The sequence below is a fragment of the Bombyx mandarina genome, chromosome 25, assembly GCF_030267445.1.
Source record: "Bombyx mandarina strain Sakado chromosome 25, ASM3026744v2".
Lineage (NCBI taxonomy): Eukaryota > Metazoa > Arthropoda > Insecta > Lepidoptera > Bombycidae > Bombyx > Bombyx mandarina.
The window spans coordinates 7,374,686-7,517,496 of record NC_143231.1 but is presented as its reverse complement, the minus strand read 5'-3'; the positions used below and the strand labels follow the sequence as shown (position 1 = coordinate 7,517,496).

At 36.7% G+C, this 142,811-nt stretch overlaps 3 protein-coding genes across 3 annotated transcripts; all 3 read right to left on the bottom strand.

The window, feature by feature from the left end:
* Positions 1-66,539: 66,539 nt before the first annotated feature.
* LOC114249322 (nose resistant to fluoxetine protein 6) lies at positions 66,540-80,713 on the bottom strand. The gene is made up of 13 exons (XM_028182845.2): positions 79,522-80,713; positions 77,921-78,138; positions 76,855-77,069; positions 76,252-76,334; positions 75,986-76,167; positions 73,470-73,621; positions 72,724-72,892; positions 71,675-71,868; positions 70,750-70,897; positions 69,192-69,375; positions 68,609-68,751; positions 67,260-67,369; positions 66,540-66,701 (listed from the first exon to the last, which is right to left on the bottom strand). The coding sequence occupies exons 1-13, from the start codon at positions 79,823-79,825 to the stop codon at positions 66,560-66,562; spliced, it is 2,244 nt and encodes a 747-aa protein (XP_028038646.2). The 5' UTR covers positions 79,826-80,713; the 3' UTR covers positions 66,540-66,559.
* A 2,867-nt stretch (positions 80,714-83,580) lies between these two features.
* On the bottom strand, positions 83,581-101,976 carry LOC114249320 (nose resistant to fluoxetine protein 6). The gene is made up of 13 exons (XM_028182843.2): positions 101,661-101,976; positions 99,730-99,953; positions 96,997-97,208; positions 96,684-96,766; positions 96,019-96,200; positions 95,389-95,540; positions 93,039-93,207; positions 92,086-92,279; positions 89,572-89,719; positions 88,102-88,285; positions 85,988-86,130; positions 84,976-85,085; positions 83,581-83,752 (listed from the first exon to the last, which is right to left on the bottom strand). Exons 1-13 carry the CDS (start codon positions 101,950-101,952, stop codon positions 83,620-83,622), a joined length of 2,226 nt encoding a protein of 741 aa, XP_028038644.2. The 5' UTR covers positions 101,953-101,976; the 3' UTR covers positions 83,581-83,619.
* Positions 101,977-105,577: 3,601 nt separating this feature from the next.
* LOC114249318 (uncharacterized) lies at positions 105,578-122,039 on the bottom strand. The gene is made up of 5 exons (XM_028182840.2): positions 121,804-122,039; positions 115,844-116,572; positions 114,884-115,078; positions 113,272-113,523; positions 105,578-112,358 (listed from the first exon to the last, which is right to left on the bottom strand). Exons 2-5 carry the CDS (start codon positions 116,498-116,500, stop codon positions 112,182-112,184), a joined length of 1,281 nt encoding a protein of 426 aa, XP_028038641.2. The 5' UTR covers positions 116,501-116,572; positions 121,804-122,039; the 3' UTR covers positions 105,578-112,181.
* Between the last annotated feature and the right edge of the window lie 20,772 nt (positions 122,040-142,811).

Sequence of the window (142,811 nt, the reverse complement as noted above, 5' to 3'; positions counted from 1 at the left end):
TGAACAATTCGAAATTCGAATTCAATAAACTTTTTTGTGGCCAGCATTCTAAAAGAAAAGTTTTTACTGTGTGACAATACTTATGACCTGACTAGTTATAATATAAAGATTAAAGATTTATAAAGGAGGGTAATAGACATCTTCCATGACAGTGAAAAAAATCAATACAACACACTTAAATAAGTAAGGCGCGAACACATCTTCCATTCAACGTCCCTAAATAGTGCGTTAAGATTTTAAGGGTGGAATAGACGCTATTTAATACATAATAGAGATTTTGACCACATGTCTCAAGGTAGGTAGAGGCATTCGTATTGTGATTTCTTCGGAATTCGGTAACAAAGAATGGACCGAGATTTCTTTTACCTATCTATGTAAGCAGTAATGCGTTTCGGGTTGAAGAGTGGGGCAGCCGTTGTAGTCATACTGAGACCTTAGAACTTATATCTCAAGGTGGGTGGTGCATTTACGTTGTAGATGTCTATGGGCTCCAGAAACCACTTAGCACCAGGTGGGCTGTGAGCTCGTTCACCCATCTAAGTAATAAAAAAAAGATGACATGAAAATACAGATATTTTCATTCAATCGTGTAACTAATATAGATCTATTATTTGTTGAAATATAAACGAAACTACGTTTAAAATTCATCATTCCTTCATTTCGGTGTAAAATTTAGAAACTACTTAGAGTACGGAGTGTAATTGCCTTCTCGTTTCCACTGAAATTGAGATATAGATCGTAATAAAGCTCTTACAATTACGTAATGGATGGTAAGTACTTTAGGAAACTTTCATCAAAAGCTCATATCAAGTTGACAGCTTACAAGCAGGAGGGCTGCAGGCTTCTACCGTTAACGATATTAGCGTGTAGCTATATAGCGTAGGCATGTTGGCAATCAGTTTTTTTTTCTACCTATTCTAGTGACATCGATGGGTCATGCTAGATTCACAGAACGAATAGGTGAGCTCACGGGGCTCTAACCTGGTGACGTTGCTCACACTAACCCTAGCAAGAGCAGATCATCGCAGAATCTACCACCGGATCGCAACCGCGACCCAGTGAGAAGATCCAGCGAGAAACTCAGTGGGCTGTGTCTGTTGACTAATTTACTCGCCAAACCCTTCATCACAAGCGACTGGTTCGACGACAACGATGACCGGTGTTTGAGGTACCTTAAAGCACCGTTAGTGGATCGGCAGGCGACCCGTTGAGGCATTGCACCGTGTCGACTATAATTGTGTGTTTACTGTCCATTAATGGCTGGCAGTTTCGTTATCTGTGTGATAATATCTCGAGCGTCTTGACCTAAAGAAAAATAAAATACATGCGATGGTCACACGCGGTGGAAGTTGACACCTTCAGTTCTATCTTATGCTCGTAGAACACCACACCCTAAATGTCAGTGCTCAGCTTGAAACGTACGGTTGAAGTTACACCTGCATTGTTTAATAAACCTGAACCCATGACTGCCTCACGGCAGAACTAAGCAGGGTGGTAGTAACCAACCGTGTGGCCTCACAAGATGCTCTGTCACCAGTAAGGAGACTGGGAAATAATTAGCAAAATGCAGTGTGCTTCATTATTTATGAATTAACAAAATCAATTAGCTCGATTGGAACCGCGAAGCACATGTCGCATTAGCTACGTTGCGTGCAAGAACATTACTAAAATTATATTTTGATCAGTTTCTAATGGTGTCATGTTCGGAATTACCGGCTTTATCATGTGTCTTCGTTTTCAGAAATGATCTAACTAAATCTTGTAAACTATTCTGAATTGGGATAAACGCTCCAAAATTTGTGATTTTCTGTATAAAATAAAAGATTTTTTTTGTAAATCGAATTTTATTTTTGATGAAATTGCCTCCTTCTTACAACCATGTAATAATAATGTAATAAAATCTCAACTTAGATGCTAAAGTTATATCATTACGATAGTCGGATCGCTAACCAGGCGTTACAATTTCTTCGATGGGTGTTTTTCGAAGGTAACATTATGAAGTTGCCAATTAAGTATGAAGAGAATTCAATACGATTTTTATTTAAATTTTAAATTACAAGTATAAAAGCCGACAGATGGCGTTAACTACAGGTTCATACGATTTTTAACTGTGCTCCATCCATACGTTTTGCAGTGATACTTAACCTTTCACGAAAACGCCCATGATGTTGGAACATCAATGTGTAATAAAGATCAAACCTGTTAAATCTTTCTTCAATTATCGGTAGTCACACATGTTTGTAGATGTGCAGAGGTTGGTAAACTCCTGTTTTTTGCCACGAAGCATTAAGTATACTTACGTGTACTTTTTTTTTTTCCTACCTATGCCGATAGCCTTGAGAGGCTATTTCAGCTTCGCCCTAACGTTTGTAGGTGAGCACGCGGGGCTCAAGCAGATAGTTGCTAACACTGACCCTAGCAAGGGCAGTCCTTCGCAGAATCTACCACCGGATCGGAAACGCGACCCACTGAGAAGATCCGGCGAGAAACTCAGTGGGCTGTGTCTATGGGTTAGTTCGCTCGTCGAACCCTTCGTCGCAAGCGACGGGTTCGACGAGGACGGTGACCGGTGCTTGTGGTGCCTAAAAGCACCGTTAATGGATCAGGAGGATCCGTAATGACGTGCTTTGGGCGACGTCGACGGTTTACCATTCGGTCTACTGGGTACCATTAAATAAATATTTTTAGTTTTTATTCATTTAAACAATCGGCAGTTCCTTCGCGGCATTGACCACCATGGTGAGGGAAGGGAATACTTTGCCAAGGCATTTGAAGTGATTTTATTTGAGATTTGAAAATCATCCACAAATAATATCACTCTAATAATTTTAAGTTCAGTATGTTATTGATTCGCAAATGGTTTCACAAATACAAACATGATAACGATAAATCTAGAATAACGTTTATTTATTATTACTTCAGGACTCGTCTTGAAATAGGAACAATAAATTACACAATATATAATTGGCCTAGATTCAAGTTGTATCGTTCAATTGATTACAAAGTTCTAAGACATTAATAATTCTAGATTCATAAAGTACACAAATAAACAAGGATATACTTCGTTAATTATAATATTAATATAGTGATGCCACGTGCAAAGATTAAATTGGCATGTGTCCCGCATTCTCTGAGGACCATTAGCATGTCACTCGTTCGTATATATGATCTATAGGTAGAGATACGTATCAAGATTCATTTTAAGTACACAATATAAAGTATTTAAGCATTTTTAAACCAACAAAACAAGCTGAGGTGCTATTCCAATTTCGTCGGATAAAAGTTTTTTGTTATGAAGGTAGGATTACTGGTGGCCCGAAGGTCTTTCCAGTTTCTCCAGGACAGGTGGGCAAGGAAAGGCTCAGCCAGGAGGGGTGGGATTTGCTAACAGCTGCCCGAGCGCCTCCGAAGTAGACCTATCAGCTCAAGGGCAACTGCTTCGCGACTGCATCTGCTACCGGATCGGAATCGCGACTCACAGAGAAGATCCGGCGAGAAACTCAGCGGGCTGTGTCTGTGGGTTAATTTACTAGTCGAGCCCTTCGTCGCAAGCGACGGGTTCGACTAGAACGAGGACCGGAGCCTGTTCCTAGTATTAGAGCTGAAGCCGTCTAATGCAAGAGGCATTGGATCTGATGGATCCATAAGCAAAACTTATTTATCGATAATAGCATGACGTAGTCAACGTTAATGTAATAGATACATCATTTACTAGTTGTGTGTGTTGCATAAGGTCCTCTCGTGGTAAATAATACCAGAAACTTTTTGCTTAAGCAGTGTCAATTAAAATACATTAGGATAAAACACAATTGGATGACACATCTACAGACTAATCTAAATATAAAATTTCATTGCCAAACTCAAGGGCGGATCCAGTTTTGGTGCCAGGAGGGGGTCACATAGTCATGGTCAAGTCAAGAACTATAATTTAATTTTGATAACAATAAGTACAAGTAAAAAGTAGGTATTATATTAATGTACGTAAGTACTGTACTTAAAAATATTTATTCTTTATTGTACACTTGAAAAACTGAACACATAATAACTTGTACATATACACGTACATATTGTCATCTTCTCTTGAAGACATCCAGAGAAGCACTATCACGCCCGGAATGAGGCAGCTTATTTATATTCCATAACCGTGGTCCTAAAATCATTATGTTCAATATGTGGTCCACCTGGAACCAGCTCAGGGGGGGGGTCATGACCCCCATGACCCCCCTCTGGATCCGCGCTTGGCCAAACTGCATTACTCCGTGGTTTATAAAGGTGTGAATTTTGTCTCTATCTATGCGAAATAGTGTAAAGTTTTATTTTACACCAGTCTACAGTGCAGACGTGATAATTAACAACACGTATGTACATTAGCAAAGACGGTCGCATAAAATGTGTCACAATGTATGAAATTCCTGCTTTTTATTAATACATACTTTGCGTATTTGTACTGTTATACATTGGTCTGTCTAAAAGAACATATTTGAGATTAGTTTAATGAAATGGTAGGTGCGAAGCGAATTAATTGTAGCTTTTTTTAATCGACCTATTTTTAAAACCATAAGCGTGACCCATCAATAGTCACATTACAATTAATATGTAACGAGAATAAGAGCGAATTTTTCTTTAAAAATACAATAATTTTACACGAAATTACATTAAGCTCAGTACTAAATACTATTCAAGGTAATTTCAATTTCTTCTTTCACATTATACATATTTTGCATAAACACATCGAAATATCCAAATTAGATGTTCTCTTCGGGAACTGCTGGAACAGATTTCATTTTGAATTAAGCAACTTTTGGCTAACCTTAATTTTTACATTGTTTTACAAAATTACTGTTTAATAATTTCAGCTGATGTTTCAAGTTATGTTAGATGTTGCTCTGACATGTTGATTTAGGGTGCACGCAGGAGCAGTGTCGTTAGTGGCTGTTGTCATTGTCATACACAACCAGCTAACCACACTGCCAACGCGGTCTACCCTGATTCTTCTTTGTTCTTCTATTTTTCCAGGGGTAAAATATTTCAGCCTTATTGAAGCCCTGAGTTTCTTGCCGAATCTTCGAAGTGTTGAAACTGTATTCCGAATCGATGTTAAATCATGACGATCTAAAAGCGCCCACGATGGTCTACTTATATTATAAAAACTTTTAATTTTTGATTGAAGTCTTCCACATTCATAGTTACATATTTTTTTTCAGTAAATCACCGTCTTCTCTTTGAAAAAATTAAGCCTCTTCTCTTTTATCTATCTTCTATCGTTTATTTTTATTGGGAAACTCTTATATGTTAATTAGTTTTTAAAAGACTCATACGAACCAGGCATTCACCAGATCCAGAGTCTCGTGGTGGAAGGTCCAGAGTCGATACACACCTTGTTTCTTAAAATTAAGTATTATCAATTCATGGGAAATTTCATAAAAACTTAGTTCTTAGTCTTTAGTCTTTTGTGGAATCAGAAGTAAAAATGTCCAAATGGAAGAATTAATCAAAGTCGTTGTTATAGCTATATAATAGATATACAGCTACATATATGTATGCGTATAATTATTATTATTATAATTTGCGTAATTACTGGTGTTAGGACCTCTTGTGAATCCACGCGGGTAGGTACCACCAGCCTGTCTATTTCTGCCGTGAAGCAGTAATGCGCTTCGGTTTGAAGGGTGGGGCAGCCGTTGTAACTATACTTGAGACCTTAGAACTTATATCTCAATATCAGATGTGTATGGGCTCCAGTAACTTGTGTTAAGTACACCAGGTGGGCGATGAGCTCGTCCACCCATCTAAGCAATAAGAAAAAATGTGTCTAATACATATACTTACAGCTATTCAGTTATATATATTTTTGTGCAGCAACACCCCGGAATAGCAGGACTTTTTAATTTTGAACAATGTTTGTGGATGTCCGAGTTGTAGGTCGTGTTGTGGCAGATTCACCGATCATCACTGTCGCTGGAGGCAATGAAGCGTTCCAAGTTGTATATAGGATATTATTTGCTCCCGTGCCATTATCACTTCGACCTCATTTAGTGGACGGCGACATTTACACTTTAGTGTCTATAGCCTCTGATTCCGGTAAAGCATTAGTGCTTGGCTATAGGAAATTACCCTTTTTAGCCAATGGATAGGAAGTATTTTGTATTATTTATTTGTTTAGAGGTCGCCAAACTATTTTTTTTTCGAGCGATAGATAGTGTTTTAAAGAGACGCTCCATTGATTGTCATAGCGTACACGCACGGGTAGGTACTACTACTATCTCGCCCATTTCTGCCGTGAAGCAGTAATGCGTTTCGGTTTTAAGTGGGGCAGCCGTTGTACTATAAAATTTAGACTAGAACTCATGTATCAAGATGAGTGGCAGCAAAAAACCCATAGACCCTTTGCAGATTTTGTCGACCCATGGGGCCAATTGGGGAATCTCCGTTGTAGATGCATATACGCACCTATAAGAATAGTACACATGTGACTTTGCAAATAAGTAACAATTGCCAAATACCATGATTGGTTGCTGGCGCTACATCTGAAGCAGTCATTATTTCCAGATTTTGGGTAGGTCGGTTATTATTGTACGTCTGCTCACAGATAAACGCACGTATCAAGATCGTTTAGGGCATTTACTTTGTTTTGTCTATGAGTCACATGACATGTCTAGTCACCAGGTGACCAGGTGGCGGCACTAGATGACCGATTTGTACTTACATGCAATAACTGTAATTGACATTGTGAATACTTGTAATTATTGTTGGTGATCTCCACTGTTTGCAACTACGCGATTTGTGATGTCTAAAGATGAACGATTTTACCACGTTTTTGTTGTATGCCGGTTCGGGTGGAATTTTCCAATTCGATTTTAAATTTCCTATTAAGCTGGATTCAACTTCGAACGTAGCTCTGAATCAAATGATAAAGTAGCAGAGAAAGAAGAGACTTATTATAATTTATTGATTAATTTTAAAAAGGTAAGCTATATTTTTTTAGTTTTTCTATTTTTTTTTTGTTTACCCTCTTATTAATAAATATACTTAAAATCATTATCAGCCAAAAACAGCACCCGCGTATCTGTACCTGAAAAAAATAAGACATTTATTTTTTACTTTTTATAAAAAAAGGGTATTGTAAGATTTTGAAATTTTCAGGCCCTTCCTTGCTGTTGGCTACTATGAGAAAGTTATTGATATCTTGACATCCGTAGGACATTCTAGTTCTCAGATCACCAGCTGATGTTCATTGTCGGTAGTAAAATGTAAATGGCAGTTTCCTGTTTCATGATATTAGGAAAGAAATCTGTGGTATATCTTTGTCATAGAGCCCATTATTTCCCAAGGACTTCAATTCGCCAACAAGAGGCGTGCCGTTATTAAAGGTTTGATTGGAAGTAGCTTGATGTTGTTTATTAATATCCTTAGATCAGAAGATGACAACACATGATTTTTGACTTGACCAAAACTAATTGACACTAAATGTTGTTATTGTCGAAGAAATGTTAAAACCTAGGGGTGTGTCGTATGTAAAAGGATTCTCATAAGTGCATTTTTTTACTCAGGTAAGCTCACGGTACACCACGTCCATAGAGACTACAAAGTTTAATACATAAATCAGAAGTCACAATTGCATTATATCAAGAGCTCCAGAGACACCGAATGCTTCAAATCGGGAACCGGTGTCGCCATTGTCAAACCACCAGTGTACAACTACATATATGTTTGAACAACCGATATGTCATTTGACGTCACGTGCCCATTTACCACTTTTATTATAAGTCTGTTCGAGTAGAATTTTCGGATCGAATTTGTACTGATAAAAGTCATGACAAATGTCATGTCATGGATCGGAAACGCGACCCACTGAGAAGATCCGGCGTGAAACCCAGTGGGTTTTGTCTGTGGGTTAATGCGCTCGTCGAGCCCTTCGTCGCAAGCGACGGGTTCGACGAGGACGGTGACCAGTGCTTGAGGTACCTAAAAGCACTGTTAATGGATCGGGAGGATCCGTAATGACGTGTTTTGGGCGACGTCGACCGTTTACCATTCGGTCTACAGGATCGGGTATGTATCTACAGAATCGGATATGTAATATGCGACCACTACGCAGCTATTGCCACTATTTCCCCTGCAACTGTCCGTAGAAGTAATTACCTTTAACCTTTACCTATAGTGGAAGCTATTCTTTGTTTTGAATACCATAATTTCCTACTCGTATTTCTTCAATTATTCTCTGTAGCATTGCCTAGCATCTCCAAAACAGGTAAACGTCTGGCAGGCGGCCGATCGTGACATGGTACGAAGTCAATCATGCTGTGTTACGATTTTCAAATTTTATAAATAATATATAGTGTAAGATCTAAGAAGCTTGGGTTGCTAATGAAACTAGAAATAATTGAAATTGCACGAAAAAAAATGCTGTATAGCGTTGACAAATACAACCATTAACCTTAACATTTTGGATAATGTCAATTCATTGCATCGTTTCAGTAAATCGCAAAATATGGATAGACAAAATATAATCTAGAGATCTAACGCAAGTACGAATGAAGAATCTCAAAAGTTTAATTTATAATTATGCAATAATGAATATAATTGTATAGTATAAATTATTTCAAACCTATTCCTCGAATTCCGTGTACATACTAGGCATGTACTTTTCTATCTGTGATTAGCTTATCAAATGGCCCAACCTTTTGCTCTTAATAAAATGATTTAATGTAATTTGTATCGTTCATAGGCAACTAATGTCTCCGTGCTATGTTACTGGAGAGTTATAGATAAGTTAAGATAAGAAATAAGTACCATTTGGCTAGATCAGTGAAAATGCGTGTTTTATTCAGAGGCATTTTCTATCTTTAGTATCAAGCAAATGCTTTAAGGTAATTAATTAATACTGTCGGTCATTTCTACGTTTGCAAAGCAATAACTCTGATAATTCATATAAGGTCTTCAATTCATTTAAATCACTGCAATAACGTGTGTCCTATGAGGATCAATTTATATGTGTAATCATATATCTTAATAGTATAGGTACATACATATAACTCTACTACAAAATAGTTTTTTGAATTCAAGAACTTTCTTAATTCCTAAAACAACACACGGATTTCTCGTTCTGGCTTTTTGTGGCCATTGGATAAAATCATATGTTTTTCCCATCATGTATTTATTTCGAAAGAAATAAAAAGAAACGGGTGTTGATGCAAATCAGAACATTCCCGTCATTCCTCAAAACACTTTGAGCATTTTATTTTGAATGTCATCAGAGATTTTCGAGATTTAAATCTAGTTCGTGAGGATAAGGTAGGTGTGCAGTGTTAAAATAAAACAAAAGAAAAATAAAATATATTTTATTAACTTCAATAAAATTACGAATACATTTATTGGGCGCGTGAGCTCACGGCTCACCTGGTGTTAGGTCAGCGGAGCTCATAAATACCGCCACGTATATGTAGCTTAATAACTCTCGTGACTATTCACGTACTCACGCTCGTTATGAGAAATCAAGTGAGCCGAAATCCGATGAGATGACCAGCCACTAATGACTTCTATTAACCACATACCGGGTTTTGCATCTGGCCGAATTAGTGCTCTCTTATATTGTTCTGGTGGTAGGACCTCTTGTGAGTCCGCGCGAGTAGGTACCACTACCCTGCCTATTTCTGCCGTGAAGCAGTAATGCGTTTCGGTTTGAAGGGTGGGGCAGCCGTTGTAACTATATTTGAGACCTTACAACTTATATCTCAAGATGGGTGGCGCATTTACGTCCTAGATGTCTATGGGCTCCAGTAACCACTTAACACCAGGTGGGCTGTGAGTTCGTCCACTCATTTAAGTAAGCAATAAAAAAAAGTTCTATTGTACTTGCGGCTAACGAAACTGGTTACTCATTAATTGAATTTTATTTAGGGCTGTCTGTTTTCAGAAATACACATGCAAAGTCTTACTACTACACGATTGAAACCTTTGGTAGACATTTAAATAAGCTAATACAAAGCGCTTAATAATTTGAGATACATTTGCGATATCAATTCAGAAGCCCAGGGCTTCTAGACCTGAAGCCGAGAACCTAATTAGTATCAGACTAGGCCATGAGCTTGCTCTGTTACTTAGGAAGCCACACTCGCAATGCTACATGTTATAATCTTATATTGCAATAGCTTGTCACCTGGTTTACGTATGTATGTATAATATTTCTATAGACTATTATTCAATGTTCAGTATGATCATAAAAAGTCTCATTTTATGTGTGCTTCGAACTGCTACTGAGCCTTATGGCAACAGGTTTGAATTCAATTTTAAAGTATTTGCATCAATTTTGTAGGCACACTAATAAAAGTTAGTCAACTTATTATTATGTTATTGGCCGATATGACATTTCTTTATAGCACATTTAAAAAAAATCGGACAATTAGACGAGCTATGTATTCTTGTTCAAAATTTAGTGACCGAATTACAGACTCTACTAAAATGGAAAACAAATGTTAATTAAGTAATATTTTTCCCATATTTTTATAATGCCTCATTAATTCATTCATTCGTTCTTCGTTTAATCTGTTTAAATACAAAACTGCAAATCCATGTGAAAGGGGATTTTTGTTTTAAATTTATCTGTATCTGAAATGACAGCCTTAAAGCATAAAAACTGGTCTATACTATCGTTAATTTCTTACACTAATAAAAATAAAAATCGTGCGATTACATTAGGCACCGGCTTCATAAGCGGTAACTCAGTAAAATGTCCAAGGTCGAACGAGAATAGTTCGTACTATGCTTAATATGTATTAGCTGCAACATTGTTTGTTGCTATTTCAATTATATCGAGCTAAATATTTAGCTGTAACCAGCCTGTGGTTCAACAGCTGACAGCTTTCGAATCCGGAACACATGATATTTTCGGTCGGTACGGTGTTAAGACGACCTTCAATAGTTCACAGCTAATACAATGGTAATCGTATGCAGCGACTCACGACGTACCACCTATTCGACGATCACAGGAGCCCTTCGACATCTACATGAAAGCGACCTTTGAGACATGAGGTCGGAACCTTAATTGTGTACAGTCGTTGACGCGCCTATCAAACTAGAGCAGACGATTACTTCGCAACAGATATAAAATACGAACTTTAGTACATTATACTACGTTAAACATATCATAGAAATACAAAACAATACTTCGATTTCACATAACACGAACTATATTTGTCTGACCTGGTTCGCGTTAATAGTCGTTTTTAAAAATAAATACAGATATAATTACCTAAAAGCGCCTACTGCATTTTTATGTACACACTATATTTTTATCATCCAAAAGTCGTAACCCTTGAAGCGCCACGCGGATTGTTGACGTAGTACTTTTGATAATCTAATTTTATGATATTATGCTACTCGTATAGATCGTAATAATAAAAACTAGTAAATCCACAGAGCGTACGGCGTCGGATTCGAGAGAGCTGCCAGTAATTACGTTCGAAGGTTGAACGAGGGAACTGCGGCCGCAATGGCTTCCTATCATTACGCTTTGTGCAATAAACACTAGGCTACTTTATGAATTGTTTCGGAAACGAACCTATTTTTTTATAGCACACATCGAACTGCTCTCATTTTGACTGTATGCTGTGTAATTCAGAAGCACCATGGGATTAAATAAAACAAAAAAACAGTCACGTAGATAGAGCTATAATAAAACGAATCAAAATAAATCACAAAAGAAAACACAAAAAAGGTACAGAATACATCAAGTGATATAAAATAAAATAAGTTAACATAATTCGTAAGAAACATTACGAAACGTAACAACTGAGAGATTCAATAAAAAAAACAAATAGAAAGTCACATTTTCAAACACAGTGCGTGATAAAATAACAGTTAAACTTGAAAGTATTTAATCCGATTAATTGAATGAAAAATCATTTGGTTCTGCTGCAGTTGAATTCTCAATGTAACGTTTTTCAACAGTAGCAGTAACACAATATCACACACAGATCGTTGGTGCAGCTTTAATTGCCGCCAATGTCGTGTGACACGAAACGAAAACGTGAATTGACTATGAACATGATCACAAACATTATCCGCGTTTCAATACTTTCAAATTTACATTCAAAAATACATAAAATACACAATAAATAACTGCAAACGTATCGCACATACGGTGCTATAAAGTCACTTATGCAATTTTTGTAACACTGAACTGAGTTTGAGAAAATACATTTTTTAATTTAGTTATTAGTAGGACTAGAGATGTTTGCTTTTACTGATGATAAAGTTGTTTTAGTTTAAATATTATCAGTTTATTTTCTATAGCCTACCAGAACTATATGAGAATTATATAATAATATGTTGAATTTTTCAACGCTTCGTCTGAAAAATTATATAATTTGCATAAGTGCCGTTATCGCACCATATATGCGATATGTAGTACAAAAACAAAAATAAGTAAAAATCTAAGCACGATTTAAAAAAAAATAAGCACTAAAAATAAGCTTTTTTACGTTATGAATAACACTTAAAAGAATTTAAAGTTCATAATATATTGGCGGTTTATAATTCCGTGTGGCAGGTTAGAAGTGTTGCTACACGCCCCGGGATGTCGTACCAGATAGTGCATTTACAGTGTTAACATTGCAATAACGCAAACATGTCGGCCTCTTTGCAAACGCACTCCTGGCACGAACCCCGAGGCGTAATCAAAACGACGATATCGGTATTCAGCTGATCATCACAGACACTAAACTGTCTATGCACTTTCATTGTCGTTTCTGTCACTTATTATAGTCCCTATTATAAAATCGGCACGTGTCGATACAGCTGTCAGTTAAGTATTGTTAGTGCAAGCGATGAATAGTTAATTAGTTATGGTGTGTTATTCATTATTACGCGCGATTGGCTCGAGGGACAATTACGGAAACTAATTGTTATTCCGAGAAACTATGATCGTTGTGTCATGGAATCACCAGAGCTGTCTGAAGCATGTTGGCGTGACAAGGCCGCCGTGGGACTTGAAAAGCATAGATTAATATTAATAATGGGTTGGGTTATATATGACATGTTTGTACCCGAAAAGGTTTCATATAGTTGCTATCTCTGTTTTTAGAGTCTACTCTGATTATTATTTTTATTTAAATATTATTACAACCTACGATAAAAGAAACGTGCATGCCTAATAAAAAAAATTGAGTCAAAAAAAATTAATTTACAAAAAAAAATTTCGTTTTCAATTGTAATTAAAACGACCTGTAATTATACTTGGAAATAAATAGATAAACGAATGCACCTAGTTACTAATTTTATTTATTTTAACACCCTCGCTAAAAAATAATTCGTGACGTCACTAGCGTTACATTTATGAGTAGAAAGAATGAAGTTTATTTTTCCTACTGACAAATTCCCTACTAAAAAAGCTAGGCTGCGCTAAGTTAGGCAATGTAGAAGAAATCTGACCGTGGCCATGAAGTGGCTACTACATCAAATTTGGTTTTGAAAGGTCTAGTGCATGAAGTTGCAGATGATTTCCCGACAGAAACAGAATGCGGAATTATTTTTGAGGAGAGAGGAGGAGATTTTTGAGGCACTACTCGATCATTTAAGAAATTGAAATTTTTTTTTCTATAGGTGCAGCTTCAGAATAGACAAAGATATTTTATATATTTATAATAAATAATAAAATAGTGCTATATTCTTTTTCGAGTATATTCCAGAAAATCATCTACAATACCAGCCTCTATTCACAGTTTTATACTGACTCTCTATTTTTTATATAAGCATTACTTGATACAAACACAAAAAAATATATTAAAAGGATCTCTAATTCCAGTCGAACATCCATAACACGCTTTTCTCTATCTCTCTCTCTCTTTTTTTTTTTTTCGAAAACTTTTCCTCCATCAGCAGAGCAGTGAAGTGCCAACAAGATCTCGCGTTTCGAAAGCTATGTGTGTGTTTTTTTAATATTCAAAAACGAAAGTGTAGTGAAAGCGTCGCATTTAAATAATGGGAAGTGATAAAAGACAGCGGCTGAATTCGTATGGGAACGATATAGAAAGTAAACTCATTAAACGTGCTAAGCGTTATTGGATTGAGCCGCGAAAATGTATAATCTACCACCACCCTACCTATTTCTACCGTGAAGCAGTAATGCGTTTCGGTTTGAAGGGTGGGGCAGCCGTTGTAACTATACTGAGACCTTAGAACTTATATCTCAAGGTGGGTGGCGCATTTACGTTGTAGATGTCTATGGGCTCCAGTAACCACTTAACACCAGGTGGGCTGTGAGCTCGTCCACCCAACCAAGCAATAACAAAAAAAAAATTAAGTTAGAAGATCGATTGTTAGTTAAGAACTATCTCAGAATCTAACTGCATAATTACTTATTTGAAGTTATAATATTAATCAGAATTTAAATTTTTGATTACAAACAAACATCAGGCAATGTAAAAAGAATTTACCTGAAGCAACCGCTCATTTAAGTTTATTATTACAACAAATAATTTATTTTACTGTTCATGAATAATTTATATCCTACGTAATCTGGTTGTCAGAAAGATTTCGTAGCTCAAAATAATTAACAGAAACAATAAATTCATTTTAATTGTATATTAATAATTATTCATTTCGTCATATGATCATAATATAAATTCTTGAAAATTACGTTATATAAAATCGATATTTATGTACCTATTTTTTTTTTGTATTGAAATAAAATTTTTTAGAGCTAACTAAAATAGTTTATGGCGCGGTCATACAAGGTCGTTTGTGCACAAAATACCGCGGTATGTGTGTGCAACGCGGCAAAGATCAAGGCTAATTAGTTATTGTAACCGCAAAATGAATAATTGTAAATTAACACCGGGCACTTATGACTTTAAAGTAGTTTAAAACTATTGTTCTGTCGTTACATTTAAAAAATCGTTTACTAAAACTAACTAAACTTACTAAACTATCGTTGTGATTGTAATACACGATTTATACAAATCCCACCATCCCTAGTTCCATTTTAGTGTCTCCGCATAATATAAAAAATTGTTCTAAAAAAAAACTTCTGACACTTTGACCAATATCTGCCTGATAATCCTATTCTATACCGAATTACCAATAGCTAATACTGTTAGTTGTGATCGCAGTAGTGATCTATTGTATTATGCCTAAGACGCATTTTACTGTCGAAATAGAGTCTCTGAATACGGGTTTTGTTTTATTGCCGTAACACATATGACGATGGTAAATGATTAATGTCGTCATTAGCTAGCTACGAACAATCAAATAGATCAACTAGAGCCCTAGCCCACTGAGTTTCTCGCCGGATCTTCTCAGTGGGTCGCGTTATCGATCCGGTGGTAGATTCTGCGAAGCACTGCTCTTGCTAGGGCCAATGTTAGCAACACTCCCGGTTTGAGCCCTGTAAGCTCACCTACACGTCAAGGAGAAGCTGAAATAGCCTCTCAAGGCTATCAGCATAGGTAGAGCCCTAGCAATCTTAAAATCCGTGCGAACTAACTAACGCAATTGTCTATACTTGTTTCAATGAAGTTAATGACAGGAAATCTTATCGATCTCACTTCCCTTCGAGCGAACGGATGTGGAAACAGAATAGCGGGTAGTATCTATTTAATCCTTTACTTACTGCCTTCGAAAAAGCAGGAGACTCGCATTTTCAACTGCTTGTTATTTTTTTGTATATGTTAACAGACTTTTCCATTATTTGTGGACCGCATTTGAAAATTATTTTTTTGTTTCATAATCTCAAGGTGGTCATTTTATTTGTTATGTTGAATTGATGTAATTCACCCCTGGTGTCGGTTTTCAATATTGTTTTGAAATTGTCATAATTGAACATTTTTTAACTTCTTTAATTAATTGTTTGCCTGAAATTTTTATTATTATTTTAACGTCACTATTATTTTGTTTCATGCTTTTTTTTTTAATAAATACCATAGATTGATCAATCAATTAGGGATCGTTTAATATAATTAATATAAAATACTTAAGGTAAAACTTTTTAATATTGTAATTAAAGAACTGCTTTGACAGATTGGGTTTGTTTGTGAAATCATGACATAAAATAATAATGATATTGGGTTTTTACGCTTTGGACTGCGAATACACAATTCAATCCAAAATATTTTTTCATTAATATACCTATATGTGTTTTTTTATAATTATTTTCTTTGTTTTATCACACGATCTTTTGGATATAGTGTCCGAGGACCGTATGTAGCCGTACTAATGTTTATAATTCATATGATATTACTTATACGACAAACAAATACGGAGCTTAATTTTTTTTAAATATACCTATTTACCTACTTATCTATCATCATTTATAACTCTGAGCTTGACTTATTTTATGTGTTTTGAAAGATGATCCAACAATCATTAAAACTCCGGACGTTTTAATAAATGTTAAAACTCGTCTTTACGGCTCTAAGTAAAGTGGTATAGTACAGTTATTAAATGCAAGAACTATGATCAGTGACTGGTATGCTGACATTTGAACATCAACAAGGGGCAGTATTCCTATGCCTTTAGAGTCTAGTGTTGCTCAGCAGGTACATAAAGACAAAGGTGAGCCCTCGCAACTGGGTCATTCTTGCGGCCTTGCGCCGGCTTCGCGCAGTGAACGACACGTTTGCTCTCTCATCTACAGAGTACGTATATCATGAATGTTTTATTAAGTCCAGAAACAAAAGATTAATTCAGTTATATATATTTAATTGTATTAAATGTGGACTCTGTTTATTTACCAGTAAAGTTTTAAGCTGGACGCAAATTGCTGACAGAATGATAAATCCGAAATGATTGGTGACGAAGTGGGCGGCTAAAGTACTTGTGTAGCGACGCCTACGTGCATTTGTGTTGTCTCACCTCCCTGCATACACACGCTGACGTAACCTGAATGCACATTAAATATACACGTACGATTATACAGTCATCCCTTTATCACTTAAAATTTCAATGTAAAAGAAAGAGACAAATATATTTCGGTTCGCGATTCGGACGTTACGGTACGGATGCAATTTCGACACCCCTCTACAAAATGTCACGACGACGGACCTCAAAAGCGTACGTCAGAGTCGCTTGTAACACGAAAGTGGGGCATTAATTGTTGGCTCCCATGCGCTAGATAAGGTGCATTGTGCAATTACCGAGCACGGGAGTACCGCGAACACGATAATCACGTCCAGTCGCTATGAATGCGTCCTTGAATACATAGCCGACGTATAGGAGTCGCAGAGAATACTAACAGCTGCTTATGTTCGATTGGCTGGTGGCGTGCAGGAATGCGTAGCTAGCAGCGCACTTTTACCGGGCACCGACGGATACGTATGAGCAATCGATGGCCAGCGACTCGAGGAAGCCACCACGCTCCACCGAACGCTTTCTCTCTCGAAACGTTGGAATGTACGAAGGTGATTACAATTACCAACGATTTATAATTGATGCGAATTTCGCAACGCGAGGCCTACCCGAGTCGTGACGTGGCAGATCCCGGATTTGGCTTCTAAAATGAAAGCACCTGTCGCGCTGCCATGTTCTCAGTGGAAAATTGTTGTTTCTCAATAATGAGACTTGTCTGTGACACGGCGATACAGTTAATTCATTTGTTAACGACACATTAACGTGGCTATTTTCATTCATGTTTCACCTCAAGTTCGTTTCTTGAAATCTGATAAAATACTCAAAAATTTACACTTTTTATAATGCACGTACTGTTATCTATTATTCATTATATGGTTTTTCATGGTAGGTTAACGGGAATATAAAGTATTTACAACGAGTAAGCGAGGTCAATTAGTATACATAGCGATGTGAGTTATTAGATTATGTAGGTATATGTAGTACACGTGATATGCATCGTGATGCCGCACGTGCCGATCTCCACAGATGCGTATAGAATCAGGGTTGGGAGTCCGGCTTTCGAGCCGTAGACTTGACCCGAGTAATTATCTAGTTTAAAATAATCCCGATGTAGGCGTTGGACTTGCGCAACACAATTCTAGAAGCGACACTGACACGACACTGGCAAGCACTGCACTGGAGTTCACGGGGCGTGTAGAGACGGCGCGCGCGGCCACACCACTGCGGCGCGTTCCACTTTTCCTTCCGGCGGTGCGAGAGTTAGCGAGTTGGCAGCGGCACGCCTTGCATAACCGACTGTTTCGCAAAGCGGTCGGTGCAGTCCGCGAGCCGGCTTGAAATACGCGCCAACGGGGCCAGCGGAGCTCCTTGACGCAACGTCGTCGACAACGTACGTGACCATCCCAAACTCTGGTATTCTACAGATCGTCCAGCGCCCCTCCAAGCGACTCCATATATCGCGCTTATTACTTTCCCCAGCACCATTCGCTTTCATGCTTGACGTGCACGCAAATTTCCATTTTATGATCGATGGAATTCCTTTCATTCATTACGGACGAATTCATTATTACCCGTAGATAGGCGAGACCTCGGAGCGGGGACCGCGGGGAGCGCGTTTCAGATAAGAGCACGCGCCAGATGCATCGGTAACTAGGCCAATACGCACTCTGCCATCTGTTTGCACGATTGCACTTGGTTTCGATTTAAGTATCAGTATCGACGAAATTTTTCATTTATTTTTCGCACGTATTTTATAAATAGCTTGTCGGTTTTAAAATAAACGCGTGTCCTAACAGTGTAACGGTTAACTGTCTCATGTTAGGTTCGTGTGTCGGCAGCGATGTTGTCGCGGACGGGCCTCGGCTCCGCAAATAGACGTTCCATTTCGACGGCCAACTCACGGCGACACGCGAAAACACTGCAGACTTGTTCGTGTTTTATACACAGGTTGATGAAGCGAAAAACAGAATTTTTTTTCAACTAAAACGAGCCTGTTTACGCCTCAATTTGTTTAAGCAATCGCTAATCGGTAAAATCGCGTGGGGATTACTTTAAATATATTTTTTTGTTCCCTGCGACACCGGCCTGTTTCCATTACGTATCTCTTAAGCATGCTTCATCAACCGGCCATCGTAATTGTAAATTACGGCAATTTTCTCGTTAAAGAAAACGTTGCAACAACAACCTATGTTCATGCGACGGTAGCAGTTTTTATTTTAAAACCTTTCAGTGATACGAAAAAAGATCATTTCGATTTTGGCCTCGGGTTGCTGTCGCCTCGGCGGTGGACCAATAAATAATATTTGAACGTTTGGCGGTTTTATCTTTATACTATGCTATGCTAGCTCAAGGTCGACTGAGTCACGGGCTCGAACAATGAGCTACGAATCCGATAGAGACGACACGTGTGTTTAATGCACCACTAAACGCGTGCATAACAGAAAAAAACAACTCGTCACAAAGATTACATACTTGAAGCATTTATGCACAAATAAATATTTGTTACTGGTGGTAGGACCTCTTGTGAGTCCGCACGGGTAGGTACCACCGCCCTGCCTATTACTGCCGCGAAGCAGTAAAGCGTTTCGGTTTGAAGGGTGGGGTAGCCCTTGTAACTATACTGAGACCTTAGAACTTATATCTCAAGGTGGGTGGCGCATTTACGTTGTAGATGTCTATGGGCTTCAGTAACCACTTAACACCAGGAGGGCTGTGAGCTCATCCACCCATCTAAGCAATAAAAAAAAATTATATTTTTTGTCGTGATATCGAAGTAAACGATTCTTTGAAGCTCAATTTGTTAATCAGTAACGTATTTTTTTCCTACGAAATATTTTGAATGACGTTCTAAAAACTTTAGAAACGAGATTGATCATATGAAAAATATTAGGACTTGTACATGGTATGGTGGTATATGGTGGTATGGTATGGTGGTATATCGTAAGCTCTAAAATTATTATCTGTCTACCATTCTTAACCTCTTCAGAGACGATTTTTTTTAAAGTACAAAAAGCAAGAAAATATTTTTTTCTTTATTGCGATTTGTTCATTTTATATTGAATGTAATTCTATAATTAAAAAAAAAACAAATATAGTGTCTATTCGTAAAACAAGTGTCTACATATGTAGGCATTTAGCGTAGAATTAAATATATAATTAATTAAAAACCATATAAATATGTGCCAGTCCGTGAAGAAGTTAATAATGAATGCAAATAAAATACTCCGGTACCTACAGCACTCGATATTGCGAGAAAATTTTAATGCACAAGACTTTTTATATCACATTAATATTGTTGTTTTCCTTTGTTTTATTGTTACCACACACACACACACACACACACACACATTAAAATAGATGTCACAGAATAACACCTACTATTTTTATTAAATTTTATTCTATACACTTATTACATCAGACATTCTTGTATTTTGAGTTCCAATAATAGAAATAATAGAAAAAAAATCTTTCTATAATATATTTTCGTAAACGTACTGAGGTTGTTTTCATTTAATTTAAAATAACCTAGCCCGTTTCTTGTGTCAGCTTCTATTCATGGAATGTTTCGAACATGAATAGAAGATTTTATGTGAATGGGTTTTCCCCATGGCTGTCATTATTTATAAGTGAGCAGTATGAGGTAATAGCAAATACACAAAAACCGGTCAAGTGAGAGTTGGACCTCGCGCGGTGAAGGGTTCCGAGATTAGAATGAATGTTCATGATTAAAATTCAAAGCTAATAAGTTTAATTAATGTATCTGATTTTATATTTAACTAATTAATTGAAGTCATTTTAATTGAAAGTTTTTAAATTATACTTTTGATTGTGCAGATGGGCTCATGGTTCATTCGATAGTAAGTGAATTAAGGTCTTAATTTTATTGTACAAAGGCAGCTACAAATTTCAAGCCGGAACGCTACACTACCTTGGGGTTGAAAGAGAATGTTTGAGTTTACTCTTTAACACAAGGTAAAAATTATCAAAATCATATCATCCTTGAAGGCTTTCACTACACACATACATACACACACACATTTATGTCCATTCGTTTTTATTTACCGCCCAATTACGAGGAGTCCCGTTCTTAATTTTGTTTTGATAATTTCATAACCAGACTGTTTTGGGATCGACAGAAAAACGAAATTTTAAGGAACAAAAGTCCCTATTTCTCATTTGATAATGTGTACACTTTCAAATTAAATATTCTCATTAACCGTAAGAACCGTGCTATTAGAAATAATAAATATTTTCCAATTCAAAAAACATTATCTTATCTTATACCTTTAAACGAGCAATTCTTGTATATAAATATATATGTGAATAATAATAATAATATATAATCTGAATCTCGGAAACGGCTCCAACGATTTTCATAAAATTTAGTATACAGGGAATTTCGGGGGCGATAAATCGATCTAGCTACGATTTATTTTCAGAAAATGTTGTTTTATTCGTGTCTTCAATAATCAACTCTTCCCGACATCTATTGGCGAATAATAATACTATTTTTCTTAATTGAGGGCAACTAACCGCTTTAAAGACACAACAAGATGGCGTTATAAAAAAAAAAAACGAGCAACGCTTTAAAACAAATTTCATTTTGTTACGAAGCTATTATTGTTTGTTGATCGAACGTTAAGAATTAAACAAAATCAGTAGGTACCTATCGAGACATCGTTTAATACGACTTCCGAGAATAAGAAGAAGAAAGTTAAAAGCGTAAATTGTTGTAGATTTCGATACGACGGAGAACGGTGTAGTTCGCATAAATGGATGTGAAAGCAAGACGCTTCGTGTGAACACACGTCCAAGACAACGAGTTGAAATACTTTTGAATACATGAGATTACCCGTCTTATTTTCCCTTCTATAACTGTGAGGTATAGGAAGTAGATCGCACGTAAATCATTAATAACGTAAAGGCAGTAAGAAAACTAGAGAATAGTGAAGAAGTTGTAGAGCGAATTTTTTTTTTTTTTTTTAATACCTATGCTGATATCCTTGAGAGGCTATTTCAGCGTACCCTAGCTTGTGTAGGTGAGCTCGCGGGGCTCAAACCGGAGAATTGCTAACACCGCCCTAGCAAGAGCAGTGCTTCGCAGAATCTACCACCGGATCGGAAGCGCGACCCATGTAGAGCGAAGCGCCATCCTGTTTTTTTTATACCGTGAAGAAATCATACGTGGTTCTGAAGGGCGGCATAATTCAATTGAGACTTCGATCTCGTGGCAGGTGGTGGAATTCACGTTTTGATGTCCATGGACTCTCGTACTCCCTTCACCAGATGAGCCAATTACATATTTGAACAAAAAAAAGTAAAAACTAACATTAGTTATTATGTAGTTGTATGATTAAAATTGCAACATTTAATTAGATGCAAAAATATTTTGCTTTGAATTTAAATAAAAAGAATGAAAAGTGTATTTCCCGATCGTAAATTGTTTAAAAAGTACAGATTTACGTGATATCTAGTTTTAAAATGAAACAAATTATCCGAGTTTAGTACTTAAAATGATCCGGACGAATCTCGATAATGGGTTTTGTAGCCGTTTAAAATGATCGATTGATTTCAGTTTTGTTTTTATGAGAGTTAACATACTTTACGAACATCCGGCTTAGTCAGTCTCCGTGCGACCACGCCAATAGGGGGGAACAGAGCGCGCCAAACCCGACATTTAATTAATCAAGATACGTTAGAACACTAGTGTTCGTTCTAGAACACAACCAGATTTTGAATTTTCAAATTGTTCTAGAACAAAATGAAAAATGCTTACGAATCAAGCGACTACCTGAGGATCGTATATTGGATCCGCGGATCAGCGTTAGAAGCCTTGGCCGATATTATAAATTAGGTCAAAGACGGTGTATATCACCGCACTCCAAGGTTCTGCCTCAAGGCTCTTGGATAGACCTCGTTTATAGGTCAGGTCTAGGCCGAGTGCGGCGTGTCCTTGAAATGATCCGATCCCCGGCCTGTGCAGAGGAATCAGGTCAAAGACGCAGCTTCCATTCCATAAATGACATAAAACCGAGTGCCGTCTAGAGCTATAAAACTATTCCATCATAAATGCGATTGGTTTCGGATAGCAGTGATATGCTACTTACTACTAGCCAGACAGATAAAGATACTGACCGTATTTTGTTAATATTATTTTCTCTGAGGACATGGAGAATTTATACGTATTTTATAAAAACGTATTTTAATTGATTTAAATAATTAAAAATTAATAATAGTTTAAAAAAACTAACAAAATGCGCTTTTATATAATATAAAATCCAACAATTTAAATTTTTTCATTATTTTCTTTCAATTTTGTGTTTCAATTTTTTTAAAATATTCAATTGTCATCTGTCCTTAATAAGTATACCAAATTTCGAGTTAATCCGACGTCTTGAAGGAGGTCAAAATTATGTTCAAAAATTCCGTTACAAACAAACATACATACGTCTGAAGCTAATAAAAGCGTATTAAAAATATTATGCCGTTCATTCGACATAGAAGAGTGCGGGAACGGACATAATTTCCCAGGGCCATTTTCTAGTATCCCTGGAAGTCGGGGCCAGGGTTAAGTCGTTTGTTGTCCTTGAAACTATATGCCAGTTAACGGCGGGAAATCAGGTCAAAGTCACAGTTACCTTGAGCAGCAGGGTTGTTACGTAACGATATAATTTTCAATGAACAACAAAGGAAATTGAGTTGCCGTTCCACAGTGTTTACTTTGTTTTTCGCGTCTCTGACTATTATTAGTTGATCTTTTGAAATTAATGTTATTAACCTTAACATAGAACCCCTTTTTTCATATTTGGTCACTTTACGTTTGAACTTATTCTATAAAAAAAAGTATAAATACGCTTTGGTGACAATTTCGTCTATTTTTTCATTACATTTAATGTTTTTTTTATTCATTTGTGATTAAACGACAATTACGGGTAAATTGTTTTACAAGGTGTTAAAAATAATTACCCATTTGACTAACAATGACGAACGTAATCGAATGATCAATTAAAATGATGAATTAATGTTAACATAGCGTGATGATTTGATGTTACCCGATAAATTTTATAACCACGAAGACAAAGCGATTATTAATGAAGAATATTAATGCCACGATACGTTGGCGATCCTTTACTTTTATGGACATAATATGCAAAATTAAACCGTAGTGCATAAGACCGAGTGCAGTTAAATAAACAATGAATTACGTAATGTTGACTAACAAGTGACGTACCTACACTTATAATATGTTGAGCTAGTATGACTTCATGCTTTCGTTAAACTCATACGAAAATATATCATAAATAAAAATTCCTATACGTTTTAAAGAGTCATAGGTTTTTTTTACGATCGTTGTGCAACATCAAAATAATAAGAAATGTATTCTTTTTTGTTTTTTTTTTTTTTTAAGTCTATATATAAAAATTAATTGCTGTTCGTTAAGTCTCGCTAAAACTAGAGAGCGGCTGAACCGATTTGGCTAATTTTGGTCTTGAATTATTCGTGGAAGTTCCGAGAAGGTTTGAAAGGTAGATAAATATGAAAATGCTCGGAATTAAATAAAAATAACGATTTTGTTTTCCTTTTGATGTGACCCCTTTCGGACGGATTCCTTTTGTTTGTTTTAAGTTTATTTTATTAAACAAAAGTTTAGGTCTTTTATTTATCGATTGAGGCACTACGAAGTCTGCCGGGTCAGCTAGTTAGTTATATACATATAATTTTGAATAATTAACGTTTCTAGGACTAAACTACGTGAATGTTGTGGTTACATAACGACATATGTACATATATACTTGACGAGTAATTGTTGGTAATGCCCTTCTTGTTTTGGCAGGACGCCCGTGTCTACGCGATTCGCCTACGCCGTAGCACACCTCACTAGTTGACCTACTTAATATCCCATCTTTCTATCAAGGGCAACTTATCAAGAATACTTCATAGCTGAGGCCGTCAGCGTAAAAGTGACCTAAGCTTACTATAGTTAGATGGAGATAATGAGGTATGAATTTACTTTTACATGGCTTCGTAGCAAAAAATAATGTTTACAAAGCCATCTGTTATCTATGTGTGAAACTGAACCGTTTTTGCATCAAAATTTATTATGTTTTAAATAAATTGCAATATATAGGCACGAATATGAAGAATTGTGGGTTAGGTCACTTGTACGCTGATAGCCTCAACTGTAGATGCAGTTTAAGCAGCGGTTTGATTGTGTGTTGTTTGTCTGAGCACGGACTATTGCAATCGCATTCGACGGATTTGCGAAAACTACACGAAAAGGCTGTAACGATATCGCGTGTCGCATCGAGGCGTATCGTGAATTACAATGGTCCGGCGGCTCGGGGCGATCGCGTACATTACGACGTGGATTAGAAAGTCTGGCCACGGTCATCGGTCCCGCGAGCGAAAGTTTCCAGTGCGCGTGTGTGACGGGCCTTACGTGCGTATCGCGTTGATTTCGCAACGTTGCATGAACACATCCAAACCGTCGCGAGATGAAAGTGATAGTTACGTCTTTCTTTTTTTTTTTGAAACAGCTGCATTTCTTTTTTATGTAGTCGGATTATGTAATAGCGAGCAATCAACCGCCGAAAATCGTTTGAAAAAAATTGATCAATAAATTACTCTTAGCGGACATTACATGTTTGTTGAGTTTTATGAATATATAATCCAAAATTACACAATCAAGCAATGATTTAATTAATTAGGCTGCTCTGTGTATTAATTAGAAATTGATATAAGACTTCTGTTTGTTGTTTGAAATGGAACGCGTTATCTAGGCACGCGCAATATGGCCAACCCGTACATAGGTACAATAATTATTTGTAATAATTTATTGGTTGTGATTAGAATTGATATGTTGAAGTTAGGCGTATGAAGAGAAGACTTATTTAGAGATTTCGCGGAGTATTTATTGTATTATTTCAAAGTTAAGTTATTATTTATATTATACTTTTACACTTTGAAGCCTTAGTTCGTATTCACTTTTATAATTACTCATCATTAACGATACGATTGTTTCGATTTCGGATATTTGCGGGTTTTTTTTTATGATTTAAGCATTACTGGTGGCCCGGAGGCCTTTCCAGTTTCACCAGGACATGTGGGCGAGCAAAGGCTTAGCCAGGAGGGAGTTGCGGGTCTATTTCTTTTGGAGTATATGTAGCTCACTCCCCTCCACGGGATATGACATTAGATCCCACATTAGATCCCTCCCTGCCTTGTATGTAAATTATTACAATAACTCTCCCCATCAACCTCGCCACGCTTACTTCGCGTATGACCTTCACAAGTGCATCCCTGGCTAGATGCCAATGCATATATAAAATGATTCTGACATCGTTGTTTAAATATATTTATTATTATTATTATTATTAGTATTGCACTTTAATTGCCAAGGAATTGTGCATTGTAAAAGTTAATTAGATATTTTTTTCTTATATAGCTTTGATGCCTATACGATGATCATACGGATGCTTATTTTGTCATCTTTTACATTCCGTTTCAGAAGTTTTAAAACGACATATGAACATCATAGTTTTCCTTATGAAAATTTACCATTTTAAAATGAACACGAACATGAGACAGTATTAACATGTGGTTAAATTAAATAGCTATACATATTATAATGACATGCTTAAGAAATCATAAGGAATTTAATGAAATAATTAAAGTTTCTTACGCGGCCTATGTACCTACGCATATATCAGTATTTAAATATAAAATGTTAAATATTACTACATCTTACGAACCTTATCGAACGTGTACAAACGCGTTAATCAAACCTAATTTGACGCGTAACAAATAACAGAAATTACTGCTCCCCGACTGGTCGAATGCAAGTAAGGCGAAATGAGAATGGTGAAAGTTACGCGTTCGCGATCGAGAAAAAGAGTTTTCCACGCGTTTCACTAAGCGAGAGCGCAATCTCGTACAACAGGTGCTATGGCAGAGCGGCACTGGTTCCTTAGAGAGAACGCGACGCGGTATAGAAAAACTAATGTTGTTGGAAAACGCCCACACGGGGGCGCTGTTTGTTGCAAGTGCGGGCGACGTGCGAGTGCGCTGTCGGAGGCGCGTAGTGCGACTGAGAATGAGAAACTGCACCGAAATAACTGCTCGATGCAGCCCGGCCGCTAGATGCAGCGAAAACCACCTACCCCCACCGCCCGCCCTCCAGGTCACGGCTGCAGGTCGTCATGGCAGCGCGCGGGCCGAGCAACACCCCTCTATCGATCCAGCTGTTGCAATTGGGCTCCGTAGCCCTGAACTTGAGATATTTGAGATCAAAATTATTATAATACTAGCCGTACTCGCCCGCTTCGCTGGGCATTTAAAATTAGAATTATTATTAGGGAGTCCAACACTCATATAAATATTAGCCTATCCATTAAGTACATGTATATTCTAAATGGATACTAAGTTTCAAGTCAATCGGATGCATGGTTCAGTAGTCATAACGGAACATCCGTAAAAACCACTGTAGATTTATATATTAGTATAGATTAATCGTTCAATTCTTTTAATTAAATATGATGATGTATGTAGTAGTAAAATAACAGATTACAATGATATTACATAGTTTCTAAAAGTTTGTGATTTTTACTTTTTTGTTCCGTATGTTTTTTTTTTATTGTTGTCGAAAGGTGACATGGTTATTACTTACGTTGTCGTGAGCATAACCATATCGCTGATGGACAAGGGTAGTAAGGGTCAGTCAAGTCGCTGGCTACCTCATTCGTCATTCTTCAACTTTTCTCTCAAACGAAACTGGTACACGATATTCGTCATAACTCACGTGAAACCTTAAATTTTATTCTAATTGAGTATAGATACTGCAGTATTTATGTCAAATACAGAAAACTACCAGTCCGTGCGTGCGGATAAGCCTCTTAGCGAAAAAGTAGGGAAAAAAGTAAAAAATAGACTAAAATATATTCTCGAATTGACTGAAGCTCTTTTCTCACTAATGGAAAATTTTAAAATTTACTATCTTCAATATTTCTGTATGTGATTATTATTTTGTTTACATATATAGCATTTTTTTTATTGCCCTTGTAGGCAGACGAGCATACGACCCACCTGATGGTGAGTGGTTACCGTCGCCCAAAGATTTCAGCAATGCCAGGGGCAGAGCCAAGCCGCTGCCTACCGCTTAATACTCTCCACTACAGCATGTGACTTGACACTAGAAATAGTTAGATATTTAACTTAATTCGCGCTCTTGACGTCTGATCCTTTCATTATAGCATGTTCGAATTACCTATCATGAGTCGCAGACGTTGTCATAAGATCATGCGCGAACCCGAAATTACAAATGCCTGTCTATTCCTCAAGATTTTTTACTCAGTTACTTACATTCAAGCTGATTCAAATACCGTAATTCATTACCTTTGTCTATGAGACATCAAACGTTATCAAACGATTGATTCCTTAATTATACGCAATTATTGTTTGATATTATGTTATGAGTATTATAACTTTTTTGTGTATTGCGAGAAGATACATTTTCGTAAACCATTCCTTTTTACAATAAGTTAGTTACAAGTTACTTCTTTTTTATATTTCGTTCGTATATTAGTGATAGTTTTTTTTGATAACGCACGTTCTAATATATTTTTGCAATAATTTATTTTAATGTATATTATATTCTACGTCACTATATACATTAATCAGTCATATAATATTTTCCGATGGTAAGTATTGTAATAAATGTCAAGGCTGTCGTGTCTAGGTTTGATACGTTGGCATAAAGCCAAGGTCAGGTTTAGGATTAGGAGCATTTTCCGATGGTCAATAGATTTTAATTAGGTCTCATGAAGTGTGCGATAGTTAAAAGTTCTTATTTAAAGTTTATATTTTACTGGTGGTAGGACCTCTTGTGGGTCCGCACGGGTAGGTACCACGACTCTGCCTATTGCTGCGGTGAAGCAGTAATGCGTTTCGGTTTGAAGGGTGGAGCAGCCGTTGTAACTATACTTGAGATAACCACGTAACCACTTAACACCAGGTGGGCTGTGGGCTCGTCCACCCATCTAAGCAATAAAAAAAAATATATATATATATATAAAAAGAACCTTTTACTATAAGGGAAATGACGCAAAAAAAAACCAAAAAAAAACCAGAATACGTGACCTTTTAGTTTGATTCAGACGAAATAATGATTCCTTGCCCATAAATGGACGTTACATAACAAATCAGGCATAAAGGAATTCTATTGTGAATGCCAAATTTTAAACTATCAATTTGTTCTTCTAAGTCTTTTATTCTATTTCGTGTAAATCACAGTTAAATTTAAGGCAAATAATTACTTAGGGTAAGTAATTAATGACTGTTCACAATAAAATTAATCTATATTGTATGCATTGATTAGGCTCCGAAACTACTGAATCGATTTGAAAAATTCTTTCATTGTTTGGAAGCTACACTATTTCCGAGTGACATAGGCTACAATTTTTTTTTTAAAAGTTATGGATCCTTACTAAAACTCCAATTATGTAACCCAAGGTGTAAAAAAATTACCTAAAATATTCTTTACATCGTGTACCCAGTGAAAACTATTGTTGATAGAATAAAATAATGTACTACGACTTTGTAGAATACATTATTATTTACAAAAAGTGTCGCGACAGCATCTAACTAACTATTATGGTTATGCCGCAATAAGTGTTCTTTTATTTAAAAAAATAAAATAACGCTGTTGAAATTTTTGTTAAAGACCCGAGCGCAGCCGGAGCGGGCCGCTAGTCTATAAAATAATTATACTGTGATCATGACGATACAAATATCCATAGCGACGAAGCATTGACTAGTTTAGCGCGTATTACGACACGTCGCCCTTGCTCTTTGTGCATTGCTTATTCGGGCAATGTGCAGTTCTGGCAGGGTTCTTGGCATGGACTAGCTGGCGAAAGATATCTGCGACCCAGCCAAAGATATTTAGACTCGAAGACGCCAAGACATTAAAAGGAACGGGAGACTCCATGTTAACAGATGTTGAACATGAATGATGAAGAATTTTAGGTCATATACATAGTAGGTATTAATTACATTTACCTTTTTTTTATATATGTATGTATGTACATCTCGAAGCCAATACGCACGTTTCCTGTCGCACGTCCATATAAATGATTTAGTAACGCATAAAAGATGAACATACAAAACAAATATGATTCCCGTATAAACATCTCCTAATCCCTTAAACTTAAGTGAAAAAAAAAACCACCCAATTGTTTTTAAAGGAAAGTGAACGAACTATACGAAATTTAGTGCTTCTTTGTTTTATAATTGACCTTCTTCCATAAAACCAATCCAATCCTTCTTCACACTCTTAACAAAATCAAAAAAAAAACCTATTTCAGTGGACGCACATAACATAAAAACGCATATACTGCCAAAACTGAAAGTTTTTGTGTCCCAGCGGATTCGACTTTGCGTTCATGAACCTATCGGTCAGTCATAAAAGGGATAATGTGACGTAAAAGTTGATGACGTCATTCCTGTTGCACGTACGTAAGTAACTCCATACGGTACTGGCGAGAGATAATTCCAGAACTCAACCGCACTTCCTGCTCGTTAAAATACTAATTACTAGTAACTGCTACTAGTAATAATTGGTACTACAACTTCTTTTTACGGCTGAATTCACGAATAAGTGTGGGTAGGTGTATCTTTAATGATATTCTGTTTCATATAAAGTAATATCCACAATCAAGCCTAAGAAAAAATCTACGGTTCGAAATGAATAAGTTTTCGATCATAGTACATCTATTAAATTTCTCCGAAGCTTAACATCATCTAAAGTTTCCTCAACTGTAATTACAGAACAAACCCGTAGAAAAGCTGATCAACGTTAGAATACATAGAAATAAGTACTCGGCTAACGAACGCACGACCTAACCTGATTCTATGTTGGACCGACCCTGGCATTTTGTTCGGAAATCGGGACAAGGCGTTTCGAGTTGAAGGAAAATCAGGACGTGAGCTTTCCGGGAAGCCTTACGGGTCGCGCGTGTCAGGGTCAGCTAATCTGGGCCAACCTAGGACGAATGAAGGTGGAGCTAGGTCATATAGGTAACCTGGAATTGACATCGTTTCATCTCTCGTAGAAAATCGGGGCGTGAGCTTTCCGGGAAGCCTTACGGGTCGCGCGTGTCAGGGTCAGCTAATCTGGGCCAACCTAGGACGAATGAAGGTGGATCTAGGTCATATAGGTAACCTGGAAACTTTGGCATCGTTTGAATTTTCGTATTGTTATACAGGGCATGGCGCGGTGGCCTGATTTAATTGCAATCGCACCGCGTCCTATTTATGTTGGCTGTAGTTTGATAAATGAGCATAGTAAAGTTTTACTTGAGCTGTTGTTTTATTAAACAATTAAACTCGACTGCGCTTAGCTATGCCTGCGTCTGACATTAAAAAGACTTGCCTATCTGAATTGTATTCTGTTCAGAATTTTATGGGTTTATGTTTTTGCTTTCAATTTTGCGTGGAACCCAGTCACAGTTTATCCAAAATGCAAACTATATAACATCAGCTAACTGCCAGTGAAAATCCCTTCGCAATCAGTACAGTCGTTTTTATTTTAAGCAGAACAAATAGAGATATGAAAAGAAGACAAAAACGACTTTTTTGAATACCCTCTTACCTATAGGAATTTATTGCTGTTATTTTGACACTACCCACAATTCAATTTTATTTATTTATATAGATTTGATCAAGGAAACATTGAATATTAGGAAATATTATCTCTCGGTTTTGTCGAGTAACGGAATCAGGATTGCCTAGTTTCGATCTTTAAACCTAGAAACAATTTATAGTTAGTAGTTATTTTGACTATCAGTGAAGTTATGCAGTTTTTAAATTCCCTTTTAAGATGATCCTTATTAATCCACGCGGTGAAATTGTAAGTGTACACACAAGACAAATAATGAGTCTGAATCTTTTTAAAATATATTAAGGTAAGCAATTCTTTGTCTGCCACACGAAATCACATTTTAAATAATTACACACAAAAGAAAAACTACATCAAATATTTACATTTCTAGTACGTACCTGTGGTCTCCGGAACAGCCTTGCAGGAAATTTTTCAGAAGATTCTAGATTATGTTGATTGCTTCTCTGGATTTTTCAATATTTGATTAGACGAACAGATTTAACTTGAATGAAAATGTGAACGCCATCTATATTTCAATATTTTTTTTTTTTTATTGCTTAGATGAGTGGACGAGCTCACAGCCCACCTGGTGTTAAGTGGTTACTGGAGCCCATAGACATCTACAACGTAAATGCGCCACCCACCTTGAGATATAAGTTCTAAGGTCTCAATTATAGTTACAACGGCTGCCCCACCCTTCAAACCGAAACGCATTACTGCTTCACGGCAGAAATAGGCGGGGTGGTGGTACCTACCCGTGCGGACTCACAAGAGGTCCTACCACCAGTAAAGTCAACGTCCCAATCGTGTTAGAATAAACGATACTTTCGTTTTTTGAATTTACAAACATTATTCGTCACATTAATGAGTTATTGTGAAAATCAGTCCGAAACCACCTCTCATCCTTGTACTCTGAAAGTAACTACGTAAACACGCCGGTAAATTTTCATTATGGTAACATTTACTATAGAAGGAATATTAAAATGAGCACAATAACAATTATAAGTTCAACAAAAAAGCAAAGGAAAGTGATGACCGTCACATTTACAAGTGGTCGTCGTAAATTACAAAACTTTCTCTGAAAGCGAGAGCACGCGACGCGTGTGTTTACACGCATAAAATATTTTTATGTGAAGTGCGATCTTGTTCGTAATACTTGAAAATGAAATTGTACATAGAAAAATAGTTCATTTCTTCGTAGCACTCGGGAAAATTAACGTCTTCAGTTTTCCTTTATCCATAATGCTGAATATTTATTTTTCTTTGGCCAGGATCGCTTCTTCACTCTTTCTGCAGTTCTATTTGAATATGTATGTGGAGAAGAACTAGGGAACAACTGAGATACCACCAGCTGTGTTCACTCCGCCATAATTTTCGAGAGAGCACAGCGTGGCACCCGGTCGTTCGATAGCCCGACGACTTTTCCAAACACTGATTTCTTCGTTTTTGATACTTTTGTGATGGCAAATTGTAAAATAGCGCCATCTATGAACTAAAGGCTGAACTACACGCTATGACATGAAGTCAAGCCCAATGAACATTTTATAGTTTCTTCATTCTTAATGCCTTCAGTAGATGGCACTACTTTCACTTTTGATTTAAATTTAAACATAAAATGAAAAAACAATTCTAGTATTATCACGGTTTTTGGTAGGGCACGAATTTTCTCACGCTATGATTTTTTTCGGATGTATATAGACAACTAAAATTGCCTCGATTTTTATAAAGACTCTTGAGTAGGCGTAACAAAATGTTATGACGTTTATACAACAACATGCTATGACGAAAAATCTATCACGTGATGAACGCGTGTCACATGTCATTTTCCTCATGAAAAAATTACCAATATTAAATATGTATTATCACCGTTATTGTTTGCTAACAATTTAATCTTACTTTAATTTTAGGCTGATTTTTTTTAAATTGTCACTTGAATATTTTTTCCGGAATAGAACATAGTCAAAACAATAAAAAAAACATAATTTTCATACTTAAAAAATACAATACAATTTAATTGATGAATAACTTGTATCTGACGATTTAAAAATCATTTTTAGCAGGTACGTATCTTATATTCAGTGTAAAGACATGATAAATAGCAATTCAGTATTAAGCTGTGAAAATATGTAATAAAAGGGAAGATTTTCCACCCAGCGGATGTCCTTGCTCTGTACACCGACTTACCTTGACAATCTTATATTTCTTAAAACATCTTTCATTCTATCATAGCTATCGGCTGTAACTGTAAAGTTTGAAAAATGTAAGCTTGTTGCAAAATTATTATTTTTTTGGCAACATTTCGATACTCTCATAATGATATTCGGAAAAGTTCTTCGACTGTTTTTGCTTTAGGGAAAGGTTTTCCGATAACTCAGTTTCTGATGTGATACTACTTAAAAAGTAATTATTAGAAATGTAGATAATCCAGGTATAACTGAAGCAAAGGAGTTTAAGTACTACATATATAATTACACACATAGGTAAAAAAATCATGTCCTTATTTCTTTAACTTTTTTGTTATATAGCAATGTTATGTATATTTTTAAAACAAATAAGAATCTGTAGACGGCTGGGTCCACGTGCGACCTTCGGCTCGATGCGAATTTAAATTTTACCATTTCACATAATATATAATACAAACATCAATTTATTTACGAATTCAATATATACAACACATAGAATTATAAATCGAATGTAAAAAAACAGTTTTTTTTTTCATTGATATATTTTTACTATCAATCCTTTTTGCGCTTTTAACACCCCTAGTAACTTTCGGGGTGGATGGGTTTGGGTTGGTCGGGCTGGCGCCCCAGAAGCACGTGTCGACCGTGACCTTGAGATACGCAACAGCCAAATCCGCTGTTGTGTTTTACTGCACACAATAAAATTATATGTACAGAATCGCGACTCGAGATATGATATTTTTATGATATGATGTTTTTTTTCTCTCGATAATATACGAGAATGAAGTAACTGTTTTAAATAAAATTATTTAATAGGTAAACATAATTTACTTTCTCACATAACCTAATTATTAACTAGCGAAAACTAAAGAAATTTGTTAAGAAGTCTAACTAGTTTAGCTTCAATGCTGATGATTCAACTTTTAAACTGAAAATATTATTGCAAGTAATTAATTACGTTATTTATGTTGAAACTAAACTTCATGTATAAGCCACTGAACATTGTATTATGTGCATTGTGAACGTATGTTATAAATAATAAACATTTCTTTATCTGCACGTGTTTGCAATGCTTATCGAAGCGAGATAAAAAGGCGCTTTACCAAAACAATGAACCTTTTTAGACGGTATCATTTGAATTGGCCGTTTATGATTCACGATATGTTCAACTTAAATACATACATCATGGTTGTACTATTTATCCGACCCCCAAAAGTGGAGGGTAATGTTTTTTCTAGTATAGACATGTCTACATTTTTGAGAATACGTTCTGAAGAATTTAAACTAATAAAAGGGTCATTTTATTCGTCTCAGATTTCGGATAGACATATTGAACTATCAATATGATGTTACATTATTCTTATGTGGCACTGCTCGAAGAAAAGAAAAACTATTACCAAGTATGTAATAAAATTATACTACATTTTTTTTTTTTTATTGCCTTTGTAGGCAGACGAGCATACGGTCCACCTGATGGTGAGTGGTTACCGTCGCCCATGGACTTCAGCAATGCCAGGGGCAGAGCCAAGCCGCTGCCTACCACAAATTACATTAAAAACATTAAAAATACATTCCAAAAAAACCTAAATAATAGCATTTATGTATGTATATTTTTATTGAAATACATGTATATGTAACAGCAATATTAGTTATGATATTATCGGTGAGTGGTACACGTAAAGAGATAACCCATTATATTTACTTATATTATTATGTATATGTCAAAGTCAGACAGTAGTTCGTATCACCTGTTTTTCTCAACACTCTTTTATCGCACTGAGTTTCTCGTTGGATCTTCTCAGTGGGTCGCGATTCCGATTCGCTGGTAGATTTTGCGAAGCACTGGCTATGGGCTAGTGTTAGCAAATATTCTCAGTTGAGCCCGTGAGCTCACCTACCTGTCTGGGTATAGCTCGAATAGCCCCTTGGCTACCAGCGAATAGGTAGAAAAATAAATACACTCTTTTTGAACCAAGTGCGCTTAGAGTACACGTAGAGTAGATTAATAAAATTATCATCCGAGCCGAATTAACTAAATTTGGTTTCGGCTCAGTCCTAAAGTTTGATAAGATGTTGTCATAGCTTAGGTATATTAAATGAAAATTAATAAATAAATGTTCGTAACAGATATCGTTTCCAATCGTTACTTGGTAAATATAGATTTATGATTGTAGATAAATAAACAAAGAAGCAAAACTCGGTTATGTCCTGGTGATGTCAAATCTTGGAACTTGATCAAAGTGTAATAAATAGGCACATATGTTTTTTTTTTAAATAGTTATTATATATACGTTGTTTTTAGTTTTAACGCATAGGATTATCTGGACAAGTTTTATCCATTACTTTGTTTAAAATTGTTTTTGGTAACTCCAGATAAACTTTTCGTAAACAAAAAGATTGAAAGTAATTTAAAAATTTATTTAAATTAAAATAGTTTAAGCTTTGAACAGTCTGACTAATTAATGTATGTTTATGTTTATAATAATAAATGAGAACTAATGACTACTAGTTTCAAATTTCAAGGACCCAAAAAGTTGATAACTAAGAAATAGTTTATTTACCTGTGGAACTTACCTTACCGATCCTGGAATCCTTAAGTTCAGTTATATCTTGTTCTAGGTAGATTACCTGCAATGAAAAAATGATATTCTTTTTTAAATTATCGATTACTCTGTTCTGGTTCAATTGCATTTAGGAGTCGCTATCCTAGTGCAAAGATTCTGCGAAGCACGACTCTTGCTAGGGTTCGTGTTAGCAACGTCGTTAGGTTTGAGCCCCGTGAGCTCACCTACTAGTTAAGGTTACACTGAAATAGCCTCTCAAGGCTCTCAGCTTAAGTAGGAAAAAAAATAATAATGCAATTGGCACACCTACCTTTCAGTTCAATCAGGGTTTTGTTATACAAAGATTAAAGGTTAAACACACAAGACTAAAACATTATTTCAACGGTAGGCAGCAGCTTGGCTCTGCCCCTGGTATTGCTGAAGGCCATGAGCGACGGTAACCACTCACCATCAGGTGTCAAAGTAAATGATAATCTGTGAGAAATAGTCATAGAAATATTCATTTTTTCATTCACTGTAAAGCAATCACAAAAAAAAAAAAAATACAATATTCAAACAAGTCTGTTTCAAACCAGTCTCATTAATAACGTCCCGTCACATAATACTACAATTAATTACGCCAGCAATTCTTCTAATAATAATTACAGTACAAATCTGAGAAATATCAAAATGGTTTCCTTAAGCAATATTCCCAAATATAATTTAGCATTCGAGCTTATTCCGTTTCTATAAATAATTTACCGGCTCCTAGGTTCTGCGTCATCAGCCCACTCGTGCCGTGACAGGGGGAGAAAACAGCGCATGCGCCTCACCCGCCTACGCTTCGAAATGTCAAAGGGCAGACCGTGAGTGCCTGGATAGCTAGGACCCGACTCAGGCTAAATTGATTTACTGGATCTAGGTCAGCTGGCTGGGACAAGGGGTGTGAGTAGGGGGGGTACCTGGAAATCTAGGACGTGAACGGAGTCTGTGCAGTAGATTCGATATTGATCGAACATTTCATGTACGCTCTTACTTGGTACATATAGAAAGGAACTTATAAAGGAGAATATTTTCCATGCTATATAATATATCCTAGAACTTCCTAGGACATGACTATTTTAACTTACGTATAACATTTTCGTCATTAGCATTGCTCCAAAACAAACAAAGAAACTCCTTCGTAACTCTTCAATAACATTTGGTCACAGCTCAAAGGACGGTGATTTCGAACAAAGACATTAGCACACATTATAACAGACAAATTAATAACAAGCAGGTTGTTTGTTATCCTGAGACCATCTAAGGTGCCAATTACACGGTCATGTAATTTGATCATGACGGAAGCGTGTATGTTGCTTTAGTTTTTTTCCAAGGCAACCATAGGTTAAATCTACATGAAGCACCTATTGTATTTCCAAGTAATGAACTGAAACTACTGAATGGCGCTTATCTTATATCAACTGTAATCCTTCTGTAAATCTCAAGTCGTTTGTTTTGTGTTCAACACAGGAACGGGAACCAGATATTATCTTAGTACCTAAATACAGTTGACGGGATATTTCAATCGTTCGTTTCATGCGATACGAGAAACTTAATAATTTGGCCACAAAATTTGTAAAACACGATAAGACGCTGTAACAAATATTGTTATTTAACTTAGTATCCAACTTGAAGACAGTTTGGACCAACTATTCTGTTTTCATTATTGAGCCCGTTCATGGCTCAAGAGTGCCTAAGCAGCTCAACCATTGTTTTTCAGGCAAGAATGACAAAGGAATCTTAACTCTATTGTTAGGACTGTTCGGTTTAAGATAAAACAACTGAGCTTACTGCATAAGTCTCTGTTTGAATAAGCCATTTCTCTCGTCCTGAGTTAATCTTGTTCACACTTCAGTTGCGTTCTCTTACGCGAAGAAATTCTCCGAACCTTTGTCAGTTCAACAGATTGATTTATATGAAATTATTATTAATTTTTCATTTTAATAAATTTTCTTGTACTTTGTGTTAACCTTGGATCCCAACATTTCGATTCCGTCTTGTAGCGACAATCTCTGTGCGGTGAAACTGGTTCAAATTCGTAAAGGTTACATACACACTTAACACAATTTATAAATAGACTTATCGTTTTCCGATGCAATACTATGCAGTGCAAACCAAATTAGAGTACCGTTTCCGTTCTGGAAAATGTATTGGGCGGTATTTATAATGCTGTGAATATTTTGGCATGTTCCAAAATTGTTAGCAGCCTATTTCGGCAGTATATAATTATATAGTTTTGCGTGCGATATTTTACATTACATTTCTTGAATAACGGTTATGTAACGACAATGTAACGTTATATATCTTTGTACTAATACGATAAGTTATCGAATATTACAGTAACTGAATATTCTCGGTATTGGTTATAAAACAAAAAAAAATACATAGGTATATCATGTATTTCGAAAATTATTGAACCTTAAATAAGGACAAAATAATTTTATACTTTATTCGTTTATTTGCGTTTTATGCTTACCACAATTTTCATTGGACCTATGACACGGGGTTCAAGTGTTTTGTTAATGAAATTGATGTATTTCGAATGATGCGGTGTTTTGGGTCTCACCACTGCCATTCTCCTTGCGTCGATAATCCTCAACGCTGAGGGTCGTGACTTCGTGAGGCTTTCTTGGGAAAATACACATGATGGGGACTCGCGTCCTTCCACAACAGTGTTTTTAGAAGAAATTTAACTCTTCGAGGCCTTCGAGGCGCTGAAGCCTTAATTGGGTCCAACTACGGTTACTATTGCTATAAATCTATATATTAATACGTGAACCAAAAACTTTGTATCCGTTTTTACAAAAATTGCACTGATGGAGTATGAAATTTCCCGCACATATAGAGAATATAGACAGGGAGTGCAGAATGTTAATATTTTTTTAAATTATGCATAAAAAATACATTAAATCAATTTAAAAAAAAACATTACACACACTGTCATGTATTTGACACACACACGCATGCATACTATTTGTTTATTTTCAAACTTTTGTTATTGTATAAAGTCTGTGGTCAAATTGACAATAGATAAAGTGTACATAATATGTATTGGCAAAATCTGTGATTATAGAAGTTTAAGAGTCTTTGACAATAGAATCTTAATAGTGTGCAAGCTTATAATTTCAATTAATTATAGTCCAATTTCGACTACCGAGGGACCACCAGTACTTATAAATATTTGTCGGGTTCTTACTGCTTTCATTCTTTTTCTTTTCCTACTGAAGTTTCGAGTATATTTTTGAATTTTTGAGCTACTCTTTCAACACATCCAATGTTTTCATTAAAACTTTACATCAAAATAACTCCCTTTGACGAATCCGAATAGGGAAACCACCGTACGTGCTGGAGATTTTGATCTAAATTACTTAAGATTGTAGAAACGGGGATGTCTTTATACGGATTACGAAGACATAAATGCAGGTGCAATCGCATAAAATGACATTCGAATTAAAATTCCACAGCAAATCCGTTGTTATTATCAACGAGAACCTAAAGAAAACAACATATTTAATATTACTGGAATATTGTATTGTAAAACCAGACGCAATCTAGATCGTACTACAATTATCATAAACAGAATAGACAATGAATAAATCACTTCACACCGTCACTTCAGTCGATTTACTCGGTTCAATTTTATTTTCTTATTACATTTAAGAATCAATAAATCAAAAATAAATCTAACGAACTTAAAATTTTATCTATATGAAACTATAAAAAGAAAATTAAATCATATGATCATTAAGATAAACAAGCAAGACAAAACTGTTTAAAATTCCGTTCGTATCCTGCGTCTCGCCTAGGGGATCATCTGACGAATGCACACAAAGGTCACATTCCCGTCTGCTGCCATTACGGGCTCCATAAAACGTTTAAATTGCAAGCAAACGTGCAGACGAGTTAAACAGAAATAAATAAGGCGTGTGCTGGCAGCGGTGTTGCTAGGCCCGCTCAAGGTCTGCTCGTTCGACCCTGGCCCTGCCCCGCGTGCCCCCACCGCACATCTGCATCGCACAAGCTGCAACACACACAAGCCGGGCCCTAAACATAACATCACCCCACCACGCTGCATCAATTTGTTACACGTGTAAGCTTAGAAAAGGGTCCACATTGGTTAGTGTGTCGCACGCATACAGATGATCGTGTGTATTCTTGGTATTATACACACTGTTGCAAATTTCCTTATACGTGTGCGTAAGTCGGTCCGTGCACGTCTCATTAAATGTGGAATTGCCAGCTTACGTGACATCCGCATTATGCATCTCCTTAATGAAATTGATAAGAACATTATCGACGTTGTCTTGATATTTTCATGATTTCATAGCATTTAGTGTTTTAGATGTGTGTATAACTCCTCAATGGATTCTAGCTCGGTACTCGTGGGCGTGGAAATAATGTTTGCCACAATGAGTGGGTGTGGGATATGCATACGTAAATTTCGATACAAAACCAAATCATAGCGTATGCAAACTAGTTATGACGAATTTCACATTGAGGAAACAGTTGAACGAGTTATGGTTGGAGGCCAGAGAATCTTGCATAATATAATCGAATATGAAGATATTATTATAGGGCACGGCAAGGTTTTGAGCTTCGTTTGAGTTTTGGACTACGTGTCTCAAGATATTGGTGTCTATTTGCTACAGTTACAACATAGTAGCAGGTTGGGAAAGAGCTTGCCTACCCTTCTATCTCCATAATAAATACATAAGTGTATAGTAGTGTATCGTCACCGCATTATTCTACTTAAATTTGCCGCGAAAAGACAATACGTTGCAATTCGAAAGTTAGGATAGCCGTCAATGTAGTTGAAACCTTACGTCTATATATCGATGAAAGAATTTAAGTTTACGCTTCAGTTTTTGGCTGTGTGACCTAGTATATCACCACCTCTTCCCGTGAATATCGTATAGGTAATGCAACTAATGGATTTGTCAGATAATGGGCAGTAGCGTTCTTGAATTTTTTTGTTTAGATGGGTGTACGAGCTCAAAGCCCACCTGGTATTAAGTGATAACCGGATGTTTTGGTCTTGTAGGCAGACGAGCATACAGCCCACTTGATGGTGAGTGGTTACCGTCGCCCATGGACTTCAGCAATGCCAGGGGCAGAGCCAAGCCGCTGCCTACCAATCTACAACGTAAGTGCCGCCATCCATCTCGAGACATGAGTCTATAACATGGTCTCAGTTTTAATCTAACGTTCTTGACTATTATACCAACTCACTATCGTTGCCAGCCAACTAGGTAGGGCCGGGCCTATTTTAAGCCCGCACCGGTAGATACCTCCATCCTGTCAATTTCTGCCGCAACCCCGCGACACAGTCATGTGTATTGCGTTCCAGTTCGAAGGGTATTCTACCCTTATACAACCGTTATACTGTACAATAATAGTGTAGACCGTGAACTTGTTGATGCATATTATACAAGAAAATCCAAAAAAATATTATCCTGTAAACGTGTCTGATACAAGAGCAAATTCATATATTATAGAATGTTTCGCATCCTTATAATTCAGACGTTTGTCGTCAGCTCAAGGAACAATATAATTACACAAGTCTTACGTAAATGCTAAGTGATTTTAACCAGCGTTTGTCTGTAGGTTGTCCAACCATTGTTGTAAATTGAGAACTACGGAATATATATACTTACATCTGAGATAGTGATTACTACAAACCGGATTTACAGCAAACATGTGGAACAGTCGCACACGGTTTGGCAAGACTCGATGTTCATTTATTAGGATCTCAGGTATCACACTATGAGCACGTGCTACATACATATGCTATGTTTATTTGTTGTTTTATATATGGAATGTTTTTCATATTGTTTTTATAGTATGTGGTGCATAAATTTTTATACATGTGTAATAAATATCTCATGTGCAAACCGGTTTTTTGCTTAATACCTTCAACCTCAGCCTTCATTGCTTCAGTATAATAATATATTTATGAATTCCTTACGTGAAGATACAGACAGTCATCAAATTAGTTGTCTAGTTAGTCAACCTCTTAATTAAGACGAGTTTTTTTGTACCCGATAACCTGACTCGTGCAATGTCATTGTATTTAGGTAGCTCTTATGTATTGCAAAGTTGTAAATAAACAAATGACTCGCCATTTTGTCGGCCATGTTGTCGACAATACGTCAAAGTGACGTATTCGCTCGTCAGCTGATAAGAGCATCGAATGATGAGACCAAAGGAATGTGTATATTAAAGATTTTATTCAATCTACTAATTTAATATACTCAAGCTTTGAGTGGTCGAAAAATATGCATATTTTTTTAAGTTGCTTGTAAATATAGGACGTGTATAATTCTAGTATTACTATGTAAACTATTTCTGAAGGAATTCCAAATTAAATCCGTTTAGAACGGCAAGCACGTTTGTTTTGGAATATGAACCAATGGAATCGTTTTATTGAATTGCACCGCTGAATTTCTGCGATTAGTCACTTGTGTCGATTTGGCGAATTCAAGGAGGAAACAGTAATTTAAGTATCTTTGGTAATTCAGGTAGTGGAATGTACAGAAACACAGAGTTTTAAACAGTTTTGGTGAGGCTTTTTACTGTTCGGACAACGACAAAATGTCGGAGACGTACGTATTACATTGGTTTATTGTTATTCGGTTTTGCGGACACAGAGTTCAAGGCGATACAGGCGTATGAGCATGTGGGAGGCCCTCATACAAATTTTAATGTAATTCGATTAGAATGTCCTTACGAACCGTATTCGACGTTTTGTATCTGAAATTCCCAATTATTTGTAGTACACATACATTATGTTAAGTTTATTACTTCTGATCGGTGCGACCATGAATAATGACCATGAAAAATCAATTATTGGACACGAAGCACGAGGTTATGAAGGAAATTGACAGGCTGTTTGTTAAAACAGTTCTCGTTGGTCACTCTTTGTGTTTTTGTTGCAGAGTTGCTTCCTTAATTATTTACATAGGAGGTTTGTACTAATATGCTCAAACGGACGTTGTCGAAAAAAAGAATAATCATTTAGAGAAGTAAGTGACTTTCATTAAAATTTCTATTTGTTTCTCTGTCGAATTCACTTATTACACGCCTTTAAATTCATAAAGATTCCCTGTGCTACATTGAAACAACGAGTAATGTTCAATAAAGCAGCCAAAAAAATCAAGTACTCTGAGACGTGAATTATTACTAAGAAGTTCCAGTTTTTGTTCTACGGTAAATAAAAAATGAAAACCGGCCTTATTATTTAAGAAAAACAAATCAAAAAGTTACCAGGTATATAATGGCAAAATGGCGCAGGGTGTGACATCTAAAATGACGGTCTTAATTCATAATGAAGTTCGAAAAGCAGCATTTATCAATAAAATACGAATAAGAATCTTCTCATTTCTTTATTTATTTTTGTTTTAATATTGTCTGCGGATTGCGTTGCTGATTTGAAGTTTTGTCATATTATTATCGGATATTATGACGTCGTTTAAGCCGGTGAGTTGTTCGAGCTCAAGCGCCCGATCACCTTGAACTTGAGAGTTCTATAACATTTTTTTGCTTGCTGTCCGAATCAAGAATATTTTAACCCTCAGCAGTATGGTCGGTGCCCTTGACGGGAACCAGAATCAAAATTACTCTACGAAAAATTTCAATCTCAATTTTGTCATAAGAGTTTACAGTACAATTATTACATTACAAACAAGTTTATTTATTTATAAATAAAACGTAACGAGCATGATAGATTTTAAAACGCGTATTTGGCAAATTGTTGTCGACACGTGCCGGCGTTCGATATGTGTAATACCCGCTCATACAAATAAAAACGTAATACAAATGTATGACTTGTGCTATTATTGTGAATATATTTTTATAAATTTATCAAGATCTGACTTGTTTGCGTTGTTACATTAGGTATATTTTTCCGTTGTTTTTTCTTGTCATGATTTTTAAACTTATTATATTTATTAAATTATGTAATCTTTGCATTTTACGCTTAATTTACGAGAGAGAAAGGAAGAAGTAAAATATTGCTACTGGAAATGTCTGTTCAAAAATAATATTTCAATCACACGTAGTCTTGAATAAAATTGAGATTTTCGATTAAGTAGTCTTCTTTAACTAAATAAACTATTAGAATCCCTGATGACAAAATTATGTATCATTGCTTACTTATTTATGTGGCAGCGGAATTACGTAGGTACTTAAGTAAAAAAATATATCTGTTCAAATCCACTTACTTTTGCGCGTGTTGTTCTGATTGTAAAGTGGACACGTAGTCGTCGTGGCACAGCCGGAGGAACTTCGTAATGTTCAGAGCTCGTCACATCTGAGAACAATATCGCGGTGTGACCATCGCATCGCCTTGCACCGCCATTTACAACGGTTCACCTGAAATCATCGCGATTTGAGCGCGACCGTCATCGATTGGTTCACGCAATAATCTGCTACCGACTACCGCGTCGCTGTGATTATGGTACTTTAATAGGTATTTATTAGGTGAGCCGCTGGAACGCGTGTAGTTCAGGCGATGCGGTGTGTGGCGCGGTCGTCGGTGAGGAACTGACGGTGAGGTGGACGCCTGTCGCCGGCCGCTCCTGCATTGCGGCGCGCAGCCGCACTCGCGCGCGCATGACCTTGGCATTGAACTTGGCAATGGGCCGGCGCGGCGCGGCACGGGACGCGGGGCTAGTGATGCACCGGCAGCTGCATCGCCCCTCTCCCGCCCGCCTTCCTGTCCGGGCCCATTTCCACTCCCTATTTATGTACGTGAACGATAACTCCGCCATGTTCTCCAGGAATACTTCTTCCTTTATTACAGAAACTACTTTGCAATAAGTCTCCATAAATTCCATTAGTACTGATATCCCATGATTGAATTATAAACATATTGTGATTTCCCAAATTTGGTTTCAAGATTTCCTGTTTGTAACGTAAATTAAGGTTTATAAAGTAATAGAAACAAAACATATTTTTTTTAAATATTTCTGTATTTAAAATTTCTGTTAGTCAAATTCATTTTGATAATAACCCAGGGGCTGATGACTGGGCGTTTTGCTCGAGGCAGATCTGATGTAACACCGGCTCACAAAAACTAGTCGCTCGACTCTTGAGAATTTCGTTGCCAACCGACATGTTCGCCATCAGTAGCCATTTATCCTTTGATAACATTTATAATACTTAACTTATTAGTAAATCTCGAAAATTATTTAATCTCTAGCACGAATCTAGAAACTCTTAGACATCAATGAATAAAAGTGAATTCCATGAAATTTTTGTTGAATTAACAAATAGTATTAACCCAAAATACTATGTTTATTAACTGCTCTAAACACATTTCGTGGATATTAATTCAGAAATAAACACTTCGGCGAAGCGTAATACGTTTCTACGTAACAAAATCAGTAATCAAAAAGATGTGGGCGATGTGGCATCTTCCTACACGTGTCAGGCTGTGGGAGGCGGGAGACGAGAGGGGGATCTGATCGGGGAGTTAAGTTTGAAGATCGATGTGAATGCGCGCGCAGTTGTCCCTCGGAACCTGCGTAGGTTCTAGTGCTAAACTCCGTCCGGGCTTAGCCACTAATTACTCATTTAACACTAGTTTCGACATAATATTTATGTTTTTTTTTATAGCTTAGATGGGTGGACGAGCTCACAGCCCACCTGGTGTTAACTGGTTACTGGAGCCCATAGACATCTATAACGTAACTACGCCACTCATCTTGAGATATACGTTCTAAGGTCTGAGTATAGTTACAACGTTATCCCACCCTTTAAACCAAAACGCATTACTGCTTCACGGCAGAAATAGGCGTTGTGGTACCTACCCGTGCGGACTCACAAGAGTTCCTACCACCAGTAAATAAAATAAAATTATGTTCACTTTATGAATTGTTGAAGTGAAGTAAGAACTTGTTCGATTGTTCGAAGTTTGTTTGAGTTCGACTCACGCTTCCATAACAAAAGTTAACAATACCCATAATGAATTAGGTAACGTTTAAGAACAATTTACATTGGCTACGCTTTTATGTATAATGCTTGAAAAAAAAAACTTTTTTTTTTCAAATTTAAATCCGTTATTTAGTCTACTGCAAAAACTGAAATACGGAAATATTAGGAAGGAAAGGATTACGTACCAAAATAGGAATTATATTTTCGGCACATCGTCGCATAGCCGGGGAGAAGGGTGAGCGATATTTGCGTCGTCCCCGCAATGTTTTTCTTACGTTTTACATTCCTCAAACTTGGCAGTAGGTCTACCTGACAAACCAGTTCGCATATCTGGACGTCTCGACGGATAGACTCGCGCTTTAGGCTTTTTAATCAAGCTATCTCACTGATTGCCCTTGAGATGTTTCCATAAATTTATTTCGATTGTGTTTGGCGAACGTTTGGAAACGAGTTTGTTTACAATAAACGATTTCGAAGTTTAGCTTAGTTTTTGAAAATCGTTAAATATTTTAAATAATTTTACGGGAAAAACTTGATTTATGGCAACGAAAAGAGGACGGCGATCCAAAAAAAAAATCGTGTACTAACTTGTGTTAGTCGACAATGAGAATGGGAAATACTTGTTTTTGCATAGGTGGCTGAATGAGCCAACAGCCCTCTAGGTGGTAGATATCACAATGTGAATGCCACATTGAGAGACATGTAATCGCAGTCTCCAATTGAATCTATAACTGTATTAGAGATGCGAAAAAATTTTTTTGCCGTGGCTGTGGGGTGTAATGGCTAGACAAAATGCACTATTAACTTTCCTCAGTAAAAAGGTAATCTACTCGCTTGGATCTTTCATAGACGATAATAATATAAAATTGTAGTTCCTACTAACTGTTCAATGCAAAAATTGTAAAACTAAATAGGTAGGTTCATGCCTGTAAATGTAATTAATGTATAAATGTCTTAGCATTATTATGTTGATACCTCCACTACCCGATGTTGGCAAAGTTGTACTTAAATCTAAGTAGCAAAAGCCAGAAAGAAAGAAAAAAAATGCAGGATAACTTGCTAGTAGCTAGACGATACTGCGGAGTTTTAGACTGTAACTGTGTCTTTTCGCTCCTGGAAGGCCCATGAAAGTAGCTTGAAAAAGATTTGCTCAAAGAGACGCACTAATGAGCCTACTGGATGCTGGCATCATTAAACTGAATTGTTAATCTAGTTTATTCTTGTGCTTTGACACCGAAAGCGAACATTTTTAAGGACCAAACAAAACATTTCATTTATAAACTGTTGATGTATTCCAATTCTTTTTTTGCGTCCCGGGACACAGAATTTCCTTTCAAATGTCAAAGGTCGAGTATAAAATAAGCCGCTTATAAATAAGGTTGCCAACTAAATGTTATTTATATTATCCTAGCATTTTTTTTTTGTGACAATATTTATATCTTTGGTTATTACGGCCGAGATAGGAATATACAATTAAATAAATCAAGATTTTTGGTAGTGGTTGAATTTATTTTAATACCAACTAAGAAGTTTAGAAAGTTTTCGTAATTACTAGGTGCAAAATGATTATTAAATTTACAGAGGTGCATACCTATACTTTACAAGCCAAGGGATGTGTGTTTAATAAAACTAGTGTCCTGCCCAATGATTGAAATTCAATCATAGTCAGTGACACTTCAAGATTAAGATTAATTTATGTATTCCATTTTGTCTTTGGTTAGTGTTAGAAAAATATTATTTAAAAAAAAAAACAAAAACAAGTGATGTTGAAAACTGTAACTAAACGAAACAAAATCGGTTCACAAACATTGTGCATCTGTCTTTTTGGAAGAATAAAAACAGACTGTTTAAAAGGATAATAATATTGTTACTCGCCAGCTACTAGAGAAAAAAAACAAATCGGTTGTCTGTAAAGTCGGTTTACTGATGATAGTTGAACGTGACAACGTCATAAGAAAATACTGATGGAATGGTTTCATTTTTCAAAAGAAAGTTTTAATTTTATTTGTTTGACAATTGACATTCACTTTTCACTGAACTTCATACTTGACGAAAACATGTACATAAATGTATTATTGTATAGCAGCTGTCAACGCGGATGCATCGCTCACTCAAGTAGGAGAGAGACAGATGTCGAACGCTGCCGAACGCGGAGGCCGCTTGTGACTCTTTGTCGCTCGTTGCGCGCTCTCGCTTGCACTTCAAGCCTTAAATGGAACGTCTCAGAGCGAGGTAACGCTGCATGAGTCATGTTTTTTCATGCGTGCAGCCGACTCCATCGAATTATAAGACGTTGTCACGTCAAAAAAACTTAACCAACAGAGAAATGGTACTTAGCTGTTGATGTAAATGTAAAAATATGGCAAAAAATTAAAAGTCTTCGTAGAAATAAATCGCTTAGAGCATTTGATGTTACTCTAACGAATAATTTCAGGAAAGTATTAAAAAAAAAGATTTTATTATGATGTCTTGAAGATATTTAGATTGGGAGTTGCTTCTTTAAAAAAGAAAATACAACAGTTTTTGAAAACATTATGATGAAAGTCTTTGTTTTACAAGGGTTAGGTAACAAGGACGGAGAAAAACTTTGAAATTGATAGACTACTTAATTTTTTTTCTTAAAAATGACGTCTTCAAAAAAAAAAGCATTTGACAGCCCTAGCTGTAAGCCTCTTATTTCGTTCTACATACATTTTGTATTTCATTTATAGAAGCATTGTATTTTGTAAGTCTTGGTGACTCCGAAAATGTGACATTTCATAGAAAACGAAATTTACTATGTTTATCGTATTATATATTCTATGAAAATGTGATTTTTTTTTATTTCTAATATAGATGGACGAGTCACAGCCCACCTGGTGTTAAGTGGTTACTGGACTCTCTCTCTCTCTCTCTCTCTCTCTTACTAGCCATTCATCCCACATTGTGCTGGATTCAGCGTCCCTTATTTTTCTGCTCCATTTCGCTCTGTCTTCGACATCATCAGTCAGTGAGCTTACTCAATACTACCTTGTCTTGAGTCTTTCTGTAGGTATCCGACGAGGGAGGTGGAATAAGAAATTAAATCTTTATTACAGAAGTACTGACGTGTATTCAGTTACGTGTTTATTACAGTATTGATTTAATCTAAGGTCAGGCCTTCAGGACTTGTATTACATTACCGACCGCATCATGGCGTAGGCTCGGGGTTGCCATATTCAATATATGTATAACTAACGTTGATGTTATTTTAGGCAAGTTAAATGACTATGTACTATTTAAATATTCTATATTCATATTTTACATTGGAATGTTAAGTTTCTAGCTTTTCGCTATTTCTGTAGAAAAAATAACTGTCGTCTTATTTCTAAGCACAAATCAAGGATGAAAAATTGTCTTTTAATGATTAATGTCGATCGATAATGTCTACAGACATAAGAACCTTTAAGGTTCTACTTAATTTAATTTTTACTACTTTTATGTATTTAATTATGTACGGCTTTTTTAATTATATTATTTCCGACGTTTCAAATACTTTACAGTATTCGTGGTCACGATCGACCAAAAATTAATTTAATTCCCAGTAGCGGCAAAAAAGCTTCCGATCCTCCCGATGAAAATTGTTCTCCGCCGCCCACGGACTTCGTAGGGGTACCTACACCCACATGGCTATCTACTTTGAAGCTTCAAAACTTTGCCTCGTAAGCTAATTTCAGTAACTGGCTTCAGCTAAGTGCGTCACCGTTAACTGCGTCACAGGAATAAGGTGCGGCCCAAGTTCATTTTAGGTTAGCAGAAAACGATGATAAGAAAATTTAGGAAAAAGTCTACTTTAACTTTAACACAATAAGAAACCCCTCTGATCATGTTATGACACAAAAACGTGATTTGAATTTTTTTTTAAATGTTCTCGGTTGTCCTTGGCGAAGGGAACTAAAACTAAAGTTAAAGATTAAACCGAATAGTAGTTTTAATTATCTTCACGACTCGCATAGTTGGTTTTCTAATGTTTTTACAAGTCTAGAAAACTCTAATATTTACGATATGTCTGAAACTGTAAAATGAAAATTATATTTAAGCGAGTAAAAAAATTTAAAACTTAGCTATATAGTCTGAAAATTTTGCGCTAAACAAGACTTTGACGCGTTTTTACCATACAACCCTTTAGGATGTAATATGTTCTGAATCTCTGCCAACGACGTCACATCTTAAGGGCGGGGTCGCCTTATGGAAAACTGAAATGTCACGATCATACATAGGCGGCACCGAAAATTTCGGGAATTAACGAAGTGACACAACATTACTATTTAAAAATGTATTTATTGCTTTTCGAAGTATTCTCCGCGAAATTTGACACATTTTCCATACGATGGAACCAATCATTGAAGCAACCATTCCATTCGGAAGTTGGAGTCTCCAAAATGGCCGTTTTGTAGGCGTCCACAGCTTCTTCAGGTGATGAAAATCTCTGTCCACGCAATTTATTCTTTATTTTAGGGAAAGTATAGAAATCATTAGGGCTTAGGTCGGGGCTGTACGGCGGATGGTCTAATAATTCTATGTTTTCTTGCTCTAAAAACTCTTTTGTTCTGTGCGCGGTGTAAGATCTCGCATTGTCGTGATGGAGGATGATGCGGCGGTTGCAGTTCTCTTTACGGAGTTCAGAAACGACCTGTGGCAAACAAATGCTAGCATACCATTCTGCATTAACCGTTCTTTGTCCCTCCAGAGGAATAGTCGTAACATGGCCGGTTTTGGAGACAAACGTGGCCACCTTTTTTTTTGCAACACTCCGTGAACGAAAAATTTTTGTTGTCTTTAACTCATTTTCGAACACCCAAACTCGTGACTGGTTTTTTGTTTCGGGTTCGTACGCGTATATCCAGGATTCGTCACCTGATACAATGTTGTATACAGCGTTTGAGGATCCTGCGTGGAGTCTTTCGAGAGTTCTGACGCACCAAGTAACGCGAGCCGCTTTTAGCTCTTCACAGAGCGAATGCGGTATCCATCGGGAAAACAACTTTTTTACACCTAATTGTTCATGCAAGATTATTTGTATTTGACTCATGCCAATGTCTAAAGTTGCCTGAATTTCGCGGTATGTCACATGTCGATCTTCCTCAATCAGCTTACGCACAGCATCAACGTTTTCTTGAGTGACTGCAGTTTTTGGACGACCTTGACGGGGATCATCACTGAGCTTGACACGTCCACGTTGAAACTCAGCAAACCAGCGATAAATTGTGGTTTTGGATGGGGCTTCATCGCCAAATGCAGAAATCATCCGGTCAACACACTGTTTGTGTTAAACCACTTCGAAAGTCATAATAAATCATCGCTCTTGAATTTTCTCGAGTCAATTTCATTTTCTCAACGACTAAACAAGTTTGACAAAACCTCGTGACAAGACCGAGAATCTTTTTTTAAATAAATAAATGGTATTCGATTTTTAAAACCAAGGAGTTTTCAATTAAAAAGATTTTAATATGACAGGAACAGTGGAAATATTCCATTCCCGATACTTTTGTGCAGCCCTCGTAGCACCAAAGTAACCGACGAAATAATAATTAAAAATACGGATTAATATGGCCGCAAAATAACGAAAATTGCGTTTATTTATGAATAAACTGTTTTAAAATACTATTTTATGTGTATTGAAATAGTATCGGTCTTTATACATGAGAGTTCATGCTCTCATATAGTTTGTTTATTAAAATGTATATTTATAGGTGTCTTTGATTGCCTGTTTTATGATATTTACTGAAGTAGGTATGCAGATTTTTCAATATGAGTATTTCATGAATATATAATTCGTTACTATTACTATAAATAAATAAAAAATAAAAAAACAACGTGCATAGCCCATTTATAGTATTTCATGCGATGTACACACTCGACACCCTATTTAATGGATTTCAAAAGGAATAAAAAGCAAATCATATGTCACTTTTATTTTAAACCTTCTGAAGCGACGTGAAATTTCATAGGAACTTTCCGTCATTAATTTCAATTTAGAAATAATTTTTCAAATTGTCCGCTCCCTACAACGATTCTAAGATTGCTGACATTGTGGTTAAAGTGTTTACAAATTCATATTTTTTTAAATCTTTATTTAAGGAGATTCACCTAGTGAATATGCCACTCCATTGTGGAACAAAAGAGAGTAACAAAATAATTATATAGGCAACTATTACAAATTTATTTAAAACTATTTTTACGGTCTAATCTAGCGTTGATTATTTTATTACTATTTACAACGTTTCCAGTAATTTACGGTTTTCGGGGTAATGGCCCTCCTCGATTAAATAATTGAAGTCGCTTTAATTATGTCTACGACATACAAAACCCGTAGAACATACCATGCAATGAATTTTGTAGTATAACGTACTTATACACAGCACGTGAAGTGAATTGACTTACCTAAATCATTAGGTTAGCTCCGGTATATTAGACTACATCTAGAATACTTGTTCTCGTGGAATTACCAATACATTCCACGATCCATAGACGTGTTAAAAATACTTGTAGAAAATTTACAGTTTTGATTACGAAATTTAGGGTCGATTCTAAATTTGTAAATTTTTCAATGGCGGCTAGCGGATTGACGCAAATAGGGCTGCTTAATAGGTATCTCTAGGAAACTGGAAATATATATCGAAATAAATATTGTAATGTAAACCAAAGTACAGAAAAACATTTTAATATTATATCATAATACACGTATTGGTTGTTGGATTTTGTTGGTAATTAAGAATAAAAAAACTCTTTCCATCTGTTCACAAAATAACATAAAATAATTTACACAGTTTCCCTCGGAATAATTTTTTTCTTGAATTTATTAAATTAATTAATTAAATTATTTCTTGAATAAAATATACCTTATTATTATTTCTAGGTTTACACTAAGGAAAAAGACGTCCGATTTATCCATTTTCATTTCTCATTCACGTCTAATCTAATTACGTGTTCAGTGTGCGTAGGTGTGATTCGAATTAATGACACTCTCGCTTCCAATTTCAATAACAGAACTGACGAGGGTTGGAGGCTTTCGGGACTCTTAAAATAACTTGTTAACGAATCCTAAGCGACTAGCTAACACACACAAGTTCGGTCGAATATCAATTTTAACATTTGATTGACATTCTTTGTTTAGAAGAATGACACATTTCGAAATTTGAAACTAAAGAAAACAAAAAAAAAAAAAAATTGTTAGCACAGACTTAATTGAAACTACTTTTACTACGGTTTAATCTGTCGTTTTTATTGCCACTAGTGGTCGCCCGGTAGTCGAAATTCGACTATAATTTATTGAAATTAAAAAATGATTCTATTTTCAAAGACTATTCTATAATCACAAATTTCGCCAAGACTACACTATAGAAAAATATTAATAAAGACAAACAATATTTAATTTGAACACAGACGTCAATTGACAATAAATAAATAGTATGCATGCGTGTGTGTCAAATACACGGTAGTGTTAATGTTTTTTATATTGATTTAATGTATTTTTTAGGCATAATTAAAAAAAAATATTAACATTGTGCACTCCTTCTCTATATTTTCTATAAGTGTGGGAAATTTCATGCTCCTCCGTCCGCGCAATTTTCGTAAAAAGGGATACAAAGTTTTTCCTTCACGTATTAATATATGGATTATATTAATTTCGTTATTTCCAATTAGTTTTGGTGGTCAAGGTCGACTGTTAGTCGTTATTAATTAAATCTTATAATAACCGGCAAACTTCTTGAGCATTTGTCGACGTAGTGGGGGTAAGTTTGCGCATGGTACACTCACGTGCAAAAACATTACTTACTCTGCGTCATAATGCTATTAAATTATTAAAATCAACATATGTATTTATTTATATATTTATTAGAACATCAACAAAACATATAGGTTAATAATTGTAATAATTTAATCTTGGGGTAAAATAGATATTCCTTCTATTAAGTCAAAACTAGAGCTGTTGCCAGGTCTTGGTTCAGTTGAAGCGAAGCTGGTATTTGTAATTTTTTTTTCGTTATCATAATCTTGACCATCATCATCATCACTGTTTTCATCACCCGAGTCGCTATCATCGTGATGAGTCGACATAGGGCTCATCGGCGTAGTTTACAACTCGGTCGATTCGGTCTTCTTTTTTGTCTATAATTAATTATTTTTTGAAGATATTCGATTCGTAGTAATCGAATGTTACTTTTTTCATTTACCAGCTTCCGATTATTTTCTGTTCTTTTTTCCATCTGAAGCCTAGCTCTTTCATAATCCGTCGTAAGCTTAATTCCGAGCCATTAAAATTTATATCTTCTTTAAATTTTTCGAAGCCTTTCTACGGTATGGAGTTTCGCTGCTTGTTATGTAGTTATTATGATTACATCTTTTTATTACAGATTGAACGAAACTATCCATTCCGGTAACTTTCTTCTTCCCTGATCTTTTCTTACCCGGAGTCCGAAACACGGCGAGCAAGCCAGAGCCTTTAGCTTCGTTAATAATGCACCTAACAGTACTCACTGATGTTTTTGTTGCTTCCGAAGTCTGTTTTAATTTTTCCATATCATTCTTCCCATGTTTTATAAAGAAGCAATATACGTCGTACACAAATTTTCTACCCTTTCTTTTAAGTACTACACCAGTTTGTCACGGCATAGTGTATGTTTTATAAAAAATCAACAAACACTCAACAAATAGCAATGGCAACAAAGTCCACAAGCAATTATAACAAATAACTTAACGATTAATAACGATAGACTTTCCACTGTACGCAAGCGTACTTTTGGGAGCAAGCGGAATGAGGGCGCAGTGCGGGACGCAGGGTTCGACTGATCTACCAATAACGCGCTCGATACGATTTCCCCTGCCGTCGCGCCTCACCCTCACCACCAAAGTGATCTAAAATTCGGTTCTGCGCAGTCAAGGTCATTTGCTCACGAAGTTTGCCGATTACTATACCATAGTTGACCGCAGGATCAATGGTCTTCTCGAAGATGTTTCGAGTTTAATCACAGATCAGGATTAAATGACTGCAGAAAAACAAATAAACGTTTTGTGAGGGTACTGTTCAAATCGCCGGGGAATGTTTACACGTGCGGGCGGGGCGCTCAGCTGAGCGGGCGCGCGCCTATCGATTGCCGCCTCCGCAAGGACAAGGGCGCCGCGCCGGTGCTCAACGGGATGTACAATAACGTATATACACGTACCTACCGCTCTGTCTAATGGATGAGCTAGGAAACTTTTTGGATACGCATTTATTTTCTTTCATTATTCTTAAACGACGTTAATAATGGATTGAGGGTAGTTTTAAAATGAAATAATTTGCGGACATACATCACCTGCCTTAAGTCTAATAAGACATTATTTAAGCTTTTATTTTTACCTACTTTCTAGCAATTTCGATGGGTTATACTAGATCCATCGAACGAATAAGCGAGCTCACGGGGCTCGGCTTGACGAATTGGTTAACATTAGCCCTAGCAAGACCAGTGCTTCGCAGAATCTACCACCGGCTCGTTACTTAAGCATAATATATTATGAATGTTGTACAAAAGAAATACAATCTTAAAACCGATGTGACTGAATAGTACACACATAATTCGCGCAGACCCGAAAATTAGTCATCTGTGTTATATTATTATGTAGGTATAATGCCTAACTAATATTGATTTTAGCTGGGACCAAGCACGCAATAATATAGACATGCCTAGAATATTGCGTCATTCAATAATATAAAAACCAGGATGTGTCTTCGGTCCACCAGGATACTGTGACGCATATCCGATTTGACGATTTTTATTGCTTAATGTTTAAACACTTTAAGAAGTTGATACGTAAATGTAACGTGGATGATGATTTTTGATTATCATGTTGAAAGAGCTTACGGCCTATTTGGTATGAAGCGGTTGCCGGAACCTATATACGTCACAAACTGATGCCGCCACTCACCTTGAGCCTTGCAGTCGAAGTCTCAATGGTACTTTTGAGCTCGCTCAAAAGGTCTTAAATTTATTGTCGAACGCCTGTTGCGTTCTTCAAATAAGAATCCGCGATCGCGCCACGATAGAGAATAGTACAGAATCTATTGGTCTTCAATGAGTTTTTATTGAAATCAATATTCTTGAAGGTTCTTCTAAGAACCTTAACTATATTGATATAGTAGTATAGATACTACTAAAAAAACATAATTGGCTCTTTTATGCTCATTTTGTGACCAGTGCGTTGATGACTTATTATTTCAAATTTTTATTTTTATTATTTGGAACAATACCATTTAGTTTAAAAGAGACTCATTTTTTCTTATTAATTGTGCTGAGCTATATTTAAAGGTTAGGACTAGGCGAGGTTTTGATTTACAAAGTTATTTTGAATTTTTTGGGCGAACGTTCATATTATTATTATGGAGGCTGGATGTTCTCCATTTACAATTTCTGTCATTTCAATATTTTATAGCCAATAGATTGGATGATTGTTTTTTCATAACTTTGTCCAGCGGCAACGTAGTTCATGTTATGTCATCATTTCCGTATTTTGCATAACATGTTATTCCTATTTTTTCACTTATCATAAAAAAAACATGATATTTTAATTAAAATTACTTTTAAGATTTAATATCGCCTTTACTATTTCCAATGCATTCGTTTTCGTGGTCAAGAACGACTAAGGCTTTTTCGTCGCCATTTGAATATGTGCTAACTACCAGCTACCCTTACTGATACTGCGTTTCGTTGCGCAAAATTTTAAGCCACAATTCTTTAGTGATATTGTAAAAAAGGATGTGTCTACTCCTCTCTAGCTGTTGCGACATACGAGCGGAAAAAAATTGTAAGGTTCCCGAAATTTTAATTTAGTTACATAGTTAAAAAAAAAACATTGTTTCAGTAATTTAATTCTAATTTTGTTTATTTAATAACACGTTTCCGAGACCTGTTTGTTTTTTTTACGTTAAATGGCAACATTAAATTCAATATACTTTTGAACAAAACCATCTATTCACAGCATTCAAAACAACATTACAAGTACATAATACCGTGGATCTTATTACCTTTTTTTTTAAACATGACAACTCAAACATAATGTTATATATGTATAGTAACTGTGTAAATGACGCCTTCCTGTGTGTGGGTGTTTCGATCGATACAGGGTGAAAGAGATGACCCGCCCACGTTCCCCCCACCCCTGCCACCCGACCACCCTGCAGCTTCCCCTGACCTAAATAACCGAGTACCGCACACACACAGCTATACTTTCAACAGAACAGATGGATGCCTTTGTTGCAAATAGAAAAACGATTAGCCGATCTATAATGTATAAGGAATGTTTTTGTGTTTGTCGATTCGTATCGATGTGGTCGGGGAAGGTTTTTGTCATCACTACATAGTATAAAACAAAGTCGGTTTCTCTGTCCCTATGTATGCTTAAATCTTTAAAAATACGCAACAGATTTTGATGCGGTTTTATTTTAATAGATAGAGTGATTGAAGAGGAAGGTTTATATGTTTATATGCTTTATTAGCATCCATTAAATTTGATTAAATAGTGGAGAAATCAATAATAAATTACAGTTTCCGAAGCGAAGCGAGGCGAGGGCGGGTCGCTAGTATTACTATAAATTAAAGTGAAAAAGGTACATTTTGCCATAGTTTATCAGAAGTATGTATACCGAGAATACAAAAAATAATAATAATATTGGAGTGGATTAGCAGATGAGCTCGACCTGGTGTTCAGCAGATACCCGAACCTATAGACACCGCAACGAGAATGATGAAACGGATGTTCTATTCTTCCAATCGAAACGCTTCACTGCTTCGCGGCAAAAATAGCGTATGAAGGTTTTTAATAAAACATTTTTTGCAATGGCAAGTCCTCGGTGAAAACCCACGACGATAGTTTCAACATTTATCCGCATAATGGCGTTGCAGTGCAGGGCGGTGCCACATCACAGCGTTGCATCAACATTACGCCTGCGCTTTTCGCACCGAGACTCGCTTTCTGGAAATGCATCGATACAGGAGTATCTATATATTAAAACGTAAAGAAAAAACTTTGTACTGTACCCGTTTTTACGAAAATTTGCTCGGACGGAGCAGTATGACATTTCCCACACTTATAAAGAATATAGAGGAGTGCAGAATGTTAATATTTTTTTTAAATTATACATAAAAAGTACAATAAATAAATTAAAAAAAAACATCACACACACTATATACCATGTATTTGACACACAAACGCATGCATACTATTTGTATATGTAACTTTTCTTATTGCTTATAGTCTGTAGTAAAATTGAGAATAGATTAAATATTTGCCTAAAGTCTAGTCTTTGCGAAATCTGTGATTATAGAATTTCACAATAAAATCATAATAGTGTACAAACTTCTAATTTTATTTACATAAAGTCGAATTTCGACTACCTACCGGGGGACCACTAGTTTTCATAATAACGTAACGACAATCGTTTTCAATACAAGATGATGTATATTAATAAGATTTAATTACCGATACTATTATTCACTATTTATTCATATATTTAATAATATGGTTGATTTTGATAGATTGAATACCTATTGATAGTCGCAGGACACCGCAAGATACAGCCGTATTTTTTTTAAAAAAAAATTCTGTGTATGTTTTTCTGTGTCTGCAATTGTACAAATCTACCTGCCTATTGATTGGTTTTCAATATAAATTGTATAATATATTTCTTTCTCTCTCTAAAACAATAAGCACTGATCAAAAAGTCCTTCAAACCGAAACAAGCCGATGACAAGACTATGACGCACATCGATTTTTTTCTTCCTTCGTACCTACATCGATGGGTTTTGTCAAATGACCAGTTAATACGGTCTGCATGATTTTTAAGTTTCAAAAAATTATAGTAACATTACTTTATGTTTCAGATAAGTATTTTTAATTCCTGTGTCCCTTCTTAAAGTGTTGTTCTTCTGATTAGTGACCTTAATCTTTTTACCACGCAATCCATAGGTACACTATTCCCGATATTCAATATTTGTTAAAGATCACAATCATTAGATTAAAAATTCATTCAATCATTACTTTAAAAAAAATAGGTGTTTATTTTAATTACATATTACTAAATAAATATAATAACAATAATCTTTATTTTTTAACCTATTGAGCTATACAAAATTTAGTGGTCGTGATAATCTTAAAAAGCTTTTTAACGCGGATTGCCCTTCGAAAACGTACGCCCTGACCTTGAACTTTAAGCTCGGGCTCATATTATTCTATATCCGCACCATAGATTATACAATACGGTGGCCGTCGATCCGGCAGTTTGCCGACGCGCGCCGGAAGGCAAAGTGCGCATACCTACATTTTGTATTGAACTACGAATTGCTGGAAACTTGATTCGTTCATCCTCTTTTAGAGCTCGTGGGAAAGAGAGGCTAGAAACATGTATACTGGACGACAGCGACGACACGACACGCTCTCCGCTCTGGATTAAGACTGATCAACATAAACGCTCTAATTAATTAATTATAAAATCGATTAATTACATCAACCGGTTTTTCCTTTGTCTCGTTTCTCTTTTTTTTATTACCGCATATTTTTAGGTTATATTTACTTGTCTTATCGGGATTGTTGTTTCAAGGTTTTAGAGTTTTCTTTTTCACCACAATGTTGTTGTTGGTTTGAGCTCGGTCTAATTGTTATTCACGTACGTTGTGTACTAATTAGCTAACACTTCAATTAGCTGAGTTAACGGTTTGTTTATCTCAGAGGAACTATGGTCAACCTTGTTGTAACAGAAAAAAAAAAACTGAAAAAAAAAACCCATGAGAAGCGTATCTTTGCGTCCTTGTCTTTGTTGGATAAACTGAGTTACGATGTCGGATGTGATTATGTTAGTTTTGTTCCCAAAACACCGGTCTTGTTTGTTCAGACGATTAGCGTTTAGAGCGATGACGTGTACTGCACAAGGTGAAGTAAACTTTACGTAAATCAAAAAACTTGCATGATGCAGAAAGTGTTTCATATTATGTTTAATATAATATTCATTATCGTGATTAAATTATTTCAATCATCGCAAAAATTGACAATATACTATCTCTATTCCTATTTACATGGAAACTACATAATATGTACGTATGGTATGTATACTATGTATAGGGCGGCACGCAGACATAAAGAGCGTCATTATAAACATTACACAACATATCGATCCATGTTGAAGAAGGATGCTTGATGTGCTGAAAACAAACTACAAATTACCTTTGTGTTCTTTCCGAAGAGGCCGGAATAGGTTGAACTGAGACGGAATATGAAGCACTCGCGACATTAACTGCGCAATGGCCCCCATAAATGCTGTTTCCAGAAAGAGGGCGCGCGCGAGAGGAACCAAACCAACCGACGCGGCGGTGCGCGGCGGAATCGCGCGGCCTCGACCTTGGCCGTCAAACCCGCGCGCATGCGTCCCGCGTCGTCCCCCTTACCTCCCACTGCCCCTCACTCCGCCAATTATGTCATTATGTGCTATTGAGTTTGCTGCTGTTATGTTGCCAAACAGAGTTGAGAGTCGCGCTCTGATGAAGCAGGATCCTGGTTGAAACCGAAATCTAACGTTGAAACAAAATTATGCCTCATCATGTTTTCAATGTAATATTATATTCGCAGGCTCAATTAATTACTATATTATATTATTCCAGAAAACCCTGTAATTAGAGAAGTAGACTGAACATGGCCTTTGTTGTAGTACCTATAAATTATTGTGTTCATCCACATAGACAAAACTACTGTTACTTAATTACGCTTCAGAGCAATAAATAATTAAGGACAGGACAACCGTTTTTACAATAAAAATGAAAATTCGAATGTTTTTGTTAAGAAACGCAGCGACATTAGGCTCTGTCCTATCATCAGCTTCGGTGCATACCTAAATAACATCAGGAGATCGAAAAAAAACATACAAAGGTTTATCTTTGTTTATTTATGTAAAGGTTATTTACTTCGCCTGTTCACCGATTTTGTCCGAGCACAATATATTTGAAACTGCTTAGGAACGTAACTCTGCGTTTGCGCTCCATCGAGGCATTGTCAGAGCTCTACTCAGACCATCGACCTGTCGTTATGCTGCTCGATCGCCCCCCATAACCCAGACACAGTCAGGAGGAACATGGTGGATTGGAAGATGCTGAGTACCAACTTAGTTGAAGCTGCTCCACCAATCCTCCCCCACGACCCGGATTCAAATCTATCCCCCGAGGACACCGTCGAATCCATAAACATCCTGATAGAACACATATCTTCCGCGATCATAAGATCTTCCAAAGAAGTCGATGATGCTTCCACCGCATCACACTCTCCCCCGAGCTTGGAAATCTCTTAAGAGTTAGAAACACGGTAATCTGAGCCTACGATCGATATCTCACGGAATCAAACCGGATTCGGGTGCGTCGTCTACAGCGGGAAGTCAAATCCCGCCTAAACGACACCCGAAATAAGACATGGAATAATTATTTAGAAGAACTCGATTCCGACGGCATCCGCAATCGCGCCTTAAAAATCTTACCAGTCCAACTGGTAGCAATGTTGGCTACCATTTTAAATGCCGCTATGACGAACTGATTCTTTCCCGTGGTGTTCAAAGAAGCGGACGTTATCGGTATACATAAGCCGGGCACACCGAAAAATGGAACCGCTTTCCCCGTTATTATTTAATTTTTTATAACAATGATAAACCTCCGGAGACCCATCTAGCGCTCTTCGCCGATGACACAACTATTTACTACTCATGTACGAAGAAGTCGCTATTGGCGACTGCAGATCGCGGTAACCACCATGGGATAGTGGTTCCGGAAGTGGCGCATTGACATCAACCCCACGAAAAGCACAGCGGTGCTCTTCAAAAAGGGTCGCCCTCCGAATACCACTTCGAGCAGCCCACTCCCTGATAGGCACGTTAACACCGCCGCCGTTAGCCCCATCACTCTCTTTGGTCAGCCCATACCGTGGGCTTCGAAATCAAATATCTAGGCGTCACCCTCGACAGAGGGATGACATTCCGTCCCTGCAACAAAACGGTACGCGACCGTGCCGCCTTCATATTAGGACATCTTTATCCCACGATTTGCAAGCGAATTAAATTGTCCCTTCGAAATAAGGTGATACTCTACAAAACTTGCATACGCCCCGTCATGACCTATGCAAGCGTAGTGTTCGCTCACGCGGCCCGCACCAACTTGAAACCTCTTCAAGTTATTCAATCCCGTTTTTGCAGGATAGTCGTCGGAGCACCATGGTTCCTAAGGATCGTGGAAATATCTACAGTCGGCATCATTGCGCCACTTTGAAGAGGCGGCACGACATGAAAACCCTTTTGTTGTGCCACCGGGAACTACATACCCGATCCTGTAGACCGAATGGTAAACAGTCGACGTCGCTCTAAACACGTCATTACGGATCCTCCCGATCCATTAACGGTGCTTTTAGGTACCTACCTCAAGCACCGGTCACCGTCCTCGCCGAACACGTCGCTTGCGACGAAGGGCTCGAAGAGTAAGCCCATAGACATAGCTCACTAAGTTTCTCGCCGGATCTTCTTAGTGAGTCGCGTTTCCGATTCGGTGGTAGATTTGCGAAGCACTGCTCTTTATAGGGCCAGTGTTAGCAACACTTCCGGTTTGAGTCTGAGATTTCGCCTATACGCTAGGGCAACGCTGAAATAGCATCTCAAGGCTATCAGCATAGGTAGGATTTTTTTTTATTAAAACTGAAAGATAGAACCATTTTAAATGTCCGCCACAGTCACCCCAGTTGACGTCATCTTCATAACTGACGTAAATGTATGTACCATATTTTGACGTCATACTTACCTCATTTTCCGCACAATGATGATATGAATTATTTTGATAACAATGCAAAAAAAATTGTAGAACAGCTTTTACTGTACTGAACGAATTTCGCCGATTGGTATTAATTACATCTGAACACAATTCTCTTTACTACTAAAAAAATTTTTTCAAAGGTAACTTTATCTTTATTAAATCTCAGTGTTCAATCTTGATAGCCTATAGTTATACCTAAGTATAGTAGCCATATAGAAGCTCCAGAATAGCACCCTTTTTTGTTATTTCTTTCTACACAGTATTTTTTTATTCCCTACCTAAACATTATATTAAATAAGTTTGCAAATTATGTTCATATTTCAGAGTAAATTCTAGTTGAATTAGTTTAAACATATTAGTTTATATTTGTGTATGTATTTTCTCGGGAATCCCAAACTCTTGTGTCACGAGGTTGGCAGTAGACGAGCTGAGTAAAGTACGGAAAAATAGAATTATAACTAAGAGCACAAAGATCAGGCTAGTTAGATTAGAACACTGAACCATTCTAAAGTTCTAATTGTTGTCTATCAGTCAACTATGAAAAATTGATAACTTGTTTTTTCTATCCTGTGTATCCTAGATCATACAGTGCATGAAATAGCCGGGCTAAACGCTTAGTTTACCTATGATCACTTCGAAGATAAAACATTTAACTACTACTTTAATAATACACATAGTAGCTCTTTGCCTTGCCTATTAATAATGATATCATCATGTGATGCAATCTCATTGTTGATTTACCTGCAGCTCAGTGCACAATACATAATATCTGTGGCCATGCGTACTGTGCACCACTTATTAAAGGATGCCATATTTTTTATATGGAAATATCACATTTTTGAGGATTATGCCGCTTTTTTAAATTCCAAAGCTAGAGGTTCTTAAGTAGTTTATCTAAGTATCTATAAAACTTCGGCTGCTTGGAGTCATTTCACTGTTAATATTTTTCCAATATCTGTGTCCCGGATCTTACCCGACTAAGACCATAACATAAAGAAACTTAAACAGACTTAAGCGCCAGTATTTAGGAAGTTTTGTAAATAGGTTCCACCTGTGTAGGTATTAATTTTTTTAAATGAAATTTACGTTAGTTGTGATTTGAAGTATCGCGTTTTATCCTTAGGAATTATTAGAAGAAGAAAAAATCAATATTCCTTGCTCATAAAGCAAGCGTGTTAAGCATTGTGTAGGGCATTTTCACTGCCCATTTTAACTTAAATACTTTCATGTGAAGTATAGTTTGAAAAGAGTCTTAGTTGATTTTTGAAGTGAAAACTTCTAGAATCATTGTAATTTCAAACCGGATGCAACGGAAAAAACGACAGGTAAGAGACACAAATACAAAGAATGAGACAGAAATATACATACTATTTAATACAGCGCCATCTGTGAGATTTTTTAATACTAACGTGTGTATGAAAGCTCTTGTAGTGAATTTTAATTTAGGATTATACGTGAAATTAAAATATCAATTCAGAGGGCGCTACCTTACAATTATTTACTAATGACAAAATTTTACATATACTTAAGACGTTTAGGATAATTGTATTTTAATTTTGGAAGGTTTCACTTCTACCACGTGTGAATTGCACACATTTTGTTTTTTTTTTAAATAATATTTTGGTTATGTTATTTTGGAAAATCAACTACCAGTAGATCCATTTTTTTTCAAATTAGAAGATTTATTAATGTCAGAAACCTTGTTGATCGAAGTCAGAAACATTGTGCCATTCATTATTCAAATTGATGGCAGCCCTATGCTGTGAAGCAGTAGGAAGTAAATGATACTGACATTGTGCCGGTTACGTAGACATATATAATTACATCTTTAAATATACGGTCTTTACAGAAGCAAGGTTGATTCGGATGATTTTTATTGGTACCTACTTGACATTGTTTCAACTATTAATTTTGATTAAAACTGGAGGAACTAATAACTTTACTAATAGAGAAATTATTTTGTATAGGTAAAAAATATATAATATATACAAAGATACCATCAACTCGGTGTTTGCTGATTATGTTTTTAGCTTGTTATTTTAAGAGACCTATTTTTACTGGTGGTAGGACCTCTTGTGAGTCCGCGCGGGTGGGTACCACCACCCTGCCTATTTCTACCGTGAAGCAGTAATGCGTTTCGGTTTGAAGGTTGGGGTAGCCGTTGTAACTATACTTGAGACCTTAGAACTTATATCTCATGATGGGTGGCGCATTCATGTTGTGAATGTCTATGGGCTCCAGTAACCACTTAACACCAGGTGGGCTGTGAGCACGTCCACCCATCGAAGCATAAAAAAAAGAAGCTAGCTATAGCTTTTCATTCTTCTTGGCATCTTCTATGGTTATTGTACTGCAATGCTCGTTTACAAAAATCAATTTAAATAAGCATTTCATCGACTTGAAGTCATGTCACAGAAATTTTAAACAGTGACATCTATGGAAAAGTTATTGAACTACGATTTGTTGTCATCTTAGATAATGAAGTTTTACTGGACAAGATAGATGGCAGTATTCTCAATAGAAATAAACAATAACACGTGTCACGCCCCCTAATTTGAAAATTTCTTTGTAACGTGAAGTCGTTTAAAATATGAGTGAACATTATTTAAATTTTTTTTATACGTTTTGAAGGGAAACCAGAGATATGTTGGTATGATTGGCTATGTATGAAGTGGGCAGTAAATACCTTGTGGACAAAGTCAAGTCGCAGCGTACTGCTTGTCAGATTTTTGAATCATTTGTGAAGGCTAAGTCAAATTTACTATTTTAATATGCATGTATCTAAGTGAGAAAAAAGCAGCCATTATAAATAGTTACTTGTCGCATTTAAAACATTTTCCTATAGTACAACGTTCATAAAAGTCTATACCTACTGATAATTATATTAATACTGACATGCGGCATTCGTAAACTAACATAAAATAAATAAATGAAATTAAAAATAAAGGTGGGATTTTGAAATACTTAATAAACTCGCTACCTTGGTAATAAGCCTTTCACATCTATTTATCCATAATATGGAATCTTTCATCATAATTTTCACCTGCTTCGTCACTTTTGAGTATCTGGAAAATAATATATTATGCACACCTATAAAAAGCCGATGACAATGCAATACATTTATTATTCTGGTCGAATATCCTGATTAGGATTATCAGGGTAGTAAATACAGATTTTACTTTACTGGTGGTAGGACCTCTTGTGAGTCCGCACGGGTAGGTACCACCGCCCCGCCTATTTCTGCCGTGAAGCAGTAATGCGTTTCGGTTTGAAGGGTGGGGCAGCCGTTGTGACTATACTGAGACCTTAGAACTATATCTCAAGGTGTGTGGCGCATTTACGTTGTAGATGTCTTAGGCTCCAGTAACCACTTAACACCAGGTGGGCTGTGAGCTCGTCCACACATCTAAGCAATAAAAAAAAAAGAGATTACAAGTTTTAGTTCAATTGCTTTTAAAATATGACTTTATTTTTCAAACAATTTTTGTAGTAGGTAATACACCAAATAGTTGCTCCGCGGGATACACTTATTTACATTTTAGAGTCTAGTTGAATATTTGTAGAGAGATTTTCCTCCTTGGCGAAATTATCACGGTCGATCGATTTGAAGTTCTTTTGAGAATTTCCGTTTCCTTCAGAAACTCCTTGAGCTCTTTTTTCCCCCTTCCGAATTCTGAAATTGTGGATGGAAATAGCATGAAACATTGTTACATTTATTTCATCTTGAGAGGTTCGACAAAAAATAGATTAGGTATAATAATTTGTATCCGTTCACAATTTTGGAAGATAGCATTGATTTAACGATGTGGATAAAAATGCGATTTTTAATGTATTTTTTCCTAGCAAGCAGAATTTGCCATTAGTTGCAGCCACGACAAGGGGGCTATGATGTCGTGTCCTGTAGCGAAGCAGCGTTTCGATGTGACGTCATAGTTATACCTACCTTAAAATTATGTCTTGATATTTGAAACTTCTAGACAGAAACTTATCTTGAAAATAACGTTAAAACGATTCAACTTTTTGACGCTACTTTTACACTATTAATATCTCAATGTGAAAGTCATTATTTTAATTTAATTTATATATTCAGTGAATAATTTTTGTGCTACGACGTAAACCTAAATACGTAGCCTAAATACGTAGGAATTAATTCCTCCCATTAATTTTATAGATAAGTTTTAAAGTCTTAATAAAATAATTACGATATTAGCGTTTTTACTTAATTACTCACAGTGATCTCAAGCAAATGTCGATTAGCTTATTAATTGGCGCTTCCGCCAACAACCAAAGCAGCAGAGCGAATATGCATGACCAACATAAAGTGCCAGTCGCATCAACGAGCTGAAATGAAAATGAATTTTGACAGTTTTAGACGAGAAGTCTACAACCTTGCTGAATGAGCTTTTTCAATTAAGTAATAGCGTATTTGGTAGTAAATGTGTAATAATGTAAGGTCTGTAATGTAATGTTATATATGTATATAGTTTTTTTGTGTTTTTATGTAATTAACAGCTGTTTTCAATGCATGCAGTCGGTACCTGTAATTGTGTTAGCATTTAGTGTGAAATCAATGTATATGATACCTGTAATGTTCTGTGCTGATGATATAACATGTTGGTACCCAATAAATAAAATAAAATAAAATAAAATGATATCATAAAATGAATCAATGAATCTATAGTAAGTCAATTTTTTTTTTCTACCTAAGCTGATAGTTCTGAGAGGCTATTTCAGCGTAACCTTAACTAGTAGGTGAGTTCACGGGGCTCATGCCTGACGACGTTGCTAACACGACCCTAGCGAGAGCCGTGCTTCGCAGAATCTACCACAGGATCGGAAACGCGACCCACTGAGAAGATCCGGCGAGAAACTCAGTGGGCTGTGTCGGTGGGTTAATTAACTCGTCGAGCCCTTCGTCGCAAGCGACTGGTTCGACGAGAACGATGACCAGTGCTTGAGGTCCCTAAAAGCACCGTTAGTGTATCGGGAGGATCCGAAATGACGTGTTTTGGGCGACGTCGACTGCTTTCCATTATGTCCGCAGGACCGGGAATGAACCAGCATCGATATTTTATTAAGCTACATTTCCAGCCGCACCTGTAACGCTATTCTGCTGCGAGGCAGTGGACATTAGCAGAATAGAATACGTTTTAGGAGTAAGTCATCCTGCCTGAGCTAATGGTCTAGAGCACAGAATACATAAATAAGGTTATATATTCCTTATTTATTTTATACCTTATTTATTTATACCTATATTTATTTATACCTTATTTATCTATTCCATGGTCTAGAGTCTAGACCAGGGGTCGGCAACGTGGCGCTCGCGGGGGTCATGGCGCCCCCAATCGATTTTTAATGCGTCCTCGCTGGACTAATGTAAATGTATGATAGCCAGAGCGATTTACTTACTCAAGCGGCGATATACATCATATCAGCTCAGGCAGGAAAAAAAATAGATGCTGTTTTTGGTTTTCTTTTGCAGTGTAAAAATTCACGAGATAAAATATTTCCTACGCATCGTTTCCCCTTATATTGATATTAGCCATAAGCCAAAGTTTTATAAACACAATACCTACTTACAATTTTAAAATAATCGTTATGTTGCAGGTTCCTCGTGATGAAGACGTTTCGTGCGATTATGATGGTGTGGGTAAAGTAAATTCCGTACGTCAGTCGACTCACGGGGACCCATGGGTACCATGTAAGGATACCGTTAATTAAGGCTAGAAATTAAAATTTAAGTGTATTAGACAAGGAAATGTTAGGTTGAGACAAAACGTCCCATGATTTAAATTCTGAAATATTCGCATCATTTCACATGATTACCTATTAGAATCATCGATCGGTTCAATAGAATTTCTAATTTCACTTTTTTTTTACAGCTTATATAGGTGGACGAGCTCACCGCGCACCTTGTGTTAAGTGGTTACCGGAGCCCACAGACATCTACAACGTAAATGCGCCACCCACCTTGAGATATAAGCTCTAAGGTCTCAAGTATAGTTACAACGGCTGCCCCACCCTTCAAACCGAAACGCATTACTGCTTCACGGCAGCAACAGGCGGGTCGGTGGTACCTACCCGCGCGGACTCACAAGAGGTCCTACCACCAGTACAGCGTGCAGTTCATAGTTTTTAGATTCATTTTTGTTTGAATACTAACGCAGCTGTCCAAACGCGCAGCACATGATGAGCAGTCCCATTCCGAATGCCCAGGCCGGTCTGTTCAGTGCGGCATATATTGCGCTCTCTAACGGCCGGTATTCGCGCCATATAAATGTGCCACCGTACATCAAAACCGCCAGCATTAAAGTTGACGCTATAATTGCAAACAGGACGGACCATTTCTGGAAAATATAAAGGTGATATAAAACTAAAAAATAAGGTAATTTGTGGTGAATTATTTAGACGCAGTTGAAGTCGTCGTGGCCTAAAGGATAAGACCTCTGGTGCATTCGTATGTAGCGATGCAACGGTATTCAAATCCCGCAGGCGGGTACCAATTTTTCTGATGAAATATGTACTTAACAAATGTTCACGATCGGCTTCCACGGTGAAGGAATAACATCGTGTAAAAAAAATCAAATCCGCAAAATTATAATTTGTGTAATTACTGGTGGTAGGACCTCTTGTGAGTCCGCACGGGTAGGTACCACCACCCCGCCTATTTCTGCCGTGAAGCAGTGATGCGTTTCGGCTTAAAGGGTGGGGCAGCCGTTGTAACTATACTGAGACCTTAGAACTTATATCTCAAGGTGGGTGGCGCATTTATGTTGTAGATGTCTTAGGCTCCAGTAACCACTTAACACCAGGTGGGCTGTGAGATCGTCCACCCATCTAAGTAATAAAAAAAAAATTGTAAGTATACAGCTTTCAACTGATTTAGTGGTTTTGTCGAAGGTCGAAACTATCCTGAATGGTAAGAGACTATTACTCTGCCTAATTCTGCTGCGAAACAGTCATGCTTTTAATACAGCACCCGACGTTACATATTGCATTTTGGCCTTTAGAAAGAGACAATTGGCTAATTTTGATTTCGTAGAGCGCTATTTCTTACGCACGCTACCTTTTTTTTTTTTTTTTAACGCTGGGGAATCCCTTTACGGATACCCGATCGAGAGGGGTAATAGACCGGTTTATGTCGGACTCCGGCGCCTCCAGAGAAGAAGAGGGAGAAGAGGAAGACCAAACTCCTCCTCTTCTTCCAATTCCTACCGGGAGACTACGCCTTGAGAAAGGCGCGCGAGGCGCTGAGCGGCGTCTACCACGCAGGATCCGCCCCGCAAAACCGACTACCGACTAAACCCCATCGAGCTCCACCACTCCGACTACGCACGCTGCCTATGTGTCGGTCGAGAGTTTAAGGTGCGGCTATAATAGAAACAGAGCTGTTAGTGTATAGTGCGACAGAGACGTCGATTTGAAATATTTATCGCCGGATACTGTAATAGAAATTTTAATTGTCCTCGAAATAAATTGCTCATGTACTTTCTTGGAGCAAAAATTTTCTACCTATAGTCCTACACACATTTCTAATTCTCGGCTCTAGCACTAGTGTATTGTGGTACAATCGTCCGAGATTATTCGGCCGAGAAGCTATCATATCTTACGACCTAATGGTTGAAAATCAATATTCCAATGCAAAGGAGAAATCGCAAGGCGTCTGTACTCGCTGTACCCGTCTAAAATAAGGATAAGATATTTAATTACTAAAGACGTACCTTCGACACAGTATTCAGTTTCCCTTCGGCCTTATATTTCGCAAAGATGAATCCAAAAAGTACGCCGACGAGATAGGTCGCGTACCGGGCATGACTCTTAATGTACAGTACATGCAAATCGTGACTACCACGAGGATTCACGAGAAATCTGAAAATTCTTTTCTTTGTACGTATACTTTTTCATTGGCTCAAATAGCTTCAATAAATTTTCTAAAATCGAAAAGCCCTTCGGGTATGTGCTTGATGAAAGCCTTCTATTGTTTACGATTCCGTTAATATTTAGTTTGTAGTACCCTAATAAGTATTGCGTAAGTATTGAAGAACATTACCACTCTAATTTTTCTAACTAAATAATTGTCATTTACTAAGCCTATATTTCATGAAATGCGAACCCAGTAGTACCATCCTTTCCTTTCTTTTTTTTCCCTCCGCTTTCCCTTGAGACTGTAGGATATTGTCTCATTGTTCCGAACAACGATAGCGGGTGATTGGTCTAAGATTATATGTGATAGCGATTTTGCCGAAATTGTAAGGCGGTTGCCCAAGTGCAATCCAGTGGCGGGTAAGTAAGTGGTAAACCCGCGCACCGGCTGATTTTTAACTGTATTGTGTACATTATGTGCAAAATAAAACACTTCTTGTACTAATTCGTATTTAGCCGTCAGCACCCATGACCGTTAGATTCACCCATGACTTCGATCTATGATCCGGTTGATATACCCATATGCTCCTAGTAGCATCATACCTGCGGCGTGCTCATTGTATTATGTACAACGTTTCCTGTATACAGATTTCGCGGTCACGGACATGAAGTTGCATTAAATCGCATATTATATCCAACGTTTCCTACGTTACAGTTGTCATTATGGAGTCATCAGTCTGTATTAAATCGATTACGAACTAATAAAATAAGAACCAAACTTACTCAATAGTGAAAATCTGGACTGCAGACAACCGGTACAAGTAGGTAATGATCCCTGGTAGCGAAAGTGCGATCACAAACATGACGCTAGCAGCTACGAGACCTGCCTTTGGATACTTTTTGTATATAGAGAACCAGAATACGGTGATCACGAAGAAGTGGAAGTCGCAGGGTATATACCAAGATATTATTAAGCACTGAAAATTTTATTAATCGTCATGTTTACAATTTATAAATTATGGTTAGTATTTCAACGGTGTCAAACTAGGATTCTCTTCTATATCATGTATTAAAGGAAAATGAATGAATATGAAACGATAGCGAAAACTTTTACAGATTTCTGTTTTTTTTTAGCCGACTGAACGGTACTCACCTGGGGCCAAATAGTTACCGGAAGGCATAAACATCAATCACAACATGAATGCAGCTACTCACTTGAGACTTGAGGTGTATGTCGCAATTGTATAAGTAATTACGTGAAGTCTAATTTTTATTCTTATCATTTAGGTCACGACAACTTCAAATTCTACTATATATTCATATATTTAACATATTACGATTTCAAGTTTCTTTATTAAGTAATCAACGACGAATTCCCTTTACCGTGAATTTGGGAAAATATATTTACTTTTAACAGTAAGAAAATAACATTCACAAAAAGCCAAAGTCAGAATGTACTTAAAGTCGAAGTTTTAAAATTATCTTTATATTTAGAACAATCTTCTTTTTCTTCACCTTATCCCACTAGGTGGGGTCGGCACAGCTAATTTTTCTCTTCTATCAGCCGTCATCTCAGCACTCACTCCTCTCTCTCTCATACCGTCATTCACACACTCCATCTATGTCTTCTTCGGTCGACTTCATTCCCCTCTACCTTGCACTACCATTTCCATACATCTCCTAATCACATGCATCTTCTCTCTACGCATCACATGTCCATACCACGCTAACCGTCTGCTCTTTATGTTTAGAACAATCATCATTATCCTGCCCTTCTCCCAATTCCTTCACCGGTTAAATGAATATATGACAAAACGCTTAAGAGTTTTCACCATGTTTTCAGTGTCGACGTAATTGTTGATCATCAGTAAATTAAGCCACCAGTTCCTCCTACAGAGTTCTATTTCTAGATCGACTAATTTATTCCACAGAGGACCGTTTCCTGTGTAAGTATGTACCGCGCAAACGTAGAATATTACCACTGCAAGTGCCACTATAAGTCTGTAAATAGGGTAAATTTTGTTTTAGCCGGATTAGCCATTTTTTGTTACAATAATATTGCAGTACCGATATATTTGTCCTTTTTAATGTCTGATCTTTTCGCTAAAAAAAGTAGCGTTCCGATTACTGTCAATTGAATTTAAGAAAGAACTTGAAATATAGAAAACGTCGTAGAATTTTTTTACTTTCCAGAATACACTTTGATAATAATTATTGATATATATTATTTATACAGTATATCTATACTAATATTATAAAGAGGAAAGATTTGTTTGTTTGTTTGTTTCGAATAGGCTCCGAAACTACTGGACCGATTTGAAAAATTATTTTTCCATTAGAAGCCGACATTGTCCCTGATGAACATAGGCTACTTTTTTTATTTTTTTTTATTTTTTTTTAATTATTTTTTTTGGTTTCATGTGTGTTTTAATGTTTCCGAAGCGAAGCGAGGGCGGGTCGCTAGTCCATTATAAAATAGGATATAATTGCAAATTTGCTATATATTTCCTAATTTTATTTGGCTTTGCAAAAAAAATTACTGAAATATGATTTACTTTCCATTGCTCTTAAGAAATACCTGATGTATCTTTTGAAGATTATCAAGAATGGATTCGGTAATTTTTCGTAGGTTGTAAAAGCCGAAAACGTGAGGAGTCCAGATAAAAAGAAAAACGTATCCACAAATAGATCGTTGTGGACAAGGAAAAGCCCGAAAAACGATCGGACCACCTGAAAACAACACAAAAGCCAATATCAGTTTTACACGTCTCTATCGGCATCTAATCTTCACTTATTAACTATTGTGTATGTGGGGCTGTGAAAGGGTATTTTAGTTTAAGGAACATTTTACTTAATACGCGACATTTATCTTTGTAATTAAAGGTCAGTTTTATTTGGTATTACTCCTAGTATCAACAATTTGATTTTTTTAATTGAACTTCCATTATGTTTACCCCATTTAAATAGCTAAAGAAGTTTTTCTGTTACAATTTTTTTTTCCAAATTTAAAACTTTAAATTCTCCGGTAAACTTGGAAAACAGTTAATAAAACCAAATAGCCTTTCACCTCTTGATAAATTTAAAATTAATTGCCGCTTTTTTTTTAAAAACTTCGTTTTTTCTGACGCGTATTTTCTGTTATTTTTAAATTCTCGCTTTTTTTATTGCCGTTATATTACACGGGTTAACACCAAATTTGACTTTGATTGCAAAGCATACAATTTCGATATTTTATATCGTAATTAGACGAAAAAAAATACATGGCATGAAACAGTTTGCTTTTGAACTTTAATAAATTGACCACATATGAAACAAAATGCATCAGCATCGTTTTAACACTTTCGTGACATTATAAGTTTTTCTGGGCTTGTACAAAACACCTGATCGTTGTTTATGACTCGGATGTCATCTAGTGGCACTGTGTAAATGTAAACACCACACTCTCATAGCGCGGTTTTTTTGAAAGTATTAAAATTATTTAAAATTTATAAAAAAATTGAAAATGAGTATTATTACTATATTTTTTTTAATTTTTTTTTTGCTTAGATGTGTGGACGAGTTCACAACCCACCTGGTGTTAAGTGGTTACTGGAGCCCATAGACATCTACAACGTAAATGCGCCACACACCTTGAGATATATTTCTAAGGTCTCAGTATAGTCACAACGGCTGCTCCACCCTTCAAACCGAAACGCATTACTGCTTCACGGCAGAAATAGGCGGGGCGGTGGTACCTACCCGTGCGGACTCACAAGAGGTCCTACCACCAGTAATTACGCAAATTATAATTTTGCGGGTTTGATTTTTATTGCACGATGTTATTCCTTCACCGTGGAAGTCAATCGTGAACATTTGTTGAGTACGTATTTCATTAGAAAAATTGGTACCCGCCTGCGAGATTCGAACACTAGTGCATCGCTCGATACGAATGCACCGGACGTCTTATCCTTTAGGCCACGACGACTTCAAATAAATAACTATCACAAAAGCAAACTTTATACCAAAGAAAGGTATTTTATTTTCGTTTTTGTGAATAATTAACCGGAGAAACCTAGTATAAACGTTAGGACAAAGAACGATTTTTTTTTGTAGAGTTGTGTTATTTCCATCAGCGTTGCAGTTTTGATGGTCACGGACGACTGACGGCCACGGTCACATTTGAGTAATTATGCTTACGAACGTCTAATCAAAAAACGTTGCTTTTTATAATAACATTTAAAAAACGCGCGATAATACCGTAAAAGCAGTTTTAATTATTTCAAAAACCGAATAAAACGCTATTGTATAAATTATTTTGATTTGCATTAATATGAATATTTGTGTGAAATCTATTCAAATTTGTCGTGCGAATGACACAAGTTGTGGCTACACTTCTAAGCGACATTTTTGCAACTTTACAGGGGAACTTTAAGCAACTTTACAACTTTACAGTCATTAAAGTTTAAAATTTCGAAAAAATATCTTGACAAACAATTTATTCAGCTTTTTGAATGAGGTAAACATAATTGAAGTTTAATTAAAAACCAAATAAAATGGACCTTTAATCACAAAGATAAATATCACGCAGCGAAATATCGCTTCAACCTTCAATCTTCACCCCTTGATCTTTTGTTCTTTGTGTGGCGTCAACTTTTGAAATCGTCGAAAGTGTGCTGCGACTAAAAAGTTTGAGAAAATCTGATCTAGATATCCATCTAGACATTCACACAATCTCACGGCTCACGTGGTGCTGTGGTATTACGAGATAACACATTAACGACCTAATGACATAAGGCAGTCGCCTCAATTTTAAACGAATATATGCCGTACCGTATGCATGCAGCATTATTATAATCTTAATCTATATATATAAAAATGAATTGCTGTTCGTTAGTCTCGCTAAAACTCGAGAACGGCTGGACCGATTTGGCTAATTTTGGTCTTAAATTATTTGTGCAAGTCCAGAGAAGGTTTAAAAGGTTGATAAATGAATGGACGGATTCCTTTTGTTTGTTTTAAGTTTATTGTATACAAAAGTTTAGGTCTTTTATTTATCGATTGAGGCACTACGAAGTCTACCTTGTCAGCTAGTATAATAATATAACTAAATCTTACTCGATCTGAAGTATATCCATCGCTGATAGGACCAGAATTAGCAATACTTATCAGATGATCAACAGCTATCAAACACATTGTCAACCATTTGACTCCATAAATAGCTTCCAAACCGTCTTTTCTCATCTTAAAGAGGTTAGAGGCATTTTCTTTCATACAAAGCGCCTTTGTCACCTGTGTTACTGGAATTAAAATGTTAATTATTGTCATATTGGTATTAACAAAACTAGAATTATATTTATAATGATTGACGCATGATGACTTACTTGTTGTATTAGCATTGAGTTGTTTGGAACAAGACACAAAAGTGCACACTAGGCAAAGGGCTGCTAACAATCCCACTGTACATCTGAAATGAAATAATTTAGTTGTAATTGGGGTTATTTTTGTGAAATTGTTTCACATAAATGTTAATTTGGTGTTGTTGTCGCAAAAGCGGAGTATTGTGTAGTAGAAAAAATATGGAACAGTAGGTGGTGTTGCAATAAGCTTCTACGTTGTTTTTAGCCTAAGGATGATGTATCGCTGTCGTAGTGGTGGTCTAAAAGATAAGACGTCCGGTGCATTCGTATCGAGCGATACACGGGTGTATGAATACCAGGCGGGTATATACCAGTTTTTCTAATGAAATACGTACCTACTTAACAAATGTTCACGATTGACTTCCGCGATGAAGGAATAACATCGTGTAATAAATATCAAACCCGTAAAATTATAATGTGCGTAATTGCTGGGCCCGACCTTTCCTATTATGATTTGATTATAAGCATTTACTTATTTTAATTTTCTTTCCATTTACGAAGAAAACATTTAACGAAAAGTAAATACCAATCAAAATATCCCAAGTTAGTTAATTAAATGTGTCTTACACGAAATAATAGAATAGAGCATCGAATTCCTTATGAGCCCCACTAGTCTGACATACATTAGTCATAGCAATGCTGGCATTGATACCGGATGTGCCAAGGTGACTCCGTGATACCATCGCAGCCAACAGCTTCTCGATTGTGCTGGGTGGACAGGAAGCAGGCATGCAAACTCCCCATTGTAACTCATTAAGAGGACGCGCATGAGGAGGTTGGTACTGTAAAATATAGAATTATCAGCGATGTTCTGAAAACGAGTTGTGTTTTTAATTTTTTATTGAGATATACTTCAGCCTTTCTCAAAGTGGGCGATAACGCCCCCTTGTGGGTGCTGCGGGCCTAAAGGGGGGCGGTAAGAGACCCAGAAAAAAAAGGGGTCGTTGTGTAGAGGCTTGGGAGGCGATTTGTAATTTAATCTAGGACTCTTAGACACCGACTGAAAAAATGGGGGCGCTAAAAATAATTTAGTCTCAAAGTGGGCAGTAGACAAAATAAGTTTGGGAGCCCCTGAGGTATAGTGTATAGATATAATGAGTAAGTACCAAGACCGCTCACAGCCCACTTGGAGTTAAGCGTATCGGCGATAGCCAGATACCATTTTTGCATTGTTGAAGTAGAAACATTACACAGAATAATATCAGAGAGTCGAAAGTTTTCCACTTAAAGACTGTAGGCATATATCTATCACTAGATTTCATAATCTCATTTTTAAACGGACCGTCACCTCGGGCATTAGTAGGTGAAGTTATAACAAGAAATGGTTTGGTAGTTGATTCAAAAAAAACTAAATCAATAGATAATACTTTACTGGTGGTAGGACCTCTTGTGAGTCCGCGCGGTAGGTACCACCACCCTGCCTATTTCTGCCGTGAAGCAGTAATGCGTTGCGGTTTGAAGGGCGGGGCAGCCGTTGTAACTATACTTGAGACCTTAGAACTTATATCTCAAGGTGGGTGGCGCATTTACATCATAGATGTCTATCGGCTCCAATAACTACTTAACAGTAAGTGGGCTGTGAGATCGTCCACCCATCTAAGCAATAAAAAAAATTTATAAAAGATCGTCGTACCCTTAAAAAATCTGATGCCGATTGGTAAGGAGAAAAGGCGGTGTCGACTTCATAGCTTTTCTGTTCTGTCTCGAGGACGATGTCAACGAGGCAGTACTTCATCAGTAAATCTGTCTGAGAGTCTGACCAAGGAGGGTTCATGCATTGGTCGTAATTCCCTAATTGATACTTGTTACCGAATAGCACGCCCAGTGGCTCCGTTGATTGGGAGTCCCATTCTGTAAGTACGAGGGTTTTTAATGGAGATACCATAAATTGGTTTTGTTCTCGGTATGTCGTGGCGTGTAGCGATTTCTATCGGTCGGCTAGGTTATGTGTGCCCGTATGATGTCGCATCCGTATTACATCAATTTGTACTGTATACTAAATATTACAAAAACTGATACATATTGAAGGTGTATTTTTACTAACACATGAAATGATTGGTATTCAATCGATCTTGTTACGTAAATTTCTATAAAGGGTATCTTAAAAAGATAACACTGTTTCATTTAAATAAGAAAAGTTATAACTAGTTTTTTATATGCGCGGGCTGTGATATTTTTATTGCGTTACTAGCTGACCCGGCAGACTTCGTAGTGCCTCAATCGATAAATAAAAGACCTAAACTTTTGTATAAAATAAACTCGAAACAAACAAAAGGAATCCGTCCGATAGGGGACACATGAAAGGGAAAACAAAATTGTTATTTTTATTTAATTCCGAGAATTTTCATATTTATCTACCTTTTAAACTTCTCTTCTTCTTTCTCCACTTCCACAAATAATTCAAGACCGAAACTAGTCAAATCGGTCCAGCCGCTCTCAAGTTTTAGCGAGACTAATGAACAGCAATTCATTTATATATAATAATATATGAAATGATTGACATTCAATCGATCTTGTTACGTAAAATCTACCTACTTATTTCTTTATAGGCTATCTTAAAAAGATAACACAGCTTAATTTAAAAAAAAAAAAAGTTATAACTAGTTTTTGATATTCCCGGTCTGTGATATTTTTATTGCATTATTAAGTACACGTGTTGAACTAAGTATGGATTAAAATATCTGGTTTATAGCTACTGTGGGTCTGATTTTTTAGAGAAAATTTCGCTGTTTTTTTTCCAAACATGTGGCTATGTCTCATCGATGACTAGTCAAGGCTCTTGGCCTTGAGCCTAAGGATTATTTCTGAAGTGAGAAACACATTCGACATAGCCGCCCCAAAAATCGTAAGCCGTAGAAAATGAAGAGAAAGAAGAAGCCTTATACTGCCTTTCAATTTAATTCTATCAAGCCATATCCTGTGGATATATCAACAGGTCCAAGGAATAACATTGTAACTCAGTTTTAGCTAATTATGAGTTACTAGCGACCCGCCCTCGCTTCGGTTCGGAAACTGTAATTTATTATTGATTTCTCCACTATTTAATGGATGTTATTATACATATAATACCTTCCTCTTCAATCACTCTTATCTATTAAAAAAACCGCATCAAAATCCGTTGCGTAGTTTTAAAGATTTAAGCATACATAGTGATATAGAGACAGAGAAAGCGACTTTGTTTTATACTATGTAGTGACAATGTTATTCCTTGCATGTATCGCTTTACATACTTACCCCATACGGCCCAAAGCGTGAAGTTCCGGAGTCCTTGAATCATGTGATGTATATGATTAACACATTGTTGCTCATCCACCGTCCAAATTTTGTGTTCAAGCAACAGCAATACATCTTCGAGATACAAAGGACTCTTTTCAGTTACTTTTTCCACTTTATTTATATCCTCGATCAAATCTTTCGATGCTGCATTATTATCAACATATCCCTGGGTTAAATTCTTTGGATTTTTCACTTGATTCGTGACCCGGCACGTTATCTCAGCTAATATGTACAAACAAATGAGAAGACTGAAACGTTTCATTGTTTAGTCTTAAATAATTTGAAGCTGCTTCTATTTTTATATAAATGAACAGATTTTTTGCATGATCACTCGAAAGATTAAAGTTTTTTTGTTTTTATATGTTTTTAGATGTGTGTATTCATTCACTGAATAACAAATTGCAAGCCGATTTGTACGAAACAGACATTGAATACGGTGTTCTGGTGGTAGATGAGTCGTCGTAGCCTAACGGATAAGACGTCCGGTGCATTCGTGTTGAGCGATGCACCAGTGTTCGAATCTCAGGACAATTTTTCCAAACCAATTTTTCTAATGAAATATGTACTCAACAAATGATCACGATTTACTTCCACGGTGAAGTAATAACATCGTGTAATAAAAATAAAACCCACAATATTACAATTTGCGTAATTACTGGTGGCAGGACCTCTTGTGAGTCCGCGCGGGTAGGTACCACCACCCTGCCTATTTCTGCCGTGAAGCAGTAGGTAATGCGTTTCGGCTTGAAAGGTGGGGCAGCCGTTGTAACTATACTTGAGACCTTAGAACTTATATCTCAAGGTGGGTGGCGCATTTACGTCGTAGACGTCTATGGGCTCCAGTAACCACTTAACACCAAGTGGGCTGTGAGCACGTCCACCCATCTAAGCAAAAAATAAAAAAGATGAGTGCACGCTCTCACGGATGTGTTCCAGGATCTCGTTCACTTATTTCTGCCGCTTACGATCAATTATGTTGAAGGATACATTCATTACGATAAGACGGTGGTGTAATCAATGAAACTTTTGCTTCAGTCCTATGCTTCAAGGTGAATAGCATCATTTAGGCTGTGGTGTCTATGAACTCTGATGACTGCTTAACATCAGCCCCCAGGCCCTCGCCAATCGATCTACCCTTTATAGCAATTTTTAAAATTAACCCAAGGAAAACGAACTAAAACGTATTAACGAATAATAAACGTAATATTTACCATGCGCGGATGTTGAGAAAAAAAACCCATTCAAAAATTTGTTTCAATGTTGGGGTTTAATTGACATTGAATGCTGTTTGCTGAAGTGTTAAATGGATACCAGATTATAATACGAATATGAATAGAACGAAAAATCGTATAGAATTTGTGAGTTTTAAGAAGGTTAATTGTAGTGTATTTATTTTATTTCCAATCAGATAAGAATATACGAAACAAAAGACGATATTTAAATTATATTTAGATTTTGGTGATTAAAAACTAATAATTTTAAATTATAATTGGTTCTTATCTATCTTCTATCTTATAAATTTAAAATAAAATATTGGTTTTCTAGATGTTCCCAAAGCCTTTCCGATTGCAATAAAGTTTGGTACAATTGTTGTTTTCACTACACCAAAGGTTTTGTAATTATTATTTTTCATACCTAAGCTAATGGTCTAGAGAGACCATATCAGCGTAACCTTAACTAGTAGGTGAGCTCACGGGGCTCAAACCTGACGATTTTGCTAACACGAACCCTAGCAACAGCAGTGCTTCGCAGAATCTACCACCCCGAATCCTGATCACGCAGGAGCAAGTCACCGTCGTCGCCCTAGACACGTCCTTACGGATCCATCAGATCCAATAACTCTTGCATTAGATACCTTCAGCTCTAACACTAGGAGCAGGCTGAGGAACCTCGGTAACCGTACTCGTCGAACTCGACAAAGAGGTCGACGTGCAACCTAACCCATGCATCAGCCCGCTGAGTTTCTCGCCGGATCTTCTCAGTGGGTCGCGATTCCGATCCGGTAGTAGATTCATTCGCGAAGCAATTGCTCTTGAGCTGTTAGGTCTCCTTCGGAGGCGCTCGGGCAGTTGTTAGCAAATCCCTCCCCTCCTGGCTGAGCCTTTGCTCGCCCACCTGTCCTGGTGAAGCTGGAAAGGCCTCCGGGCCACCAGTAATCTTTCAATCATAAAAAAAAGAATCTACCACCGGATCGGAAACGCGAATATATATATTTTATAATAAAAGTTTGAAATTTTTGGATTTAAGACGTGTGTACAGGACAACGTTTTCCGGGTCTGCTTTATATAAAACAATATTGAATCATTTGGTGGAAATTAGACTTATTGGTATTGTTATTTTTGTTGTTATTATGTTATTATTATTCATGTTGTTATTGTTAGACTTTTTGCACTTATTTAAGTAACCATAAAAAATACTTTTTGTACTAACATACATTGTACATACATTTAAGTCAAAGATACGTTAAAGAATTTTAATTTTTATTTTCAAGCAAAAAGCAATAAAGAGTCGATAAATTTATGCGCGTGTTTATTTAAAAACGAATTATTTCTCTGAGAATTGTAGCTCTTCACAAATAGAATGATGAATTATTTTATAAATGAAATACCGTGTGTAAGTCGCTGTAGTGATGACCTTAGGTGCTCTTAATTATAATTTGAATAAAAAAATATGACAAAATTTGAAGTGTGAAAAAAGTTTGTCGATTATATTGTGATTTGTGATTGCATTGAATACCCACTGACTTTTCGCCGGAATTTCTCAGTGGGTCGCGTTTCCGATTCGATAGTAGATTCAGTGAGTACAGCTATTGCCAGGGCTTTTTTTTTACCTTCCTAAGCTGATAGCCCTGAGAGGCTATGTCAGCATAACCTAACAAGTAAATGAGCTCACGGGGCTCAAACCTGACGACGTTGCTAACACGAACCCTAGCAAGAGCCGTGCTTCGCAGAATCTACCACCGGATCGGAAACGCGACCCACTGAGAAGATCCGGCGAGAAACTCAGTGGGCTGTGTCTGTGGGTTAATTTGCTCGCCGAGTCCTTCGTCGCAAGCGACGGCTTCGACGAAAACGATGACCAGTGCTTGAGGTACCTAAAAGCACAGTTAGTGGATCTGGAGGATCCGAAATGACGCAAGGGCTAGTGTTAGCAATCCCTCCCAGGCTGAACCCCGTGAGTTCACCTACCAAATCGGGAATCGCTGGAATATCCCCCTAGTCTACCAGCGATTAGCTAGAGAAATAATCTTGAAAACTGTTTATTTTGCTTAGTAGTGATACGTTTACTGATATGACAACTACTGTGAATCTAAAACAATCTAAACTATCTAACAACGGGCAGCCGATTATAATTTAAAACACAATAAAAGCCTTGCTACGAATCACTGAAACGTAAATTCTGTAAAACACAATGCTGCAAGTTTTTTAATATTTTTATTTGGAAATTTGGACAGTAGAAAAATTGAAAATCAAATTATGTGGATTAGCGACATCTATACAATTAATATGGTACTATTACTTACACACCATAATACTCGGTTTTTAAGAGTGATTAAGCTGTTGCTAAAAGTTCATCAAATGACATATAGATGACGCTTTTACCAATTTTTTTAAAAACTGCTTGTTTACCACCACCCGTCTATTTCTGTCGTGAAGCCGAAATTATTCTGGCTTGAAGGTAGGTACAGCCGTTGTACTATCAAACTGACTTAGAACTCATGTCTTAAGATTGGTTGGTAGGCATTTACGGTATTGATGTGATCACTTAACGTCTCAAATCAAATAATAATGAAATAAATAATAAAATAGCAATAAAAAAAATATAGGTATACATCGGCAACTATAATTTGATTAGCTTTGCTCTACGCCGTATCTGCTGACGGAGATTATCTTCAAGTCTGGATTTATCTATCGTGATACTTATCGAATCAATTTCAAAATATTTTGAATTTATGGTTCAGACAGTTAAAATCTGTTTACAGAAGATATTTACAATTATAATAGAACAAAAAATAAAAATAATTAAAGATGGTTTTATTTTATTAACTGAATACATTTATATTTTAGATGTGAAATGAATCCTTGTCGGTAAATTATGTCGTAGGTGTCCAGTGTTGCTGATCTCAACGGATGTGGAGTTATTCGACTGTGTCGGATGTTGATTCTCTTCGACAGTTTCTATATTAATTCTGAAATTATTAATTTAGGAACATTATATAATTTAAGTGTAAAACCAATAATTTAACTTTGAAATCATTGCAAAAGCAAATAGTGTTGTGTCTTTTTTTTTTTTTCTTTAAACGAAAACTTATAAGGTCATGTTTTCATTGTTTTCGTCAACCAAATTGTAGGGAGCATTTAATCAGTTAAGATATTGCACTATATTTTTTTCTATCTATTCTTCATTTTTCTTATTCTAAAATCTCCATAATCTTTTTAGACAATTAGACGTTTTGTAAGATCACCATTTACACCAGGGGTCGGCAGCGCGGCGCCCCTTGATCGATTTTTAATGCGCCCTCGCTGGACTAATTTCGAATAGACTGTGCATTTAAAACTACTAAGTAATCCGAAATTATTAATTTCTTTCAATACCGAACAAAGCTTAATGACTCACATTTAGATAACTGTTTAAAGATCGGGAACTCTAAATATATCCCCAATTATAAGAAATTAGCTGAAAATATGGACACCCAAGTTTCACACTGAATTATATGTATCATTATGTACATATAATAACCAACAAAATAAGGTTATAAAAAATCTGTTTTTTTAATGTTGATACCTGTTGATTATCTGTAAAATATGCGCCCTCGGTGATTTTCAAATTTAGTATGGCGCCCTTAAGGACAAACAGGTTGCCGATCCTTGATTCTACACCATCGTAGCTTATTGAAGTCACAAATTGAGTGTCACCGCCATGTTTAGGAATGAGGTTGAAGTCTCCACTGTAACTGACATCTTTGAGACAAGCAGTTCAGTTGTATGATCATCTGCCTATGATGGTAACAAAATAGGCCAGAAGCGTGTTGACTAAAATGGGCCTATGAATTATTTTCACAAGTAATAGACGTCGAATACAAAGGCAGTCATTGTAACACGATGTGGGTTTTGCATCTTAAATGTGCTTCGTCAACAATTGACACGCATTTATATAATAAGTAATTAGTAGTAAAGTGACTAGAGAAAATTGGCAGGTGGTCGCTCATGACAAGTTTGATAAAAGTCCATAATATAATTAGAGTGCTGGTATATCGAATCTACTATGAATAAATAATTCTACTAATAACGAAATAAAAAAATATATTAATAAAGTCCCTTTTCAGAAATAATTGAGATGTCTAACGAATTGCAAATCAATTTTCTTTATAACCCAACATAAGAAAAACTTACCAAATGTTGAATAACTTACTTTGAACTGATTAAAAAGGTGAATAATTTATTAACAGGTGCCTCTACTAGTAGCCAAAGAAGTAAAGCGGAGATACTTCCCCAAAACACGGTACCGGCTGAGCTGCTTAGCTGAAATATAAATATGAAAAATATTATAGGTATCGGACACATCGAGGTGTGTGCTCGTTTTTTATTGAGACGCAAGGTAATCGTATTGCCTACGTAATCTACTCGAACTACCATTATTTCGGGTAGATTCTTCTGTTGTGTTATGTATTTCGATTTTCTTCTATTTCCTCTTCTAAAACTAAACCAATTCTAATTATTGTCTGTAATTGTCGTTGATTTTTATACAGCATTACATAAAAAAAATGTTAGCTGGATGCCTGAAAACTGCGGAGGAGTATGGTATTTTTTATAATTTTACGATGTTATTCTTTTAATTTTTTTTATTTATTGCTTAGGTGGGTGGACGAGCTCACGGCCCACCTGGTGTTGTTAGTGGAGCCCATAGACATCTACAACGTAAATGCCGCCACCCACCTTGAGATATGAGTAGTAAAGTTTCTGTATAGTTGCAACGGCGGCACCACCTTTCAAACCGAAACGCATTACTGCTTCACGGCAGAAATAGGCAGGGTGGTGGTACCTACCCGTGCGGACTCACAAGATGTCCTACCACCAGTAATTATGCAAATTATAATTTTGCGGATTTCATTTTTACTACACGATGTTATTCCTTCACCGTGGAAGTCAATCGTGAACATTTGTTTAGTACGTATTTCATTAGAAATAATTGGTATTTGCCAGCGGGATTCGAACACCGATGCATCGCAAGATACGAATGCATCGGACGGACGTCTTATCCTTTAGGCCACGACGACTGAAATAAAATATCGCGAATGTAGTCATATAATGTAAATAGATTTGCTTTAGTGGATGAAAAAGTCGGGAATACGGTGGCATGGTGGCAAAATGCAAGGTATGCGTTCGCATCTAAGTTGGCGTGCTTTGTATTAATACTAACTTACGATTTCAAAATAATCGTTGTGCCGTGGATTCCTGGTGACGAAGACGTTTCGTATAATTATGATGGTGTGAGTAAGATAGAGGCCATACGTTAGCCGACTGAGGGGGACGAACGGGTACCAGGAGAGGAAACTTTTCACTATTTCTGAAACAAAATAAAAAATGTAAATTTATCGCTTAAATAAAACTACTTTTACGATTTTTATATCGCGTTTTTATTTTCACTAGAGGCTCGGTCCCGCGGTAGTCGAAATTCGACTATAATTAATTGGAATTGTAAGTTTGCACACTATTATGATTGTATTTTATACTTTTATAATCACAAATTTCGTCAAGATTACATTATAAAAAATAAAGACAAACAATATTTAATCTATTCTCAATTTGACCACAGACGTAAAGAACAAAAGTTTGACAATAAATAGTATGCATGCGTGTGTGCGTCAAATACATGGTATGTAGTGTATGTAAAGTTTTCTTTATTGATTTAATGTATCTTTTATGCATTATTTAAAAAAAATATTAGCATTGTGCACTTCTTCTCTATATTCTCTATAATTAGTGTATAAAATTTTAATACTCCTCCGTCCGCGCAATTTTCGTAAAAAGGGATACAAAGTTTTTGCTTCACGTATTAATATATAGATTATATTAATGAACGTATATTATTTATATGACGATCATTATGCCCTCAGTCATTTTCGACCACGAAAAAAGTAAAGTTATCGAAACGTCGGATAAAAACATAAAAAAATCGTGATTAAGCCGTGTTCATTTGCGTTGTTCATAACCATGGCCTTTGGTATACACTTAACATCAAATAGGTCGCGAGCTCTTTCACCTGTCTAAGCGATAATAAAAGTAATGATTTCTTTGTACTGGGTGTTAGGAGACCACTTCCGAAAAGGAAGACGGACGATGATACTAATGATACCTTTGATGATGGGAAGGAAAAACAAATCGACCCTGATTTAAAAAAAAAATTACTTTACTTTAACAAAAACCAGCAATGAAACACAAAATCAGAAACAGCTGATGCTCGGATCAACGAACGCCCGGGCGCGGCTTTTCTTTTACACCCACACCGGAGCGGCGCGGCGGCGCGGCGATGCTCAGTGTGCTTAGTCCGAGTTTATTTACATTCTCGATAGCGTAAAAGTTAGCTCATATTTGTATGGAATGGGATCGTTCGCCTACATAGCCCACTGAGTTTCTCGCCGGATCTTCTCAGTGGGTCGCGTTTGCTCTTGCTAGGGTCAGTGTTAGCAAACTCCGTTTTGAGCCCCGTGAGCTCACCTACACACGTTAGGGTGAAGCTGAAATAGCCTCTCAAGGCTATCGGCATAGGTAGGAATAAAAAATAAAAATAAAAATTGCGTGCTTTGGGCGCTGTTCCAACTCCATACAAAATTGAGTTAACTTTTACGCTATCGAGAACGTTAATAAACTCGCACTAAGCACACAGGTCAAAGCCGAGTCACTGCCTGTCGTTACCTATCTTACCTTATTTACCTTACATGTTTTCTCGAGATATTACGGCGTAAAAAAATACTCTTAATGTTAAACAAGGTTAAAGGTTAATTTCCATTTGAACAAACGTTTACCATACGAACACGGTTTATGTATACTGCACATAGAATAAACAATTTAATGTTCAGAATTGTCAATGACAAACTGAATGTCGTTTGCCAGTATTATTACACGGTAACAGAGCAAAAAAAACATGTGAGCCGTCACGGGACGCCGGACAGATGTGGACATCGACATTATTTTGTAAAAGTAATATGCAGAAAAGAACAGGTTGTGATAGGAACTAAATATGTCATAATGATAAAATAAAATATAACGAAAAAGTAATTTGTTTTCAAGTAAAACACAGGTAGTATGTGTACTGTAGTAAACAACACTGTATACACTACGGAGTATACACTATAGGTATCCGAGCTCAGTGTAGCGAGAGAGATGGCTTAGCGCCGGATCGAGTGGGAGAGAATCGCACAGTCGATTGCGCATGGCGACGCGTCGCCACGGCATGCGTCGCCACGCCAGAAATCGATTTTACGTGCGGCTATAGATGTTTCACATCAAAAAATGTGTCTGCTTTCAGGAAACTTACGCAACTGTCCAAACGAACAACACATAACGAGTAATCCTACTCCAAACGCCCAGACTGGTCTGTTGAATGCAGCATATATTGCGCTCTCTAACGGCTGGTAATCGCGCCAGATAAATGTACTACCATACATCATCACAGCCAGCATCAAAGCGAGCGCTGCTATTGTACCGAAGGCAGACCATTTCTGTAAAGCGAACGTTAAATTCATTTTTTTTATTGCTTAGGTGGGTGGATGAGCTCACGGCCCACCTGATGTTAAGTGGTTACCGGAAGCCCATAGACAACTCAACGTAAATGCTACCACCTATCTTGAGATATGAGTTGTAAAGTCTCAGTATACTTGCAATGGATGCTGCACCCTTCAAACCGAAACGCATTACTGCTTCACGGCAGAAATAGGCGGGGTGGTGGTGCGGGCTTACAAGAGGTCCTATTACCAGTAATTACGCAAATTATAATTTTACGGGTTTGATTTTTACTACAAGATGTTTATTCCTTCACCGTGGAAGTCAATCGTGAACATTTGGTACATAATTCATTAGAAAAATCGTTAGGTAAAAATTGCCAGCGGGATTCGAACACCGATGCATCGCGGCATCGCTAAACACAAATGCACCGGACGTCTTATCTTTCTCTAGGCCACGACGACAATTAAAAAATAATGTTATTGTTCGCTTTAACTATAAGTCTGGTTTGGGCGTATTATTATAATTATTACGATTACAAGGACAACGACATCACGATGAGCAATAGAGTCAAATATTTGGAGTTTTTGAGTCAATGTCGATAGTGAGCCGACTATAGAACTCAGACTCAGGCCGTATGTTTTAAGGTGGGTGGCGGCATTTGTGTTATTGAATCCTATGCCTAAGTCTATTTAAATTAAAGACTAAATATATACCCTTAAATAGCAAATCGAACTAACAATCCATTTTATCCTGTTGATACTGGTCCGGATATTAGAGATCATGATAGATATTGTATCGGTGTACTCTGAGGAATTGTTTGAGATGATCCCATCATCTCGTTTTAAAGATCGCACCGCCTGCCACCAGCTTCATGGAGCCACTGTGTTAATCTACAGTGCGTTTCCAGAGATCTTTTTGCTGCGTACCATCCAGCTTTGGAATGAGCTTCCCTCCACGATGTTTCCCGGGCGTTATGACATGTCCTTCTTCAAACGAGGCTTCTGGAGAGTACTTAACGGTAGGCAGCGGCTCAGCTCTACCCGTGGCATTGCTGAAGTCTATGAGCGACGGTAACCACTCACCATCAGGTGGGCCGTATGCTCGTCTTCCTACAAAGGCAATAAAAAAAATTAAAAAACAAGCAACAAAAGCCGGTTAAAATACAGAGCGCATTTTAGTTGCCTCAAATGCATTTCACAGTATTCTGCGATACCAATGAGCCTTATGAGAATATTTAGTAAGTAGATGAAAAATTTAAAGAAAATTTATTCAAAAACCCTACCTTCGATATGGTACTTAGTTTGCCTTCGGCTTTGTATTTCACGAAGATAAATCCACCGAATACGCCGACGAGATATGAAGCGAAACGCGCGTGACTCTTGATATACAGCAGATGGAAATCTTCATTCGCGCGTGGGTTCATCACAAACCTGGGGGTTTTATTATTCATCATCAGCATCATTCTTTCCTATTACCCTCTGCTAGGGTGTAGGGCTCGAATCAAATTTTTCCATTTATATCGGTCTTTTTTTTTTGTTTATTGCTTAGATGGGTGAACGAGCTCACAGCCCACCTGGTGTTAAGTGGTTACTGGAGCCCATAGACATCCACAACGCAAATGCGCCACCCACCCATGAGATACAAGTTCTAAGGTCTCAGTATAGTTACAACGGCTGCCCCACCCTTCAAACCGAAACGCATTACTGCTTCACGGCAGAAATAGGCAGGGCGGTGGTACCCACCCGCGCGGACTCACAATAGGTCCTACCACCAGTAAAAAGTCTGTTCTAGCTCCTCCCACGTCATGCCCAAGACCCCTAGCTCCTGCTCCACCGAGCGACGCCAAGTTGTTCTGGGGCGGCCTCTCTTCCTTTTGCCAGACACTTACCAGGTCAGTGATCTCTTTGATAGGTGGGTATCAGGCTTTCTCAAAGTGTGACCAATCCAATGCCACTTCCGCGTCTTATTATTCTACTTTCCGGGTTTTATTATTAGTTCATAATTACTTTTAGTACATATTTTATAAGGCTCTTTTAGTCGTACATATGGTTCGGCGAAGCACTGATATCGCTAGGACTTGTGTTAGCAAATTCTCTCAGGTTGAGCCCGTGAGCCTACCCGTCCGGGCATAGCTGGAATTAGCCCCTTGGGCTACCGGCGAATAAGTAGGAAAAAAACACATGACATTTACAATTCAACGTCTCTACACGTTTAGGTCGTTTGTAAAATCAAAAAAAACAACACCGCGCTTCTAGAATAATACAGTGCACTACTGATTCCATAGAATAGAATGTTTTTATTGATTTATTCATCCGCAGAAAATAAAAAGAAATGTTTATAAAATCAATGATTAAGAGCGTTACAATGGGTCAGTTTGATGCAAATAATTTTCAATTACAATACAAAAGTCTTTTGAAAATAGAAAATAATTGTTGGAAATTAGAGATTTTTTTGCTTTAACAAGCATTGCATGATTTTTTAATGCGTAATTCGGTTAGCTAGCTGACGACCCATCTCGTGTTAAGTATTTACTTGACCCTAAAGTATTACTGATGATACTAGGCAACACTATCTCATTTAGAATAATACTGACATTTATATAGGTACCATATATATATTTCTAAATAACATTTTTTTCGGCAGAGTTAATCCTGCAATGTTACAATCTGTTACATTAATGATTCATCATTTAACTAATTACATGTGTCATAATCTTAACCTGTTTAGTGCACGGATTAAACATTTAGAAAATTGAGAAATAATGAAACAATGAAGGGAAGTCACGCAAACTCGATCGAGATCAGAAACGCGTCATTAACGTGGGAAGCAAAGCTGTTTTTTTCCATAAACCTTACTCCGACTTACAAATGCAAATATTAATAGATATACTTGGTGATATCCTCCTTTCAAAATATGTGAAATTCAAATGTGTTAGATACCACATTCGCCGTTACTATATCCCTAATGTTTACCTGTAACTTTTAAGAATTTTTTATCGGTTCCCTGTAGTTCCTTATACGTTTTTTTTTTTAAATTTATATTGCCTATCTACCTATCTGTCAAAATCGTCGAGGGTCTATTCTGGCTTTACTTTGACTAGTGTGCGAACTAAACTCATGTGGAAGTCTGTAAGAATTTGCTAACATCTGTCCTACGAGGAACATCGACCTGCATGACGATCTGGACCTAGACTCCATCAGGAAGTATCTACAGTCGGCAACAATGCGCCACTTCGATAAAGCGGCACGACACGAGAATCCTCTCATCGTGGCCGCCGGAAACTAGATAGCTGATCCTGCGGACCAGATAGTAAATAGTCGACGTCACCCAAAACACGTCATTTAAGATCCTCCCGATTCACTAAAGGTGCTTTTAGGTACCCCAAGCTCTGATCATCGTTCTTGTCGAACCCGTCGCTTGCGACGAAGGGTTCGGCCAGTAAATTAACCCACAGACACAGCCCATTGAACCGAATCTCACCGAATCTTCTCAGTGGGTCGCGTTTCTGATCCAGTGGTAGATTCTGCGAAGCACTGCTCTTGCTAGGGCCAGTGTTAGCAACACTCCCGGTTTGAACCCCGTGAGCTCACCTATACGTCAAGGAGAAGCTGAAATAGCCTCTCAAGGCTATCAGCATAGGTAGGAAAAAGAAAAAGAAGTAAACAATTTAAACCGGACTTACAGCACACGTTTGGGAAAGTCGATTTGGCATTACTTGATTTTTATTTATTATTCATTTTACTATTTAAAATATGCGCTCCTTAAATAATACATATAGGTATAGCTGGTAACTCACTCAATAGTAAACAGTTGTACTGCAGCCAACTGGTACATGTACGTCATGATGGCCGGTATCAATAGTGCGACCACAAACAATACTCCTCCGGTGATAACGCCTATTTTCGGGTACTTCTTGTATAAAAAAAATCCAATAATTGTGACCAAGAAAAAGTGGAAGTCGCACGGAATGTACCAGGATATTACGATGCACTGAAACGATTTTTTTTAATTTGTTTATGCTTAATAAATGGATATCTGCCACGTACTGCTTAAAAAAAAAAGAATGTCATATTAATTAATATCTTCTTAGAACAATAGGTATGTCGTCACAGAGCGGAAGGCAGACAAGTCCAAGAAAATCAACTGAAAAATGTCGAAACAAAAATAATAAACAAAACTTTACTTGTGTTTATAAAAGTTTAATGTTGAATCGTTCTTGCATTTCCTATATGAAACCAGAACAAAATACATTCAGGTCCGGATTGCAGGATAATTTAAAGAAAAAAAACCGTTTCCGGGACTTATCCGCGCGGACATTGATCAGGATCACTACCTAGTAAAGACTCGACCAAATGTTACAATGCGAAATTCGTTCATCAGATGTGTCGTATGCTCGTCTGCCTACTAAGGCAATAAAGACAAAATTTATCTTATACCTTTTAAACGAGCAATTCTTGAATCTCGGAAACGGCTCCAACAATTTTCATAAAATTTAGTATACAGGGGATTTCGGGGGCGATAAATCGATCTAGCTACGATTTATGTTGTTTTATTGGTGTTTTCAATAATCAATTATATCGATAATCAACTTTTACTCTTCCCGATATCCATTGGCGAATAATAATACTATTTTTCTTAATTGAGGGCAACTAACCGCTTTAAAGACAACAAGATGGCGTTATGAAAAAAAAAAACCAGTAAAGCTCGGTCATCATCTAGTTACATTTAAGTGTATAATATGTGACTCACAATATTTTCGGTGTCAACATAATTGCTGATCATGAGTAGATTAAGCCACCAGTTCTTACGGCATGCTTCTGTTTCAGCAGTGATTGCTTTGTTCCACAATGGGCCGGTGCCGGTGTAAGGATATACAGCAGAAACATAGAACACTACCACTGAAAGTGCTACAACGAGCCTGCAATTCAACAAGTTCAGTTTACAAATCAATTCTCGACTGACAATGAGAGATTCCAAATTGTGATGCCTATGCCTATTTTGTTGAATAAATCACTACATAGTATAAAACAAAGTCGCTTTCTCTGTCCCTATATCTGTCTGTCAGGGGGAGGGTGATGGGAGAGATGTGCTCCGCACTAAACGCTTCACTCTCCCCCCTTTGCCTTTGCATGGGTTCTGTCTCATGCGAGGTTCGGACGCGGGTTGTTGAGCGACAGGAGGTTTTAGTCAGTTCGACTCCGACATGCCCCGCCCTCCATCCCCAGGGGAGGGTGGAAGTCAGGCGATTTCCTCCTGATCAAAAAAAAAAAATCTGTCTGTCCCTATGTATGCTTAAATCTTTAAAACTACGCAACGGATTTTGATGCGGTTTTTTTTAATAGATAGAGTGATTAAAAAGAAAGATTTATATGTATAATAACATCCATTGAATAGTGGAAGGGGAAATCAATAATAAATTACAGTTTCCGAAGCGAAGCGAGGGCGGGTCGCTAGTAAATATATATAATAGATCATATAAGTACTTGTAAACGTTTTGATACAGATTATTCTAATTGATGTGTGTAATCTGTGCAACTGTGCTAGTGTATTCTGATATGACTTGAGAGCAAATATAATTTAATTGTGTCCTTTATAAGAAATCTGATTAGAGTTTTATTGAAATACTGCCAAATTCCAATATATTTGATGATTTGATTTATAATAACACTAGCGACCCGCCCTCGCTTCGCTTCGGAAACATTAAAACACACATGAAACCAAAAAATAAAATAAAAAAAGTAGCCTATGTTCATCAGGGACAATGTCGGCTTCTAATGGAAAAATAATTTTTCAAATCGGTCCAGTAGTTTCGGAGCCTATTCGAAACAAACAAACAAACAAATCTTTCCTCTTTATAATATTACTAGCGACCCGCCCTCGCTTCGCTTCGGAAACACTAAAACACACAATAAACAAAAAAAAAATAATTAAAAATAATATTAAAAAAGTAGCCTATGTTCATCAGGGACAATGTCGGCTTCTAATGGAAAAAGAATTTTTCAAATCGGTCCAGTAGTTTCGGAGCCTATTCGAAACAAACAAACAAACAAATCTTTCCTCTTTATAATATTAGTATAGATTAGTATTAGTATATTAGTATTAGTATTAGTATAGATCAAATTTTCGTTTTTAATTAGAATAATACATTTTTGTACGGTGCATATATTTTATACATGCTGCGTTTTTTTTAACTTAAGACAGCTTCCACTTGCAAGCATAACATTGTTGTTGTTTAAAAAAATTATCGAGATATTGAAATTTTGAAGTCGTCATGGCTCAAAGGATAAGAATGTCTGTTGCAGTCATATAGAGCGATGCGACCTTGCCGCTGTTCAAATCCATGATTTCTAATTATATACACAATTACCTCCTGTTCACAAAGTTTTACATGATGAAGTAATAGCATCCTGTAATAAAAATCAAGCCCTCAAAAATCGGGTCCTCAGCCTGTTGATCTGTCTATGCCTTTTTTTATTGATTTTTGTGGGCAGACGACCATAAGGCCCACTTGATGGTGAGTTACTTAGTTATGGTTACCGTCGCCCACGGACTTCCGCAATACCAGGGGCAGAGTCAATCCGCTGCTTACCCATGATGCAAGATGATGAGATGAAATGAGACTCCAATCATGTGACTCGAGGTGCCCTGCATTCATGGTGTGATGTCTATAGGCTCTAGTAGTCACTTAGTACCAGGTAGGTCGTGAGCATGTTCATTCGTTTAAGCAATAACATATATACCCACACACTGACTGGGCGGTGCCGTAGTTAGCGGCACTGGTTATTGCGCCGAGGGTCGTGGGTACGATTCCACATCGGGTGATGAACAGGTTTGTTTGCTCTTTGTCTTTGTTTTTATTGCTTAAGTGGGTGGGCGAGCTCACGACCCGCCTGGTGTTAAGTGGTTACCGGAGCTCATAGAGCCCTCTCGGTGTCCTCGTTTCGGTGTTTCCTATCTATATATGTTTATATTTAAACTTATACAAGTATGTACGTCAGTCTCTGGGGTACCCTTAACGCAGCAAATCCTAACTTGAGGCCGGATGACCGTGCGTGATTTGTTCTCAGCTATTTAATTATTAATTTACATATTAGAATACCTGATATATCTTCTCAAGATCACTATAAGCGGGTTCGGCAGCTTTTTCAGTGATGCGAAAGCCGAAATCGTTAGGAAGCCAGATAAAAGAAAAAACGTATCCACAAATAAGTCGTCGTGTAGAATAAATAGTCCCAAAAAAGATTGAATTATCTGTCAAGAACAAAAACATAAATTCATTGAAAAAATTAAAATAAAAACAAAATTTAAAGAAGAACTTTAAAAACATGCTTTAATAACAGATCGAAATTAAAAATATATATTTAAATCCTGGTTTCTATATTATCTAGTATAGTTGTTGCAAAGTACGACTGCGTGCCGCCCTTAGTTGTGTGAGTGACCAATCTGTATACGCGTCAATGTAGGCGTGAGAGCAAGTACGGTTAGCAAATAAAAATTCATTAATTCAAGTTATGGATTTCACCCATTTTTATATGTTCAGTATTTTTTAAAGCATAGTAAGTATGGTATAGTATACAAAGCTTAGGTTTGGCAAAACTGTCATGTTTCGTGTTGTTGTTAGACTAAAGCTGTAAATACTAACAATATTAGAGCTTAAAAACTTTAAGTAATAAGTCGTTAGATGTTTCGCGTTTTACAGCTGTTAAGTGTCTTAAAAATTATATCTTACATTATCTGAGGTCAGTCCGTTGCTGATGGGACCCGCATTACCAATACCGATTTGATGATCCACAACTATCAAGCACATCGTCAGCCATTTGATTCCGTAAATTACTTCTGATCCGTCTTTTCTCATTTTCAATAGGTCAGAAGCGTTTTCTTTCATGCAAAACGCTCTGATTAAATTTGAACCTGAAAACTCGAATTCATTTTAGATTTACGAATACGAAAAACAAAAAAGCATGCTAGTGTGTATGTTTATAGAAATATTAAGTACACGTGTACAATTATTATGCGCAATGTAATTTAAACAAAACAATAATAATAAATGCGCCGTATTCATAGTCTCGAGGGAATGAGAAGGACGTCTCTGAGCCTTATTCACGTTAAATTCAAAATATAAACTGTACTGACGAGTATTTGTGATAGATTTCTTAGTTTACTTAACTTAGACTAGTAAGCAAATCTTGTTATTTTTTTTACTACACCTAGGGTTTTTTTTCCAATGGCGGACATTGTGAGACATTCTCTACCAGTCAACCAAAAGTTGTGCATAGTAAATAATGGTAGCTATACTGAAATATAAATTTAACACACAAACTTTTCACTGTTTTTTATTTATTTTTACTGTTCTTACTTGACTACAGGATCGAATGTAAATTATTGCACACTTACTTGCTGAATTAGATTCAAGTTGTCTTGTACCGTTGTAATAAGTGCACACTAAGCAAATCGAAATTAAGGAGCCCATTAAAATCCTGAAAGAAAAGATTCAACTCAGACCAAACCAATTTGTTGACCGTTTATCCGAATTATGATAGTTTCAATTATTTAATTGCTGTATGAAGTTGGGCGGACACGCATCTCCGATCGAGCTTCCACTGCTTTAAGGAACACAAACCATAAATGCGAGTCCTAAATTGAAGATACGCGGTCCGTTTTCTAAATATGATATGCTAAAGCGAAAAGTTAATGTAAGAGCACTTACACAAAAGAATAAAACAATCCATCGTAACTCTGATCTTCATTGGTTTGACATTTTTCATTAACTGCAATCCTCGCTTTCAGACCGGCTGCACCGAGATGACTTCTTGCCAGCATCACGGCCATCAATTTCTCAATCGTGCTGGGCAGACAGGAAACTGGAGTGCAAACTCCCCATGTTAACTCGTTAAGAGGACGCGTGTGGGGAGGGTGATACTAAAAGAAAATAAAAAAAATTGAGATGTTTTGAAAATCCCAGTTAGAGATAACGTGGCAATCTCGTTACCTACCTTGAGACGCGAGATCTCACGTAGTCTCACCTATTTTGTATAGTTAACGGATTTCTTACTCTTCAAACCGAAACGCATGACTGCTTTGCAGCAGAAATAGGCAGTATTATGGCACTTCTCCGTATTTGTATTAGAAGACGTCCTATCAACAGTAAACACATATGTGTGTACTTAACACAATGGCACTAAATAAAAATCACAATCAAAAAGTAATTCTTTTAAAATGTTTTCTATCAGTACACAGTGTAACTACATTCATATAAAGCAATTGATTTGCGGAATTGACCGTTTCAGGGGAATGTCGAATGACCTGACCAATCCGACAAGAACAAATTCAAATAAATATCTATTATCACGTTAAATTACGGTATTATCAAGTCGACTACGGGAATGGCTTCTTGAATTAAAAATTAATTGACATAAAAAAATAATTAAAAAAAGCTTATTATTTCACCTCAAAAACTATAAAGTATTCGTATTTTCGCAATTAATAAATGCGAGGTGAAACCGAAATAAGCTATAATTATTTTTACGACTGACGAAAACCGAAGAAAATACTGTACCTATCCAACAGACATATACATACATACCTTAATTATATCTGGTAAAAATAAAAAAAGCTGAATCCGCAGAGTACGCCTAGTATAATAAATAAAGAATCTTCTGGATGAGCTTGAAGAAGTGACAAACCGGAAAACGTTGTCATGATCAAATAAACGGTAGATTTTTGCATTACTAATTAAGAATTCAAACAAGGCTTCGCGTACTTTCATGTGTACTTTCCCAAGAAAGCCTTATTTAATACACAGACTCTAGATCAAGTGACGTCAGTCGTAACAGGTAAGGTATGCGGAAGAAGGCCCAGAGGCAGAAGTCCAAGGCGCTGTTCGGACCAGATACGCTCCACTCTCAATACTTCAGTCTACGTTGCTATCCACACAGTCGAGGACAGGCAGGAATGGCGCAGGATAATACAGGAGAAAGTTGTTAGAGGAGGCCACGACCCTCAGCATTGAGGATTATCGACGCAAGGAGGAGGACGAATTAAGAATTAATAAGATTACTCAAGATGAGTGATTCAAGAAATAATATGCTTAGTTAATAAATAGATTTTTGTGCATTAAAATTTGTTACAAGCAATTATGTTTATGTTTCCATATGTATTATATTTTCAGCTAATATTTATATCATTTGAAGAATGTACACTGACGGCAAATAAAATATCATCAAAACAAAGACAAAGGTTGTTGAATGAGAAATGTTAGCGTGACTGACAATTTCCTATCGTGTTCGTAGTTCTTTGATTGTGGCATCAATTAAATCAACCTTGTTACGTTCTAAGTTTGAGTCACTGAATAATTATGTCGTATTCTGCAGGTGGTGCAACAAATATTATATATTTTCTATAATCTATGCTACCAAGGGAAATACGACAAGCAACGCACTTTTGAAGTGTCAACTTTTATCAAATTGAACAAAACAATGTTTTTGAATAGGTGAATAGGGAAATTAGCCAACGTTGTCTAGTTTGAGTGGTATTGGGACATATTGTGGGCCCGCAAGGGTTAGAACCACTAACTATCCTGCCTATTCCGCCTAAAGCAATTACGCCTTTCGGTTTTTTTCTTCTGATGTTTTGATTATCTCATTGGTCTAGTCATCTAATGGTCCTAACCATGTCATGACTGTTAAGGTTAGTGCTAATATTATGAAGATTTGATATGTGTGCACAGCATGCTCTCTGAATGTGCTCGTTTTTGTCACATTTATCTCCATGCACCCAAAACACGAGAAAATAGAAAACACAATGCTGTTCACGTCGCGGCATCTATGGGTATGGGCGGGACATGAGAAAGATCATCTACCTAATCACGCTAATATATTGGGTTGTATCGCGTCTTTATCAGCTTCAACCGGCCTTCCCGAACCTGGTGCATCTTCGACATCAAAATTGCCGGATCGAAATTTAGCGAACCAGTTCTGGCACTGGCGTACTGTCAACACACCTCCATACACATCGGTCAATTTATTTCTGGGTTGAACAGCATTTATACCCTTTCTGTAGTAAAATAATAAGATATGTCGAAAATTCTGCTTATCGCTTCCATATTTAAAAGGGCACCAACAAAAAACTACTGCGTAGAATTAATTGGGACTTTTCCCAAACAATCCTTGCTATATGAGCTCTCAAAGCATATAAAAGTATACGGCTTAAATGTGAAGTTGGGTGCAAAAAAATACAATTAAATCCTCTATCGGGAAAAAACGAAATTACTTTCCGAACAACCTATCAAAATGGAGATTAAAAACGGTATTCAATTTTATGAAATTCATTATTATCGTACAAAGTGTTGCGAACGTATCCGAGATTTATAAATAAGACTTATGTACGAAGGCTATATACTAATCTGATGTTATTAATTAAGTCAGTAATATTAACATCATACCTCTATAAAATCTATAGCTGACTGATAAGGGGAGAACGGTTTGTCCAGCTTCTGCCTGTGGCCATTATCTGTCCTCTCTAGAACGATGTCAACGAGGCAGTATTTCATCTGCAAATCTTCGTGCGAATTCGTCCATGGAGCGTTCATGCACTGATCGAAATTTCCTAATTGATACTTAGTTGCGAATAGTTGACCTTGTGGTTCCGATGTTTGGGTGTCCCATACTGAAATTGACACATAAAGATGAAAAAAAAAACAATGTTTTGGTAATTTAATCCACAGTTTATGGATAAATATTAATAACTCATAATAAATACGTTTTTACTTCGAAGTACTTTCATATTTCAACACTTTTTTAAATAAAAGACATTTAGTCTCACTGGAAAAATCATCCTATACCTAAGTAGTTTTAATTTTGTTTATGAGCCGCAATAACAGAATAAAAAATCTAAGTCATTTAGATTTAAAACAAAATAAAATGTATAATAAATTCTGTTGATGTCTAATGATAAGTAAAATTGGACTTGTTTTTAAATATTAGTCAACCGATTTAATATGTGATAAGGTAGATTTCTGAAATTGGTATCTACTTAAATTGTATATGTTTCAAAGGTATTTTAAGTATCTTTTACATGTAAATTGCTTATCCTTATTTATGTGTAAAGAAGCCAAATTTAAATTTAATTTTTATTTAATTTTTATTTATTTTTTATTTTTAATAATAATTATTATATTATAATACTTTGTATTAATTGTATGTATATTTACGGAGATATGTATGTGTATATGTATGTGTACATATATGTATATGTATTTCACTGGAATGGTACACCGCGCGTAGTTCGTTTCCAAATGATTCTTGTCCACCTGATGGTTGTCTGGAAGAGATCGCTCTTAGCGATAAGACCGCCAATTGTACTTTTTTGTTTTTAATGTATCGCACTGTTTATTTGTTTTTTTGGTGTACAATAAAGAATACTCTCTCTCTCTCTCTCTCTCTCTCTCTCTTGTTCTTTGTGTTGTGAAAAAGTAAGACCAAAATGAAATGTGGAAAGGAAAAAAAAAATCCATTTAAATTAAGAGTTAGAATATTTGTCATAACTTAACCATATGATTCTTTTCATGGAACTAAATACTTTTTGTATTTGAAATTACCAATTTACGTCATTAGATTTCAATACTGAAAATTAAAAAAAAAGAAAACCTTACCACTGTTTGAAAAATAGGTTGTTACAAGAATGTTCTTGAATAACGAGCTGGTTCGATGGTTATTATGTATTAATTCATGGGCATCAATTAATAAATATATATACATATATCAATGTAAGTGATACGTATTATATTATAAAAATATATGAAAATTACTGAATGATTTGGTGAGTGATTTGTATTTTTTTTGGTTTGCAATAAAATTAATCATTTTATTAGTTAAATGTTGATTGTGAATTATTCCCAATTTAAACTTCTAAAAAACGGTTAGAATATGTTTAGAAAAACTGTTTTAAACAATACCAAGTATCAGATCAAATAAGTAATACCAAGCCTGAATACGTAAGATCTGGACCGAAACTAAATAAGCAAAACCTAGACCGAAAAGAAAGACCAATAAATACCAAGATTGTCCCAGTCTTAATCTGTTTTTTTATTTTTTTATTGCCTATATGGGTGGACGAGCTCACAGCCCACCTGGCGTTAAGTGGTTACTGGAGCCGATAGACATCTCAACGTAAACCACCCACCTTGAGATATAAGTTCTAAGGTCTCAGTATAGTTACAACGGTTGCCCCCACCCTTCAAACCGAAACGCATTACTGCTTCACGGCAGAAATAGGCGGGGTGGTGGTACCCACCCGCGCAGACTCACAACAGGTCCTACCACCGGTGCTTTGCTCATCACTATTCCTGTCTCTATTTAATATTTAGTTACATACCCCAAACAGCCCAAAGTGTGGAGTTCTGGAGTCCTCGAACCATTCGATTAATCTGTTCCACACATGGTTGTTCTTCGTCTGTCCAGTTTTGATTCTTCAAGGATTGTATCACATCGTTATATATCTGACTTTTATCGTCTACTTTTATCCCATCACCTGAATCTTTAACCACTTCCCTCACCGATTCTTCCGTTACGGTTTCCCGAGAGCTTATCTGATTGGTAACAAGACACGTTACCGTGGTTGATGCGAATAAAAAAATATTAATAACGAGACAGCTAAAGCGTTTCATGGTAGCATCTCAAATGGAATAAAGTCGATAATCGTTCAGTTATTTAAAACGTGTTGCGTCGAATAATTCCGCAATAATTGATGGATAATTAATTGCAATTGTTTGATATTGTAACGTAGGAATATAGCAACTTCGTACAGAAACGAGACTGTCGGCGATTTGCTACCAGAAGGTTCTTTTTTTTTTTTTTTTTCCACAGGAGAAAATCGCCGGATCCCCACCCGCGCGGCAGGTGGGGTATGTGGGAGTTGAACCTCACTAAAAACTCCTGCCGCACACAACCGGCGCCCTACCTCGGACCGGGCCGGAGCCCAGTCGGGGCTATTGAAACGGCGGGACAGGGTTGACGCAGAGCACATTACATCCATCCCACCGTCCCACGGACGCCGGACTGGCGGCCGCCAGCGACACGACCACCGGTTCCCTCGTTCAGCGGGCCGAGAGCCCGCTTTGATGGCGCCGCGTTACACCTTCCCCCAGAGCGGTCGGGGAAACGCGGTCTACCATCACCCGGCTTCCTACTGCGGGTGAGCGTGCAAAGCACGCCACCCCACGTCTGGGTCTCTCCCCGCACAAAACGGGTGGGACCCCTAGCTCTTAGGGGGCACCAGAAGGTTCTTGGTTACTTTGGTCATATTGCTTGGCGGCCACCAGACAACCTTGAAAGATTGATTGTGGTGGGCAAGGTAGAAGGGAAAAGACCCGCCGGCCGGCCACCAAACCGTTGGTTGGATCAGATAACTGCGCTCACTGAACTCTCTGTTACGAACGCCCTGAGAGAAGCCGAAAACCGAAGCAAATGGAAGCTGATGGTACAAAGAGCCACGAAGGGCTTTCAAGGATACGACCTTCAGCAATGAAGTATTCGACTAAGAAGAAGAAAAGAAGAAGTAACGTAGGAGCGTAAAGGGTTAAAAACGTTGACGTTTGATATCACTTATTCAATAAAATATGGACAAGCTAATGCAGTGTAAACAGATATTCTAGACAGATCTTTGTAAATTTCCACTGTTAGCCCAAATTTCGGTAGCATGCCTAGGTGGTTCGTGACCTCGCTCACCCAATTATATATTAAAAATCATATAAAGAATTACTGGTGGTAGGACCTCTTGAGAGTCCGCGCGGGTAGGTACCACCAACCTGCCTATTTCTGCCGTGAAGCAATAATACGTTTCGGTTTGAAGGGTGGGGCAGCCGTTGTAACTATACTTGAGACCTTAGAGCTTATATCTCAAGGTGGGTGGCGCATTTACGTTGTAGATGTCTATGAGCTCCAGTAACCACTTAACACCAGGTGGGCTGTGAGCTCGTCCACCTATATAAGCAATAAAAATAATAATTGGAGTAAGCCGTGGTACTCGTTCACGAACAAGAACAAAAGCTACGTATTTCCATAGAACATTGGCGTCTATTGCAGGATTTGAAACCCCGTCACTTCAGGCAACACGACTATATCAGGTTTTTTGTACAAGTAGTTTTGTCTATTACGTGTCATCCAAAAACTTATTTAGAGCTATTCTTGACAGACGAGCTTACGGCCCACCAAGTACCGTCAAGCCGACGCCTACCCCTGATGACCCTTTTCAAACTTCATTTGAGCAATGAAGGACATGTTTGGGAAACGCCTTTCATATCATTGATCTTTATAAATATAATTGTTTTGCGCGTATCTCCGTCACTGAACTCCCAGGTTGTCTGGACCGATTTTGATAATTTCTTTGGGTGTGTTCAATTTCTGAACGTCAAAATATCAGCGAGCGACATCCGCCATGACACAATTTCTCTTTGAAATCCAGCCGTCAAGAGTAACGCATCAATTTTATATTCAGTCGTCGTGGTCTAAAGGATAAGACGTCCGGTGCATTCGTGTTGAACGATGCACCGGTGTTCGAATCGCAGGCGGGTACCAATTTTTCTAATGAAATATGTACTCAACAAATTTTCTAGATTTACTTCCACGGTGAAGAAATAACATCGTGTAATAAAAATCAAACCCGTAAATTTATAATTTGCGTAATTACTGGTGGTAGGGCCTCTTGTGAGTCCACGCGGGTAGATACCCTATTTCTGCCGTGAAGCAGTAATGCGTTTCGGTTTGAAGGGTAGGGCAGCCGTTGTAACTATACTTGAGATCATAGAACTTATATCTCAAGGTGGGTGGCGCATTTACGTTGTAGATGTCTATGGGCTCCAGTAACCACTTAACACCAAGTGGGCTGCGAGTTCGTCCACCGAAATAAGCAATAAATAAAAAAAATCTCTTATATATTTCGTCTTTAAATTGTAATATGAAGGTTCAATAAATATTTCATGCACAAAATACAGTCCACGCTTAATTATCGTAATGCAACAGGGTTTTTGGTTTAAATTTACAATTGGACCCGGTGCGTAGCGTTGCGATTAACTGGTGGTAGGACCTCTTGTGAGTCCGCACGGGTAGGTACCACCGCCCCGCCTATTTCTGCCGTGAAGCAGTAATGCGTTTCGGTTTGAAGGGTGGGGCAGCCGTTGTAACTATACTGAGACCTTAGAACTTATATCTCAAGGTGGGTGGCGCATTTACGTTGTAGATGTCTATGGGCTCCAGTAACCACTTAACACCAAGTGGGCTGCGAGTTCGTCCACCGAAATAAGCAATAAATAAAAAAAATCTCTTATATATTTCGTCTTTAAATTGTAATATGAAGGTTCAATAAATATTTCATGCACAAAATACAGTCCACGCTTAATTATCGTAATGCAACAGGGTTTTTGGTTTAAATTTACAATTGGACCCGGTGCGTAGCGTTGCGATTAACTGGTGGTAGGACCTCTTGTGAGTCCGCACGGGTAGGTACCACCGCCCCGCCTATTTCTGCCGTGAAGCAGTAATGCGTTTCGGTTTGAAGGGTGGGGCAGCCGTTGTAACTATACTGAGACCTTAGAACTTATATCTCAAGGTGGGTGGCGCATTTACGTTGTAGATGTCTATGGGCTCCAGTAACCACTTAACACCAAGTGGGCTGCGAGTTCGTCCACCGAAATAAGCAATAAATAAAAAAAATCTCTTATATATTTCGTCTTTAAATTGTAATATGAAGGTTCAATAAATATTTCATGCACAAAATACAGTCCACGCTTAATTATCGTAATGCAACAGGGTTTTTGGTTTAAATTTACAATTGGACCCGGTGCGTAGCGTTGCGATTAACTGGTGGTAGGACCTCTTGTGAGTCCGCACGGGTAGGTACCACCGCCCCGCCTATTTCTGCCGTGAAGCAGTAATGCGTTTCGGTTTGAAGGGTGGGGCAGCCGTTGTAACTATACTGAGACCTTAGAACTTATATCTCAAGGTGGGTGGCGTATTTACGTTGTAGATGTCTATGGGCTCCAGTAACCACTTAACACCAGGTGGACTGTGAGCTCGTCCATCCATCTAAGCAATAAAAAAAAAACTTCAGGATTTATTTATCGTGACGGCGACCCGGGCCCGCTACTTTCAAATATATTTTGAATTTGATTTCCCTTGTGTTATTCCATCAGTGACTACTAGCGCTACCTGTCTTCCTCTCCGGAAGTAGAGCGTTTCCAACACACCCTGTGTATGTAGGTTACCTCATACTCACGTAAAAAAAAACACAATATATATCGTATAATATTTAATAATTTATACATCCATGCATTTCTAACACATAAAATCTAAGGATATTTTATTTTGTTATCCCTCTAATAAATAACACTAGGTGCGAACAATATTTTAAGTATCTATCTGTGCATATATTATAAGATCTAAAGTTAACTAACTACTCATAATTTAATTTACTTCAAATTTGTTTTATTGCATCGTAAAACATTTGAACTATCAGTAATATACTAAAAATAGTGTTACATATTAATATAAAATAATATTTTAAGTCCTATTAGTAAAACAATGAAAATAGTTTTAATATAATAATATTTTAAGTTCCATTGGTAATATAATGAAAATAGTATTTATAAAATAATATTTTAAGTTTAATTAATAGTACAATGAAAATAGTATTAAAAAAATTAAGTAACATAGGTGTTGTTATACATTTAATGTTAAGATATGCTTCAATACATAAACTTATAAAATGAAGCTCTCTTGTTTAACCCGCCGACAATTAAATTTTATTTTCATCCTAATACTATAAAAATATTATTGCAATTTATTCATTTCTTCAAACATTTATGAATTCGTTTATTATTTGTATGAATCTGTGTAGTTAACAATCACTTGCATTTAGTCGGTTTGATTTTCTTTTCCCTTTTTTACCTGGATACGAACTTTGACGGATAATGATTAGAGTGTACAATGTACAATTGACATTTTTGCTATTCATACTTTTTTTCTAAATCTAATTATAGTAGTTTTAGCCATCCACTACTTTGTAACCAGGATACAGCGCAAGAGCAAGTATTTTACAGTAAAAGCTCTCTATTCGCGCTTCCATCATTCGCGTTTTCACTATTCGCAGATTTAAAAAATACGATCCAATTTCGATGTTCGCGGGAAATATTTCATTATTCGCGGATCTAATCGGTATATCGGTAGATACACATTCATAAAAAATATTCTAAAATATATTCCAATTTGTAGGCATCCAATCGAATATCCTTTGTAAATGCGCTCTTCCATATTCACGGAACGCTTACCCCGTGAATATGGAGTCTTTATTGTATTATATTGTGTAATAATATTATTTAGATTGCTTTCAAAATGGAATATAAATTTTTTGCTCTCGACTTAGTCCTTAAGCACCTTAGTGTTTAGGGACTGAAGTCTTTGGTGCTGTCTCTAGAAGATCTATTGTACGCAAGGGTTGACAGTACTTTGATTTTTAAACAGATCCGATGCAGTATGGTGCTTCCTTGATTCAGGGATGCCGATACGGCAGACATTAGCTTATTTCACCAATACTGTACAGTATTGAACCACAATAAACAACGATAGACTTATTCCACTATATACATACGTATGTATTATTGAAATGTCTAGTCTGGGAGCTATTTTTTTATGCAAAAATAGTGATGCGACACTATTTATTTCGAAATATGCTTTTAAAACTAAATTAATGTTCATATTAATTTCAAGTGATTCAACTAATACAAAATAAAGGAAAACAATCAGAAATCACACGTAGGTATTATAAAAACTTAAAAGTAATAATAGCGTTTCTTTTATATTTACAAATCTTTGGAACGCGTTGCGTAGGACACACTGACTAGATTTTCACTCGGGTATTAATCCTTTCTTCTTACATCTAGGATATCTAAGATATGTTAACTTATATTATTATATATATTATTATTATTATATCTATATTGAATCTCTTTAATACTGAGATTATATGTTAAAATTAATAATTGTAAACAAAGCTTAATATGAACAAAACATTTTATCATTGTTATAATAAAAAAAATACATTCTTTGTTACAAGCATTTTTCTGCTCATCTATAACTACTGTTTAAGTAGTTTGCAAAACAACATTTGTCATTACTCTAGTTTTAACGTATAAAAATAAAATTAGAAATCCAATAACCAATTATAAAATAGCTGGATGTTTAAATTTTCTTGCAATTAAAATAAGATGTTATAAAGTAGAATAATTTATTATGAATGTAGTATTACAAGATTGCGAGCAGAGTTTCAAGTTAAAAAATATTAATTAAAAACGTGCTTGCTTTGTAGAAGTAAAACCTTCGAAACTAACACATCTCATTTTCTCATAGATTACATCCTATATGTAATACTAATATTATAAAGAGGAAAGATTTGTTTGTTTGTTTGTTTCGAATAGGCTCCGAAACTACTGGACCGATTCGAAAAATTCTTTTTCCATTAGAAGCCGACATTGTCCCTGATGAACATAGGATACTTTTTTTTTTTTTTTTTTATTTTTTTTTGGTTTCATATGTGTTTTAAATGTGTTTTAATGTTTCCGAAGCGAAGCGAGGGCGGGTCGCTATATGTAATAAATACTATTCAATTTTCTCTTTTTCAGTTCGTTTCTCGAGATTCATTTGCGTTTCATTGGCATTAAAATAACAACAGTGCTAATGAAGTTTTGTCTTCAAAATATACTAGAAAAATCTCTCGAGGAATAGATAAGTTGGCGTTTACTTAACATTGCTTAGACATATATAGTTTAAACAAAATTTTATTACATATAAGCCTCTGACACTATTTTGTTGTCAATTTCAAGGCATCCCTTTTATTTTATTTTTTTTAATACTCTTTTTAAATATTTATCAAATAAATAAGGATCATATAACGTAAATCTAAGATATGTTTATAAATAGACCTATACAAATTAGTTATTTAGTCATAATCAACAGAACAATAAGCATCCGTAACATTAAAAATATTAATCATATTAAAATAAGAAAAAATAATAATAATAATAAAGGCGACCGAAGAGCTGGCAGCTACCTTGGACAAGGAATCAGTCTAGCTATTCAAAGGGGGAACGCTGCCAGTATCTTCGGAACCTAGCCTAAAGGGACTCCTTTTAATAATATATTTTAGTTATTAAATTATTATTTTTATTATTTATTATTTAATATTATTAATATTATTTTAATATTATTAATGTAGTATTTAATTTTTAATTTAATATTAGATATTAATTTAAAATAATTAAATATGTATTTCCAATCGTTTAATTTTCTTCGGCATAATTTGAGCACACAGTTGTAGTCTACATTTGAAAAAAAATAACAAAATATTTTTGGAAAATGCTTATAATGTTTATTTTTAAAATTTCGAGTGTTGTTACTTTTTACCTTAAAGTATTTATATTCCTAAAATAATATATTAGTGGGTACTTTTGACTAGACTTCGTTACACCTAAAATATATGTATATTTATATATGTAAATAAATCTTGACTAGGATACTTAACTAGAAAAAGTATTATGGATTAGTATAGATCGTACATCTATACTTTGAGATCAATATTAATTTTCTCCGCTCGGATATAGGTTTATAGATTGCAAAGGAAAAAGCTTTCTTTCTGTTCATTACATACTCTTCGTTCAATAATTTATTTTTTTATTTTTATTTTAGTCTTTTACTTTATACATCTGAAGACATACGTCAAACAACCTTCAATCTTGAACATTAATTATAATTTATACTTAAAATTTGTAAAAATACTTGTATATACATATTTATTTATTGACTGACTAGACATTAAGTGATTTTGACTAGACTTTTTTTGGATTAAGCAGACGATCTTATCTTACCTCTGTTAAGTTCCTACGGTTCACAAAACATGGGCCATAAATGTGCCAGCTTGTGCAATGCGATATTAATCTTAATTGTGATTGAATTACAGCCTACTATACTGTATACTACATTTCAAGTCAGAGTATGTGATTGCTTTGCGGATAAATTTGGAGGATGTTAGTACAAGTCGTGACTGGTCTAAATGACCTACCTACTAAACCTAACATAAATGACTAGAACAATAGTGATGACGAATGCGAATTGTAATTTACAAAATGTATATTTTGTTTTTTTTGTTTATAATCGAATTTATTGAACTATTGATTAATAATTACAAGAAAATGAGACTAGATAAATTGCTGTAAAGATGACTAGAAAATGAGATTACGTAAATTGTTGTAAAGTTCACTAGAAAATGCGACTAGATAAAATCTTGTAAAATAAAAACTAAACCTTATCTATATTTTTAATTCAATCAATTTGACTAGAAATGTTATTGTGGGTTGATGACCATACGGCGCAGCTGATGGTAAGTGGTTACCACCGCTCATGAACGACACAAAGTCCAGGGGCACCGTAAAGCCGCTCCTTATCGCTTGAGACATGAGGTCGAAGTCTCAACCGTATTTTAGGTGTTCCAAGGCCTCAAACGAGGACAGTGATCGTTTCACGGCAGAAATGTGGTAGCTATCCGTGCTGGCCTCACAATACGACCTAACATCAATTAATTACTTTTATGGAATACATTTTGCAGGTCCTCAAATGATTCTGCGTCCGAATACTTTGATTTGAAAAAAATATATAATATTACATGATGCATCTAATGAAAATATCGACCATCTTTTCTTAGAAATTTTCTCCAGTTTAACCTAGAAAGAGACCCTATTTGTCTTTCGCTCTAATAAGTAGGTATGCCAAAATGCGTTTTCCGATTGATAAAAATCTATGGGCACATTTAAAATTCCAGTACTCTAAAAATCTTTGTTCCAACTGGTTGTATCTATATTAGTAAGCAATAGGTAATCAATCACTGAAGTAAATAATAAAGTATTCTTCAGTCATCGCGAGTAGACATAGACATTATTAAAACTATTTTTATCGTTTAATCTCACGTAATTTTTTTTTTAGTATTTTCAGTTCAGACATTTCTAATACTTTACGCTTACACATTTCGTGGCTGCGAACGAGGAAATAATACTGTCGAATTTCAAAACCAGCATAAATGAAGTCGTCGTTTTGAAGTCGTCGTGGCCTAAGGGATAAGACGTCCGGTGCATTCGTGTTGAGCGATGCACCGGTGTTCGAATCTCAGGCGGGTACCAATTTTTCTAATGAAATACGTACTCAACAAATGTTCACGATTGACTTCCGCGGTGAAAGAATAACATCGTGTAATAAAAATCAAACCCGCAAAATTATAATTTGCGTAATTACTGGTGGTAGGACCTCTTGTGAGTCCGCGCGGGTAGGTACCACCACCCTACCTATTTCTGCCTTGAAGCAGTAATGCGTTTCGGCCTGAAGGGCCTATGGGCTTCAGTAACCACTTAACACCAGGTGGGCTGTGAGCTCGTCCACCCACCTAAGCAATAAAAAAAAAATGGTTCAAGTAATGAAATTTCAAATGTGCTATAGATTTCTATCGATCGAAAAGCGCCCAAGACGTTACAGGGTCACCGGAATCGATACGTGCACGGTATATTTTTAGATGCACCTTCGTTGTATGCACCATCTCATCATTTTTTCATAGAGCGTCGCTCACTGTAATAGATTTAAATTAGGTCGATTGTAACTAAGCTCGGATTTTTTATTTATTTATTACTTAGGTGGGTGGACGATCTCACGTCCCACCTGGTGTTCAGTGGTTACTGGAGGCCATAGACATCTACAACGTAAATGGCGCCACCTACCTTGAGATATAAGTTTTAAGATCTCAGTATAGTTACAACGTCTGCCCCACCATTCAAACCGAAACGCATTACCGCTTCACGGCAAAAATAGACAGAGTACCTACGCGTGCGGACTCACAAGAGGTCCTACAACCAGTAATTGCGCAAATTATAATTTTGCGGGTTTGATTTTTACTACACGATGTTATTCCTTCACCGTGGAAGTCAATCGTGAACATTTATTAAGACGTATTTCATTAGAAAAAATTGTACTTGCCAGCGGGATTCGAACACCGGTGCATCACACCGATACGAATGCACCGGACGTCTTATCCTTTAAACATTAAATAAAAAATATAGGGACTACAACGTTTATTTACAACACAGCGGTCATCGTCCAGTTCTGCCGATGTATTTTCGAGTGTTATTTTTGTAATTTGATTGTAAACATGCATTTTTTGTTCCGATTTTATTAGTTAAATGTGTTAAATTATTGATGGTAATTTTAATGTTACGGACGCTTCGTTGCTTTGTTTTTCAGAAGTGCAAAACATAATCTACAAACATTTAATTGCATAAAAGCGTATCCGCCTTGCATGATTTCTTAAAATAAGTATTCTATTTACTAAAACTATAAACTTAAATAACGTAAACTCGAAGAGGGTACTTACATACGAACACATAAAATGTTTTACATTTTAGTGCACGCGTTTCGTGTTTTGGAATGTTGCCGCAGGAAATTATGATATGTACAATGTAGAATTAAGATTACTTAAATCGATAATAATATATTAATAAATCTAACGATCGATCATTTACAAAAGAAATACGCACTAAGTCTACTGTTCGTGTCTGTTAAATCTGTAATTTTATTGCAATGCTTTTTTATTTATTTAAAATTTAATTTTAATGGAATTTAAACTATCAGAGAATCAGGAGATCGAAAGTTTGAGGTTTTAATGTTACGTATTAGATTTGATAAAACGGATTTACCTTTAATTGAAATACATATGGGGCGCATCATGAGCATACGATGTTGCGTAATTGTAAAGTGGGTTTGCAAGCGGCGTGTATGCCGGAAACCTCGGCACAGGCCGCAGTACTCGCCGTCAGCCTTCTATAGCCCCGCCGCCTTCGTCTTCAGATCCCGTCACGTCCAGGCTGCGTGAGTCTTCAGACGAGCAGGACGACGCACAGCGCGTGCGCAACCCTTCCCAATTCAACTCATGTTGTGGAGGGGGAATCTTGTTCCAGAATGCATTGAAGTTCGCGTCTCTGATTGTATCCTATTGAAGTTATTGAGTAAATTAGACGACAATGCGATTGGATTTTACTGCTATTTCATAGTGATATATGACGATCCTGTGCTATCCTGTGTTAGGTTATAATACTCATTGTTAAAATGAAGAAAAAAAAAAACTAATATTAAAAAAAAAAAGACGACGTGCCCGCTGAGTTTCTTGCCAATTCTTCTCAGGACGGAGGCTAGTTTTTGTGAATTGGCGGCAGTTCTTGTTGACGTTCAACAAGTATGTACTTTCATTTATGTTGAATATTTTTTTTGTATTTGATATCCAGCTCACTTCTACCCCAAGGGCGATTAGAACACAGCCACTGTAACAAAGGACTGGAGACTTCAAACAGTGCCACGTATCATCCGGCTTTAGAATGAACTCCCCTCCACGGTGTTTCCCGTGCGCTATGACATGTCCTTCTTCAAACGTGGAGTATTCAATGGCAGGCATTGACTTAGCTCTGCCCTTGGCATTGCTGGCGACGGTAATCACTTATCATCAGGTGGGCCGTATGCTCTTGTGCCTACACAGGCAATAAAAAAAAACAGGAAGCGTTATTTTACGGGTCGACTTATCTGACCATATTAACTAAATAAATGATAGTTAATAACTTTTATTTTCTATTGTTTAGTTGGATTTTCTATAAAAGCATATTTTGTTAGTTTTTTTAAACTATTATTTATGTTTAATTTTTTAGTTGAATTTCAATTTTTGCAAAACATTTTTTATTTTTTTTAAATATTGAATTGTCATCGGTCCTTAATAAGTATACCAAATTTCGAGTTAATCCAACGATTTAGAGGGGGTCAAAATCATGTTCAAAGATTCCGTTACAAACATACATACATACACACGTCTGAAGCTAATAAAAGCGTATTAAAAAAAAAGAACGTTGACAACTCACTTGTTGATATGCGTTGTATTCCGAATGGACTTGTCGGAAAGCTGAAGGCTCTTTTTCGGTTTCATTTTCCGGATGCTCGTGTGCCAACAAGTGCTTCCTCAGATAGGCCTGTCTGCGGAACAGCTTGCCGCATCGCTGACACGAGAACCGGCCAGCGTCGGTTGAAGGAGGGTCTCGTCGCTTAGTGGTCCCCGGCACGCGGGGCTTGTGCCAGCGACGATGGGAGGCTAGGTTAGCTGGACAGTTGAAAACCTGAAAAAATGCTTTCGTCTAAATTTAAAACATTCCACAATGGGACAGTTCTGAATGGCATTCCTGTTTTTAATCAAATATGTACATATTAATAGATACATATGATCATAACGAGAAGCTGAGGACCGGACGAGATGGAAACAGCTCACGAGACTGGCCACGGTCAAGTTTCAGGGACACGACCTTCAGCAATGAAGAAAGCGACGAAGAACAAGAAGAATGATCATAATAATGATGCCGATTTCTGCAACTCGTTCTGCCGATAATTGTTTATTAATACGCCTCTAGGTTGCTGATATATCTCATTTCAGACATAAATGTTCTAGAATAGTCTAGTCCCGACATTCGAGGATGCCATTTACAAAATTTAGTTTAAATTAGAAGATTTGTCACTCGTTAGTCATTGGTTATTTGGTTATCGAGAATTTTGTGAGTTGCTATGGGTTTATCGCACTGCCTTGCACATTTCTACTGAAAACTAATTCCGGTTTGAGGAGTAGGGGACTTTTTTTCGAAAATCTCACTTCTGAGTGACGGAACAAAACTGTAAAGTGACAAAAGAGGTGGGCCGTATGCTCGTCTGCCTACAAGGGCAATAAAAATAAAATAATAAAAAAACTCTGAAATAACATTACACTGATAAAAACTAGATTAAACCGTAAAAGTCTACGACTCGCGAACACAGACCAAAATTAAAAAAAAATATCTTTGATATAATTTTCTTCTATGTAGGTACATAACAAAACAAAACCGAGTATTTAATCCTTTTAATTTTAATGTCGAATTCAAATCGATCACCATTAATATAATTAAAATTTAGAAGACCACACTATAAAAACATTTAACTACCAACCACTCTATGGCAATATATTCCCATGGAAACAAACTGAGTTTTCACAGTTGCACCGCACCCTCGATTTTATTTGTTGTTACAGAGCATTCAACAATTGGCTTCATATCACTATAACGTGATGGAGTGCTAATTGTAATTTAATAAAAAAAATTGAGTGGAAGATAATAATGTATGTGAAAATTTGGAGGAATCAAAATATGTATAACTAGATTTCCATGACGAGGGCACTGAAAATGAACAATAAGTAGTTCCGGAGCATATTAACAGCTCACATGAGTGGTTTCTATCTATTGCTATCGAATTATCCAGCATATTTATGCCGCGAAGCTGTTACACGGTCCGGTTTTAATGGTGAGACAGACGTTTTACATCATAAGCTTCATTTATTTGGACCTCAAGGCTGCGGTTTCTATAAGCCGCAATAACCGTTTAATAAACCAGTCAAACCATTTGCTCGTCTGTGGATCGCAATAAAAATAACAAATATAAATTGATTAATTGTAATACCTTGTCGCATTCAGGGCATCGATATTCGATGTGAACTATGCGTGAGCACCTGTGCTGTGCCAGAGCAAATGCGTCCCCGTATAATCGTCGGCACAATCTACAGATGTACTGCCCCAGTCGATTCTCAATGCTCGCTATCAGAGCTTTGGCTTCGTCTGTAACTTCGACCACATTAAAGGCCGGATCTATATCGCCCTAGAAATAAACACGTAAATGAACATGCAAGCCTAAATATTCACAGTAAATCGCTTCGGTCACAACAAATTGTGACAATTACTTAATTGTGTATCATTTACACGGCTTTTATTGCGGATAAATGAAACGTTAGGTCACTGTTTTAACAAAAAGAAATTACTACGTGTCGTAAGTAGTATTGGAACGGCAATTTATTTCGTGCTTAATGTCCTAAAGGCACACCCTCGAGGAAAGCGTTATGGCTAACCCTTAAAGCAGTTATTACCGCAAAACAGCACAAATACTCGATTTCATACTTGTTTAATTGTCGAAGCGATAAGGAAAAATAGCTTCTCAATTTACCGTAATTGTAAGGTGAAACGTCTAATTAAATAGTACGTTTCGAACTTTGCTGTTCTGTTTTAAAACGATTTTTTAATTTCTAAACAAAAACTTCGTGAAGTAACTCATTTTACTTTAATATTTTTAACGGCCGTCTGGTGTAGTGGTAAGTGACATGGTCACTACATACGGGGGTCGCGGGTTCGAATCCCGCCAAGGGAAGATATTTGTATGATAATTATAAATGTCTTTTCCAGGGTTATGGATGTATATTAAATATATGTATGTGTATAATAAAAATCTTACATTTATTTCCGTTATCTGGTACTTGTAACATAAGTTCTTTACGAACTTATCACGGGACCAGTTAACGTGGCGTGATTGTTAGTAAATATTTATTATTATTTATATTTATTATATATTCATTATTAACATCAAACGTACCTTTCTAACCACTAAAGTTTCGTCTTCGGCTAGATCTCGTATTATTGTTCCAGACACAGGTGAAGTTTTATCCTCATCGAACATCAAACGCCTTACAACTTTACTCTTCTTCAACGGTCCTTGTAGTGGTTTAGGAGATTTTTTCGGTCTTTCTTCCACATCTTTGACTTCAACTACGTCTGGCGAACCTCTTTCGCTTTTCGAAGGTGTCTCAGGTTCCTTTGGTAAACAGGTTTGTAGTTCATCAAAAAATTGTTTCGTGAATTTGAGTTTCTTTGCTTCCGGACTGTCACTATCGTTTGAAATTTCATCGTCAATCTTCCATTTTTCGGATTTTTTATCCGCCTCTTTGATGTCATTGTCTTCGAAGTGTCTCAATAATTTGGGAGATTTATTTTTTATTTCGTCAGGTTTTCTTTTTTGTGCCAGTGGAGGGGTGCATGGTGGGGTGATCGGTGTGCTGGATTTTAGAGAAAGATCGAGAGGCACAACTGGTTCATTGTAGTAGGCCAGATATTGCTGGAGTAGATTGGGATGTTGAGGAGGAATGATATCGTGGAGGTAACTGTTGGATATTCTGAGAGGAGGAGAAGCATACTGGTACAATCTGGAGCTGTTGAGTCGATGGAAATGTGGTAATGCTGCCTCCATGTTCATGCGTGAAGCATTTGGCAGAATTTAAGAAAGCTCATTTCGATTTTTTTCATTTAATCACGTACAAATATTAATCTAAAACAAAACGAAAACAACATTAGAGACTTTTAATGTTACAAGTAATCATATAAAGTGGTCGAGAAAAGTTTTCTGCCGTAACGAGAACAAATAAAGATTTGCTAAAAAGCGTTCGCACGAGGGTGGACGAGAGCCACATTTCTTTGATTGTAACAACCGCTTTCGCGTTACCGAAATTCTTTTCTTTATTTTCCAACTAGAACACGTAAAAAGGAACATTTCATAGAAGACAAGTGCACTATTTCATTTTAGATAGTTACTAGTGGTCCCACAGTAGTCGAAATTCGACTATAATTAATTGGAATTGTAAGTTTGTACACTATTATGATTGTATTTTATACTTCTATAATCACAAATTTCGCCAAGACTACACTATAAAAAATATTAATAAAGACAAACAATATTTAATCTATTCTCAATTTGACCACAGACGTCAAGAACAAAACTTTGAGAATAAATAGTATGCATGCGTGTTTGCGTCAAATATGTAGTGTGTGTAATGTTTTCTTTATTGATTTAACGTATCTTTTATGTATTATTTAAAAAAAAATTATTAGCATTGTGCACTTTTCTTCTCTATATTCTTTATAAGTGTGGAAAATTTCATACTCCTCCGTCCGCGCAATTTTCGTAAAAAGGGATACAAAGTTTTTGCTTCACGTATTAATATATAGATAATTTGAAAGACCAATAAATAAAATGTCTTTAAAAAAAATTAATACAAATGTCTAATTATGCAACTGTCAATGAATACAAAATGTTGAACTGTTCGTAATTTTATTACAGCCGTAATAGGTTCGCATATTGACAAAATAATCCTTAGGTTGGTTTACAACGAGGATTGGGGGAGTACAGTTTGTCCACGCCGGTTAATTACCGCGGAGATCAGAACTCCCACGGTAACCCTCCGGTTTACCCTAACAATTGAACTGTATATAGAGACATAGCGAATTCTGTAACATAAATAATCGACCTAGAGCAGTACGATCTGGTTTTGTGGGAGTCGCAAAATGCGACATTAAAACTCACTTTTGAATAGACCGCATCTAGGTATTTTACCTTATTGAAAACCAATTGTTATTACAAAGTAAATTCCTCCCATATTTAACTGCCTTTAAAGAAGGAAGAGGTTATTCTACTTATTTCTAGTATATTTTTATTTATCACAGAACTTTTTTCTAGGTGACTTCGATGTTTTTTGTAATAATATCTTTGAAAGCCAGTGTTTCTGACGTCGTCCCATTTAAATTTAATCAAGATCGATCCAACCAGTTGTTATTGAGTTACCTATACTTAATAACGCATTATGTATTTAGACTAGATTAATGATATTATATTTAATTTTGATCAAGTCGGTTTTATATTTTGTTAAAATTTTGTATTACCGGACATAAAGACAGTAAAACTCGTACCTGTTCCACTTTTCACTAATCCCTAAGCGGTTTTAAACAAAGAATCAGTAGGTACAACTCTTACCCGTGCCACTTTTCACTAATGCCTATACTGATTTAAACGGTTAACCTGGTAAGGTTGGTAAGGCTAGTGAAAAAAAAGAAGAAAATAAATAAATTGTGGGTAGTTATGAATAGTCGATAACGAAGCCTTTAAGTGTTTACTAGCCCACTCGATTAGCGATCAACAGTACTTTTTACAATTAAATATTCTTCCATTCACCAACCATGTATTCATACATCAAACGAGTTCAACTTTTTTTTATTGCCCTTGTAGGCGGACGAGCATACGGCCCATTTGATGGTAAGTGGTTACCGTCGTCCACGGACTTCAGCAATGCCAGGGGCAGAGCCAAGCCGCTGCCTACCGTTAAGTACTCTCCACCAGCCTCGTTTGAAGAAGGACATGTCATAGCGCTCGGGAAACACCGTAGAGGGGAGCCGATTTGAATGCCTGAACCAATTTTATTTAAACGTGACCTTTATAGAGAATAAGGTGTTTAGCAAACTAGAAGAGATGAAATATTTTCACGGAAGCTTCATCAAAACACGTGCGCCTGGTTACGTAGGTATAAAAAAAAACAACAACACTTGAATGTAATAACGTAATAGATAGAATAATGTAATTAATAAAGGGTTTAGAAATTACCATAATTGTATGGCTCGATAATGGTTCGTTTCGGAACGCCTTGAATAGTCAAATTACAGCGTCACCTATGGTAGTTAAGGCGTAGCTCACCACACACCATGGTTGTCTTTAAGGCGTTAAAGTTTGATTAAGACGATAAAATTAACGACAATTTAAACAATACTCATAGATAAAATGGAATTTAATTTACTGTTGTCCTCAGAGCACGCGAGCGTTTGTACTTTTTTATTTTTTTTATTTATTTTTTTATTTATGTACACACAGAAAAGAAGACATAATACAGAGTATTTTATTGCAGTTATATACAGTTTTTTATTGCTTAGATGGGTGGACGAGCTCACAGCCCACCTGGTGTTAAGTGGTTACTGGAGCCGATAGACATCCACAACGTAAATGCGCCACCCACCTTGAGATATAAGTTCTAAGGTAACACGTATAGTTACAACGGCTGCCCCACCCTTCAAACCGAAACGCATTACTGCTTTACGGCAGAAATAGGCAGGGTGGTGGTACCAACCGCGCGGACTCGCAAGAGGTCCTACCACCAGTAATAAGTAAGTAATAAGTCATCGTTCTGTTTATTAATCGTGGTTTTTGTTGTACCGATTTAGATACCGACCTCATGTCTCAAAGCCCAAGTCTCATTGCGATTTACACCCACCGATAACACCTCAACATTATCAGAGTCGGTTTCGTGAATTTGAAATTGCTTACTGAGAAAATATTTAATTTTACAGAAATTACATATTAATATCTAAAAACTGGTGCTATAATAGTTAGTGCACGTGTCGCTACAGTAATTAATGCCTTCCGGCTTAAAAGGTGCTAAAGCCGTTGTACCTACTATAAAACTGACACTTTGAAATTTGTCATAACGTGCGTGGCGGCATTTACGTCGTGGATCTCTATGGGCTTCGGTCTTACACCGGTCGTGCCGCGAGCAAGCAAGCAATGAGAAAACGCGCTTTCATAACGACCCGATCAATTTTTTAAATAAACTTTTGTCATATTACCGACCTTGTGATTTTTAGATCAAAGTAATAATACTGATGTTTTTCTTTTTTTTACCTTTGCTGATAGCCTTGAGAAGCTATTTCAGCCATGCCCTAACATGTAGGTGAGCTCACGGGGTTCAAACCGGGAGTGTTGCTAACACTGACCCTAGCAAGAGCAGTGCTTCGCAGAATCTACCACCGGATCGGAAACGCGACCCACTGAGAAGATCCGGCGAGAAACTCAGTGGGCTAACTGTACTAATCTCATCTGTCCGTATGGAAGTTTTAAAGTCAATCAGACCTCATGAAGTTGTACAGAATTGTAGTTGTAATAGAGTTAAGTACATGGATTTTTTTATTGCTTAGTTGTGTGGACGAGCACGCAGCTCATTTGGTGCTAATTGGTACCCAGAACCCATAGATAACAACGTAAATGCCGCCACGCAAATTTAAACATAACTTTAAATGTTTTAAAGTATCAGTTTTACAGTAACCTACCCTTTAAATCGAAAGGCATAACCCGGCTTTACGGCAGAAATAGGCAGGGTGGCTATATCTACCCGTGCAGGCTCACAGAATGTTCTACCACCACAAGGGCCTACCCCAATCTATACTATATAATATTATAAAGCTGAAGAGTTTGTTTGTTTGAACGCGCTAATCTTAGGAACTACTGCTCCGATTGGAAAAATTCTTTCAGTGTTAGATAGTCCATTTATTGAGGAAGGCTATAGGCTATAATATATAACATCACGGTAAGACCAATACAAGTGGAGCACCAATAAAGAATGTTTCAAAATAGGGGTTTAAATAGCTCCTTAACATTCTATGATTCAAAAATATTTTCACTTTCTACGTAAATACGTAGATTAGCGTTATGCCAAAGTAACTATTCCACGCGGACGGAGTCGCGAGCAAAAGCTAGTATACCTTAACGATAAATTCAAGTCAAGCTAACAGAAGCACGAAAAATAAATTAAAATCCGAAAAAAGGTGTAAAGACTGAGGTTACGTAATACTCCCCATTAGAATTCACCCTGTAATTGGAATTCACCGAGTCCAAACGAAATTACGATTATTAAAAGTGAACGGAACACTCGACTGACCACCGTACGTACGTACGACCAGCCGTCCTTTTTATTGTCTTAGATTAAAGAATATTAGAGTAAAGCATACTTAGAATAAAGCAACAAAAAGTATTTGATCAGACTCAAAAAATACGCAATAATGTATACATATTTAAATTCAGTTTCAGTAGTTTCGGCATATAAAAAATTTTAAACGTAAATTAAGATTGATCGGTCTAGGAAGTGATTTTTAATTTGTTTTTTTGCAATTTTTGTTAATTATATACTCGTAATAATTAATTTTTACATAGTCGATTTTAGTTGCGCTAAATGTATGAACCTCCCACGCTTCAACAACTCGAACGCTAATCAATTTACGATGACACTTACATTCCTCCCACTGCCTCACAGTGCGAACTACTTAAAAAAGTTAATACTCTATTGCAAAAACAACCCGCGTATATACGCCAAGAACGCGGTTTGCTTCATTCAATTCGGTTGTTTCTTTTAATAATATTATTTTAAATTTATAAAGCATGAAATTTGAAGGAGTTTTAAATTCAAACTGAGTCTTTTTTATCGATACCAAAAATGCTTGCAGAGATTTGACACCTTACCTGTTTCAAACATCTTGTAGAATATACATATAAGAGAATTTTCATCAGATCTAACTGAATTTAAACTGAGTTGATATTATTCCTTACATAAAATTCACCAATCAGCATTTCTTTGTTTTTTGTTTATCAAATTTAATTTGACACGTCTTTATAGTATGTAGTGCTTCAACAAATTATTTCACAAGAGTAAAAAAATGCAAAAAAAAACACAGACAATTGAATAAGTTACAACGTAGTTTTCAGTTGTACATTTATTAAGAAGCATTTGGAATAAAATGAATGTTTTTCTTTGGCGTTACAGAGTGACGTCACGAAAAACCAACCCTTTCTTGGTAAGTAAATCTGCGCCGGTATAATCAAAGCGAAACATCGAAAAGCGTGCATTTGCTACCAACGCAGGTGCGTGTGGAGGGTGTTACTATGGCAAGAAAACTAAATGTGACTCATACCTTGGCCTGGTCCACCGCTGACTCAGTTCCCGACACCCCGTGCACCAGTCGGTGACTTTACAAAATAATAATAATTTAAAAAATGGAATTAAAACGATGTGCGACAAAAGAAAACTGATTTAAATTTTGAATGGTTCGGAGTTTGAATTTTTCGAAGTTTACGACGTTCGGTCGCCGGTGTTTGTTGGCTGGGGTGCGCGGTGGTCCGCTCTGCAGGGCGGTCGGGACAGGACTGCCATCACCTCGGAACAGGGTGCGGCACCCTGACGCGTGCGGTACCACGGGCCGCAGGCGCGCACCCCTACATAGGGCGTCCTGTTTAGATATACATTTTTTTATCACAGACTATCACAATAACTATTATTATTATAATAATTGATGATCGTACGTGATTAGCTTTACGTGAATATTTTCTGTAAAATAATAGGATAACAGTTGTGAAAGAAAATGTTGAATACTATATTATTTTTTTGTTACTGTATTTGTGAAGTCTAATTAAAAACTCACGCGTTCGCCATTAGTCCTTGCAAGCGTGTCTGGAGCGGCCCCCATACAAGCCGCAAGTGTCTACAAGTTTTTTAACCTTAACTATGGAAGGTGAGCTCATTGAACAATGATGAAAGATAAAACCCGCATATTGATGGAGTACCTTGTTTTCTCACTCAATCGACTTGATATATTCGAGATCGAATGAAATGTGTAACAGAACTGTTTGGTTAAAAGAATGACCTTTGACCCTAGGTTTAATATGTTATATGCAGATTTATGCAACTACAGAGTCCAAGAAGAAGTGCGTATAAGTGTGATTTATGTCGTCTATCTCTTAATACTAATTTACAAGTAAGTTCGACTTTTAAATAAAAATGTGAGTTCCAAAAGTAGTTGCTAATTACGAATTCCATCATTGAACTTGACAATTCCTTATCTCATACCTACTCTGTTGAGCGTATTATTGTACCTATTATGACATTTTTAAATCAACATTCCCTCTATTCCGAAAACAAGAGGTATATTCAAAAAGGGTATCTCTTTTATTGTCTGTTTTAACATAGCGTTAATTTATATTTTGATGAATAAAAAACCTATCATGATAACTGTCTGTTTTGAAAATTTGAGAATAAAATCAATTTGATTGATTTTAAAATTCGTATCGTCTCTAGATTTATGGTCATAAAAAAAGATGCTGGTTCACGCTAAAATAAACAATACTAATAAAAACAAAATAGAAAAAGATTTGATAAAATTATTTTCAAGAATATTTAAGGAAAAATAAGAGATAGATAGTTGGGCGGGTCAAGTCTCCGCCCGCCCGAAAGTTCCGCCCAAACGACTGCCGACCCGCCCACTTCACCGCCCATCCTTAGAGCCTCAATTCAATGGGACCTTCGTGCACTAGCATTATTTAAACATAGGTTATTTCATAATGACGTATTATTAAGCGAAGGAAGATGCTACATGGATTTAAACTAGAATTAAATATGACCATAGTCGCTACTTACCGAGTTAAATATACTCATTTCTTACATACATAATATATTTTCTAAGATATTTTCTGATCATTCATTGAATGGGTAATTTATACGAAATATCAAAGTGATACAACCCAACAGAGAAATCAAAATTTCACCATCGAACTTTAATTATTCGTTCACTATTTACTGGGCATTTTTCAACAAATGACATAATTTATCATACAATACTTTGAAAATAATATAGTAATATCAAGACGTACAGAATGATATGTGGTATGGAAGATTTATGCGTGCGAGTTCTGCTTAACATTTCCGAACAATTGCTAAGATAGAGCGTAAAAGTTCTTAGCTTCAATTATTTTAATAATTTTGCCTAAAATATATATTTATACAGTTGTTCAAGCAAGCAATATGTAGGTACATTGTAATGTTTACGCCCATTTTTCTGAACTCCTGAATGGATCTCCCGATTCTGAGAATGTCTAGAATATAGCCGCTACCAACGGCTAGGTTTATTAAAATCTGATCTAAGGTCTTAAGTATAGTTACAAAGGCTGCCCCACCCTTCAAACCGAAACGCATTACTACTTCATGGCATAAATAGCCAGGGTGGTGGTACCTATCCGCGCGGACTCACAAGAGGTCCCACCATCAGTAAACCAGTATCACAAAATGAATTAGAATAGTTATTGCAAAATGATAAAATTAAATTTATTTTCAATTAGGTACTTACTTGTTAATACTGTAAGCGATCTGAAATAGCTACTAAACATTCAGAAGAATAAATGTTTGTTTATATGATAATAAAATCTTCGTTATTCTTTTTATAACTTCAAAGTAAATTAATAGTATTTAATCTCTATTCATATTTTGTCTTATATCTAATCTATATACGTATGTATGTACGTATTAGCGAGACTCTCATAATTGGGTGTAATTCAATCCACGATTCAGTTAACTCAGTACAGAGGGCGAAGCTCTGTGCAATCAGCGCCATTGTTGAATCAAATACAAGCTACGTTGAGTATTTTGCCTGAATTAGCTTAATAAACGTCTACTGGTTGTTTAAATGCATATTTCAAAATTAAATGAATGTTTTTATTTGGGGGTTTTTGTCCACCCGTTGCTTGCTTGGAGTGATCGCCTGTTAAGTATACTTTTGCGTTAGATCTTTAGCATTTTTGTGCTATTTTGATATTTAATCGACTTCACTCCTGTTGTTTTACAATAAGCGCGTACATTCAGTTTTATAAAAAAACAATCTTCACTTTATATAAATACTTATAATTAAAGTGGATTACGTTTATTGAACTTTAAGTACAAAGAAAAACTCGAGATTCGGTAAAACTATATATTATGCTAATCTATATATTAATACGTGAAGCAAAAACTTTGTATCCCTTTTTACGAAAATTGCGCGGGCGGAGGAGTATGAAATTTTCCACACTTATATAGAATATAGAGAAGAAGTGCACAATGCTAATATTTTTTAAAAATAACGCACAAAAGATACATTAAATCAATAAAGAAAACATTACAGACACTACATACCATGTATTTGACGCACACACGCATGCATACTATTTATTATCAAACTTTTGTTCTTGACGTTTGTTGTCAAATTGAGAATAGATTAAATATTATTTGTCTTTGTTGATATTTTTATAGTGTAGTTTTGGCGAAATTTGTCATTATAGAAGTATAAAATACAACCATAATAGTGTACAAACTTACAATTCCAATTAATTATAGTCGAATTTCGACTACTGCGGGACCACTAGTATAACAAATACGAAGAATGAATTAACATATTATGCTACTTTTATAACATACTAGCGACCCACCCTCGCTTCGCTTCGGAAACTGTAATTTATTATTGATTTCTCCACTATTTAATGGATGTTATTATACATACAAACCTTCCTCTTCAATCACTCTATCTATTAAAAAAAACGCATTAGAATCCGTTGCGTAGTTTTAAAGATTTAAGCATACATATAGGGACAGAGAAAACGACTTTGTTTTATACTATATAATGATAATAAACATAGCCTACAGTCAACACAGAACCTAGGATCCACAAATCCCCTGCAACGTCCGGTACTAACTGCAGCGTGCCAACGACCTAAACAAATAGCAACCATACCACATCAATTCACGTAGCCCTTATGTTAAAATCATTTAGGTCTATTTTAAGTTCAATTGAGTGCTTTTAAAGTTGTATCAAAGTCGAGTACAGCCGGAACCGAGAAGCCGTACTCAGACACGCGCCGGAAACTGCGCGGGCGCATCCTTAGGTGTCACTTACTGCTGTCGGCGGTAATTGAATAAGTACTCGATGTATCGATTACACGGTACTTAATGTACTTATATTGTATTTGAACAGATGGTGATTTTATTTGGTACTATTAAGAAACAAGTAAATATTTATAAAAATAAAATCAATATTGAATACATATACAAAATAATAATCATCGGAATCGGTTGGCGTAATATTGAGTTTTGAGTTATTCTTCTAATTGTCGAGCGCGTACTTAATGCAAATTTAATACTTATATGGTTTTCTCATGTATACCATTATTAGAACTGGACTAAATTGAAATGAGACTACACAGGAACGGTCAGCTTTCTAATAAAAAAAGAATCCTCAAAATCGATTCACCCAGTCAAAAGTTATGAGCCTCCCACCTTGAGATATAAATTCTAAGGTCTCAAGTATAGTTACAACGGCTGCCCCACCCTTCAAACCGAAACGCATTACTGCTTCACGGCAGAAATAGGCGGGGTGGTGATATCTACCCGCGCGGACTCACAAGTCTACCTGTGCTCCTACCACCAGTAATGAATATTTTGTTTTCCATTAATTTATGGGAAAGACTGGTGTCGCTCACCGTAGGCAACGTGTGCACGGCTCAAGAGCGCATTGTCATCGAGTGTTGCACTGTTCCCATGCCTTGTCCGGAGCACTTGTTAATTCACACGCTCGTTATGTGTAACAGTATTTATTCCTCGAACAGTTTTATTAATTACGAACCGCATTTCTAAATTGGCAGTTTTATAATTTATACAACGAATTGTTTTGCGCGCGTTACGTACCGTGGAAATCTTATACGTTTAAACGAGCAATTCTTGTATATTAATATATATGTATATAATCTGAATCTCGGAAACGGCTCCAACGTTTCATAAAATTTAGTATACAGGGGATTTCGGGGGCGATAAATCGATCTAGCTACGATTTATTTTCATAAAATATTGTTTTATTCGTGTTTTCAATAATCAACTCTTCCCGACATCTATTGGCGAATAATAATACTATTTTTCTTAATTGAGAGCAACTAACCGCTTTAAAAACAAAACAAGATGGCGTTATCAAAAAAAAAAAACCGAGCATCATCTAGTTAATGATAAATTGTAAAACAGAAACTCGAAATTAACTAGCCGGTATGGTCAGTAACATCTAAATAAACAACCGTCCTCGTCGAAGTTGTCGATAACGTCGATAACAACGAATAATTCGACATGCGAACTAACCCATAGACACACATAGCCCACTGTTGGTCGCGATACCGATCCGGTGGAAGATTCTGCAAAGCTCTTGCTAGGGTCAGTGTTAGCAAATTCTCTCAGGTCGAGCCCGTGAGCTCACATACACGTGCGGGCGTAATTGAAATAGTCCCATATGCTACCAGAAAAAATGTATTTTACATTGTTATTAACATAGGTCATTCATTGCTTTTGATACACATGCGTGTCTATCAATGAGAGCTAACAAAAAATGTTTGGGGGCACGGCTTTAAGAATGATTGCTTTAAAGTTGCATATCTCATTCGTTTTCTCAATTTCTATCATACTTCTTCGTCTATTCCTGTTGGCAACGCCGCGAAAACTACGAATCTAATTCGCGCAGTGCTCACAACAATGTATGTCCAGTATTATGCTGATTTGATATTCGACTTTATATCATTGAAGATATTCTTCAACTTTCCTCGTGGGAAAATGGGCATCGCGATCGAAAGGACGCTTGCAATCGATGGGTTCGATTGTCGCGTACCTATTTAATTGTTTCCTTTTTGTTACCTCATAATAGGGATGTGATGAGGTACGCGCGAGCAGGTGGTATTACATAATTACCCTCGTGGTAATTGGATGTGAACTACGCGTGTATAAACTGGTAATAAGAATATATATTTGTAAAAGCGAATTTACAGTTTCACTTGAGAGTGAAATCTTCAAAATTTTCAGAATTATTTTTTTATACACTGAACACGATTATGATACAATCAGAAAGCGTAATTGTACAGTAATAAATATTTGGCTATATATTTGTTAATTTAGCTTTAGGTACTTAAGTAATATTTTTGCTATTATTTTTGTTCAAACTTAATTTCCTATAGAATTATCAATCTGTAATAAATATGACCAATATTTAATAATACGTATCTAATAGTATTGCTATTCTACAAAATTAATAATTGGACGTTTGTCTTTATTGCCAAAATGCTTTGAAATATAAGTAGATATCATTTGTTTTCAATGTTCAATTTTATAAGTTGCAAATTTCGAAATTTTTATAGTCCGAACTTATAGTAAGTAACCTTATAGTAACTTATAATAACCTACGGGTTTTGCAAATAAAAGCAAAAAAGCTCTTATCTTTTTCTTTTTTCCCCTGCCTATGCTGATAGCCCTGAGAGGCTATTTCAGCTTCACCCTGACATGTAGGTAAGCTCACGGGGCTCAAACCGGGAGAGTTGCTAACGCTGGCCCTAGCAAGAGCAGTGCTTCGCAGAATCTACTACCGGATCGGAAAACCGACCCACTAAGAAGATCCGTCGAGAAACTCAGTGGGCTGTGTCTGAGGGTTGTCTGGTTTCAATAGCCATTATGTATAATAATAAGAATATTCTTGATTATGATAGTTATGACCTACAATGACCAAGTCACTATGTCTATGGGTTAATTCACTCGTCGAGCCCTTAGCGCTAGCGACGGGCTCGACGAGGACGGTGGCCGGGGCTCTTATCGGAAATTTTACCGTTATATCAAGTTTCGGATATCGATTCGGAAACCACCCCGTAAATCTGTGTAGGGTGCGCACACGCCGGCTCGTCGGCCAATCGGAGGCGGCCTCGCGACAGATGCGCACGCCACTCTATTGTCCTCCCGTCTATTGTTCGCAGGATAAAAGCTAGGGTGGAAATGTGTGAGAGCAAACATGTGAGCCAAACATTACTTCACTGTCATTAAAAACGGTTGAAGCTTTATCAAACATCGTAGTTCCCATAGAACGGAATTGCCGTTCATTAATTTGCAATTATTTTTTTTTTTGTTTCCCTACCTAAGCTGAGAGCCTTGAGAGGCTATATCAGCATAACCTTAACTACTAGGTGAGCTCATGGGGATCAAACCTGATGACGTTGCTAACACGAACTCTAGCAAGAGCCGTGCTTCGCAGAATCTACCACCGGATCGGAAACGCAACCCACTGAGAAGATCCGGCGAGAAACTCAGTGGGCTGTCTATGGCTTAATTATTTTGTAATTGATAAAATTGATACTATAATGGAAATGTCAAAGAAAATTAGTACACTTATTCATTCACTTCCATCATTGAAATTCGAAGTCATCAATTTCAACGTGGATGTCACATAGCATGATATTTGTTGTATGCCGAAGCAAGCTACAAAACCGCGTGCCAGTTCGAAAAATAACCAGAGTCCCAAGAAGAATCAGCGAAACAAACTCACCAAAAAAACCTTTAATTCATTACTTAGTCTATAAAATACAAAATATTGAAGTCGGTGATTTCGGAACAAAGCGTTCTTGCAAGCACGTTCGGTCTTTTAATTCATAACCATAGTCAAGTTAGAAAAAAAGCATAATGTTACTGTCTCTATTTGTCTGTAGGCTGAACCGATTCTGAAAAGACTTTTGTTGGCGGGTAGAAGATTTCTACGAGAATAATCAAGACTATTTTATTTCGGAAATATTTGGTAAATTTGCGTGTGCACACTAATTACTGGTGTGTCGACAACAGTCGTGACTTCTGGATACCTCTCACCCTTGGAAGACTTCAGAAAGAGTTGGATTTTAATATCGAAGTTGAGGAATGCGGATAGAAATTTATCGATATTCAAAAGAGTTATGTCTATTTGACCTTTGATATCTTCCCTTCTGATATTCGTTAAATTTGAACTTGTTTATCAGTACCTGGTTGCTATGGAGACGCGCCCTCACCCCGTGCTGGCCCGTGTCTGCAGGTGTGCTCGTGGATTTAATCAACTGATTGGGACTGACAGTCGGACATCAATGCATCTCTCTGCATTAGGGGAACCCAATTTATCAACGAAAATATATGGCGTGTAACTGTGTTAGCTAAAACGGTTCCATTCCGTATTGATATTTCACGCTACTTTCTATAAAATCAAAACACAACGAAACAATGGCAATATGCACGTTAATACGATAAAAAGTTCATTTTTATAAGCGACTAGCGGCCCGCTCCGGCTTCGCTCGGGTCTTTAACAACAATTTCAAAATAAAAAATGATAATACACACACTTTGACCCTTATATTTGCGTCAGGTTTCTAAAAATAGAAAATTATAAAGGTAGGTAGTTTGAATAATAATTATTATTTTAATAAACTTTTATTTTCATTTAAATAATATTTGTTTTTATCTATTTTTTTTTATTTTTATATTATTATTTTTCTAATTTTCGTAACATTATTGGAGTTTTAGTAAGGATCCCTAATTTAAAAAAAAAAAGAATAATGCCTATGTCACTCGGGGATAGTGTAGCTTCCAAACAGTGAAAGAATTTTTCAAATCGGTTCAGTAGTTTCGGAGCCTATTCAATACAAACAAAAAAACAAATCTTTCCTCTTTATAATATTAGTATAGATTAGTTAGTAGTAATATGGGACCATTAAGAAAATTCCCTAGGGTGGAACATGTCATATAAACATGAATGATTTCCTTTTTTCTTTTTTTTTAAAGCACGCACCGTTTACTCGACATAATAGTGAAGCAATTTACGAACTCATAGGCGATTGGTTAAAAAAAAGCAGCGATAGTCGGCCATGACAATGTAAAAACGTGAAAATGGACCGGTGCAGTGAGCGCACGTGGCGGGCACGCGCCGCGACGCTTTTGCCTCCGAACGTACCTTAAAGGACCGTTGACAGAACAAATGTTTATTTCATTTTACAAACTGATAATACTCTTAAGTGGAATTCCAATGTAAAAGTTTTTTCTTATTGCCTAGATGGATGGATGAGCTCACAGCCCGCCTGGCGTTAAGTGGTTACTGGAGCCCATAGACATCTACAGCGTAAATGCACCACCCACCTTGAGATATAAGTTCTAAGGTCTCAGTATAGTTACAACGGCTACCCCACCCTTCAAACCGAAACGCATTAATTACTGCTTCACGGCAGAAATAGGCGGGGTGGTGGTTCTTTCCCGTGCGGACTCGCAAGAGATCCTACCACCAGTAAAAACCAACCAGTACGGTGATTTCATCCAGACACAAAAATACAAGAAATGAAAGCTAGCTAGCTATGTGTTTCAAATATTAAATTTTAATATTTCACGTTTCAGATCACACTCAGCATTTTTGTCAATGATAAATTTTATGCTTTATGTAATCCGGTTTAATTGAATTTGTGCTCTCCCACGTCAGTTTCCCTGTACTTATGAATGAATAGTTTAAGGCCATTGTATGTGAAACATTAGTTGTTAGTTCAGTTAGTGAGTAGCGTGGATTTTTGTCAAATCAAATATATCATCACCCAAATGAGACTGTTGCAATCTTAGACTATATATTGTAATATTCTTACACGGTCTCCCGCCATTAAATAAAATGTCGTATAAATATATTCTTTGCTTTAAAACAATTATAATAAATATATTTTTGATGTGTTCTAATCTGCTAACGGTACTCAGTATTTTTCTACAAAGAACCGCATTATTTTATTGTATTTTTCGGCCCACAGACTCCTCGTCTCCAAGGGGGCTCACCTACGTGAGCCGTGTGTACTAAATCCTCTATTGTTGAACATTGGATCTGCTGAATTATTATGATTAATCTCGAAATATTATTTTTACGTACATGGGATTTATTTTCTTTTGATGTTTACGCTTTTCATTGAATCGGTTGACACAATGTCTGATAGTTAGGTACTGTTAGCGACGCGCTCAAATAAAAAACTCTCAGACACAGCCCACTGAGTTTCTCGCCGGATCTTCTCAGTGGGTCGCGTTTCCGATCCGGTGGTAGATTCTGCGAAGCACGGCTCTTGCTAGGGTTCGTGTTAGCAACGTCATCAGGTTTGAGCCCCGTGAGCTCACCTACAAAAGTTAGGGTTACGCTGATATAGCCTCTCAAGGCTCTCAGATTAGGTAGAAAAAAAAAAAAAACATATATTTTGTCTATGTTTGTAATGTCTGGTATTGTCTGTGATCGCCTAACGGTCAAATGAAGAACTCCTACGTGTACCGGCCTAACGGAGGCAACGCGCTCTCTAATTTTGTTCATTGTGATTCTCGATAAAATATACGCCTTTTTCTTTGTTTCCTCGATTTTATTGCTGAACCACCTCAATAACCAACAGGTACAATAAAATCTTATGTAGAAATGCTTTATGTTTTCTATTGTAATTTCACTTAAAATGTGAATATGAATACAATAAGTATTTGAATTCTACATAATTTGCAATGTGCGCGCCAAATCATGTGATTCAATATTGGTTTCCTACTAGTAAAATTATAGAGTAGAGAACATACAAAATATTCAATAAAAATATCATAGTAGGTTTATTAGAAAGTAAATTAAGAATTATCAGCAATTAGATTGTGACCAAAAATATAGCTCAATATTTAAAAATTGCATTAAGCTAATAAGCTCATTTCCCATGTGAGTCTAGTTTCACTACTTACTGTAAATAGCTATTTATCAGACATAGATTTCAAATTTCGATCTTCTGCAAATCGATATGTTAATATATACATACGTGCATAAGAATGGAATGAAACAGTACGGACATTGCAATATACATACGTGCATAAGAATGGAATGAAACAGTACGGACATTGCAATATACATACGTGCATAAGAATGGAATGAAACAGTACGGATTCCTTTATTTTTATATGCCTAAGTCTAACAAAACAGTCAAATAGGACAAGAGTTTCGTTTTTGCATTTACTAAACTATACCTGCAAATTTTTTTCTAAACTCAATTATTCCAGCTTAATAATTGTGCATAATTTTAGGAGGGTGAGGCCTGCATATAAATCTCAGTGTAGATCACAGTAGAGAGCTAATGAACAATAGTAAAGAATCATATCAAGTTAGTTGTGAATCGCGTACGTTAGAGCAGCTGCGCACACGCCGCTGCGGGCAGGTGTAGCGTGTGCAATACCGGCGCGCGCGCTTAATGAAAACGAACTGAATAATGCTCTACTTTGCTAAAAAAATTATTAAATTGCGACGCACTCTCAAATTTCGCGAAACACGACGTCATTAGTGGGTAAAATAAACAAACGCTTCATCGTTGTTCGTACGTTGGTCATTTTTAAACGTTTTGTAGCTGTGAATGTTTGTAATGAAACAAAAGACAATCGTTTTTATTAAAAATAAAAATACAATAAAATAATTCATTGATAGTAGTTTTTTTTTTTATTGCCTTTGTAGACAGACGAGCATACGGACCACCTGATGGTGAGTGGTTACCGTCGCCCATGGACTTCAGCAATGCCAAGGGCAGAGCCAAGCCGCTGCCTACCTCAAAACAGTAGTAATAGTTGACAGCCGCATCACTTTGTATTAGGGGTTCACAAGTAATCGGGACTAGCTTAGCAAACGAATAGCATATAAATAAATAAGTACATACAAAAAAGTGTAGATTGTTTATAATTCTAAACTTAATTTTTTTTCAAATTTATTTGAATTAACCTAAAAAATTGATTTCTCTTTCAGTTTCCACAAAAAAAAAACTTTGGAACCTCATTGATAACGTATACATTTTTACTTGGACTTAGATAGTGGTGGCCCAGTGGTCGAAATGCGACCATAATTAATTGAAATTATAAGTTTGAACATTATTATGGTTCTATTGTCAACGACCATACTTCTATAATCACAGATTTCGCCAAGGCTACATAGACTATAGACAAATAATACTAAAGACAAACAATATTATACTATTCTCAATGTGGTCACACAGCTTTAACAATAAACAAATGTATACGGTAGTGTGTGTGATGTTTTTTTTAAAATTTAATTAAAAAAAAAATGCATAATTTAAAAAATTATTACCATTTCTCCTTGTCTATATTCTCTATAAGTTTGGGAAATTTCATACTCTTCCGTCCCCGCAATTTTCGTAAATATGGGTAAAAAGTTTTTGATTCACGTATTAATATATAAATTGAGTGGTAAGAAGTGAAATATCCCTAATTAAACGGATGCTTTTGAAATTTTGTAGAGCATTTTTTCGTTCATACTCTTCGATGGAAGGGTGACATTGTGTTGTCGTGCCACCATAATTATCTGTGTAAGCAATGGTCCAAGCGATATGCGGGCTCTTCACCTTTGAATTGTTTTGTACGAATTCGCCAACTACTGTGCCGTACCAATTGCTCTAATGCTTTCATTTCGCCACTCGATTAAATATGACTGTTTTTTTTTTATAATACCTACATATTATAGTGTAGTAGTACCTGAAACTAAAATTATAATGCGGGATATTGTACAATTATTCTTTGCAGTCACATGTTTTTTCGTTTAACAACTCAATACTAAAACAATTTATGATAGAATATTTAAAAACAAAAAAACAATAAGCATAGTTGATGTTAACGCATTCTTGACTGGGAATAACGTATGATAAATAAACTGTGATATTACTTTTTTTCTTCTTCTAAAAACAAAATGACAGAAATAGAAGACTTATTAAGTTTTTCAATGCAACTTCATGAATGTAATTGGGAGAACTACACAAAATTGAAATCATATAATAATGTACCTAGTTAAAATCTAAAATAACATGTTTAAATAGCAAACCGAAATAACAATATTTTCTTTTTTAATATGTTGATACTGATCGAGATTTTGAAGCGAATTTATAAATTATCATACTGTCATAAGACATTAATGCGTTTGCAAATTTTTGAGTCGATCCGACGTCTTGATTCGGTGAAAATGACACTCAAAGATTCCGTTACTATTACATACTAATGAAATACGTACTTAACAAATATTCACGATTGACTTCCACGGTGAAGGAATAACATCGTGTAATAAAAATCAAACCCGCAAAATTATGATTTGCCTAATTACTGGTGGTAGGACCTCTTGTGAGTCCGCACGGGTAGGTACCACCGCCCCTCCTGTTTCTGCCGTGAAGCAGTAATGCGTTTCGGTTTGGAGGGTGGGGCGGCCGTTGTAACTATACTGAGACCTTAGAACTTATATCTCAAGGTGTGTGGCGCATTTACGTTGTAGATGTCTATGGGCTCCAGTAACCACTTAACACCAGGTGGGATGTGAGCTCGTCCACACATCTAAGCAATAAAAAAATAATACAGAAAAGCTAAAAAAAGCGTATTGAAAATATTTTATTTACGGTCTACAAAAAAAAAACAATTACAAAAACAGGTGAACGAAGCAAGTGTACGATATGTGATCCAAGGTAAGTCACCCCTCAAGAAACAGGTCAAGGCGTCACCTGTTGCTCCCTCCTTCGAAGGAATTAGGGGAATGAGTCAATCGGTACCCTGGTTTACTATCAAGTGATTAATGAGGCTTGAATAGTCAGTCCTGTTATTCAATTTGTGTTGTTGTACAAATATAGTAATTACTAGCTTTTGCCCGCGACTCCGTTCACGTGGTATAGTTACTTTGGCATAACGCTAAATATTACCCGCCTCTTCATTTACGTAGAAAGTGAAAATATTTTTGAATTATAGAATGTTAAGAAGCTATTTAAACCGTTATTTTGAAACATTCTTTATTGGTGCTCCACTTATATTGGCCTTACCGTGATGTTATATAGCCTATAGCATTCCTCAATAAATGGGTTATCCAACACTGAAAGAATTTTTAAAATGGGACCAGTAGTTCCTGAGATTAGCGCGTTCAAACAAGCAAACTCTTCAGCTTTATAATATTAGTATAGATAAGAGTGCACAAAAAATCGACGTGTTTGTATTATAATTTTGAAAGCTGAAAGGAACGTTTTTTCATTACACGAGTTATATTATTGAGATATTGATCGCTATATATCGACGATTTAATATTACGCATTACTATTTTCTTGCTCTCTAAATGATTGCTCTTCTTTCTATTTAAATTTGATTTAATTACGTATTCCTTTTCCTACTTCCATTATGTGTCTTTTATCTATGAATTCTCCTAATGTATACAGTTTATTGTCTTTATTTATATTATCTAATGATGCACATATTTAATTTAATCTTATTTATATATGTATCTTCATATATTCTCTAACTTTCCTAATCTCTCCCTTGCGAATACGTTCAAAAAAAAAAAAATTTTTTTTTATTACGTAGTTTCCAAGCTTTTATTTCTCTTTGTGGCAAATGCGCAAGCCGCGCGAGCCAAAATCAAACAGAAGAAGAAGAAGAGAAAATACGGAATCGTACCATCATATTTTTTTATTTAAGTAATATTAATATAAAAATATTAAAAGTTCAAATAAAAAAGTTAATTTTCAAATGAATATTATGTGATAATTATTTAGGAAGCATATTTTCAAGTGAGCGGGGGAATTTGATTTTGCAAGGTAAGTAATGGTCTCTCGAAAGTGACAAAGTTCTCTTGTAGCTAGATACGCTTAAGCTTTTCAAACATTATAAATGCAGCCAGCATAACTTATACTAAATCGTAATAAAAAAATGTATAAACGTAATAATCCGGCTTTGGAATGAGCTCCCCTTCACGGTATTTCCCGAGCGCTATGACATGTCCTTCTTCAAACGAGGCTTGTGGAGTATATTAAGCGGTAGGCAGCGGCTTGGCTCTGCCCCTGGCATTGCTGACGTCCATGAGCGACGGTAACCACTCACCATCAGGTGGGCCGTATGCTCGTTTGCCTGTACGGCAATAAAAAAAATGAGACTTCTTTATGGTCTACAAACGTTTTTAAAACTGCCGCTAATTAAAATTACCGAGAATAACAAAATACGTTCGATATTATAAATTCGATATCGGATGCAACTACATATATCTAAACCATCCACACTGTTTTTTTTAAACCAAAAAAGAGGTTCTTCATTTACTTTTGAACTGAAAAACAAATATTTTTACAAAAGAAACAGAACACGCAAACCGTCTGGTGATCAGTAAATCGATGATTTATTTAATAGCTGTCCACATTGTAACCCATAACACGTATAAATGTTAACATGTGGTGTTGTTGATAGCTTAATTTAATTCAACAGATATTTATCGTACGCACATCGTTTTCACGAACAAACCCTTGTAGTGGACATCCAAATAATGTAATTTTGTTGATAATTTCACGCATTCCAGTATTAGTGTTGCAGGAAGCGGTGTAAAATTAATGTATTATCATAATTAGTAACGCAGCTGGCTCTCTGGGAGCCCCTTTAGATTTTGTGAACGAAAATTTTGTAAATCGCAATCTAAAGTAATAAATACGATCTTCGTTTTAACACTGTTCATCTGAATAGGATATAACTACTTCCGATCCAGTAGTAGATTCATTCGCGAAGCAGTTAGGCCTCATTCGCACGGGCGTTTTAAAAACGTTGCGATAAAACTCGGCGTTGGCGCTTTTATGGCGTTCTCGATGAGACGTAATCTGTAACGCCCAACGCTTAGCGCTCAAAATGCAACACTGCGCAATAAAAAAGCGTCGCGTTTTAAAAGCGCTGATGTATGAACATATATTAGGAAATGCATCTGTTCTATTTGAACGTTTTTTTAACGAGCACCAAAAAACTTGAGTTGTTAGGTCTCCTTTGGAGACGCTCGGACAGCTTTTAGCAAATCCCACCCCTCCTGGCTGAGTCTTTGCTTGTCTATCTGTCCTGGTGGAAAGGCGTCTGGGCCAGCAGCAATTCCTCATTCATAAAAAAAAAAACTTTATATATAACTAAAAGAATTAACAAAAATTCGTTTTAAAGGAGAATGATTTTATAAATTTTAATGGTCTTCTTAATATTATCAATGTAATATTGGAAATTGCTACAACATTGTACACTGTATTTTCATTTTCTATCAACAAACAAACAAGAGGTCTAGTTAGGTAATTGAGAATCTCGAATATTAAGTTGAAACTTTGAAGGACTTCACTTTGGACTTGGCTACCTCGCACGATATTGAACTCCGTCGGTATATTGTTTCCTTTATGAAAATTGTTTAAATTTCATATTGAAGATATAGGTGCACGTCTTCGTTTAATGTCTGAGTGCTTAGTTAAATTTTGTATTTGAAAACAGAGGATTGTAATAGATACAATACTGGTTTCCATTAACCCAAACTTATAAAACAAACAACTGAATACTCATGATATGAATTAGCTGTAGAATGAGGTTTAAACATAGTATGGATATTACAGTGACCACCATGTATTGGTTGTTTTTTCCTACCTATTCTCGAATGCGATGCAACTACGAGCTGGGCCGCATTTAGAGGTCTCGAGGCGTCGGGGTAACAGAGGAGCGAGTCCCCCTGTTCCCAAATTATTTTCCAAATAAAATGAACAATTTTTTCAGTCGAGTTTTCCAATAAGTTAGTGTGAAACCACGTAGATTCTCTTAGTATTTAACAAACATACATGAATATAATCTGAGACAAGAATTATCTGAAATTAAATCTTAGTGTTAATGTAAAACAGCGAAAAAAAGAATATCTTTTACGTTTACTTGTTGAAATTTGATTATTTTTTTTCAAAAATCTATTTTTGGGTTCCTCCGTTTGTGGAAGCCCCGAGGCTTTCGCCCCGGTTGCCCTCCCCTAAATCTAGCCCTGACTACGAGTATGTCGGTGTCCAAATCTAAGTAGATAATTTATTAGGTTAGCAGAGTTTAGGAACTATTCGTACGATATAGGAATAATGTCTTGTAGTAAAATTAAAGGCTCTGACGCGCGCTAATTACGCGTTCTGTTTGACGAAGCCTTAAGAGCTACAAAATTTATAGCGTAATCACGGGCACCGTCACGAAAACTATCTCGGTCTATAGTCCCGAAAGTCGTTATTCCAATGCAAATTAAATTCGAATCGGTGACTATAGGTAAGCAACTGCATCCATGTTGCATTGTTTTTTTTTTTCTTATTTTTGAGAATTTACTGGTGGCCCGGAGACCTTTCCGGTTTTACCAGGGCAGGTGGGCGTATTATATTCTCTATTGGGCTTTAGTAACCGCTTAACTTCATGTGAGCTGTGCCTGATAATTCCAAAAATAATTCTAATGTTACCACTACTTCAAATATTGTAACTAGTAGGTACTTAGATATCGCTGTCATTTCATATTCGGAATTCTCAATTAAGTACAATTTTTTTATTGTCAAAATTTAGATTAACATAGTTTGCAATAACAATAAAATGAAAGTTAATAAGCAACCGTTGCAACACTAAATCAAATTAAGAAAAAAAAAACTGCAAAAAAAGCCTACTTCCGACCCCTGGCTCGCTCCATTGAACATCTGACGAGGTGAATGAATCCTTAACATTAGAGTGCTTACAGAATGATATAAAATGTACTCCGCTTGTAAAGTTACGAACAAACAATTACATTCCGGCACACATCTGTCGGCGTTTAGACAATCACGATACGTCACGCGATTTCAACTACGACCGAATTGTTTTGATCATTGATACTCCTAATAATAGTCACGATATGATTTGTACTGTGCAAATGTATAATAATACCTTGTAGAAGTCATAAAGTTAAACGAAGTCACCTTTGATTTCTAATTTAATCAACAATATGTTAACTTGACAATTCACTTTAACACTTGTCCAACTTTAACCAGTACGTACAACAGTCACTGAATCACACAACGTAACAAGGATATAGTAAGTGCACCAGGCAAACGCAGTCCAACGAATGTTCATTTCAAGGCACGTTCCGCCTTTTTATACTAGCCGGCGCAGCTGGCTTATGAGTCACTTCTGTTGCAGCTGTTGTTTACGAGTGGAACGACACGGCCGGCGCACCTGGCTTGTGTGAGTCACTCCTATTGCACGTGCTATATAACATAAATATCGTTAACGCCGTCACGGCCATACTGACGTGCGCTCGTCCTCGTGCGCGCATTCTTATGGTATGTCTGTGAACAACAAACGTGTTCGTTCATCCTGACATTAACGGATGCAACTTAAAACGTGGTCTATGATATTAACAATCTAGTACGGTTCGGTTCGCATAATTCTTCAGAAAATCCTATACTGGCTATAAATAACCTTCAGACTGCTTACATACCTGGGCCAGTTCATTTAAAACTCTTCAGGTATGTAAGTATGTCCCTTTTAACTTAGACCGGAATTGTTATCCCTTCAGTTTTTCGAACTGGACCGGATAATGCTAGACCGAATCGCAATCCCTGTAGCTAATTGTTGTGGCTAATCTGGATGAAAATCCCTATAGCCAAGCCATTGGACCGGACAGACCCTTCAATGACTTCACACTTTCAGTCTTTTTTTTTTTTTTTTTTCTCTCTTTTTTTTTTTTGCTAGTCCGGATTAACATCTCTCTAGCCACATACAATTCTCTTTTTTTTTTTTTTTTTTAATCTGCGTGTACGGTAGCATTTGTTAAAACATTTCTTAAACCAGAACATTTATACGGAATTTCTTCAGAAATAGTGCGAGACCGACCATCGTTTTCTACATTTCCAACACCTGCACCTGAGGTGCCTGAGCTTACAGACATTGTATCACTACCCACAGACTATGTTTGCTGTATCGCTATTTGCGGACAAAAATGTCGCTTCTATTGTCAGTGATTGAGTCGTCATCATTAAGATCAGTTTCATGAACAAGATTAATTAACCCATCTGTGTACGCCGTCACGTCATCGTCACTATAATTTTCAGAAATTTCTAGTAGGCCTGACGGGCCTCGAGGTATTTCACGTAAGTTTTCATGGGGAAATTTGTACACTCTATTAGAACTATTTACATGTCTCAATTTATACCTATCGTTTTCCAAAACTGCAGTAATGTTGAAGGGACCTTTACATTTTCGGTCAACTTACGAAAACAAAATCCCCAGCGGAAAAGAGGTTGACTTTAGCTTTGCCTCGACTAAACCAAGCTTCTGTTTGTGCCCTTTTTTTTATGTTTTCGCCGGTCTTCGACCGTGCTAAATCAAGATCTAATCTACAGGGATTATCACTCTGTTGAAACTTTAAGATATTTCAAGTGAACTACCCTGAACGGCAAACGTCTATTCTATTGGAGTAAACCCTGTTACTCGACAACGTGCACTATTAAGGGCGAGTTGAATATCCCCTAAGTGCTCTTACCATCATGATTGGTCTAAGTTACTTTCAGATCAAAGAGTGACTTGTTCATGAAACCGCTTACCATTGAATAAATTACTATGACTTTGTTTTATAAGACTACATTCTGACCCTGAATGGAACATAAAGGGGAAGCCAAAACCACTTATCTGTAACACACTGAAGCTCTGGAACACACGTTGACGTCTCTGGTTGCACCTGCCACAGCACCTGGAGCAGTGTTGTTTTTCTTCTTGTAGCGCATGGAACACCCAGAAGCTACATGACTCGCATCACCGCACACGTAACAGCTGACTTGCAGGCGAGAGCCGGGTGCCCACGGATGAGGAGGTTGTTCAGGTTTTGCTGGAATATCGAAAAAAGTTTGAGAGCAGTATCTGTCGCAACACCCTTCGGCACGATGCCCAGGTTTTCCGCAGAAATGGCAGCTTCCACGGAAAAAAACTTCGAGAGCGTTTTGGTTCTTTATCAGGATCTTCGTTTTTTCTTTTGAGGGTAAAGCCACGTAATGTATGAAATAGACGATTTTTTGGGGTAATAACGACAGAGTTCAATTCCCGACGGATTCTTTCATCACACTGCGACAGTATTGATATAACAAATCCGGTGGCTGTTTGTTCTGGCACATTAGCGTCGGGAATCTTCTTTATAAGTTGCCATAGCCGGATACCGGCTTCAGCTGGTCCCTTTTTGCTTTCCATATCAAATTTAATAACCAGGTCGAAGTGGTCTTGCATCATTAGATAATTTTGTCAGAATCTCTTTAATAGTAGGCCAGGATATCTTACCAGGCTGTATTTTTGCGAGGCAAGTAGCAACTCGAGCCTTAAGCGAATGTGTGAGAGTCAAAATTAAATCGACACCATCCAATACTTCGACTACTTTAAACGGCCCTTTAAACTTCGTATCTTATTTCGTTTGATTATGCTCTTCGTATTAATGTGTGGACGAGCTCACAGCCCACCTTGTGTTAAGTGGTTACTGGAACCCATAGACATCCACAGCGTAAACGCACCACACACCTTGAGATAGAAGTTCTAAGGTCTCAGTATAGTTACAACCGCTGCCCCACCCTTCAAACCGAAATACACCACTGCTTCACGGCAGAAATAGGCAGGGTGATGGTACCCGTGCGGTCGATGGCACTATAAGGAGCACCCGTCTGGTGCCACGTCCTTACCCACGAGAACGTCGCCGCGCTGAGACGCCGGCAGCGCGCAATCGCAGTCAGAGTTATTCAATGATACCTCACAGTCTCCTACGAGGCGGCGCGCCCTAGCGCAAGTGCAGCCGGAGCGCGGGGGCTCCAATATCGGCAGTCCGTGCTGGAGGCGTGGTCTCGTCGTTTGGCGGACCCGTCAGCCGGCCTCCGTACCGTCGAGGCGATCTGCTCGGTTCTCGCGGACTGGATGGGCCGCGACCGCGGAAGTCTCACCTCCGGCTACCTGTGCAGACTCACAAGACATTTTACCACCATGCAAACTTCTTACCGCAACAAATCTTACCAGCCACCACGCAAACTACAATTTTACGGGTTCCACCTCTCTTACACGATGTTACTCCCACACTGAGGAAGCCAACCGCGAACACATGTCAAGCACGCACAAGCACGCACTTCACCGGAAAAACCTGCATCCGCCAGCGGAACCCGAACACCGCCGCATCGCCAGATACGAACGCACCGGACGTCTTATCTTACAGGTCACGACGACTTCAGATGTGTCAATTTTTCTTCCCCACGGAAACTTGCTTGCTTTCTTGTTTGCTTGCTTGCTGGAGCCCGAAGTCATCGAACGTGTAGTGTTATTGGTATTGAATCGAGTAGATTCTAAAATTTCAGCGACAATTCACAGTCGCATGTCCTGGTTTACTGTACTAGTGCCATGTAACTCTAGCAGTAGTCATTGGCTTAAAAACGATTCGTGTCGGAACTACCCACTCGTCATGACAGATCCATTATTGCGATCGAAGTTTCACTTGAGATTTGCACTTGCCTTAATTTCTTGCAATAGCTT

What these genes read in the sequence shown, in the direction of transcription:
- LOC114249322 (XM_028182845.2), bottom strand. Translation starts at nt 79,825, where the DNA reads ATGAAACGTTTCAGTCTTCTCATTTGTTTGTACATATTAGCTGAGATA. An exon ending in ACTCAATGCTAATACAACAA is followed by an intron (nt 76,168 to 76,251) that starts GTAAGTCATCAT and finishes TTTTAATTCCAG; the next exon opens with TAACACAGGTGACAAAGGCG. An exon ending in GACATTTGCTTGAGATCACT is followed by an intron (nt 66,702 to 67,259) that starts GTGAGTAATTAA and finishes CCACAATTTCAG; the next exon opens with AATTCGGAAGGGGGAAAAAA.
- LOC114249320 (XM_028182843.2), bottom strand. Translation starts at nt 101,952, where the DNA reads ATGAAACGCTTTAGCTGTCTCGTTATTAATATTTTTTTATTCGCATCA. An exon ending in CACACTTTGGGCTGTTTGGG is followed by an intron (nt 99,954 to 101,660) that starts GTATGTAACTAA and finishes TGTCAATTTCAG; the next exon opens with TATGGGACACCCAAACATCG. An exon ending in AACTAAGTACCATATCGAAG is followed by an intron (nt 88,286 to 89,571) that starts GTAGGGTTTTTG and finishes TTCGCTTTACAG; the next exon opens with AAATGGTCTGCCTTCGGTAC.
- LOC114249318 (XM_028182840.2), bottom strand. Translation starts at nt 116,500, where the DNA reads ATGAACATGGAGGCAGCATTACCACATTTCCATCGACTCAACAGCTCC. An exon ending in AAACTTTAGTGGTTAGAAAG is followed by an intron (nt 115,079 to 115,843) that starts GTACGTTTGATG and finishes GTTTATTTCTAG; the next exon opens with GGCGATATAGATCCGGCCTT. An exon ending in AATACAACGCATATCAACAA is followed by an intron (nt 112,359 to 113,271) that starts GTGAGTTGTCAA and finishes TAACTTCAATAG; the next exon opens with GATACAATCAGAGACGCGAA.